Here is a 144,179-nt window from a genome sequence, read left to right as displayed (position 1 = left end):
TATATAGTCATAACTACGCCATAAATAGCTAACTCGCTATAAAAGGCCATTAAGATTGTTTTATCAATCTAGGAACCCTAGCCAAGTATCAACCTACTAATCCCTAATCCCACGGCCTCCTAACCCTACTGGATTAGTTTCCTAATCCTTAGATTAGTGTCCAAGCACATAACATACTTCCCTCCTTCAAGCCTTTACTCTCGTGTAAAGCAATTTGAGAAAGTCTCACTAGAATTTTGATTCTGTGATTGAGCCCCCTAACCCTACTGGATTAGTTCCCTAATCCGTAGATTAGTGTCCAAGCACATAACATACTTCCCCCCTTCAAGCCTAAAATCTCAGGGCCCCCTTACCCTCTTGGATTAGTTCCCTAATCCTTAGATTAGTGTCCAAGCACATAACATACTTCCCCCTTCAAGCCTTTACTCTCGTGTAAAGCAATTTGAGAAAGTCTCACTAGAATTTTGATTCTGTGATTGAGCTATCAAATATTCTCCACGATCCTTAATCAAAGACAAGCCCCAACCGAGCTCTCTATCGCTGAAATCCTAATCACAATCAAACCCATCACAAACAATCCAAATGGATCCTCTGTCTCTGAAAACTCAATGTGAACTCCAAATCTCGTGGAAAAAATCGACAGATCACCCAACCTCAACAAGTCTCACCACTTCCCTCACTTGGAAAGTCTCGTAGCACCTAAATCCTTAGTGTCGTTCCAGTTAATTATCTATCCATACTCGAATGTGGTAATAATCTTTGTACCTAGGGAAGAACATGACATGCTTCCCTATCATGTAGAACTATCAGGTAAACAAATACATCGAAGTATTCTCATCTAGGGTCACGATCCCTAAGAATACTCACGCTATCTAGGCCTCAACAAGTCTCACCACTTCCCTCACTTGGAAAGTCTAGTAGCACCTAAATCCTTAGTGTCGTTCCAGTTAATTATCTATCCATACTCGAATGTGGTAATAATCTTTGTACCTAGGGGAGAACATGACATGCTTCCCTATCATGTAGAACTATCAGGTAAACAAATACATCGAAGTATTCTCATCTAGGGTCACAATCCCTAAGAATACTCACGCTATCTAGGGTAGCGATCGGTGATAGAGCATCCAGCAGAAGTTGTCAAATCTTCAAGTCCTTCAATGTCAGGAAATTTGGCAATAGCCATACCGAATGTAGCCTACCATCACACTCAACATCCCATAAGTAGAATCGACCAATCATATGATCTCTTGGGGATATGCAGAAAGCTTTTCCACCAAGCCTTGATCAATCCTCATGTTGCCTAACAAACTGATGATAATGAAGAAAATTCACCCGATCGTGCAACCTGAAATGTTGCCCAACAACTATTGTGCCATTTCGGTTGTCTCCACGGTCATATACCACCACCCAAATAGCATCATGCTCTCTACTGGTTCGTGGCAATCCAACAATTCATGGGTATAATCTCCCATTCATTCTCGGGATCTCTAGAGAAATAACGCTCCTCCACCCCTAAAATCAAGTCTACTATATCCCTAGATATCTTGTTCAAGGAGTAAAGTGCGCTAAAGGATCCTCTCCTAGTCTCAACATTATCCAATACCTTGACCTATCAACCTGGAACATCCTGTTCCAATACAGGTACTAACCAATAATCACCCTAATAAAGGGTATGATCCCTAAGTCATGGTCTAATCAAATGGAGCTCCCTACCTAAACCTAATGCCAATATTGTCCTACACAATGTCGGTCTCACATAGCCCTTTCATGGAATCACAAAAGTCACTCCTCTTCTGAAGAGAACTCAACTAGTTCGCCTCCCCAATTCTACTTAAGGCCTTTTAACTTTTCCTAACCCCTACTTTCGTACCTCCCACCCTTACCTACACCTAGATTACCACTTCAATAGTTCACTATATAAGTGAGAGCTTGGGTTATTGTGAGACATAGTTGTGCGGATGCACCACTAACAGTCTGGCTTGGACGAGGAGAGCAGACATGCTCATGGTGAGTACGTAGGTTGGCATGTCGACGAAGGCCGACAGGCGGGCTTTGGTGGTATGGGACGTTGGATTTAGATATGGGTCTATGGGACTATGTTGGAGCCCTAGCCCTGGCTCGGTGGTGGTTCGATGTACAGGACCTATGGTTGGGAGGTGAGCTAGCCTATTACCTCATGATTTGGTGAAGGACTAACCTTGGTTATCAACTGTGTTTAGGAAGATTCAAGGATGGACTTTACAATTGGTATCAAAGCCACCCCAACGCAAAGGTTGAAGAGGTATGCGTATCTAGGGGTTGTCGATGTCAGATTTCCCACGTATGCCTCTCATCATTTCTCGTTCTATGAAATAGTTGCTCTACAAAAGTTGTACGAGTTTTTTGTTGGTGTCATGGGAACATGTGTAGTCTTGTGGAGGGGTGGAGAAGAGGTCGCAACTGATGTTGGTGATGATAGCGAGTACCCTAAAAGGGGGCTTACAGGCGCCTTATTTAAGGGCTTATAGGCTAGCCAAGCAAGGCCACCCTAGGTGTCTGTTTGCGTAGCCAGGCCAGCTAGGCCAGCCAACAAGGATGGTTGGCCATCAGTCGGGCAGCATGGCAGTAGCGAGGATAGGCGGCTGTGGTCTGCCATGGACTGTCTGAAGATCATAAGGCCAGGCAAAGCAGTAAACACAGGCAAAAAGCAACGCAGCATAGCAAAAGTGGTTGGTAGAATGAAAACGCAAGTGTGTAGAAGAATCAACACATGGCAAAACTTGGAGGAAAAACCTTGCAAAAAAAAGGGTTGCCGAATTGAGAAAAAGTAGGCCGCCGACAACGTTTTTTTTTTTACATCACATTTTTTAAAAAGGAAAAGCAAGGACATTTTCTTCCTTTATGAAAACATAGGTGGTGTTTTGCCAAAATAAAGCGGGGAACAAAAAGCACGTGAGTTTTTTTTTTAAAACTAAAAAGTACCTTAGTTGTTTTTTTTTTAAAAAAAACTCAAAAGCAAGTGAATTTTCTTACCTATGAAAAGGGGGTTTGCTTGTTAGTTCTCCACATCCAAAGCAAGGTCTCTTGGCTAAGAAAGCTGAGAGTACACAACAAACTTCCAAGCATGGGACTTGTACTTGTGGATGAACGGGATTTGGTGACACTTCATCTTGACACGCGAGTTTTCCTTGAGCAGCAGCAAATTATCTTGGGTTTGTCATGGCTGATGAAGTGCAGAACGATCGTGGGATGGATGAGAATGTTCAATCCGACGATGGCCATCAGGATGACGATGTGACGGTCGATGACCTGATCACTAAGGTTGACATCTAGACAAGAATGACCTTGTTAAAGTAGTAGATTACGAACCTCACCAACACAGTGGTTGTTATGCAAGCAACTTTGGTGGGTCTGGTGATAGCAGGGGGAGCTGGGACAGCTTTAGTTGCACCCTCTTTTACTCCAAAGCCCTACAAGGGGAGAAAAGAACAGGACTCAAGAGACAGTTGACTCGTGACTCCACAGATGGGGTAGACATTTTGAGTTCCACCCTTTCCCTAAGGATAAAAGGATACAGGTGGTATAGCGTTCCTGATAGGAAAGACCCTTACCTGGTGGAAAGAGTTATGCATGAAATGCATGATGTGGGTAGATTTTTAGCGGGTTTTCCGAGAAGAGTTTATGCAGGCTGAGGATGAGTATGACATTATCTCCAAGTTTAAAAACTTCGAAATGAAGAATATGCCTTTTGACACCTATCCGTAGAAGTTTAGAGAGTTATAGGCTGAGGCAACTCACATGGATCCTATTACTATTCTTGGATTCTTTGTGGATGGACTGCCTCAAGAATGATCAAAGCAAGACATTGGATGATGCTATCCGATATGCCAAGATTTATGATGAGGATGTGGCTAAGAAACAATCAAAGAAACCCCAACAACCCTCTTTGACAGACTAGTCAAGATCCCAACATAAATGAAAGTTTAAGCATGGGAAGGATTCTTAGAATCTAGCAGAAACCCAAAGTCAATCCCAGACTTTGGGAGAGCCCAATTCAAAGAAGCCGAAGAAAGAGGAGCAGACACTTCAATACATTAAGGAGGGTCGGTGCTTCACATGTGGTTAGCAAGGGCACATGAAGACGAACTGCCCGCAGGTCACAGGCTAAGGGCAAGTCAAAGTCGAAGGGAGCCCATTTGCTAGAGATAAAAGAAGCTACGAGTGAGGATGCAACTGAATGATTATGTGTATTTGACATGTATCTCAGTAGGTTGTCTTTTGTCTAGATAGTGTCCTCAACAGGTGATTTTGTTATTCCATCCATGATTTAGTGAACTTTGTTAAACTTTATGATAAGATAATTATGAAGCGTGTTGGTTCATTCTATCTGACACTGATTGGAAGGATTTAGTTAGCTTAGATGTATCAGAATATCTCAGGGTGGGTAATAGTAAACGACTAAACCAAGGTTCGAGATGGATTCAGCCTTCCCTTACATCATGTTCATGGCCTTGCATTCCAATGATCGCTACGCTTTGCTTGGCTCCAAAGTGCAAGAAGGCCTACGTGCTTTGAGAAGAATCCACGGTTCTTCTGACGGGTGAGGTAACGGAAATCTCTTTTCATTTGATGTGCAGAGATCCATCCGGTCTGTATCTCCTTTTCCCACAGAAGGTGAAGCCACATTACTCTCCACTCATACCATCCGTTTTAAGGTTGTGAGCACATCGAGGGTTTGGCAATGGAGTTAAAGCTGACTAGGACGTAGAATAGCTGTGAGATATATTGTGATGGCTAAGAGTGATGATAAGAGATCGAGATCCACTATGTGGTGGTATAAGTGATCAAAGTAGACTGAGTCAAGGTCATAATGACAGTGAATATGAGTGAAAGTGCATGTGGAGCGGATCTGGGGTGTGTGGCAAGGGATGGCAAAATATAGTGAAGGAGAATAATCCCCAGTGGTGGAATGGTAAAGTCTCGGATATGTTGCATAAGACCTGTCACACGCACCATATATTCTAGGGAGCCACAAGGACATTCTCTGTCATCTAGGACAAAAGCTGAGGGTTGAGGGTTGAGGATTGAGGATTAGAGGTTAGGGTTTTGGGTTTTGGGTTCAAGGTTTTAGGATTAGGGGTTAGGGTTCAGGGTTCAAAGTTTGGGGTTTTGGGTTTCGGTTTTGGGTTTAGGATTTGAGGTTTGGGCCTTAGGGTTTAGGGTGTAGAGTTTAGAATCCGGGGTCTAAGGTGTAGGGTGTAGGGTGTAGGGTGTAGGGTGTAGGGTGTAGGGTGTAAAGTGTAGGGTGTAGGGTATAAGGTTAGGGTTTAGGGTTTAGGATGCAAGCAAATATACCAGCCAATGGTGGGAACCCTTGTGAGGGTAGTTGAAAATTGCATGGCCAAATTAACTTGACCAGATGGCAATGAGAAAAGACCTATGGGGTATCATAGAGAACATAGATCAAAAAGCCAATGGCTTCTCTATTTGTGTCAATGTTCGCTTGTTTGACCACTTCCCCCAGTGAATATAGCAAAAGTGTGCATTCATAGATTTGGGGCTGCCATTCTTTCTTTAAGTTGAAGCTCATGATTGTTATCTAAATGATTCAAAGAAACCAATCTTTATCAAAAGAATATCCGCAAGAGTACCTAATAGTAATGGAAGAAGCAGTGGATGAAGCGTGTGCCGAGGTAATCAAAATCTTGCCATTGCCACTAATATGTATCCCACTGTAAATGAGATAAAAGACAGCAAACCCAAATCCAAAGTTGCCAGGCTTGATCATTGAGACCAGACCCACAATTCCTGTTGAACCACATTATGACCTTTGGGGGCATAACTTATGGCCATGGCTTGGCTCTAAATATATCTTATTACTGGCTGTAGCCAATCCATTAAGACACATTACATCTCAAGTACATCTTGCAAAATCTCACTAGTGGCCTAGAAGATTCTTTGTTGTAGGCAAACCATAAACGGCCGTCCTAGAAGCATAGAGACCATCGAGGGCTCCCTTACCAGAGATGGTGAGACCCATCTAGGTACATTTCATTCTATTAGAGCAAATTTAAGGAGACTGAAAAAAGCATGACAGACTTTCTCCAAGTCTGGTGAAAGGATTTCTTATTCAATTTGTATCACAAGGTTAGCAAATCTCAATGTAGAGACCAACAACAACTACTTCCCTTAAGAACTATGTAACAAGCATATACAAGAGTGCTAACATGATTGTACATGTTTTACAGACTTTCATACAATTGCATAAATTTTTTGGACATATGGGCAGCTATTTTCAAGTGGTTATAGCAGTCATAGGGAACTTGACAAGCAATAGTAGTTGTATGAAGCAACCTCACATATACACCCTATGAAATTTGTTTTTGCAGTCAGGCTGCTTTGCACATTTCACTCACTTCTATCGATCGTTGATCAGAACCACACTAACTCCCATGGCTGTGTTAGACAGCATCTTAGAAGACAGACATATAGTTTGAACAGTTTGCATTAGGAAAGTATTGACAAAAGCAAGTATACATGACCACTTAAAAGCATTGCAAAATTGGATGGCCAAAATTAACCTTACCACATGAGTCATGACTATGATAGAAGAACAAAGGGGTTTCTCTATTTGTGCTAGTGTTTACTTGTTTGACCACCTACCCCAATGAATGTAGCAAAAGTGAGCATAAAAAGTCTAGGGGCTTCCATAGTGGCCCTTTGCCTTTTAGACTCTCTATTAGGTGAGCTTGAATACATTTCTTTGTTGAAGAAAAATAGTTTGAAAGGTGTGCTTTGAGTTGTTACAAGATATCCTTAGGCATGTCATAACCTAAAGTTAGCAGGACAACATGGTCACATAAGGATTTACCGGTAAAGTTTTACCATCTTGAGCCCCCACCCAATTTCCTCCAATTAAAGCTTTGGAATGCAGCAAGCCTGCCTCTTTGAGTTTGCTTACTGATACCTCCTGTGTTGGCGTTGTGAACATTCGTAGCTGCAAACCGTTCCTTATTTATCAGTTTGAGCTTTAAGACAGGTCAAAAATGAGTAGGAAACCTATTCAATATGGGTGCAAATATATGACTACCTAAAATAGGAGAAACAGACACAGATCACAATGCCATGTCATTTACATAAAGTTTAAATACACAGACTTATCCTCGGATATTAAAAGGTACTACTCCAGAGGTTCATTCTACAAATTTCAAAGAGAAAAAAAAAAGTTTTTCTGATCGTTTTTTTGCTTGCTATTTTACTTCTAATCAGCTTTATTCAAAATAGAATTGAAAACAAAAGCAAAAACAAAAAAAACAGTGAGATTTATTCTTCAAATTGGGAAGGAAAAAAAGGGGGCGCGTTTTTGTATTTGCTATTTTACTTCTACTACGGCTTAATTCAATGAAAATACAATTGAAAAACAAAGCAAAACAGTATAAAAAGCTGAACCCAAAAACAGATTGAAGGACCCATTTGCTAATTAGGCAAAGTGCAAAACGATTGAGGAGAAAAACGGCTAAATTTTTGGGGGAAAAAAAAAATCAAATGAATGGGCACAGGGGTACCTGCGCATAATTCCTTCCGTCGATGTGGGCGCTGCCCAACTTGGAGAAGACTGCGCGCAACATTGTGGCTTGAAGGCTGGAGGTTTCTCCAAGCTTTTGGCACGGACTACTTGCGTGAACGCAATGAGGTGTTCACACATCGATGTGCGCCCATCAAAAGCACTGTGGGCGCCATCCAAGTGAGTCAAGGGATAGGGACGGAGTTCTACAGATAAGGTAACTTGAGCCTCCTCAGGGTTCAATTTAGTTTTTGCTCCTGCCTTTGGAGGACATAGTGAATAGTGGTAGAGTTGTATGGCTTGGGCAAGTGAGGATTAAAAAGCTTTAAAAATGTGGGAATCTTTTGAAATATGGCTACCTTTGGAGCCTTCTTAGTTCTAGAAGTGACGCCTCTCGTTAAATAGCTCAACAAATGCCTACCTTTGCAGTCTTTTTAACTGCCTGTCTCATTAAAGTGACTACAGACCATTCACAAGGGGCATTCTGCAACTTGTTTTTTGATACGAGAGTGGGTACTAAAATTAGATGCCATCAATGTAGATTTGAACAAGTTTTGTACATGTTTTTTTTTTTGCCTATTCTAAATGTTCTTTACCATTGCATTTTTCAATTGCACGTCAAAAAATACACCAAAATGCCTAATCTGGATGATTTTTCCAAGAAAAATTGAAATTTTGGCATGCAAGGCAACTTGTCAAAAATGAGTCCCATGTGTAAACATCCTCGGTCACGGTTCATGATTTACCACCCAATGCATAGGCATCAAGGTGAAGACCCTCATGATATTTTTCAACACCCAATCCACATTACCAACTTCTTTACGCATTTGTATATATGGGAGTCTACAAAAGTGTAAGGTCTAGCTAGAGAATGGTAAGCATGTTTAAAGAAAATAAAAACATCATGGCACCAAAAGAAAAGTAACGAGTAGATATTAAATCTAAGAATAGTTTATGTAAATTAATAGTACACGTACTATAAGAATCTAAAGTAAATGTAAGGTCTTCACATGTCAATGTACGTTGAGATATAGACAACCATGAACTACCATTATATGTTAGTCCTATCTTTTCTACTTTAAAATTAGACATGACACACAAGCACTAACATGATAGCCTTATCATAAAAAAAGTTTTCAATTTGTAGATATGCTTTTGAAGTCTATGGATATACTTTTTAAGGATAAGGTTTGTGATAAGGCTCACATCTCTGAAATAGCACACCAAAGGAGTGTGTGTTATTGGCTTGATGTGTACAATTAGTCAACTCTCTAGCTTATAATATTACCATTCGTGTGTTTTCATTTCAAAACTCGCCCGTGGTGGAAGGTGGTAGTGAATATTCACTCAATTGGCAAAATGTATAGGGTGTATTTTAGTCTATGTTTATGATATTACCATTTGTGTGGCTTCACTTTAAGACTCTCACGTGGAAGGTGGTAGTGTGGAAAAATGTGTTAGGTGTACTTTAGTTTATACTATAATGACTTCGATATTTGGTGTAGTTGTGTTGATAGTAGATGACTACACCATGTAGAGAGGCTTACCACTTGTTAGTTGCATCCTCAATGTTGTGGCTTGGAATTCTAACCAAGAAAGGTATCCAAATCTCTTATCCACTTAGATGTTAGCAACCACGGTGTGCCTAGGAGTGAGTGGAAGAGAAGAGGATGAGAGAGAGAATGCAATAGAACTAAAGTGAGAGGAATTGCACATGAACACAATGATTGTACTATGAATGACAATACTCACACCATGTAGAATGTATTTATAAGTACTAAGGTCTTATCTTCTGACCTAACCCTTAATAAGGGTCATTCACGCCTAAGAGGGTGTTCACACCAAAGCAACCTAGACACAACCCAAACCATTGAGGCTCACATAATTTCAACACCCCCCTTGGAGAGAAGGTGGTGAGATTCAAACATTAAAGAAGCAACCAACATCCAACTCCATCACATCACTATAGAGAGGTGACCTAGCCATGTGCACCTCCCATGCCATAACTATTCCCTCAATCAGCTTATGATCAAAGCTAAGATTATTGCTTAGTCACCCCTCTTGACTCCTGATTGGGATAAGAATACGTCTTTGCCTTTTATAGCATCAAGCCATTACAATAACTCCAAAAGACTTCCAAAAATACTTAGGTTTTTGGGGGGACAATGTGGACAGAGAACCCTTGACTCAAAAAAGGGAAATAGGGGCTTAGAAAGCCCAATCGTCCTCAACCTCGTCTAGAATGAGGCCTTTTGACCTGGACTGTTTGCAATATGAATTTCTTCTTTATTAGCATCATATTCTTCAAAAGAGTCTGGAACATCATCCTCAAGGAGATTGGCATGATGTTGTTCTTATTCTTGCTCTTTCTTCTTAAAACAGTCTGATTCTTTATGTCCAAGCCGCTTACAGAATCTGCATTTAATCTTCTTGTTGGACTTCCAATTCTTGTTTGTGCAAGCTTGATCAACACACTGATGCTAGTTTGCTCATCTTTGTTCCTCCTATCTTTTTCAATTAAAAGTGATATTAGATCATTAGTAGCAGCAAGATGTAAAACCTCTAAAGTTTGTTGAAATCGCATGACTCCTTGCATGCTCATGATGTATGATGAGCATAGCATAGCCATTTTATCTACATTATCGGTTTCACACTTTAAGCTTGTATGATGCTATACTAATGACCCAATATTGGCCAAATGATCACTCAAATCTTCACTCTCATGCATCTTCATATCATAAAACTTGAGCTTGAGAAAAAATTTAAAGTTAGAGATATGATTACCAAAGATTGCTTCTAGATTCTTCCATATCCCCTTGAAGTTCTTTTTGATGGGTTGCAGGTCATTGATTTGTAGTGGATGAGTCATGGGGAAACTTGCTTTACCAGATGAATCACCAAGAAACTTGCTTTGCCAGATGTCACGAGCAATGGTGCAAGCAGTAGAGGGCTCAAGTGGCGACGAGGGTGGCGAGGCTGAGAGCATGGAGGCAAAGCATATGCAGCAAGGCATGGCGGAGCTTGGCCGTTGAAGGTAAAATACGCCCCCCCCCGCCCACCCCATGGACTGGTCAGAGTAGTGCTGGTGGCTGTGGACCAGGGAACAAAAGCCGAGAAAAAGATAGGCTAGTGAGCCGTCTCAAAAAAGCTGTGGGCTGGTGGAGCTGTCTCAAAAAGCTGAGAAAAAGCAGGCTAGTGGAGCTGTCTCAAAAAACATAGGTAAGATGTGGCGTTCAAAGAGCTTGCATGGCTTTAATACTAGAAACCATGGTGCCCACGAGTGATGGAAGAGAAAGAATAGGAGAGAGAGAGATGCAATAAAACTCAGAGATTTCACATGAACATAATGATTATATAATGAATGCTAATATGCACACCATATACAATTTATTTATAGGCACTAAGGCCTCTGCTTCTAACCTAACCCTTAATAAGGGGCATTCACACTTAAGAGGGTGTTCACACCAAAATAACCTGGACACAACCCACACCACTGTGGCTAAGATAATCCAGCACTAGATCCAAGGTATAAAATTATGTTTTTGGAAGCCTTAAGCAAGCCAACGCTCACTTTTTGTGAATCTTAAATTGCTTTAGATTGTGAAGTGAAACCATTGTATATTGTATTTTTTGAGCAAATGATATATGTTGGCAATAATCCAAGAAATGTAGATTCTTTTATGTTGATACTAGTGCACTTTAAGACTCAGTGATAGAAGAGAGTGGATCAAAGCCATTAATTTCCATATCAATTTACAAGACCGCACTACAAGATTGAAGCTCCTCACCAAAATGGTTAGGTGCCACTATACATGAAAGAAGATGTGGCTCTGAAACCTCACCATCAATTGCCCCTTACACTTAAGTTTCATCCCCATCACCAGTAGTCTTCTTTGGTGATAAAATATCCTCACCTTGCATGCCTCAAGAAAAGGACTTGCTAGCATGATAGTCTAAAGCCTCAACATTGCCATCCCCTCGTAACTTAAATCTTACCTCGCCATCAATGAGCTTCTCCTATATAAAATCCTTGAGTACCTTTCATCAACCCTCAAAGCACAAAATAACCAAGCTAATAGCACCGCAACCTCATCCCACTACCAAAACAATAAATAGTGGGTGCCAAGAAACCTACTTACCACTCACGGTTACTTCAACGACTATACAAAACTTTGGATACCAAAATCCAGGAGGAGTAAACCAAATGTCAATCCTTCAATAGTGATTGGTTTTAGATTGACTCATTTAAGCCCAAGGATACTACAAGGGTCATTTTTCTACCAAAGTAAGTAGAAGGTCCTCTCCGCCAATAAAAGTAACAATCTCGTTTTGCTGCCAAAGCAAGCAGAAGGTCCTCTCCCCCAAGGATATCCCATAATGGCCAAAAAGAGCAAAGATAAAGCAATATGTAGGATAGACGAGTTGTGCTCAAACATCTAATTGAAGCTCAAAATTTTACAAGGGCAACACCTAACTATGATTACCTTGCAACAAGCCAATAAAAAGTTGACAAGGCTAGGTCATCTTGTCACCAAGGAGCCCAAAGCTTGACAATTGCTAGTTGCCTAAGCACCTATTAAGTGTTCCAAATTTCTATGATGGTAAGGATCCCAACGATTGACAATGCTAGTTGCTTAAGCACCTATTAGGTGTTCCAATCTTCTATGATGGCAAGATTATCATCTGGTTCCCCAAATCGCGAAGGCCCCTATCATCACCACAAAACACACAAGAATTTTGTCTCTAACTCAAATGGTGTAGTAGCCCAAGGAAATTCAAGTAGACCACAAGACCTCTCCTCATAATTGAGAAACACATAAGCCTTCTTGCAAAGCACAAAATAAGGGCAAACAAAAGGTAGATCTACCCTCTTCTCTTAAAAGTGGAGTATCTTCCTATAAAACACTTAAAAGTGGATCCACCCTCTTCTCTTAAAAGTAAAGTATCTTCCTATAAAACACTTAAAAGTGGATCTACCCTCTTCTCTTAAAAGTGGAGTAGCTTCCTATAAAACACTCTCACCATTCCTTGCAATTGGAATAACAAAAATCTGTATTAAAAAAGATGTAATGCCACGACCTCCCCCATAACTATATACCAAGCTTGCTGCTTGTAACCACCTGGATCCCACAAGTAAACCAAAGATGGTAGTATTGGAAGCGTGGACTCCTCTACTTATCTAAGAAACTAATGGAGGACAAGAAGGTTTGTTGTTCCAACTTAAATGTGGCTACATAATTCTTGTGGCATTTTTCACTAGAGCACCAATGATATGACAACATCATAAGGCCCCAATGTGCCAAACTAATTAAGGTGAGTTATCCACAATCATAACAACTCATCAGATGGCTGAACTATAACCACGAGCATGTGTGACCCCTAAGAAAAAATGGAAAAGAAAATATCCAAATGCCAAATAAAGCAAAAGTGCAAGAGAGAAAAACATGGTGGAAATGCGGAGATTCGAGCTTGAGGAGTTGCTCACCCGTTTTGTCTTTTCTCCTAATGTAAGGTTCATTGAATGTGTTTGCTTTAGTTTCTATCCTGCATTGCTTGCTGCTGTCATTTTATGATCCACATTTGTCCTTCCTTGTGAGAGTTGTGCCTGTCTATACCTGCTGCTAGTCTTTTCATGTTGTGGGTTGTCACCTATCGTTTCCTACCTCTCTGTGAGCTTTTGTTGGTCTTTGTTGAGATCTGTCACATGTTTGTACCTTATGGGTGCCCTCTTTTTGCCTGGAGGTTGTTGCCTCTTCTTGTTCTTAGTTGTTGTCTCTAGTTTTTCCCTTCCTCTAGGCTTCTATGTGTGTGTATGAGAGTCTGCATGTGGTTTTTTCCTTGCTCCATTTTTTATATAGATTTGTAGGAACATGTTGTCTACTCCCGTCGTATGAAGATAAGGTTCCAGGGGAAATGGATTCCAAGAGACTCAAAGAATCGGTTGTGAACCATGATAATCTCGGTGTACCTTTGCTCATGTATTGCATAAGGATTTTTAGGAAAATTAGAATTCATGGGATAAGCCTAAACCCACTCTGAAATATAAATTTGATTTTTAGGGAAATCAGAATGCGTCGATAAGCTTAAACCCACTTTGAAATACAAATTTTCAGTGCAAACTATAATGTCAAAAGTTAAGAAATTCTTGGAATATGCAATCATCTTGTTTTTTCTTGTGAAAAATGCTCATTGTAAATGATGTTGCTCAGTGGACTAAGAACTTGCTTTGGGTGGATGTTATGTTAATGGCGTATATTATGCTGCACATGGCTTTTGTGAAGTGGTACTCTCAAAACCAATACGCAACCAGCAATTGTTAGAAAAATTGCCACTATTCTATGGTCGTCAGATGGTGTACGTGCTTTTGTGCACACCCTATCAGGCGGCAATCTTAAAGCGGTATAGGTCGAGGTGGTTAATTTTATGGTAGATTTTTTTGATGCACAACCAACATTGGCTTAAATGTTGGGTAGCATTGTCATCTATCCCCCATGTATATTCCCCCAAGAACTTTCCAATGTGCAATTGGAATTAATTGAAAATAGGGCAAAAGGACCTTATCCTGAGGGTCCAGATTTTTTAAAAATTTTGGATTAAGGTTCCTATGGACCAATAAGATTAATCCAAATGTAGGGAGGGGATAAATTGAAGAATAAAAGAAAATTTCCCAAAAATGAGTAAATACTCACATAAGATGAAGAGTTGACTAAGGACAAGGTTTATTAGTTAAAAAAGAAGAGATATTTAGAGAAAATGATGCATTTTTGACACCTCAGTGTGAGGAATTCCCCTCATGAAGGAGACGCCTATTTTACATGTGTGGATGAGTTTTAAACTCACAAAGAATGAGATATTTTCATCTCTCCTCTCTCCTGTTTCATCTAGATCCAAAAAGTAAGCTAAACTGACCTAAAAATGGTCAAAAAGTGACCAAACTGATCTGGAAAATTCTAGAATCAATTTGCTTGGTTAGAGGCTCACTTTTTCCTATAAATAGAAGCCTTCCCCTTTGTAAAAGCTTAATGGTGTTTATGCGCTATTACTCTGCTTTTGTCCTGAGCCATTTAACATTGAATTTCGTGATAACTCAATTGTTTTTTGGCCTAATCCTCTCCAAGTGAATTTGGTGGCCACTCTTGCTGCAAACAAGAGTAGAACCCTCAATCCCTCAAGCCAAAGGAAAGCTTACAAGTTCCATGTAAGCTTAATTCTTACTTATTGTGAATTTTTAAATCTATGGTTTTCTCAAATTTTATGCTTTGTAAATGTTGAATTAAAATCTGATGCTATGCCTTGATGGAAAGGCCACCCCCTTCTCTTCTTTACAATTCAGCCCTTCTCAATCCTAGAAAGTTTAATTAAAAGATTGATTAAATTCTTTTCATTGTTAACTCTCTTTATTTTTAGAAAATGGAGTAGATGAGAGATATTAGAATTCAAATTAGATTAATTCAAGTCATAAATTGAATGATAAAATTGAGAAATGGTCAGCCATACAAAGGAGGTTATGGCAAAATTTTCTTAAATTTTGTGGAACTAAAGTTTATCATTAGGTTATTCTAAAAGAGTAATTCCCTCCGTTTGTGCATTCTAAAAGATTTATTTTTATATAAAAAGTTCTATCTTCATTAAAATTGAATTTATGCATAGAAAGATGCATAAAAGATTTATTTTTGTTTCAAAAGTGTCATTCTCATTAAAATTGAATTCATGCATAGAAAGATGCATAAAAGAATTATTTTTATTTCAAAAGTGTCATTCTCATTAAAATTGAATTTATGCATAGAAAGATGCATAAAAGATTTTTTTAATTTCAAAAGTGTCAGTCTCATTAAAATTGAATTTATGCATAGAAAGATGCATAAAAGATTTATTTTTATTTCAAAAGTGTTATTCTCATTAAAATTGAATTTATGCATAGAAAGATGCATAAAAGATTTATTTTTATTTCAAAATATTTATTCTCATTAAAATTAAATTTATGCATAGGAAGATGCATAAAGGATTTAATTTTATTTCAAAAGTGTTATTTTTCTTAAAATTGAATTATGCATAAATAGATGCGTAAAGAATCTTTATATCAAAAATTAGAATCCTCTTAAATTCTATGTTTAAATTATGTGAATAGAAGTGATGAGAATATGAGGCGAATAGATGTGATGAGATAAGATGTGAATCAGATGATGATTGAATGGATGGATGATGTGATGTGAATAGAGATGATGAGAATGTGATGTGAATTAGATAGATGCGAACGGATGGATGGATGTGATGTGAATAGATAGATGCGAACGGATGGATGGATGGATGTGAATAGAGGTGATGAGATGTGAGGTGAATACATGTGAGATGTGATGTGAATCAGATAGATGGGAATGAATGGATGGATGGATGTGATGTGAATAGAGGTGATGAGATGTGAGGTGAATAGATGTGAGATGTGATGTGAATCCAATAGATGGGAATGAATGAATGGATGGATGTGATGTGAATAGAGATGATGAGAATGTGAGGTGAATAGATGTGATGACATGTGATGTGAATCAGATAGATGAGAATGAATGGATGGATGGATGTGATGTGAATAGAGGTGATGAGATGTGAGGTGAATGATGTGATGAGATGTGATGTGAACCAGATAAATGTGAATGAATGGATGAGATGTGATGTCATGTGAATCATAATGTAAATGAACGATATGAAATGTGAGTGAATGTGTATGTGAAGAATGGATGTGAATGAGTATGTGAAAGAATGGATAAGGATGTGTATGTGAAGAATGGATGTGAATGTGTATGAGAAGAATGGATGTGAATGAGTATGTGAAAGAATGGATGTGGATGTATGTGAAAGAATGGATATAGATGTGTATGTGAAAGAATGTGATGTGATGTAAAGAGATGAGATGTGACATAAATATATGTGGATGTAAAGTGATAGATATGAATGTATGGATAGATACGAGTTGTCGTACATGTGAACGATTGGATGGATGTGGATGAATGAGATGAGATGTGTATGGATGAGATATGATGTGGATAGAAGTGATGTGATATAATGGTGATATGAGAATGAATGTCTTGGATATGAATGAAAGTGAATGTGATGGATATGAATGAATGTGATGTGATGGGATGTGAATCGGGATAGATGTGAATGAATGAGATGTGAGGTAAAATGAATGAGATTTGATGTGAGTGAATGTGATGTGGTCTAAATGGATGAGATGTGAGTGAATGTGATGTGGTCTTAATGGATGAGATGTGAATGAATGTGATGTGATGAGATGTGGATATGGGTAGATACGAGTGGATGAGATCTGATAAGGATAAATTGAGGAAAGATGTGATGAGATGAAATTGATGTGGTTGGATGAGAATAGGAATACTTATGAAATGGTTGTGGAATTAATTAATGTGGTTTGATGTGGAGCAATGTGGAAAGACAAGAGTTCGTTATAAGAAACTGTATTTTTGAACTGTTTTTAAATGATTGTTTTATGTCAAGAATGCTGGAGAAGCATTTTGACCATCTTGTGAATGAGGTCGTATAAGCATAAATGCTATCCAGATGATGAATTTGAATGTGGTTGATATAATTTTTAAATTCTGGTTGAGAACTGATGAGTTGATTTGGATTCTGATTGAAAAATAATGATTCCTGAATTTTGATTGAAATGTAATAAGCTGAGCAAAACTATAATGAGGATGAATAAGACGTACAATCTCACACTCTCTCTTAAGACAAGGCAAGAGCTCTCATAGCACAAAGGGGGATAGTATCCATTCATTTTATGAGAAAATGACTTATATACAATTGGCCCTTATTCATACTTAGGTGCCCAAAACTTACTAACTAAGGCCTTGGGTGGCCAATGTCTCATAATGTTACAACTTTTATAGTGCCTTTGCATGACACTTATTAATGTCCTCAATGGAGGAGCATACTTGTTAATCAAAGATGGGATTAAGATCCCCCCCTACCTGATGTAGGTTATGTCCCCAGAACCTATTTTACTGAGGTCAAAAGACCTAGTCGCCGAACTCATGAGACGATAAAAGTTCTAGTGGGACTGGAGCTTTTTTAGGGTTCTTCTGAATGTAGAATGGGAAGTCCAGAACTTGTTGTCCACCATGTCTTCAAATGTAACATGCATGTAAGGTGGTAAACATCTGAGGGCGGTGGTAGTACAACATCATGCCGCGCTCATTGGGACCTTGGTTCATGTCGAAGAGTAATTGGGGCCTTGGTTCATGTCGAAGAGTAATTGATCTACCTCAAAGCCATCATATCTTTCTTTGGGTTGGTCAATAAGCACCACAATCAGCTTTAAGAATCGGACACTTGCCCCACAATTGCTAGATCTAGAATACGGCGCCATGCGCATATCCATGCCAGCATTTGTTGTCATTGTTGTGCTATAGTCGCAAAATTCGTTGGGACAATTAATGGAAAGTTGTAGCACACATGTGAGTTGTTCTGCTTTGCATCATGGAATTCCAAGGGTGTCATCCTTCTTTTTACTTGCATGTACAGTGGGTCCACTCTTTGTGTAGGGGCGGGGCACACTGGTATTGTTGACTATACTTTGGAATGGTTAAGTATTCCTTCCACCATGCTGGTTGTATACCAAAATCTTCTATTTTGGTACTTGCATCATTATGACTATTGTGGTGTAGCCCCCTCTTGTATGGACAAGATGCATTTTTTGCCATTGATGGAAACAAAAGCTGATCATAAAAGTAACAATTCAAATCTCAAGTAGATCTGCCAACTGAGGGTTGGCCAGTTTGGTATGCTTTGCCACATTTTTCCATAAAGTTCCTTCTCTCGCTAGTGGCAATAATTCCTCCAGTTCTAGCATTGGTGTGTGGAGAGAATATGGTACATATGGCTATTTTGTAGACATGACTTCAGAGTAGGCTTTTGGCAGTACTCGTCTGGTTGGTTCAAATGGTGTGATTTGCATCATCAGCACCTTGAACATTAATTTCAGCTTTAACAAGGGATTGCCTGCTTTGATTAATCCTTCATATTTTGCACCAAGCAAAGACTCAAGCACAATGTCATCAGTAAAAGGTTGAATGTTATCTTGTGATTGAATGTGACATACCTCTTGAGTTGGCCGTTGTGGAGATGGGTGGGGTGGCAACGCCTCAGGGGCAAGAGTATTAGTGGGAAATTCTAAAGGAATAGAAGGAAGACAAGACAATATACAATCTGCCTTAGACTTGTTAGTAGGAGTAACACTAGGGTATGGATGTAGTAGTTTACTAGCCATAGAGGAAAACACAAGCTAAGTGGTGAGATTTGAAGAACCTGGTGTTTGCTCTTGACCCTCTCCGGAGCTAGGGGTGGGTGGGAGGGCTTGTTGACTTTCATGAACTCGGGGAATTCCCCTCATGAAGGAATCGCCTATTTCACATGTGTGGATGAGTTTTAAACTCACAAATAATGAGATATTTTCATCTCTCCTCTCTCCTATTTTTCAACTAGATCCAAATAGTAAGCTAAACTAACCTAGTCAAAAAGTGACCAAACTGATCTCAAAAATTCTAGAATCAGTTTGCTTGGTTAGAGGCTCACTTTTTCTTATAAATAGAAGCCTCCCCCTTTGTAAAATATTAATGGTGTTTATGCACTATTACTCTGCTTCTGTCCTGAGCCATTTAATATTAAATTTCTTGATAATTCAATTGTTTTTTGGCCTAATCCTCTCTAAGTGAATTGAATTTGGTGGCCACTCTTGCTGCAAACAAGAATAGAACCCTCAATCCCTCAAGCCAAACAAAAGCTTACAAGCTCTATGTAAGCTTAATTCTTACTTATTGTGAATTTTTAAATTTATGGTTTTCTCAAATTTTATGCTTTGTAAATGTTAAATTAAAAATCTGATGCTATGCCTTGATGGAAAGGCCACCCCCTTCTCTTCTTTACAATTCAACCCTTCTCAATCCTAGAAAGTTTAATTAAAAGATTGATTAAACTCTTGTTTACTCTCTTGATTTTTAGAAAATGGAGTAGATTAGAGATACTAGAATTCAAATTTGATTAATTCAAGTCATAAATTGAATGATAAAATTGAGAAATGGTCAGCCATACAAAGGAGGTTATGGCAAAATTTTCTTTAATTTTGTGGAACTAAATTTTATCTTTAGGTTATTCTAAAAGAGTAATTCTCTCCGTTTATATATTTTAAAAGATTTATTTTTATATCAAAAGTTCTATTCTCATTAAAATTGAATTTATGCATATGAAGGATGCATAAAAGATTTATTTTTATTTCAAAAGTGTAATTCTCATTAAAATTAAATTTATCCATAAGAAGGATGCATAAAAGATTTATTTTTATATCAAAAGTGTCATTCTCATTAAAATTGAATTTATGCATAGAAAGATGCATAAAGGATTTATTTTTATTTCAAAAGTGTCATTCTCATTAAAATTGAATTTATGCATAGAAGGATGCATAAAAGATTTATTTTTATATCAAAAGTGTCATTCTCATTAAAATTGAATTTATGCATAGAAGGATGCATAAAAGATTTATTTTTATTTCAAAAGTGTCATTCTCATTAAAAATGAATTTATGCATAGAAAGATGCATAAAAGATTTATTTTTATTTCAAAAGTGTCATTCTCATTAAAATTGACTTTATGCATAGAAAGAAGCATAAAAGAGTTATTTTTATTTCAAAAGTGTCATTCTCATTAAAATTAAATTTATGCATAAAGATTTATTTTTATTTCAAAAGAGTTATTCTCATTAAAATTGAATTTATGCATAAAGATTTATTTTTATTTCAAAAGAGTTATTCTCATTAAAATTGAATTTATGCATAGAAGGATGCATAAAGGATTTAATTTTATTTCAAAAGTGTTATTTTCCTTAAATTTGAATTATGGATAAATAGATGCGTAGAGAATCTTTTTATATCAAAAATTAGATTTCTCTTAAATTCTATGTTTAAATTCTATGAATAGATGTGATGAGATTAGGTGTGAATTAGATAGATGTGAATGAATGGATGGATGGATATGAGGTGAATTAGATAGATGGGAATGAATGGATGGATGGATGTAATGTGAATAGAAGTGATGAGAATATGAGGTGCATAGATTAAGATGTGTCAGATAGATGATGATTGGATGGATGGATGTGATGTGAATTAGATAGATGCCAATGGATGGATGGATGTGATGTGAATTAGATAGATGCGAATGGATGGATGGATGTGATGTGAATTAGATAGATGCGAATGGATGGATGGATGTGATGTGAATTAGATAGATGCGAATGGATGAATGTATGTGATGTGAATAGAGGTGATGAGAATGAGAGGTGAATAGATGTGATGAGATGTGATGATGTGAATCAGATAGATGGGAATGAATGGATGGATGGATGTGATGTGAATAGAAGTGATGAGAATATGAGGCGAATAGATGTGATGAGATATGACGCGAATCAGATAAATGTGAATGGATGGATGGATGTGATGTAAATAGAAGTGATGAGAATATGAGGTGAATAGATGTGATACGAATCAGAGAGATGTGAATGGATGGATGGATGTGATGTGAATAGAAGTGATGAGAATATGAGGTGAATAGATGTGATGGGAATTAGATAGATGAGAAGAATGTGAATCAGATAGATGATGAATGAATAGATGAGATGTGATGTCATGTGAATCAGAATGTAAATGATATGGGATGTGAGTGAATGTATGTGGTGATGATATTGAATGTGAATGTGTATGTGAGGAATGGATGTGAATGAGTATGTGAAAGAATGGATAAGGATGTGTATGAGAAGAATGGATGTGAATGTGTATGTGAAGAATAGATGTGAATGAGTATGTGAAAGAATGGATAAGGATGTGTATGAGAAGAATGGATGTGAATGTGTATGTGAAGAATGGATGTGAATGAGTATGTGAAAGAATGGATGTGGATGTGTATGTGAAAGAACGGATATAGATGTGTATGTGAAAGAATGGATGTGGATGTATGTGAAAGAACGGATATAGATGTGTATGTGAAAGAATGTGATGTGATGTGACATGAATATATGTGGATGTGAAGTGATAGATATGAATGTATGGATAGATATGAGTAGTCATACATGTGAACAATTGGATGGATGTGGATGAATGAGATGGATGTGGATGAATGAGATGAGATGTGTATGAATGATAGAAGTGATGTGATATAATGGTGATGAGAATGAATGTGAATGTGATGGATATGAATGAATATGATGTGATGGGATGTGAATCAGGATAGATGTGAATGAATGAGATGTGAGGTAAAATGAATAGATGAGTTGTGAGTGAATGTGATGTGGTCTGAATGGATGAGATCTGATGAGGTTAAATTGAGGAAAGATGAGATGAGATGAAAATGATGAGATAGAATGAGAATAGGAATACTTATGAAATGATTGTGGAATTAAATAATGTGGTTTGATGTGGAGCAATGTGGAAAGACGAGAGTTCGTTATAGAAATTATATTTTTGAACTATTTTCAAATGTTTGTTTTATGTCAAGAATGCTGGAGAAGCATTTTGACCATCTTGTGAATGAGGTCGTGGAGACCTAACCTGATAAAGTTGCAACAGCTGGGACGGAGAGTCAATGGAGGACGTCTTGCATAGTAAGGTCGGTCGAGGTCTTGACCAGCCTCGGTTTGATTGAAATGGTGAGCTTCCAGTACGGTGAATGAGGTACCAAGGAAGCGGCCTATGAGTGAAGTGCTAGGTCAGCGAAGGATCCTAGAGGATGCTGACCATACGGTGCTCGGGCTCTAGGTCGTCGACAATACCCACACGTGCATCGTGGAAGATATTGGAATAAGGAGTAAGAGTTGTTTTCTAAATTCGAGCATGGATCTGGTTGATTGACCTTGCTGGTCCTCAACGAATGAGTCCATGGCTCTTTTATATGGATCCATTGGTTGATCTTGCTGATCTTCAATGGAGATTCCATTTTTTATTATGTGAATATATAGTCAATTACTATGAGCTAGGAACTATCAAAAAGGTCCCTGAGTGGATAACCAGGTCGTGAGCATTCTAGTTACCAAAAATGCCATAGGTACACCGATGAAGGAATGATTGGAAATAAGGATTCAACCGGAGATTTTGAGGATTATGATCAGTGACACAATGGTTTCATTGAAAGATTATTTTTTAAAGATAGCTGATTCTGTGAAAAAGGCAATTTCATATTGGGTGTGTAAGTGGTGTGACTAGTTTTAAGTTTGCATGAATATCCAGTTAGGGGGCCTGGGAACTCTTTTCCCTGGTACCCGGGACAAAACCTAACCAAATTCTTAATTGGATCCCATCACTACAGTGGTTGGGCGGTTGGCTAACCCACGGGATTGAGACTCAATTCTGTTATGGTACGATAGATGAAGTAAATCCCAGACAAAAATTGTTCTATGGAAAAGAATTAACGACTGTGTCTCTCAACAATGAGGAAAAAAGCGTTGGTCTCTTGTGATCCAAGTGCAATCTTTTTCCTGATCTGACTATGGGACTTAAAGGTTCAGTCAAATCAGTTCAGTTAGTTAAGACTTTTGACTACGTTAGAGAAATTTTTATCCTAGAGGAATCACCCCGGGCAAGGGAAGTTTTTCTGGGTTGTTTTGGAAGAACCAATGGATTAGTCTCTTGTCCGGATATCCGTGGGTGAAGCCCCGAGTGCGGGACCTTGGCCCGCGCAAGAAGTGCTACTTCCACTGCTAGCACCCCTGAATTCGTTGCGCAGTGGGGACATGGATCTTATAGAGGCTAGGTTCAGTGATATTTAAGTGTTGCTGCGTGTTATAAACTTCTAGTCATCCATGACTAATTATCCATTGATAACTTCTTGCTACAACCTCGTAGTTGGCTGGTGTATTAGGGATATTATCTGGAACAAATAGGTCAAGTTCATCAACACTGTTATCCAAGATGTCTGAATTTTGCAGCACCCTACACCAACCACATAGGTTGAGCACAATGGGGTGCAAAGGGTAGAAGAAGATATCTTTTGGGTTAGTTAGTACTATGTCCCCCTGAAAAATACCCTTACTAATGGTTGGGTCAGAATCTCTTTCTATATTTTTCCTAATTAATGTTACATCCCCTAGGCTTAAGTAATCAGACAAGTTGATATCATATTGAAGTAATGAGAGTGTTAGTGTAGACAAAAATAGGGTGAGGGTTTGAGGAGGGGCCCGAGGAGTCACCAGCAATGAACCTATCTATGAGGCTCGCTCAAGTAGCAGTCACAATGCATCTGTTGGCTCTTGTCTTTTTCCTCTTTCTCTAACTGCGAGAGCTGGCGCTCTAGTTCTTATATCCTTGCGTCTTTGGTTGAGAGGAGGTCGGATTTTGCCGTTTCTCGAACCATTCTAGCTGCATCCAAGTCCTCAAACCTGTGTGTGGCTACTTCCTATGCTCTTTACTGATGCTTCCAACCCTTGAGCCTCTTCAATCCTCTTAAGCCTTTCTGTTAAATTTGTTCTTTATGCCCTCTAAGACTTGATACCTTGATTCTTGCTCTTCTACATCCTTTAACCCTTTGAGGATGACATCTTTGTGTGTAGATGCAGCTACCACCATTTGTTCTTGGAGCATTTTCACCTGATCAATTGCCTCTCACAATGTAGCATTTCTATCACTAAGCATGTGAGTGGTTAATAAGCGGCAGCACCACACCCTCTATTCATGTTCCCAAATGGAGGCACTTGTTGTAGCAACGCCTTCTAATTCATAGTGGGGTAGTTGTAAATTAACTATTTAGGCCCTCAACAATCTCTTTAAGGAAGCGCTCATAATCCAGATTATGTAAGAAACAAGCGGCCGGGATTCTATCTACATCATCCATGTAAGATTCCTCCCTCCAGCTTTTGAGGTGTAAAGGAGTAAGAATCTCCTCTTTTGATCTTATAATTATTTCCCTCTCTGAAATAAAAGAGAGATCATGTTTTACCTTGTTTTGGCCTAGAGAGAGAAAATATCTAGAGGGAGGTAATCCAAAATTGAGATATTTTTGGATATAAAAATCCTCCTAGTGTCTAAAATGGTATCCCTTGAAACAAAATTTCAAAAAGAACTTTCCAATGTGCAATTGAAACTCATTGAAAATATGTATAAAGGACCTTAGTCTAAGGGTCTAGACTTTGAATTATGGTCCAATTAAGGTTCCTATGGGCCAATAGGATCAATCCAAGTGTAGGGAGGAGATAAACCCAATTTATAAAAGAAAAATACCCAAAAATGAGTAAATTCCCACATAAGATGAAGAGTTGATTGAGTACAAGGTTTATTAAAAAAAAACTATAAATATTACTAAAAAAAAAGAGATATTTTAGGTATAATGATACATTTTTGACACCTTGGTAAGGAGAAGGGGGAACTTTAAGGAGGCACCTATTTCACATGTGTGGAGGAGTTTTAAACTCAAAAATAATAAGATATTTGTATCTCTTCTCTCTCCTGTATCAAACCAAATCAAAAGGGAGCCAAACTAGGTCCAAATCTTGTCCAAATTCAGTCAAACTGAACCTGAAAATTTCTAGAACCTAGTTGGACTTGGTTAGAGGCCTCCCTCACCTATAAATAGATCCTTAGCCCTTTGTAAAAATATATGTGAACTATACCATGCTAGTATTATATTGAAATAATGATATTTTCTATTATCCTCTAAAACTCCTCTACAATTTGGAGAGATTGGAGCTTCTCTCTCTCTTCAACCTTCTTTGGAGTCTTCATCAACATACTAAACCAACTGATTGGTTGGGGGCCTCTCCAATGACTAAAGAATCAAGCAAAACAAGAGGTAAAGTGTGATTTTATGGTCTTTTTCTTAATCTCTAAATGTTAATCACTTCTCAACCCCAAGCTTGAGAAGTATTCAATTGAATGGCTCTTTAATGCAATTGAAGCTCTCTAATGAATTTTAGTAACTAAACACATAAAGTTTACATTTATGCTTAAATTAAAATATTTTTTTAAGCATATCTCTCTCTCCCCCAAAGAATGGTCATTCCTATGACCTATTCTATATTCAAATATTGCTTCTCATGAAGCAATTCTCAAATCAAAAAGTAAATTCTATGCTTGTCAAATTAGAGGCCAAAGAAGTGGCTTTTTAATGCTTTTATCCTATTTAAATTATGAAAAACTTAGGAATCAAGTCCATAATTGGATATTGATCCAAATGATAGTTATTCTATCATATTGTATTACTAAAACTTTATGCTTTCAAAATTATTGGAAATTATCAGTAATAGCAGCGGAGCTATGGTAAAATTTCTAAAAAATTAACACATAAATCAATTTCATGCATAATATAAAAAGAGTACTTCCTACCATATTCTAGGATTAATCATCCTAGGTTAATTGAATAATTCTCATCATAACCATGGAAAAATTGATTTTAATGTTTATGCATAAATAGTTAATTAAAAAAGGAAAATTTCTATTTATTTATTTTTATGATAAAAGAGAAATTCCCATGATAATAGGAATCCATGTATTCCAATGAGGAAAGAGAAAAATTTGGAATACTAAAATAATGGATATTTTATTTAAAAATTAAAGAAGAATTCTAGTTAAAATTATTTTTATGCATAGATATATTTAAATGATAAAAGAGGAATTCTTATGATATTTGGAATTCAATCATTTAGATGGGAAAAGAGAAATTCTTGGCATATTGGAATTAATGGATATTTTATTTAAATTCAAAAATAAATTTTAGATAAATTTATTTTATCTATGAGAAATATTTAAATGATAAAAGAGGAATTCCTATGACATTTGGAATTCAATCATTTAGATGGGAAAAGAGAAATTCCTAGCATATTGGAATTAATGGATATTTTATTTAAATTCAAAGATTAATTTTAGATAAATTTATTTTATCTATAAGAAATATTTAAATGATAAAAGAGGAATTCCTATGACAATTGGAATTCAATCATTTAAATGGGAAAAGAGAAATTCCTAGCATATTGAAATAATGGATATTTTATTTTAGATGAATTTATTTTATGACAAATATTTGATGATAAAAGAGGAATTCCCATGACATTGGAATGCAAATAATCAAATGCAAAAAGAGGAATTCCCATGATATTTGAGGTCCAAGAAATTAAATGGGAAAAAGAGAAATTCTTAGTATAATTCGATTTATGATTATTTATCAAAAGTGAAAATATGGGTAGAATTGATTTCTGTAAATCCCATGAATTCTTCTATTCCAAAAGAGGAATATTGAATTTAATTCATTTGAGAAATTGAGAAAGAATATGGAAATAGTCGTTGAGAAAAAGAACCTTTATCTAGGCCAAGCAATTGGCAAAAATTTAGGAAAAGTTCCATTATCGGTAGTAAAAACTACTAAATGCGAATAGGATGTGGAACGGATGTGATAAGATGTGATGTAATGAGAATGGATGTGGATGAGAATGATGAGATGAGAGGATATGTGAAAGGGTGAGATGTGATGTAATGAGAATGGATGTGGATGAGAATGGATGTGGATGTGATGAGAATGGATGTGGATGAGAATGATGAGATGAGAGGATATGTGAAAGGGTGAGATGGGAAGTACATGGATGTGGATGTGGATGTGGATATGTATGATGTGAAAGAATGGATGTGGATGTGTATGTGAAAGAATGGATGTAGTTATGTATGTGAAAGAAGGGATGTGGATGAGTATGTGAAACAATGGATGTGGATACGTATGCGAAAGAAGGGATGTGCATGTGTATGTGAAAGAATGGATGTGGATGTGTATGTGACAGAATGGATGTGAATGTGTATGTGAAAGAATATAATATGATGTGTATGTAAAAGAATGTGATGTGATGTAAAGAGATGTGGATGTGTATGTGAAAGAATGGATGTGATGTAAAGAGATGTGATGTGACATGAATACATGTGGATGTGAAGTGATAGATATAAATGTATAGATAGATGTGGGTAGTCGTACATGTGAACGATTGGATGGATGTGGATGAATGAGATGAGATGTGTATGAATGAGACATGATGTGGATAGATGTGATGTGATGTAATGTGGATAGAATGTATGTGATGGCATGGTGATGAGAATGAATGTGATGGATATGAATGAATGTGATGTGATGGATGTAAATGGATGTGATATACATGAATGTGACGGACGTGAATAGATGTGATGTGATGTGAACAGGATGTGAATGAATGAGATGTGATGTTATATGAATCGGGATGTGAATGAATGAGATGTGATGTCATGTATGTGAATGAATGAGATGTGATGTCATGTGAATCAGGATGTGAATGAATGAGATGTGATGTCATGTGAATCGGGATGATGTGAATGAATAATATGAGATGTGAATAGATGAGAGGTGTTGTGTTGTGAATCGGGATGTGAATGAATGAGATGTGATGTGAAATGGATGTGATGAGATGTGATGTAAATTGGGATAGATGTGAATGGATGATATGTGATGTGAATGAATGTGATGTGAAACAGGATAGATGTGAATGAATATGATGTGATGAGATGTGGATATGGGTAGATGCGAGTGGATGAGATCTGATGAGGATAAATGAGGAAAGATATGATGAGATGCAAAATGATGTGATGAGAATGGGAATACATATGAAATGAGATGCAAAATGATGTGATGAGAATGGGAATACATATGAAATGAGATGCAAAAAGATGTGATGAGATGCAAAATGATGTGATGAGAATGGGAATACATATGAAATGAATGTGGATTAAGTAATGTGGATTGATGTGGAACAATGTGGAAAGACGCGAGTTCGTTATAGAAACTGTATTTATGACTTGTTTTTAAATGACTGTTTTATGTCAAGAATGCCGAGGAAGCATTTTGACCGTCTTGTGAATAAGGTCATGGAGATCTAACTGATAAAGTTGCAACAGTTGATGGAGAGTCAACAGCGGAGGATGTCTCGCATAGCAAGGTCAACCGAGGTCTTGACTAGCCTCGGTTCGATTTAAATGGTGAGCATCCGGTACGGTGGATGAGGGACCAAGGAAGTGACCTATGAGTGAAGCGCTAGGTGACCTGCTGCAAAGGATCCTAGAGGGGTGCTGACCATACGGTGCTCGGGCTCTGGTTCATCGAAGATACCCACACGTGCGTCAAGGAAGATATTGGAATAAGGAGTAAGAGTTGTTTTCTGAATTCGGGCATGGATCTAGTTGATTGACCTTGCTGGTCCTCAACGGATGAGTCCATGGCTCTTTTATATGGATCTGTTGTGGTTGATTTTGTTGATCTTCAACGGAGATTCCATCTGGATTTTTATAAGTGAATATATTGTCAGGTACTATGAGCTAGGAACTATCGAAAAGGCCCCTGAGTGTTGTTGATCTTCAATGGAGATTCCATCTAGATTTTTATAAGTGAATATATTACCGGGTACTATGAGCTAGGAACTATCGAAAAGGCCCCTGAGTGGACAGCAGGTGGTGAGCGTTCTGGTTACTAATGATGCCATAAGTACAACGATGAAGGAATGATTGGAAATTAGAATTCAATCAGATATTTTGGAGGATTATGATCAGTGATACTATGGTTTCATTAAAAGATTGTTTTAAAGATAGCTCAATCTGTGAAAAAGGCAATTTCATATTGGGTGCATTAGGCGAATTTTGGACTCAACTTTGGGCCTTTTTTCTCTAGAGAGAGAAATGCTTTTGACCAATAGGAAGAGACCCACCGTAACGGAACTTTTGATAATTAGATCTTTTTCATATATTCTTCATATGAATATATTGTTATTAAAGAAATACAAAATGCATTTGACCACACTTTATAATGTCATTTCTTTAATATATATGAAAAATAGAGTGTTGTCAGCTCATTTGATAGATCTCAGTTCATTTAATGAATGGTTTTCAAAGTAGGAATCATAGTAAAGTTGCAACTACCTAAGAATAACAAGGAATTAGCCAGATTCTTGGGATTAATCAAGTGGCACAACAGGTTCATGATTTTGGCCTTTGACCAGCCGTCTTAAAATTTGACTCAGAAATCGAGGCAAAAAATGGCCTAAAACAACGCGAAAACGATTGCGGATCATATTCGGGCTACTTTTTGAAGGTCTAAATGATAAAATCACCAAAAACTGAAAGGATAGACAAAGTTGTAGTACTCCAAAAAAACTACAACTCTCTCATACAGAGTTTTTCCAAATTCCTTTTGGAACACCTTTAAAACTTGTATCATGATCATCTTCCATCACGTTGTCATCTAAAAGTATTGCTTCTTTACAACATTGATCGAATGTTTTCGGTTTTTAGATACAATGATCAAATTGTGTAAGCTGTTTTTCTTTAAGCCCATCATGAAACATCTCTTCAATTGAGAATCGTTTAATTTTTCCCATGCCTCACATCGTGAGTCCAAGAGTTTTATTTGAAGGATAAAGTCTCTAATGGTTTCTTTTGGTTTACATTCAATTGAATAGAGTTCTTTCGCTGCACTCCACTGATCACCTTGTCACGTGAACCTTAGATATTTTTTTTGAAAAAAGTGCATGCCATTAGCATCCCAGATGGAAGAGGAGGTCTCAAAACCTATTTTTCATCACTATCTGAAGATGAAATGTTTTTCCGAGAAGATTTTCCCTATTTCGCAGCCTCATCTAAACTAAGCGAAGCAATGGCTAAAGAAAAAATGATCTCGGAATTCTCATTCCCTAAATTTTACAAAGCCTTGCTTAAAAGCTTTGAGCCGACATCTCTAAGAGTGGTGAAATGCACTTACTCTTTTTATATATATATAATTGGTGGTAATTTACTCCATTCTGAAAAACTAGATAACTTGCATAGAAAATTTATGCTATACAACATTGGTATATGCTATATAGCACTGTCAGTGCTATGTAGCAGTGCTCTTATATAGCAGACCTATGTTTGGAATGTTTCATCATGATCATTATTCTATAAGTCTGTTATATAGCACTAGTCTTATATAGCAAACCTATGTTTGGAATGTTGCATACTGGGGCCAGTGCTATAGAGCACTGGTTTGTTGTATAATAGACATGTATAGTAGAGTCTAGGGGTCATGCAAGCTAGAAGAAACGTTTTGTCATGGAGGATAATCTCAAGATGCCTCATATGGCGTAGTTATAGATGGCCTCATCTATGGTGCGGTAGAAATCTTGTACAGTTTATCTACCATGGGAATGGGAAATTTTATGGCCCTAACAAGGTGAGATAGGATGAACATATGGGGTTTATCATAGAGCAAACAGTAATAACCATCATCTTGCACTTCATACCACCAACTAGTAACAAAGTATACACTTGCTTTGACTGTGTTTCCCCATCTGTATTTGAGATGCCCCCCTGTTTTGTGTTTGGTTACTTACATTTCAATATATAAAATTCAACTCATTCTTATTAGCCTCTGCATTAACTAAAAAATTGTCACATGATATCAAGAGGTCACTATTGGCATCCCTCATACATAGGTTTTTCTACTCATGACTCTTTAGCGAGCACCTCTTTGGTGGGGTGGAGAAGGATGCGCTTACATGGCTGAACATATGACTTATTGGGACATGATCTCCAATGATTATGTGTAAGCATGCATCACAGAAGCATGATAATTCCCTAGTCCTAATTAGTGTAGATGTATGCTTTGGAAAACCATAAACGGAGCACAAGGACCAAGACCCATCAAGCCCATGGGTTGCCTATCTATATCGCCCACCATTATCTCCTAAAAAGTCCTTCTTGTGTGACTTTTGCTAGAAGACCTTTGGCTATTTAACTCAAACATTATCTTAGACAAATAGCCACTACATCCGTTGCCTTTCTCAACCTTACCCCATCAATCTTTAGTTGTTCATGTATTAGTGCGCTTTTCACCACTACACTTGCAGTCTTTAGTTGTTCATGTGTTAGTGCCCTTTTCACCACTACACCTGCCCCATCGTGCTCCCCATTTCAATTGTACTCCTTGGTCTTTAAGCCATTTATTTTATAGCAAAAAACAATGTTGAACAAAAAGAGTGTCATATACAAAAGCATTTTCTTGATTATTCCACCTTCCATGCTAGTTCGTCGATAACTAATGTAAACTAGGATTGTGCATTAGTCAGTGTGCCAATGTATGATTTGTATCTCATTTTTCTCTTTCAAAGAGTAATTTTTTATAAAATCAACAAAACTGACACAATTGTATCAGCCAAAAATATCCCCAAACAGTTCCTAAACTATTGGGCTCACCATATGTATTAGTTTGTGATCCGGTGACATTAACATGACTTGATTAAGAGAGATAACTACATGAGGAAAATAACTTTGTGCTTTTTCTTCTCTCCATTTTTGTTCATCCCAACCTCTATGTCTTCAAATACCTAAACACTTACCATCTTTGTATCTTGAGATTGTTCACATGGACAAACAACAAGCTTTTGTACACCACAATTCCTGCACTCCCCCCACTTGTACTCATGGTATACTAGGTCTTTCTTTTTCACACATAAACATGACTCCCATAGTTGTGTGACACAATGTTCACAATAAAGACACTTTTGCAATACTGTTGAAGCCTTACAAACATCACGAGCATGAAGATCCATGTAAACCAAAAGAATCCGTGTGCACACTATTGAAAGCATCCTTCAAGTACATCATTTGTATGTAGTAGATACAACAACCTGTGTTCTGATCCTTTAACTTTCGTACAAAAAAAAGGGTTGAGCTTCTCACAGAAGTGTTGTGTGCCAAATGAGCACTTTTGAATGTTTGGCTCTGAACCTGAGAAAAAACTCTCTCTGCATGGAAACAAAATTAACGAGTCATGTTTCACATAACTTGCTATAATGCACATGTGGTAACCTACACAGTAATGTTAGTTACTTCTTATGCTGTGTATATCACCTACAACTCAACAATTATTACTTCATGTGGTATAACCCTCATAGTAGTGCGAGCTAGTTCATATTCTAGATAGTATAAAAGATCTACTATTGTCACTACATCATTTTACAACATAGCTATTATGCTATTTTGCACATGTACTAACATTGCTCATTTTTTTTTGTAGCTACTACATTTGCTATATAGCACAAAAGTAATGCTAGTTACTTCTTTTGCTATATAGCACCTACATATCTATTATTGTCACTACATGTGGCATACAACACAGCTATTATGCTATATTGCACATGCACTAACACTTCTCATTGTCTGTAGAGCTACTACATGTGCTATATAGCACAAAAGTAATGTTAGTTACTTCTTGTGCTTGTATAGCACCTACATATCTACTATTGTCACTACATGTGGTATATACTACACAACTGTAATCCCGTATTGCACATGTACTATATACTATATAGCAAAAAAGTAATGTTAGTTACTTCTTGTGCTATATAGCACCTACATATCTACTATTGTCACATATCTACTATTGTCACTACATGTGGTATATACTACACAACTGTAATCCCATATTGCACATGTATTAACACTGCTCATTGTCTGTAGCTACTACATGTGCTATATATAACAAAAGTAATGTTAGTTACTTCTTGTGCTATATAGCACGTGCATATCTGCTATTCTCACTACATGTGGTATATACTACATAGCTGTAATCCCATATTGCACATGTACTAACACTGCTCATTGTCTATAGCTACTACATGTGCTATATAGCACAAAAGTAATGTTAGTTACTTCTTGTGCTATATAGCACCTACATATCTTCTATTGTCACTACTGTGGTATATACTACATAGTTGTAATCCCATATCTGCTATTGTCACTACATGTGGTATATACTACATAGCTATGACACGTGCTAACATTACTGTGTAGGTTACCAAATGTGTAATACAGCAGATCCATTGTGCTATATGACATATGTAGTATTAACACACATTGATGTGAGTCATTACATATGCAATATAGCACATGCAGTAAGAATGTTGCTCCACATATACTACAAGATCTGCTTTATCACACCTGCGGGTTACTACATGTGCTATATAGCACAATGGTGGTTGTATTGTATTACACATGCCCCAACTCACATCAATGTGTATTGTCACTACATGTACTATATAGCACAAAAGATTTGTTGTATTGCATATATACTACCTTAAATGTACTATATAGTAGATTGGTAGTGGCTATATTACACATGCACTAACTCATATCGATGTATGGATTACTATATGTGCTATATATAGCAGACTGGTAGTGCCATATTACACATATGTAAACTCACATCAATGTATGGCTTACGCCATGTGCTATATAGCATAGTAATTATGATATATTGCACAAGTACTCTCTCACATCATTGTGTGGGTTACTACATGTGCTATATACAAGCTGAAAAGTGTGACATATTGCATATGTACTAACTCACCTCAATGTGTAGACTAGTAGTGCTATATAGCATATGAAGTAAGTCATATCCTTATGTGGGTTATTAGCTTAGTGACAATGCTATATTGCACATGTACTCACTAAGTGGATTGTTATAGCATAACAACTATGGTATATTGTATATGTGCCAAACCATTGAATTAGGTCCATACCTTCTAGGAGTCATCAAGCAAATATACTGAGTGCTCCACGTAAAAATTTCACAACTGATTTATTGGTGACAAACATCTTTTTTGTTAGGGGACACCCTACTCTCCTATGTCCAAAAAGCAACAACTAGCTCTTTGATTTCGGGAGTAACCACATCATCCTTTGATTTTCTTTATCACTACTCAAAATATATTTGGCTTGATGAACCACTACTTTGAACTCTATCCAATGCCCTGTGTATAGATTCCTTCGGTGTATGTCAAGCAGCTTTGATGCTTTCTGAATACTTACATCTTCTTGGCCACCTAGCCCACTCACAAGCATCGTTAAACCGCTTTACAAAAAGCTCATCATTAGATCTAGGATTTTTCAACACTTGTAATGAAATTTTAAGCGCAGAAATGATAGATGTATGCATTTGGTTGCTCTCCTTGTCACATGCCAAAACATGCTTAGATCTCTTCTTGAAATATACCAAAACATGCTTACCATTCAAAACATCTTGCATCACTTCAATCTCTCCCTACTCGACCAAATTTCTTAAGCACTCCCAAGATATACTCTCCAATCTTCTCCATGTTAAAATTACAGCAATGTGATGAGCTATGGTGGATCAAATGCTAGAATCAACATCATTAACAAAGAGATTAGATGATAATTTAAGATGTGATTAGTGAGCAATTAACTGATACCTTAATGTAGGCATGGATAATCAAAAACTAGCAAATTCTCATTAGGCCAATGCCTCAATTTATAGAGTTTACATCCAAGCATCCAATCCCACTGATTGCTCCTTGATTCACTCCACCTCTTTTGCTTGATTCTCTCCACCTCTTCCTAGAACTCCACACCTCCTAAATCTCCTCATGCTACCCTTTATTCTCTCCCAATAGATGCTTCTCACCTTTTCACATGTTCTCTCACATTTACAGATTCTCTTTTACAGCCTCTTATTGCCAAGGGCTTGTTCCCGCACACACCCTATTCACTTGTATATTTCAACACCTCCCCTCAAGTGAATACTCCTAGCACAGCTAGACACTATACCAAGTTTCCCTCTTCCTTGATAGTCCGCGACCAGTGCCTCAAGTCCCTAAACTCATAGTCCTTGACACTCTCTCTCTCTATCATCGGTGGCTCTAAGAGGAGGTGGTTTTACTCTGTTGGGGACAGGTTACATTGGGTTGTGGGGTTTCTCTCTCTCTCTCTCTCTCAGAAAAGATGATCCGACTCCACTTCCTTAGGAGCCTCCATGAAGTTTGCCAATGTCGTTCCTTCTCCACTGGGTTTGCTGTAGCAGTCTCTTGCCATGTGTCCTAGCTTTCCACAGTTGTGGCAAGTGAAGGTCCTTCCTCCTACTCTGCCTCTTCCTCGTCCTCGTCCTCAAGAGAATCCTCCTCGGGTGAAGAATGCTTTTTCTTCTCCTGCTATTGAGTCGAGCCATTTCTTCTCTTTGCCTCTGGTCTCTTGCTCTAGTAGAGCTCCTTCTATCTCGTGTAGCTTCAATTCAGGTACATTCTTTAGTGTTGCTACAATGTTTTCATATTCACCTTCGTCCACACTCTTCAGAAGCACTGCTAGTGCCTCATCATCTTCTACCTTTTTGCCAATAACTGCCTGCTTTTATATCTATTCAAGTGTGTAATTAAAGATTCACTTTCCTTCGTATCCAATTTGTAGAATTGCATTAACAGATTTATCTTTGAATTTTTAGCTTGTGTGCCAAATAATTTATTGAGTTTATCCCCCATGCATCTTTTGCCCATTGTATCCCTATGATGTGATGAATGATTTCATCATTTAAACTAAGTGTGCGATAAGTCCCAATGCTTTTTCATTCCTGCTCTTCCACTCATTTTTCCCTCTCAACTCTAGGCATTCATCTCTTCCCTCAACTAGCCCCCACAAATTTTTCCTCATGAACAGATACATTGTTTTTGTGTCTGCCATGTGTAAAACTGCTTCCCATTAAATTTGGCTATCTCTTGTGCCCTACTCATGATAATGTGAAGGGGGTCTTACCTCTTGATCCAATTTCAAGATTCAAGGGCAGTGTCTACCCTTTTACAACTCAATCTGGTGTTTAGGAGATGATTACAACAAATTTATCAGCATAAAATTACCAGAAATTACATTAAATCAAGGGTAACCAATTTGTACGGAATGGTTGGAGTATCAAACCATCTCCGAATTATGATCTAAAGTTATAGGGATCTGTATCAGGCAGATACCTAATGGTTAATTTGAACCCTCAATTGCACCAAAATATAGTGATTAGCATTGATTAATCACTGATTAGCAAATTAATCCTCTATTTTGTGCACAAAAAATAGAGTATGTGGGGAGCCCAGATCTGAGGCCTAGTTAAAATGAGCTCAAATCCTTTCAAGGCCATTAACAACAATTAGTCTAGTAGAGGATTAAGCCAAGAAACACAAGATTTGACCAAACATTGAATGCTTAATCTCTGTTTTACCAAAGTCACCTGCAGATTTGATGAAGAGCTTGGATCTCACTGTAGACTTGATCAAACCAAATTCTATCTTCCCCAGCTTGTAGAGCACCCTTGAAAACCCCTAGGGCCAAGAGGAATTAGATCCATTGCATTTGTTGAAGCAAAAATCTTTGATTTTCTCCAAAAAAACGGCACGTGCTAAATCGCGTGGGAACAGCAGCGTGCGATGGCAGTTTGAGCTTCTGTTTGGATGGGCTGGAGCACAAGGATGTTAGCTCTGTTTGGCTAAAGTTACTTGAGCTAATTTGATATATGATGGGAGATAGAGCTCCTCCACCAGTTGGGGGTACAGAGGGTTTGTTGAAAAAGAGGTAAAAATATTAATTATCTACTAATTCTAATTAGCCAAGTGATTAGCAAGATAATGGGCTCACAAATTGATGGAATCTAGGCTAGGCTTTGATACCATGTTAATATTTTAGCAATGTGATGAGCTATGGTGGATCAAATGCTAGAATCAACATCATTAACAAAGAGATTAGGGTGAGCAATTAACTGATAGCTTAATGTAGGCATGAAATTTGTCAAGGGAACAGGTTCCATAGCAAATGCTCCAGCACCGAGTGTGCCAGGTGTTGCACCCAACGACTTAGTGGTGGCAACAGAGTACACAATCAAACCACTTCCCACGTCATGAGAACCACCTCAATACTGCATGTGTGAAGGTGGCGGGCTGTAACCACTAGAATAGCCATTGCCAAGATCAAGAAGACAAAGCTTAAAAGGGTGGCTAATCACTACTGCAAGGAGGTTGTACGAGGTTGTAGAAGGTTGCATGCTGCAAATAGCTCACAGCTAGTAGTTGACAGCCAGTAATGTGAAGTCTAATATGGTCATAGTCCTTAGGAAGTAATAGTGTCTATGTTGAGCAATTTCTCTATAATGATCCTACAATGATTCCGAAAGTAATCTAGTAAACAAAGAGCAGTTTTGCCATTCATTATGTCTATGTGTTACTCTCTATAATGTGTTGAATAAGAGTGTTGTGTCTCTGTTTAATAAACATGTTGTGCACTAAAGACAAAGTGAGAGAGTTACGTAGCAGAGTGAGAGCAGAGTGAGTGTGTGGAGTTATAAAGTGCAACGGTGTTTTGAGTGTCCCCATGACCACTCTAGCGATAGTGTTTAAATCCAAAAGCTCTGGCGGGTGGCTACACACCTTCCACGGCATTGCCTGACTAGACTGTTACCTTGGACCATTGTCTTGCCATTCCATCAAGATGGAAATTGGCGCAAAACACCATGGCAAGTGAAAGCCTGGCCCATAGCATTATATTAGCTTTTATGAAAACAAATCTACAAACACTCACTCACTCAATGTCACATATCAAAGAGAACATAAAGGGGAGAGAAAGTGCAGACGACTAGTTCAGTAGGAGTAAGAGCTAATGAAGTACAAAATGAACAATGACCCTAAACTAAGGATGAGGTTGCTTATATACTAGCTAACTCTAAGGTTCCCACTCACACTTGGATGGATGAAAGCAAAGATATAAACTTGCACTCACTCAATGTTTACAGATCAAAGAGAATGCAAGGGAGAGAGTATAAAAAGCTGGTTCACTAGAAGCAAGAGCTCAAGGTATAATGAAGTACAAAATGAACAGCAACCCTAAACTGAGGATGAGGTTGCTTATATACTAGCTAACACTAAGGCATGTTCACACCTGGATGACCATAGGGAAAACCCCAATAGAACAAAAGTTCCCATAGCATAAGTTCATGACTCACAGTGTAGTACTGCCAGATATCTAACAAACCCCCTTTAGTACAAATGTGAGATTTACAAAGATTATAGTTTGCCTAGTTCACTAGAAGCAAGAGCTCAAGGTAAAATGAAGTACAAAATGAAAAACAACCTTAAACTAAAGATGAGGTTGCTTATATAATAGCTAACCCTAAGGTTCCCGTTCACACCTAGATGGCCATGAAAAGCCCAGTGGGACAAAAGTCCCCATGGTATAAGTGCATGACCTCATAGTGTAGTACTACCAAATATCTAACAAACCCTCTTCAGTACAAATGTGAGGTTTACACGGATTGCAAATTAGTCTCTGAAAAGGAAGGCCCAAAGCTTTATGGAAGGCCTCAAACTTTTCATGGGATAAGGATTTAGTGAAAAGATCTACCACATTATCATGTATACTACAATAGATCAGATTTGATCTCTCCTACATGGAGTATCTCTTACATATAGTGATAATGAACTTCAATGTGCTTGGTCTTGGCATGAAATATAATATTCTTGGCAATTTCCATTGCACTCTAACTGCCAATGACAATAGGATTAGGGGTGCTGAAGGGACACAAAGATCCTCTCAATATTCTTAACCATACACATTCAACTATCATAATGAATGTTAGTTTGTATTTAGCTTTACAAGACAATGTTGTCACAATTGGTTGTTTCTTGCTTAGCTAAGATATGCATGAATTGCCAAGAAAGAAACAGTTTCTAGATGTGAACTATCGTGTATTATGATCGCTTGCCTAATCGTAATCCACTAAGGCTTGCAGTTCTAAATCACCCCTCTTGGCATAAAATAATCCAAGATCTTGAGTTCCTTTTTGAAAGTATTTGAAGATACATTTAATTGCATGCCAATTCTTAGTGCATCTTGCTATATAAACTTATTGTATAAACTGCATAAACTATATCATTATCTTGTTATATAATCTTGCTATATAAACGTACTATATAAACTGCATAAACTATATCATTATCTTGATGTATAAACTTGTTGTATAAACTATACCGTCATCTTACTGTATAAATGGCATACCCAAGTAGTAGTGCAAAAGATCAAGATCTAACATCTCCAAAGTTAAGGAAAAGTTAGCCTTGAAATCTATAGTGAAAACCTCATTGGTGTGCCTATCACTAACATGTCATCTCGCAACATAGAGAATGACGATAAGCAAATCTTGCTTATTGTCAACATAGAGAATGACAATAAGCAAATGCTGCTTATTATTTTTCACATATAAAGTGCTTTCTGTAGGACTATTTTGAAATCCATGTCACTAACATGTCGTTGTTGCAAATAGAGAATGACAATAAGCAAATACTGCTTATCCTTTTCACATATAAAGTGCTTTCTATAGGACTGTTTTGAAATCCATGTCTAGTCAAATAGGTATGGAGCTTCTAGTTCCAAGCTCTAAGAGCTTGTTTCAAACCATATAAAGCTTTATTAAGCTTGCATATCTTCTATTCTTGACTAGATTGGGAAAAACCAACTGGTTGACTCACATAAACTTCTCCTTGCAAGTCACCATTCAAGAACACTATTTTAATGTCCAATTGGTGTGCACTTTTCCATCCATGAGATGAGCTGCCAAAGCAATAACAAATCGGATAGTGGTCATACGAGAATTGGGAGAAAAAGTTTCATGATAATCAATCTCTTTCTACTAGTGGGTGGGCATAACCTTTTATAACAAGTCTTACCTTAAATTTGTTACTAGATTTATATGCCTTTCACTTGACTTTGAAAACCCACTTAGTGCCAATAGCTTTCTTGCCAAGTGGTAGATCCACTAAATCCCAAGTAAATCTTTTTGAATGGAATGAATTTCATCTTGCATGGCTTTTACCTAATTTGGATCTTCTTAAGCCTCTTCAAGAAACTCAAGTTCATCTACATCATGTAAAGAACTAAGAAATGCAAACTCATCAATATCTTTTGAAGAAATGGTTCAAGCACCGGAGCTAAAAATTTGCTATCTTGCAAGGTGCTTTTTACCCATCTAGGTATAACCCTATATTCATTAATTGCTTACTACATCTTCTAGCTGATCTGAAGTTGGTACATAAATTCCTTAAGCATTCGAAATCAGAAAATCTATTGAGAATCACCAAAAATTGGCACAGGTAATAACCAACATCAAACATGTTCAAAGAATTGGCATAGGCATAGGCATGCTTATTAAATTCACTCATTAGATAGATAGAATCCTCTATAGAAATGACATCTTAATAACAAAAATCTTCTTAGTAAGTGGATTGTAGTTATGATAACATTTTCATTTAGCACTATAACTAATAAAAATGCATTTCATTGCCTTGTCATTCAACTCACTTCTACTTTGTGTTGGCACATGTGCATATGCCAAACAACTAGAAACACGTATGTGTTCAACCTTAGGTTTTCAATTGAACCTAGCCTCATAAAAGGAATGATAGTCTTGAAAGCTTGGTGGGGCATCTATTCAACACATAGGTAGCACAAAGGACTCTTTTCATCCAAAACTTGTGTGGAAGCTGCTAACTTTTAACCATGCATTTAACCATCTCCATGAGAATCTTACTTCATCTCTCAACAACACCATTTTTTGTGGTGTATAAGGAGTTGTACACTAATGCTTAATGCCTTTTTGTGCTAAAAAATCTTTGAGCACATTGGACATATATTCCCCCCCTTTGTCTAAACAGAGAGAGAGAGAGAGAGAGAGAGAACTTTTAAGCTAGTTTCATTTTCAACCATAGCAACAAAGTCTTCAAAATAAGAAAATACCTCTAAATTTTCTTTCTAGGGTAAGACCAGTAATACTTACTATAATCATTAATGAATATAACAAAATATAAGTTTCCTCCCAAAGAAGTAGTCTGCATTAGACCACACATCAATGTGTATGAGCTACAATTTGTTATTAGCTCTATGTACTGCATTCTTTGGGAAAGATTGGTGAGTAAGTTTCTTGGTAGTGGATCAAGTGGAGAAAGACCCTTTAACATCCCATGTTACTACAAAATTATTAAACCACCAATCAAAGTGTGATCAAACCTAGCAAGTGGCATCTTTCATTGCATTATAAATGTTTGCCAGACAAGCAACATCACACTTGTTATACATGTCCAATTTGTACAAACCACTTGTGGTTAAAGTTCCAATAAGTACAATAAATTTATCATGTTCTCTATCATAGACAATACATTTATCTTCTATGCAAATTTAACATTAAGATCCCTCCTTGCTAGAGTGGGCACAAAAATAAGATTTTTTTGAATACCTAGAACAAAAGGTACATTTTAAAGACAAAGATCCTCACCATTTGTAGTACATTTTAAAGACAAAGATCCTCACTATTTATAGTACTAAGAACTATCTCCCCAATAGCTTTGATGGGGTAAGAGGCATTATTGGTGCACATAACAATGTGAACACTTTGAGGAGTCTCCATATGTTTGACCAAACTTGCGAAGTTATGTGCTTAGAAGCACCACTGTCACAAAAACCGTCAATGATAGTTGCACTAAGACATGCATCCTATTCATGATTATAGCTGCATATAGCCATTAATGAGAAGTCTTGATATTAGACAATGATAAATATTAGTAGAGTCCTTTTCTTAGAACTCTGATTGTCAAAGGCAAAATTTCTAGAACCTTTATCAAATTCCTTGTATCATTTTTAGCCTGTGATACATAATTTCTAGAGTATTCCAAGCAAGCATGGATGTTTTACAAGAGCGAATGTGCAATATAATAGACCTTTTACCTAACAAGACAATCAATGCCAAAGCTTGAGCATCATGTGAATCTCATCTTCTTTGGTGAGCAGTAATTTAAAGAGCTTATTTTGTTGGGTTAGTTACCCTTGGCTCCTTTGTTGAGGAGTAGTAGAATCTCGTCTTCTTTGGTGAGCAGTAATTTAAAGAGATTATTTTGTTGGGTTAGTTACCCTTGGCTCCTTTGTTGAGGAGTAGTAGAAGAAATTATGTCAGGGTGGAGGTCATTTTCACCACTCACACATGACCCCATTGCAACAACAAAACAAGGACATTTCTAACCATAAAGACCAATCCAATTTATCCTCTTTGGAAGAATGCCAAACAAATCATTTACATAGTTGTTGGCCATACCTAACTGCTGTAGAATTTAAGAAAAAGAGATGCTAAAATAAAGCTTAAATTGATTTCAACAGCCATACTTGAACTTTTTAGAAAGTTGCTGGAAATTATTAGTTGAATCGTCGATTGGAGTCTCTGAACGGACGATTGGAGTCTTTGATCGGATGATTGAAGATAAAGAATCGTCAATCGACAATGGAATAGATTGTTGGATCAAACTCCGTGAGGAATCGCCGATTATGAACTCTTGGATTTATCGATTGAAGAAGGTGAAATTATACGATTGAAGAAATGGACGATTAGAGAAGTACAATTGGACATTTGGAGAAGTACAATCACTAATCAAACGATTGAAAAACACTAATTGGATTAGAGAAAATGATCGATTGGGAAATTGAAAAACGAGAATCACACGATCGAAAAGTTCAATTGGGCGATTGATTTTAATGATAAGAAAAGTATAATTGTCAATCGGAAAAGTATAAGCAGGCAATCAACCAATTGATTGAAGAAGCTGGGATTAGAACATCAGAGTAACTATGTGCAACGATTGGAGAATGAAGTTGGTGATTGGAGAATGCAGTGATTAGGTTGCAATTGGAAAATCAGTGTAATTGCTATGTGCACAACAATTGGAGAATGTGGTGATTGGAGAATGTAGCAATTGGAGAATGTGGTGATTGGAGAATGTAGCAATTGGAGAAGCTTGCCATAACTCTAGTGAACCAAAGTGGCTACTGTCACACAACCTGTAAACCCACTGGTGGCATATCACCCATAATCTCATCAACCATGCTAGTGGCATAGGTGCAAAGTTGTCATCCTGGATTATCATCTATATCCGCACTACTTGAGTTTTTATTAGAATACTTACGAGCTCTCCCTCTTGCATTGGAATACTTGTGAGCTCTACCTCTTCTCTATTTTCTTGTTTGCTTGATTTCTCGAGGATCTTTGCAGAGCTTGATTGTTTTTTTTTAATTGGATATAGGGTTGAGTATAAGCTTCTCCCTCTCTTCTTTACCTCCCTCTCTTCTTTACCTACCTCTTGTGAGAGAGAATCACTACAAATGCTATACTCTTCTTATCTCCATATAGGAAAAGAGAGCTCTTCCTTCACCTCCATAGCCATGAAGCGTTCTGGTGTGACAATGGAGTGAGGATGTGATCATGCAAGTACACCCACATTAAGAACTTGCATATGTTATAGCTTTAAGGCAAGACCAAACAATACTTGTTTTGACAAAGGCTAAGGTAAGCCTTTGTTTTAAACATATTGTTCACATGCGGACTAGCCTAGGGCTTAGCTCTGTTTTTTTTTCCCATTCCCCCAAGTTATTTAGATCACCTATATTACTCGGTGTCAATGTTTTAGGAACCTTAATCACCCTTAATCAAGTCCAAGAAACCATAAAAACTCTAAAAACCATGCCAAAACACCTCTCGGGTTGGGAGACATGAGCCTATAGTCCCCTGAAAGAAAGACATGGACGAATCTACAGGGACAGAACTTGAGAGCCTATAGGGATATGACGTGAGTTTACAAGAACATAACATCTTTCTACACAAACATGATGTGAGTCTACACAAACATGACGTGAATCTACACAAACATGATATGAGTCTATCCAACTAAGAAAAATATGTGAGTCTACAAGGACATGATGTGAGCCTACAAGGACATGATGTGAATCTACACAAATATGATGTGAGTCTACCCAACTAAGACATGAGCCTACAAGGACATGATGTGAGTCTATCGAGCTGAGACATGAGCCTATAGGGACATGATGTGAGTCTACCCAGCTAAGATGTGAGTCTACAAAGTCATGACCAAAGCCATCAGGGATGTGATGTGAGTCTACATAAAAACGTGACATGGTTCTACCCAGCTGAGATGTGTGATAAGAACAAGACATAATGTGAGCCTAGAGATAGTTAAACCTAATATTGTTGTACCAACGAATTAAAACTGCCTTGAAAACTTGTAAGGGCACACCTTTCCATATGCTATAAAGATTTTTTATGTTATTTAATATGTAGTACCATTAATAAATTCTAATGACATTTATTGTCCTTCTAAATTATTAGAGCATTAAGTATAGTTATTGCTTAAAATTTTCTCACCAACACTATCATAGGCCTAGAGCCCCATGCACCACTTCTAATCTGTGCCCAACTATTCCTATAACTAAAATCCATGAGAATATTTCATAAAAAAACCATGAGCCTAGCAAGATGTGAGATATAAGCCTAGCTAGCTAAGATATGAGACCACAAGATGTGGGGCCGCCATATGTAATCCTAACAAACGTGTTGTGAGTATAGCTAGCCAAGACATGAGACATCACGCTTACTAGTTGTGAGCATAGCTAGCCCACGTGATAATCCCACAAAATGTGAGTCCAGCAGATATAAGCCTACCAAATGTGACATGAGTCTGGCTCATCAGAGCCACATGATCCTAGTACATACAAAAAAAGATGTGAGCCACCATTAGTCGTGAGCCTAGTGAAGTATGCATTAATAAAAAGGGAGTCATGAGCCCTCCAAATGGATGTGAGCCACACCACGCGTGAACCTACAAGATGTGAGACATGAACCCGCAGACGTGATAAGCAAAAAATACAAAAAATATTTAAAAAAATTAACCTCAAGTACTAGATGAGATGAGAAGAAATTTGTATCCCAAGGAAGACAAATGTATCTTTATTGGACATTCCCATAAGCAAAAAGCTTTAGATGATGTAACCCCACTACGCGTGAGATGTGAGTGAGCAAGGATGTTGTATTTGATGAGATGAGTAATTAGTACACAACAATCAAGGATTCCATAGAGGTTGATGTAAACAACAATTTGGCTACAATGAATGGAGCAATCACATGTGCTTTAGTAGACATGGAGAGTCCTCTAGTAATGGGTCTATTTTATACCTTGGTCATGAAGGTTGAGATAGAATGCTAGGAACTGTGACACATCATTTGGTGATACTACAAATGTTGAAAATTTAGTGGATCCACATGTATCACAAAAGGAAAAAGAGAAGGTGGATCAGACTTTCATAATGCATGATATTTCAGTAGGCCATTCCTATGTTGGGTATAGTGCCTCAAAACTAAGCCTTAAAGAGGAGTTTGGGTTACACATGGTGTATAAAGGGCCAAAGCAGTGTTGAGAATAGCTAGCAATGATCCATGTGTATGTAGGTCTAGAAGGGTTGGATATCCAATGGACCGGTTAAGATATGATACGTCCCATCACTATGCATATATGGTCAAAGCAATATAACAAATAGAGCTCACATGTTTTGATGATGCACTTGGACATAAGCATTGGGAATATGCCATGGATAAAGAGATGGCTACACTGGATGCAAATGAGACATGGATGTTGGTGCCTTTACCTAAGGAGAAGAAGGTAATTGGATACAAGTGGGAGTTCAAAAAGTACAGTTAGAATTTAGATGGGACTACGAATAGGTACAAGGCAAGATTAGCAGCCAAGGTATATATACAAACCTATGATATTGACTAGTTAGAATTCAAATGGGATTGTGATCAGGTACAAGGCTAGATTAGTAGCCAAAGTATATATATAAACCTATGGTATTGACTATGAGGAGACTTCTAGTTGCTAGGATGGCAAACCATGAGAGTAATCATTACCATGGCTATTAGGTAAGAAATGGCCTTTATATCAAATGGATATAAAGAACATTTTTTTACATGGTAATTTATAAGAGGAGGTCTACATGGAGCAGCCACCAAGATATGAGGACCATGCACACCCAGAGTTTGTTTATAGGTTACATAAAGCCTCGTATGGATTGAAACAAGCACCTAGAGCATGGTTAGATAGGATAGGAGAGTATCTTGTCACTCACTATTGCATTTCATATAACTACAACAAAATTTTCACTATATGTAAAAAATACTAACATGGGAATTATTCTAGTAGTTATCTATGTTGATGATTTGATTATCACAGGGGACAATGATGTTAACATTCATGAGGGGAAGATGCTCCTTAAGAAAAAGTTTAAAATAAAAGTTGCAATACTTCCTAGATATAGAGGTGATTAGGTCAATTGATGGGATTTATAGAGGCAGTATGCTTTGTACACGCTATCCAAGTATGTAATGACAAGTTGTAAGCCACTCTTAGTGCCGTTAGAGAAAAACTCAAAATTGGCTACAAATATAGGTGATCTTTTAGAGGACTCTACTATGTACATGCACAATATAGGGAGTTTTGATCTACATAACTATCACTAGGCCATATTTGAGCTACGATGTTGTATACGTGAGTCAGCTTTTGTAGGCTCTGGCAAGAAAGCCGCACTTCGATGCAATTAGAAGGATACTCAGATACATAAAGTTCACATTACACTATGGGCTATTCTATGAAGCTGGAGTATAGGTACATGGATATATAGATGCAAATTGGGATGATAGTGTCTCAGATAAGAGATCTACTAAGGGCTTTATATTTTCTTTTGGAAGTGCTACTGTTAGCTAGTGTTACTTTTGGAAGTGCTACTGTTAGCTAGAGTAACAAGAAGCAACCGATTACTTTGTCAAGTACCAAGGCTAAGTACAAGGGTGCTGCTATGGTAGCATGTGAGGTAGCTTGGTTACAACAGCTACTTGCAGATATGGGCAAGCCCATGGATAAGACCATTGGCATTTATTGTGACAACATCTCACCAAAACTTAAAAAAGGTACACTCGCACTAGTTATAATCTTAAGTAAATATCTACATGAAATTTATGACTTTCCTATTTAGTATTAACCTCAATGTAAGGCCACCTTATAGATTCTCATATCGTCTTATAAAATAAGGAATGGGCTTTAGTTACATGTAGGTAAGATGGTGAAGTGCCTTACAGCTTTTCATAGTAGCCTTATGGTAGCATGGGTGGGTGAAACCATATCAAGTGGTTAACAGTCCCCAAAAGTGAATAATGCTATTTATTTTGGGTGAAACCATATCAAGTGGTTAACAGTCTCCAAAAGTGAATAATGATATTTATTTTGGGTTTTTTCTTTGTGTGTCATTAAAAGTTATTGGTCAATCACATATCTATGTAAAATATAGTTAAGAGGCCCAATGTTGTTACATACTTGAAAGGACCAATCATATGCATGCATAATATAAAGCATAAAATTTGGCCGCAGTTAGAAAACCCCTAGAGGCTTAAGGTTGATATTGATTGAGATTAATCATGTGGCATTTATAAGTGTTACAAAAATGGGGAGCACAAGGGTCCCTCATTTAAGGTTGGGTCCTTGTGTCCTCGTTCATTTGGTAAGGTTAATATTGACCGATCAATCTAGCGTTTGTATGTGTCACAAATGGGGAGCGCAAGGGCCCCTATTTTGGGTTGGGTCCTTGTGTCATCATGCATTTAGTAATATGTAGTGGTATGTAATGATGCCTTTTTAAATTTAAAAGCCTTAGGTCATCATCAAAGAAGTGCTTCTTTGGCTTTAAAAAAGAATATGCCATTCATGAGGGACAAAATGTCCTCAAGTCATATTAGCATTGTGTTTGAAGAAGAGGACGTGTAATACAAAACCACCATATTACATCTCATTCGAATTCTATAAATATAATCAAACTACAGTCATAACATCTTATTCCAATTCATAAATATAATCAAACTACATTCATAACATCTTATTCAAATTCTATAAATATAATCAAACTACATTCATAACATCTTATTCAAATTCTATAAATATAATCAAACTACATTCATCACATCTTATTCCAATTCTATAAACATAATCAAACTACATTCATCACATCTTATTCCAATTCTATAAGCATAATCAAACTACATTCATAACATCATTGTTAAAACACATTGTACACAATATGTTTGGCATTAATTTCCCATACTTCACCAACTGTAAGATCTCAAAGCATTCAAAGAATAATCACTGGTCACACCTCACCTACACCATCTAACATAATAGTCTAGGTAGAACCAAAATAAGTTATAGGGCTTTAGCAAGCACTACTAAATTGTTATCTAGTCATGGTGATCTTGTTCAAAAATTAAAAAATAAAGAAAGAATGTCTTCATCTTCATTTTTCGATGGTGTCTAGTGTATAGTTATACATGTACTATCATTTTCTTTTGAAGTTTTCCTTGAGTACAAGTTGAATAAACACTTCATCTAATTTAACAAGAATGATCAAGATGATGTTGATATTTAACAAGAATTATTAAGATGGTGATATTTTCAAAACAAAGTGTTAATAATGCATCCATTTACATCACATAACATCACATACACATCTCTTCACATCCACATCCACATCCATTTACATTACATCACATCCCACCCACATCTCGTCACATCCACATCCACATCCATTTACATTACATCACATCCCACCCACATCTCGTCACATCCACATCCACATCCATTTACATCACATCACATCCTTTCACATATCATCACATCTCAATCTCATCTCATCACATTCACATCCACATCTCATTTACATCACATCACATCCTTTCACATATCATCACATCTCAATCTCATCTCATCACATTCACATCCACATCCATTTACATCACATTCACATCCACATCCACATCCATTTACATCACATCACATCCACATCTCTTCACATCCAGGAGGCTTGTAAAGGCAAGTAACCTTGCTATCTCTAACCCTAAGAAAAGGATTGCTGCTCCAAATATATAGAAAATCCTCTTGGCGCTAGCCTCTTGGCACTTTTGCACACGCTCAAAGCCACCTCAAAGTTTTTGACCATTGGCCACAAAGGGTGTGTGTAACGCTCCTGATGGACTCAACAGGTAGCATGGTAGTGCCTATGCTCCTGATGGACTCAACAGGTAGCATGGTAGTGCCTATGCTGCTATACTACTGATGATCTCCCACCTTGACAAGGGAATGTGGACCTCCTCCTGGTGGGGACTGGTGATAATAGCGTTGTCATAATACTATCATAAGAGAGAGAAGAAGGGATAGATTTTGTCCCGTCCAAAATATGATATTTATCTTGGTCTTATGGGGACAGTCATATGTAATGATACCAATTAGTATCATTATATGATTATTTGGCTTTGTATTGTGAATAAGCTTCAAAGGATATTTAAATTCTTCATTATGCTATATAAGGCTTTATAATTTATTTCAATAGTGTTGTCTAACAATATAGGACCAAATCATTTGATGTTTTGTATAAATAATACACACACATACATGCATGGTAGAAGACAAGACAATCTCGGTATTTCTGGTAGAGTACAAAAGGGAAACATTCAAGTCCTTGAAGGAGTTTCAACTCGGGACATATTACACTTGAAGACAAGGAATTTCAACTTAGAACATATACCAATATTGTAAACATTACACTTGAAGTAGATTGATAGAAACTTTCTCCCTTTTCACCACGTAAGACAAGGGACACCAAAAGAACTCTCAAACTATAAGGCATCTTGCTTACAAGATTTGTTCAAATGGATGGTAGAAATGTCTTATTGGTGCACCTGAGATATGTTTGATTTGGTAATGCAACATGGAATGTAGTTTTAAAATGTAATTTAAGTGGACCACAAACTAGACAAAGTATCTTCATAAAGGAGGAGATAAGATTCAAATATACAAGTACTAAAGCATCATGGCTAGCTCTATCATGGCTAGGATCTTTGAGATCATCATGAAATGTAAACTTAGTGGATGGGTGGAAAAAACCTATGAGAGGTGGGGCAATTGGGTTCTTGACTTGCATGTAACACTAATCACTATCTCGTAACTTTAAGGGTGCTCATGAAAGAGAGTTGACTCAAATGTACAAAGGAGGAACGTCAAGGAGGGAGCTTCATCAAAGGGAGCTTTTTGTGTCACAATTATCCTCCACCACCTCCTGCTCCTCCACCACATCCTTCACCACCACCATGCCCCCTCTATATCCCCCCCATCTCTCTACCTTTCTTGAGCCTTGGATACAGCTTTTCGTGTCTCAATTATCATCACCACCTCCTCCTCCACCACCATGTCCCCCTATGCCGCCCCTCTCTCTCTCTCTCTCTCTCTCTCTCTCTCTCTCTCTCTCTCTCTCTCTCTCTCTCTCTCTCTCTCTCTCTCTAACTCTCCCCTCTCCCTCTCCCTCTCCCATTCACCCTCCCCCTATCCCCCCCACCCCTCCCCACACAACCCCATAGGACTCTCTCTCTCTCTCTCTCTCTCTCTCTCTCTCTCTCTCTCTCTCTCTCTCTCTCTCTCTCTCCATTTGCATGTACATATTATCGACAGGTATTATAAATCTTCATACCTATTTTTTGTATGTTTTTTCGCCTCAATATAAGCTACATATTTTGATATCATTTTTTGGCTAATTCAATTTAATTTTGACTATTTTTTTGCTTTTAAGTGTACAAGTGGCACATCATTTGTTGTGAGAATAAAAGTAATAATATAAATAAATGATGATTTCTTTCAAAGTGGTGAAGGAATTACAAAAAGTGAAATAAATAGAATAATAAACGTGAGAGTAACCATGAGAAGCTACAAGGTTCTCCTTGTGCTAAACATTCTGATCAGGTCTTCCTTCTTAAGTGTTGGTTAGTGGATAAATATATTATGATTAGCATGTAAGCCAAATATGTGTAAATGTACAAAGTACAAATGCTTGGATACATAATATGATCGACCAGACCCAACTCTAATCTAAAAATTTGGGCATGTGCATGATGGATTATTTTCAAGAGTCACCCTATACTACTCACCCAATAGCGTAGAATCCCCTATCTCTATGACAAACGCATCCATCTTTTTAACCTGAATTACAAGCTACTCAAAGATGTCATTGAGAGTGCTGATAAGTCCATCCTCTATCCCACTTCTATACCTTGTAGATCATTGTGCATCATCATTTACTCCATGGCTTCTTGCCTTCTACAATATAAATCCACCTGCTTCAAGTGCATGTATTTCTTCACATGTTAGTCTTGTACCCCTTCCCACTGGGGCCACACCACCGGGGGACGTGCTGGAGATAGGGAAATAGTGGAACAAACTCTCCAAGTGTGATCAACGCTATCATTGCAGAACCATATGAATTGATGTCATTGCCCTTCAGACCGCTCTCGCATACCATGGAAAGAAGGCGCAAGTACATAAAGACCATAATTTTTAATGCTCTTCTTGAACTTGACTTATTAGCTGCCTAACCATCCTTGGTAAGTGACCTTACTACTTAGAGGAGTGCATCGTGTAGCTCACGTTGATCGTGGATATCACTCTCAACAACTTGTTGAAGCTCTTACTTTGATACATTGGGTTGAGGAGGAGTTGGAGTAGGTGATGGAAAGTTTAACTTCCTTCCCCTTTTCTTACGAGGTTGGTTCTCACATACTCAAGGTGATGTGAAGAGTTATCGTCCTGAATGTTGATAACAAGTGGCCTTCTTCTCCTAGTGACTGTACTTTTATCACCTAGAAAATTTGGCTACTCATACATTGGGGTTCCTACAAACTGCCTCTCCCACTACTCTAGAAGTTGTGGCTAGACTTGGGGCTTTAGATGGTCTAACCTTCTCCATTAGCCTTGACATGCTAGGACCTTCTTTGTGATATTTGCCTTGCATGAATGCATGCTTCTTAGTGCTTTGCAATAGTGCATTTGCAAGGTTAGTAACTACAACATCATGTACACTTGAATCCTTCACCCACCAACTAACTTGCATGTTTTGTTTCAGCAAGATTGGCAATTGGTATATGCGACAATGTGTTGTCATCTGGATCCTAACAAAAAACTAACTTAAGCCAACAATCCATGGCTGGGATATTTCCATCATCAAATTTGTCATTCATCCCCCATGATCTAATGTATCAATATTGTGATAATACCTGCTCTTCGAACATAGCATAGCACCATTGGCGGCATATTCACTTATTCTCATCTTGAAAGTTCTTCATAACATATTGCACAAGGTGGGTATTTAAGATTTTCTCCTAGTGAAAAAGACATGACCTCTCACGATCTTCCATTTTATTCTCTAGACCTCCATTATAGACCATCTTCATGGCAATCCAATTTACTCTTGCCTCATTGGCCATAAAACCTTGGAAATATGCTATAGGAAAGCCCTTATGCATTACAATATCATTGAGCATTTCCCAAAATAAAACTTGTGTAGAAGAGTCCTCTTCCTTGATTTTGCATGAATCGTGTCCTCTTCCTTCATTTCGCATAAAACCTTGGAAATCTCGTATAGGAAATTCCTTATGCATTACAACATCATTGAGCATTTCCCAAAATAAAACTTGTGTGGAAGTGTCCTCTTCCTTCATTTCACATGAAGCAATTGTCATGAGATCTTGTAGATTGAAGAGAAGCCATTTGGTTAGTCATTAAGGATAGTTATTCAATTTGTGGTAATATTTGATAGCACAATTAATATTTACCTTGGACCATACACGAGTTGCTATTGTGGTCCATCCTTATCCACATCTGACATGGTCAAGGCACACCCAAGCTCTTTTTAAATCTCCATCTCCAGTGCATTATTGCATACAGCTAACAAGGTCCAAACCTAAAGCTAGCCCTATTGTGGAAATTTTGAAAACATAACAATGCTTTGTATCATCTAGAGGTTGTCTTGGAAAGTGGCTGCCATGGAAGAACTCAAATGTGGATTATCTTTTAAACTCTAGAATACTTGATTTAGCACCTTGTACTCTTCCTTCATTCTTGGAAGCCTTGACCATCCTTCTAAATCTATGTAAATAAAGTGTTAGTGAAAGAAGTGTGTTAGGACAAGATACATTGATATGTTTCAACATTAAATTAACAAGAAATATATGCTACCTTTGGCATCGAAAATGAGAGCATGCATTTGTTCTAATAAATTTCCTAACTCCATATGGCTTATGTTTGATCCTAAAAAAACATGCTTTCTAATAATAGCATCCATGACCAATTACTTTATGGCATCCATTTGTATCTTCCTTGGACCAGTTGTAGTGACTAATTGCTTTTTGCACAAGTGATGTAATTTTTTTAAGCGTAATTCTAGAGATGCCTCTTTGCACATCTCATGGATATGAACAACTTGATGAATCATTATCCTTGTCATTTGCATATCATCAAGCATACAATAAGCATCAAAAATCCTTTGCATACATGCTTAGTCTTGTAGTAGAAGCAAGCTAGCGTGCCATATCCTTCCATTGTTATACCAATGGAAGAAACCTTTTGTGTGAGCTTTCCTACGGCAAATCCATGAAGTAAACAATCAATTGATGATTAAAATATTGGAACTAGACCTAATTCATAAACAATGTTTAAACAATTCAGATTAATGTTTTAGGCCACTTACTAACCTATCCATGAGGTGCGGTTTGGTGTACTATTTATGGTCCTACTTCCACATAAAGCAAAGGTGCACTCAAAAACACCTCCACACTTTGGAAAAGCAAATCCCAAGGGGGTGTATCACTGAGGCTATGATGGAGGCTTGCATTATGCTGGGTTACCAAATATCTTGGAAGCAGTATAGCTTTCTTATGGAGGAGGAGAGATGGGTATTGCTATGTAACCTGTTAAATGAAGTGAAGTGTGAGAAATAGAGGACTGGTTTGAGACAGCTCTTGATGTAAATGGGTCAGTGGTGTACTTAGTTCTCAGTTAATACATATACTTATTATTAATCTAAAAAATGATATTTACACCAACTTGTGTATACAACACCACCGTTGGCAATTTGTACAAGGGTGCACCTCCACCATAGTCAGGGAGGATCAAACCGAGGACTTGTATTCATGATTTATGAAGTCATTGTAGGAAACTGCCTTCATGATTTCATGAAGTCATTGTAGGAAACTCTGTACATAATTTTAAGCGAAATTATTTCAGCACGTCCATGAACCCCACGTCCTCATATTGAGCTTACCAACGCATGAGTGTATACATATATCTTATACATACAAAGAGAGGTGAGACAAACAAGCAAGAGAGAAAAATATGGGAAATTTATAATTAGAGGAGCTCTATGTATGTGTATATGTATAAATCTAAACACACACACACACACACACGTGTGTGTATATATGTGTGTGTGTGCGTAATATACATTATATTTATAGATGTACATTTCTTTATTTAAATTGCATATACATTGATTGAGAGAGTGGATTGATGGAATAGGGCTTGGAAGGAATATGGTTGATATCGGCCATATTCCCTTGGGAGGGAATATGGTTGACAACAACCATATTCCCCACCCCTGCGCTTCCCACCTCCGCCTGCGCCTCTCCTCTCCCGTACGAACCCCTACACCTCCCATGTCTCCTTTCCCACCCCTAATCCCTACGCCTCTCCCATGTCTCCTCTCCCACCCCTAATCCCTACACCTCCCACGTCTCCTTTCCCACTCCTAATCCCTACACCTCCCACGTCTCCTTTCCCACCCCTAATCCTTGCGCCTCCCATGTCTCCTCTCCCACCCCTAATCCCTGCGCCTCCCATGTCTCCTCTCCCACCCCTGACCCTTGCACCTTTCACCTCCACCTCTCGCCTCCTTAATCATGCCCCCTGTGCCTCTCCTCTCTCACCCCCAACACCCACACCTCTCTCTTATCCCGCCCTAGATGCCCACCTTGACCCCTATACCAAGTATGGTCTCAACTTCGACCAAATTAATATTTTCTCTCAAAATATACCTTTTTTTAAATCGCGTCTTTTTTTTGTGTATATGTAGTTTTAAAACTATTAACATTTTACTTATATAAGTTGTATTCTGATTTCATTACGAAGAATGCGAGACAAAGAGTTGATTATTCATATATTTTTAATGTTTTAATAAATTTATTTAAATACAATATCTATAAAGTTTTAATATTTTAATAGTATTTGAATTTATTTAAATACAATATCTATAAAGTTTTAAACTAGTGTAAATTTATTTGTAATAGATTTAAAAATATAAAATTCATATTCCTCAAATTTAATGTTGCAATAAATGATAATTATCACTTAGAATTTGGATTTGGCACATTTATTATGATAATGTTAGCATTAATGATTATAAGACATTATATTTTTTTACAGTTATAGTCTAATCACTTCAAGATTTGAATTCTACATAGTTTGCTATATTAATGATCAACAAGACATTTTAGTCTTTTACAGTTATAGTCTAACCACTTCAAGATTCGAATTCTATACATATTGTTATTGTAATGGTATTCATTCCTCTAATTTACAAGCTATTTCACAATACTTAATCCTATATTCATGTTTCAGTTCTCTTGTCCTCTATTCCTATACCCTTCACCATTTAAATGGAGAGCTCTATATTTTACATCTATGTAGGTGGATTAGAACTAATCCTATTGTTAAAATTGTTCGAGGTCCTTTATATATTACCAATCCTTAGGATTTCAATTTCGGCTCCACAAGCAATTTGAATTTTTTTTCAATCAAGTAGAAGACAGTGGACGATGATGTTACCGATCTAATACTTATCAACTCTGCAAGACCTATTGGCGAGGAACCCAATTTCATTCTTAATAAAGACATCTCATTGGAATATCTTATCTTTCAAGTAGGAGGTGAAACAAGGAGCAACACACCATGCACACTAAAAGGACCATTTATTGACCTCACACCTCCATATAATGAAAAATCGATGAAGCCAAGTGATAGTAGTCTTTGCAAAAGTGTGGTGCAATACATATTGTCAACAGAATCAGATCAAGAAATGCTCATCTGCAGTTTCAGCATTTAACTAGTCCAGTCCCTTTTTTCTCCACTTATTCACATTAATTATAGACCAACACATACATACACATTTATGCATCACATATATCACATCAATACCAACAATAGATACATTTTGAAAGGCAAAAGCATTCCTAGTGGTCCAGACTTCCCACAAGCAGTTGGCTCTTATGATATTAAATAGTATCTTTACAGCTTGATCATTGAAAGCCCATTTCCCAAGAATCCAATCACCCCAATAACCTTGGATACTCGGGCGTTGCTCGGCCCGCTTTCCAATCTTACACCAAGACCTCTAATTGCTTGGCAATCCCAAAATGCATGTTTGCCATCTTCTAATGTAGATTTACACTTGGGACAACATCCACTAGTGAAATTTTTGTGTAGCAAAGTTTAGATCCAATAGGTAAAGCCCACATACATACCCTCCATAGAAACACCTGAAACTTGCTAGGTATTTGATGCTCCCACAAAAACTTCCACCTCTTTTTCCAGCTACTAGAGCTCCATCACATTCTCCAAATCTTGTTACAATAATCAACATTACTCTCTCCTTTCCTCAGCTCATTGTACAGCTCTTTAGTTTTGCCATTTGTCAACTTAACCCCATTAAACCAAGCCCAATCCTTAATCCAACATGACTCATCTGCAGTAATGGAATACCACCCACTTTGAATCTACACAAGTACCTGGGCCATCAAGTCCCTCTCCCTAGCAAACAAGTGAAACTCCAAAGTTAATTGGTCCAATTCTTTCCACCCAACCAAGGTCCACCAATCCCAACAATCATTCAATCTCTTTAGGCCTTTGTTATTCATCTTCTTTGAAGAGATAATATCAAGTAATCCTAAGGAAGCATTAAATTTATGTGTCCACCAAATCCCCAAGCTAAGCATAGAGTTTCCTGTCACTCTGCAACCCCCATCTCAGGTCATAAGACTCAGACCATCTTTCCACCTCTTGCACAACATCCTGCAAAGAGGGAAGCTTGTCAGCTTAAGAGGAGCATAAGAGAACAATTTGTCTTTCCACCCCAAGTCCAACCACATACCTTTAGCATGTACCAGTGCCAGTTCAACTAATTCCCTTACCATTATAGACCAAGTTTGATCCTGGTGTGCAGACATTTGGGAAGCATTAAGGTAGCTCTTGCTATGGTGTGAGTGGGCATATGCAAAATTCCAATGCCCCCTTCCCCTTTTGGAGCAGACAATTTATCCCATGCCAACCATTGTGGAACCCTCTTGGAGGCTTTGCCATTCCTCCATAAAAAGTCTCTAATAGGTCCCACTATCCTTTTCTAGCGACTCTTCCAAAAATCCAGCATTGGGCATAAAAACATTATGTAGGCATTCAACACAACATTACAAATTGCAATCCTATTATGAAAAGACACTTTGATCCCCTCCTATTTCCTATTAACTACCCAATTTGTCATTTGTTTATTTGTAACATCAACTCCAAAGGGGATTCCCAACAATCTAACAATTTATCCCTTTTTGCTGTGTTTTAAAGGCAAAATTTCTTCCTAGCATGGCTGCAAAGATATTATCATAAATTGATCTACCCTTAATAAACCCATGCTATTTCTTAGAAATAACTTCTTGTAAAACATGGGTAATTCTGAGAGCAATCACCGTGGCCAAAATCTTATAAACAACAGTCAAAAGAGTGATAGGCCTCCAATGTCCAAATCTGTTACAAGCAGTTTGCTTTGGGATTAGCTTCACAAGGCCTTCTTTGAAGTCCTTATCCTTGTTGCCAGAATTGAAGGCTTTTCTGCATATTTCCCCAACAATATCTTTCAAGGAAGGCCAAAAGGTAATAAAAATTTCTACAGAAAGCCCATCCCATCTAGGAGCTTTATCCCTTCCCAATTTTAAGAGAGCAACCCAGCACTCCTCAACATCAACATCCCTCTCTAGCCATCTAGCCTTGTCAGGGTCCACATTGTGATTGATTAGCCCTAGCAATTTATCTTCTACTTGGAATCTCCTTTGAGAGCAGTCCTCTTTCAAACTTAGGGTGGAACCCAAAAAATCAACCCACTTTCTAGCCATTAGTTCAATGCTATCCAGAGGTTGTCCATCCTCATCCAAAACACTCCCCACCACCTCTCTACTATTCCTCCCTTTGACAAGTTTAAACAGACAACTCTCTGGTTTCCTTTTATTATTGAAGGATTTCCATTTAGCCCAGTTTCCCTCCTCTCTAGCACATCTATCATCTTCACGTTTTAATCCAGATTGGCACTTGAAGTACAGATTACTCTCCTATGCAATGAGTTTCCCAGTTTGTCTTTTAATTTGCTGCCTCTTCAGTTGTATTGCCCACATCTTTCTTTCACTCCTCCTTTCCTCAGCTCTTAGTTTGCCAATGGCTCTGATAATGCTTTGCATTTCATTGGCGTTTTACTGTCTCCATGAACCATCTGACACACCTCTCCTTTTTCAGCCTCCCATTGGCTTCCTCTGTATCTTCAATAAACAAGTCATCCCTAAGGAGAATATTATTGACTCTCAATTTCCTAGTGGGAAACTAAGAAAGTTCAAGCTCCTCCCCCTCAGTAGCAGCCCAACTCCATTTCAAGGGCATATGATCAGAGATAGCAATACTGGAATCTATGGAGACCCTCAAAGTGTGGGGTACCCGAGAAAAGCTTGTGGACTGAAGAAAACTCTGTCAATTCTGGAAGATGAAGAGACATATTGCAAACTAAAATACCTATGCCTAGGGTTATCTCTCCAGTCCCCTAGGTTCCAACTATCTGCCAACCCCAGATTACCTCTCAACTCCTCCCATTTTCCTCTTTCCTTACCCACTAGAATAGTACTTCCCCCACATCTATCCAGTAGTCTTTCAACCATATTGAAATCACCCAAAAGAATGCAGGGGACCTGGATACTCATATTAGCAATCCATTTCCACATCCCACTCCTGATCTTATGGTTATGAGCCCCATAAATGTTAATGAACCAAATTCTTTCCCCCTAACTAGAATTTCTACTATTAGAATCCTGCCATTAGGGTGATTAGCTATATGATACTAGGATTGAGATCATTTCTTACTATGGTCATAACACCACTATACCCAGAGTTTACCTCCCCATACATTATCACCCAATCCCTAAATCTATCCCGCCTAAGGATGTTACCAAAAAGATTATATTCTTGAATGGCCATAACCGAAAATCCCCATTGCTTAACTAGCCCCCAAAAAGAAGCATTCTTTTTTTTAATCCTGAATCCCTTTTACATTCCACGTGCACCATGAGAATCCTATTGACTTATTCATGACAAAGCCATTTCGGGGACCATATCAACTTCCTCACCTTCCCTTATTGGTCACAACCTCTTTTTGAATCCTATTGACTTATTCATGACAAAGCCATTTCGGGGACTATATCAACTTCCTCACCTTCCCTTATTGGTCACAACCTCTTTTTGAATCCACTTCCAAGCCTCTTCCACTTGATAATTAAACCTTTGCTCCGACGAAGGGCCACTACCTCCCTCCCTCAAGGGACCATATGGATTGGAATACATTAAAGGACTCAAACTGCCCTGAGACTTACTATCTTTTCCTTCTACCCCCTGATTGGAGTGACTTCTTCTGGCTTCCACTTTGGGTTGTGTGACGTTAGTTTTCCCTTTACTCTAACCCATTCCCCTTTAGCATGTTCCTATCATCTTCTCTTTGCCTTTAACTTCTATCTCTTGGCTAGCAGCCGATTCAGTTTTTTTTCCCTTATTTTTGCTTACCTCCTTTCCCCCCTCACCTTTGCCTTGAGGTTGTTCTACATAGTTCTTGGCTATATGTCCAAAACCCCCGCATGTAAAACATGCTCTCGAAAATGAACCAAATTTTAAACCTAATTCTAAGGTACCCAGATCCCCTAAATCAACCTTAACTATTTTTGGTGTATCTCTAGTGGTATTCCAGGAAATACACACACTATTGGCTTGTCTACCCCCAACCTCATCACTTGGAAGGTGCAGCACCGGCGGACCCAAAGAATAAGTGATATCCCGCAAAGCCAGCCTAAGCCAAGGTGGGAGTCCTACAATCTCAACCCACACCGAAGATGCATTCTGAAGACTTTTATTAACATCAAATGGAAGCACATGCACTAACCTTTGTCCTAAGAAGAGAGGACCTTTCGCAACAAAGAGCTCCGTCTCACAGACTGACCCTCAACAAACAACACATTAAAGAATCCTTTACCTAAATAAAAGACTTTGGAGACCACCTTATCATGCAAGACATCTTCTTTAGGCCATCTACCAATCTCCACCTTTGCAGAGGCAGCCTCCATGGTGACACTACACATGGAGAAGAGCCCAATCTGATTCCTAACCAGCTCCGGGTTAATCTCCAAACATACCTTCTTCTCCCACGTCTGAGCCTGAGCACTTAATCTTTCATTCATCTAGTCTGGCATGTCTTTTTCCCTTGTGCACTCACCACCATCCTCATCTCGGAGCTGCTTCATTTCTCATAGACTGTTGACTTCCCAATCTCCCCATTCGCTCGACGTTTCTACAACCCCCTGTTGGCCCACAGACTGTCCATTCCAAGCATGGAGCCACTTTCTCGTCAACTTCTCTCGTCGACGTACAAGCACATGCGCCCGCCACGTGCGAAGTGAAACCCACTACAACAATAGACCGCTGGTGTAAATATCCTAATTTCAAGCCTTCATCAAAAAAAGAAAAGAATAAATAGATGCCATTGTTGTTGGAAAATGCAATAAAAATCTCATCACAACACCACCCAGCAACACGAGGCGTGAGTGTGTCCATCCATCCATGGCATCGATGATGACTAGTCGATGCCTGGTCTCGTCCATCCCACCACAGATCAAGCTTCCCTCTCTTTATCTTCACAATACTTCACATCTACGAAACCCTAAAATCACCATTTCTCCTGGACCCCTTCATCATCATATTCAGCAGAGCTTCTTCTTCCGGCACTGCAGGCCTCTGAGTTGTTGCAGAGCCCATGTCTCTGCAGGATTGTCTTCTGCCTTGAATCCTGAGAAGCGCGTGGAGACCGATTTTCTGCCCTCAGACGTCCGCGAGCGAACCATGAAAGCCGTTGATGAGCTCGGAGGAAGGGTCACTGTGGGAGATGTGGCCAGCAGAGCGGGCATGAAAATCACCCAAGCTGAAACAGCATTGCAGGCCCTCGCAACAGATTCCGGTGGTTTTCTAGAGGTACACCATCAAGCACTTCACTGCAATTAAGTGCAGACAGATTAATTCGTTCAGTTAATCTCCTGGATTAATCATGAATTTTGAGCAATGTAAAATACTTTGGTCTATGAATTCCCTCTGGCTCCATAGAGCTCGAGCCATGTAATCTATCCTGGGTATATTAATCAGTTCACTTAATCTGTAGCTTAATTATGTATCTTGAGCAATGCAATCTATTGCTGGATTATTAATCAGTTCAATTTATATGTATTAGTTGACCTAATTGAGGTGATTACTAAACCTACGCATAGGTTACATTGCTCAAGTTCCATAATTAATGTGCTCGGTTTAAAATTTGCTTTTCCGGAGGTACACCATTGCGCATGCACCTAATCTCACTTCAGTCAGTGCGTTTTCAGTACAATCAGCTGAATCAGAATCTGCATACATTGTTTCAAATGCTTCGATTTTTCCAGGTTTCCAGGGATGGTGATGTTCTCTATGCCTTTCCCAAGGATTACAGATCAGTTCTTGCTGCAAAGTCTGTCCGGCTGAAACTTGAACCTCTCCTGGGCAAGCTTAAGGTATCGAGTGCTATCCCATTGTCGTTGTGTGTTTGGATTGCTCCCACCCTTTTGTACTACTGGGGCCTTCACTCATAAGAAACCCTCCATATCACCTGTGTGTAGAAGGTGATAAGAATTGGTCTTCTTGGCAGACTCTCTCTCTCTCTCTCCCCCATACACACGCGCGCGTCCTGGGGTGGGAGACATGTGCACGCATACAGATGTACAACATAGTTATCGGAAGCAAAGAAATGGGAATGGAAATGAGCATGGGAAAGTAGCTTGTGAGGTGGACTGAAAGGGGGGGATGCCATGTCAGCAAGGATGACAAAAGCTAGGGGGAAGGATGAGTCTTTTAATGTCATAGCCAAGCAAGGGGAACATGAGGAAGAGGAGAGAGAAGGGAAAGGAAAGAAAGCGCAAAAAGGGAAAAAGAGGAGAGAAAAGGAGATGAAAGCGAAGATAGAAGCTTGGAAACAAGTTACTTGGAAGTTGGCCTGAAGTAAAGTCGTGTGAAGGGAAAATGGCAGGTGCTGCTAGAAAAATGGTTAAAATGGGGAAATCTGGCAGTCTCAAAGAGACTGGAAAATGGCTGCAATGCACTTTGGTCATAAGTACCCCCCGAAACGTGTCTTTTGGCGTGGAGACTCCTCGTTTGATGGTGTTTCTCATAACTTAACAAATTTTTTAACTCTGTGTATCTCTTAAAAGTTGACACATATGCAAGCTAGATTTTCAACACCCTTACTGTATATTCATGAAAACAGTGTACGCAGACCTAATAAAAGATCTATCTCTTGTGCACTTGGGTTATATTATACACTCTTATGCCACCATTTTATACATTCTTTTAGGTGACAACTTGTGTTAAACTACATCTTGCAAAGCCACTAATGGTTAGCTTTTTTATCAAGGAACATGAGGAACCTAGCATCTCGCTCACCGCCCAACCATAGAGCTCCTTCTATGCACCCAGAAGGTGGAGTTCTAGAGCTGTTTAGAGACACAACCCATTCGTGTAGGAAGCCCTAGTGTCCCATACCACTGTGCTACACCCCTCGGGTGTCGTTGCATGGAGTAGTCTCTACTAGGCCACAAAATACAAGACTGGAATGATCAATCTTGTTGAAGTGTGCCTATTATTGACTTATATAATCCTCATGTAAACCATGATCTATAATTAGTGTAATGTCTCTTTAAACCCCTAGATCTGCCCTCTAGATGCTTTATCCTAGTGTCGCATGTGCAGAAGCCTTGCTGTACCGATCCACAGCCCTAAGCTTGATTAAGACAAGATGCTAATTAAACATGATTAAGACAGAGGAGAGAGGAGAAGAGAGAGATAGTTGGTGTCAGGTTTTCTTGTATTATATGGTACAAAAAGGTGACTGAATGTCCTTACATATTCAAGGCTGTTTGTCTACCCCCAAGGGGTGACCTCTGGCCTTCTACATACTTCTACTGCCTTCTAACTTATGCAAAAGTTGAATATGATGAATGAATGATGCAAATGATGATTTTATGCTTAAATATGCTCTAGAGGTGCTAGTTGGCCTGCTGCTGCTGTCGGCCAGCTTTGGACAGTATATATTCATAAAATATTTCTTAATTGTTGCGCTTACTTCAATGCTTGCCCAAACCTATTGGCCTTCACACTGGCGCCTAACCGCCTGCTTGCTTAGGTGCCCCTAATGGGCGTGCCGCCTGCCATATGATAGCCTTTGTTGCTGCCGATTGGACACCCATGCCCTCCTGATGCTGATGATGATGAGGTTGATGCTGAAGATGATGTCCTCCTAATCAGGGATTATGTTGTTCATGCTGAGGATTAAGCCATGCACGGGCGTGTATGTGACATCCCCTCTTGCTAAAGTTGATGATGAGGTGGACACTTTGTCATCCTTCCTCCTTGGACTAATGACTTTGACTATGACTTTGACAATTTGTCTGAACACTTTCCACTTCTAATCCCCACTTCCAAGTCTTACTAAAGAAGTGAGCATTTGTTCTACTATTGTCCCCATGCCTGCTATCCCTTTCCCTTAACATAGCGGCGGGTCACTTGCCGGAATTGAACATGCCTGTTGGTAGGCCTTTGGAATTGATTAAGAGCTAAATGATGTACTAATTCTGAGTACATACTCCCGGAGAATACTTTCCTCCAGCTTTGCTTTGCTTGTTGCAGACCACTCCATATGCTACCCTAGCTGCATTCTTTCGATGGATCTATGCACCTCCTTGGGACTATGCTTAGTGGTTGAGCTTGAATGCCCTAATACCAATGTTACATGCACAGAAGCCTTGCTGTACTGATCCACAGCCTAAGCTTGATTAAGAACAAGATGCTGATTAAACATGATTAAGACAGAGGAGAGAGAAGAAGAGAGAGATAGTTGGTGTCAGGTTTACTTGTATTATGTAATGCAGTGGCATGTGAAAGTGACAAAATTGAAGAACTATTTGTAGCAAACCCACTTAATCAATAATCACAAATAATGAAAGAAAGTAGGATTCAAAGAAAAGAGAAACGAGGTCTCGCTGAGAGGGAAACAGGCCCCTCTCCTTTTGCTGGAATTTATTGAATCAAACCACGAGCACAAAGTGTCTGAATCTTTACAATAGATGAGAAATGTGTTATCCAAATGAAGAGGGAGTGTTCCAATTTATAGGTTTGAGGCTTCAATGCTCTAGAATGGAAAGAGTAAGCTCCAAATGACAAGTGGCTACTTTAATTGACAAGTGTTAAGCTAAATTGACAAGTGTAAGGTTAAATGACAAGTGTAGGGTCACTTGTCTCATTCGAGATGCCACATGTCCTATTCCAGATGCCGCATGTCTTAATTTAAATGTCGCATGTCTTAATTTAAATGCCGCATGTCTTAGTTTAAGAGGTGATTCTTCCATAACCTTCTATGCTATAAATATCCCAACTTATAAAGAATTTGACAAAGGTGCTTTAGTAACTCTTGATCCTTGTGAAAATCCGCGAACAGAATTTCCATTAGAGTCTGCTAAAAATAGCAACTCTCCTAGATTCTAGGATTTGCATGCTTTAGGTCCAAGAAGGCTTCGTTGTAAAGATTCACATGTTTATGGTTTGTTCAAATGATTTGAGCATTTGGTTTTTCCTTCGAAACCACTCATCACTCATTGAGCATTTTGGTCAATTTGACCACACGAGTGCTAAACCAGTCATTTGGGCATTTGGTCTATGACCACCCGATTGAAAACTTTGGGTGTTTTGGCCAATGGCCACCCGTAAATAGAAATGAGCATTCTAGCTTAATTATCCACTCAAAAGATATACAAATCACAATTCATGCTACATGAGCTATCTAATAATTACCTACTCACATATGGAATGGTATTGAGCAAGACAATGATCAATTTGAAGAACAAAGTAGGAGGTTTGTTACATATTATATGGTACAAAAAGGTGATTGAATGTCTGTACATATTCAAGGCTACTGGTCTACCCCCAAGGGGTGACCTGTGACCTCTTGGAGTTGGATCATGAAAAGGTAGTAAAAGTAGTCAGTAGCCCTTTTTGGGAAGGCCTATGACCTATGTAACCTTTTCCAATGTACATAATACATTATACTGGAAAACCTCTCTCTCTCTCTCTCTCTCTCTCTCTCTCTCTCTCTCATGCGTTTTGCACTAATGGTTCCTACAGGGTGCTTAAGGGCTGCCATTAAGGCATGAAGGCTTCTGTTATGTCACACCTAGCACCTAGGTCAACCTAACTCTTTGCTAGACATGTTAACCAACTTTGGATCTAGGATGTAACATTATTTCCTCCTTAGGTAATGAGCCAGACATAATCCTGATGATATGTTGGTTCTAAGTTGACTTAGTGAGATGAGGTGGATGAGTTGGTAAAGAACTTCGAGAGGCACACAAGGGCTTGGTGCTTGTGCTTGAGCTTTTGTGATTTGATAGGGACCACACATTTAGAAGACAACTTGTAATGTTTACTGGTTCTTATAATTTTTGAGACCTTTGGGACTTTAAGGTATACCCTCATGCTGTCCTGTAAGACTCTCTTCCTGTTAGGGTAAAATTGGATTTGATATTGATGAGCACCCTTCACGCTTTTCCTTGTAATCTGTAGCATGTCTTGTATATTTTGCAAAAAAGTCCACAATTAATTGCATTTTAACTCCTGTAAGTCTTACGGCTATGGGTGATCTCTGATCTGGGTTGATACCTGTACATAAACATATGGTCTAGATCAAGTATCCGAATGCTTACTATTGTTACATTGGAACTCTATCTGTGGAAGGTACCTCTCCCACTTAGTTTGTCTTTTAGAGACATACGTCCTCAACGTTTCCTTTGTAGTTTGATTAGTTTACTTTGTGTGTCCATCCAACTTGAGAGGGTTACACCAACCCCAAAGACTTGTCTTATCCACCTATAACAGGTGGTTCACATACATACAAACTAACACTCATAGGGAGTGTTCACACATACATAGACTCTGAAGACTGAATCCCAACACCTCCACCATTGAGACTGAGCCTGGGCCTCTCTTGGCACCACTCTGCGTTTTCTGAGCGCCGCCCCTTCCACCTCTTGGTGCTCCTCGTCTCTGAAGATTCTGCAACATCATCACATGTGTGTAAGGTACTTAGTGCTCATATCATTAACATTATCACGAAGGGGCTCTTCTTTTTTTCTTGGGTCCTGTGCCTTGGCTATCTTGCTTGAAAAGATTATAACCATCAGTACTGCAAGCGCTATCACAAAGCATCTGCTCCTTGCAAGTACACGTCCCACACTTGACCATCAAGTGTCGGAATCTTGGAAACATTGATGCAAGAAGACGACAGTAGATCATCATCGATGTTCTACCGTGCGGGAGGTTTGTTAACTTTGGAACATCTATCTTTTTAGTTCTATGTGTTGGGTTCTGTAAGCGCTAATTGAGTTAGGGTTCTACAGGTGATACCAACATTTAGGTGGGAAAACAAAACACACACAAGATTATTTTTCAGATTTTGGGGGAATCTATCTCGAAATTTTGTGTTTAATTTTTATGTGTGTGCTTAAGAGTTAGGGTTCTGCAATCATAAGGAGGATGAAATCTCTCCATTGCTGCTGTGCACACAGAGAGAGAGAGAGAGAGAGAGAGAGAGAGAGAGAGAGAGAGAGAGAGATGATTGTACGACTCAATATAGATTGAATTGATATGATTTGAAGTACACCAAATACATGCTTTTATAGGTTGCAAACCTTATCTTTTGACTCACACAAATCACACTCACATATGGAGACATGACACATGGCACACACTACACTTATCTAGATAAGAGGGCGTTCACACACATATAGGCACACGTACACATACATGGGGTGTTCACACCTATACAAATACATATAGATGGTTACACACATATTGACAGGGATACATAGTGGACATACAAGACACGAGACTCCGAAATACCCAACAGGTTTTCTGCTTGGGTAGTCCCCCAAAATCTGAGTTATATATTTTGGATGCTTTTGGATTTTGCAACACTTTGTTTCTATAAAAGACTCCTCTCTATCATTCCCTTTTTGTCCCTGCTTTAGGTGAGGGGGGGTTTGATTTGGTATGTGATGTAAGCGGTCTTTGTCCCCTTGGCAAGACTTGACCTTTGAGTCCTTTGCATCGAGCCATGCTTTATGAACCTCAAAGCCATGTTCATGAGCCACTGAGCCAATTGCGGGGTCCATGTTTGGTCTTTGCTTGTGTTGGAGTTCGGGATTATTGAAGGTTATGCATGCAACTCCACCATCACTACGAAGGGGGGTTTGTTGGGTATTTCGGAGTTAGTTTGGATTCTAGTCAAGTGTCCTTAGTGGTGTGAACACCCTCTTATTTAGGGTCAAAAGATAAGGCCTTGGTGCCTTTAAAAGCATGTATTTGGGTGGATTCATTATCATAGTGAATATCATTTGAGTTCTGTTGCTCTCTCTTGGTTGTTAACACATCTCTCTCTCTCTCTCTCTCTACTCCTTGTGCATCACTGAAGCTCCATCTTCTCTCTCCTTCAAGCTTTATCTCTCTCCACATCCTCACTATATTTCACCCTCAATAGCTGCATATGTGTGATCTCCTGGATGCCGATAGTTGGCCGTCTTCAATCCCAATAAAGTGACCATCTCCATATAGATGAAGTTGTCCATGAAACAAGAAAGGCTGATTCTCGATTGTTCCCAAGTTTGTTTTTTTTTCTCAGTAAGAAGATCCTTCTGTTAGTTAAAAGGGGCTACATACAAACTCATCCTCAAATGTGAAACAAGAGTCAAGATGCATAAAAGGGGAGGATGCTCTTCGGCTCGCCGCTCTAGAGGAGAAGGCTATCTCATACAATGGGGGGAGGGGGGAAAAACCACACAGGTGGTCTGTAATGCCAAGTGTAACTTGGTTGAACACAATGCTAATCAATACACTTAAATACACTAAGATTTGATGGACACTTGCTCAAATACAAGAAGTAAATTGCTGAATTGACAAGAGACACACAATGAGCCGGAACGGCCGACCCCTCCCTCAAATAAAATATATATTGATCTTGGGAGAATCAAGTACATAGTGTCATGGGCATTTCTGACCAGATTTCCATACCAATGCATATGAATACAGTATTGCAAACAAGTGGTTGTCGATGTAGACTTGCAACCCACACTACCCTCTCAAGTGCCCATGTTCCCTACCATCTGCTCTCTATTGTTCCACCAACACATGGTAGTAACAATTTGCAAGAGAGCACGTAGGAGAAGAGAACACTACACAGGGTATGTGATCTTGTAATCCGGTTCCTCCCTCCTGCTACTTGCTTCCATATTTAAGCATTAAAGCTTACCAATTGCAAGTAGAGTCGATGACAGCAGAAGTCTTCGCGCGATGGAAGTCCTTGAAGTGATGAGATCTTCAATTTGTCACATTTCTTCGCGATAAAAGTCTTCAAGAGGATGAAGGGAACCTTGGGAAAGCTTCCCCTATGGTTCAACTTGAGAAAGGAGGACTGAAATTAGGGTTTTCAGCAAAAAGACCAGAAATTACAGCAATAAAGAGAGCTGTTTTGCTGAATTTCAGTCATTGGGAGTGTGTAGGAGAGTGATTAGCATCCGGAAACACTCTTGGAAGCTTGAAAATCACCTTAGCAAGCTTGGACATGGAGTTGGGAAGAAGAAAGTGCAGAAAATGCAGCCCAACAGCCCTCATGAAGGAGGCGCCCATCTCTAGAGAGAGGAGGAAGAGTGAGGTGGTGAGTTGTCTAGTGTAGGTGGCCGGCAGGTGCTTTGTGGAGCAAGCTAGAGTGGACACATGGCTGGTTACTCCCTTTGTACAAAGGGGATAAGGTCTGGGCGGTGGACATTGGGTTATGTCCACCTTGGGACATCAATGTGTGAACACCGGGCTGGTCATAATTTATAAGTGAGTTTTGGTCGCCCAAAACTTAATGAAGTGTGTACACACTCACTTATAAATTAGTGCTAACTCCTAAGGCCAAGTTTATGACCAATACTTACCACCTGGCACATGCCACATAACCATGTCAGCAGACAGTTGTTGGAATTAGGGTTGCAGGAATGCACACACAACTTCAAGAAGATGAGGAAGCTTGAGCACAACACAGTAGTGTATTATGAGTGCCAAAAATGAAAGATAACAAGCCCTAGAAGATAATGGGCGTATATACAATGCACGGGGGAAAAAACCTCCTAGTGAGGGAAAAAGTGCCCCGGTGGTCCTAAGTGTGTTCACACACATCACTACTATAATATGGTAACAAATCCCCCCTGGAGTGATGCGGTGAACAAGAGCTAGCACTCATGTATAGGGAAGTGTCTAGCTATGTGGACGAATCCACAAAAGGGAGTAAGCCCAAAGCTTTGCGAAAAGCTTCGAACTTCTCACGAGGCAGAGCCTTTGTGAAAAGGTCTGCAAGGTTATCCTGTGTTGGCACATAAGCCAAACTGATCTCTCCTGCAGAGAGTCTCTCCCTGACATAATGGTAGTGCACCTCAATGTGCTTCGTACGAGCATGGAACACTGGGTTCCGCGCAACTGCCAATGCGCTCTGACTGTCAGTGAAGATGGTGGTGGCAGATGGCTGCCCAACACCCAAATCAGCCATAAGGCGTCTGAGCCACACACACTCAACCGTAGCTGTGAAAGCTGCCCTGTACTCAGCTTCACAACTAGAAGTGGCCACAGTAGGCTGCTTCTTGCTCAACCATGATATGCATGAGCTTCCAAGCATGAAGCAAAAACCACTCGTGGACACGCGTGTGTCATAACAACCAGCCCAGTCAGAATCTGAAAAAACATGTAAATCTGGCGGCAATGATCCCCCCTTGGGATAAAACAACCCAAGATGCCGAGTACCACTCAAATAGCGAAAGATACGCTTCACTGCCTGCCAATGCTTAATGCCTGGGCTATGCATAAATCTGCTCACCTGTGAGACTGCAAACTGAATGTCTGGCCTCGTAATGCATACATAAATGAGGCAACCAACAGCTGTCTGATAGAGTGTGACATCAAAGTGATCTCCAGCATCATGAAGACTCAACTTCAAACTTGTCTCCATTGGAGTAGCAATAGGCTTGCAGTCTTCAAGGCCAAATCTCCGCAACAATGTTTCAATATACTTTGTCTGACACAAAGCAATACCTCCATCACACTGCTTAAATTGTATCCCCAAATAATGATGCAAATGCCCCAAATCTGACATCTCAAAAGAGGCATTCAAATCAGCCTTAAAATCAGCAATATGACTCTCATTTGGTCCTGTGAGCAGCATGTCATCGACATAGAGAGCAATGATTAGATGTACACCATCCACACGTTTAACATACAAAGTGCTTTCTGTTGGACTATTCTGAAACCCATGTGCAGTCAAATATGCATGTATTTTTTCATACCAAGCTCGTGGAGCTTGCTTTAAACCATATAAAGCCTTTTTTAACCTGCACACTTTGTTTTCCTGCCCTCTTTGAACAAAACCACGAGGCTGCGATACATACACCTCCTCATGCAAATCTCCATTTAAGAACGCAGTCTTTATGTCCAGCTGATGTACATTCCAACCATTATGAGCTGCTAATGCACAGATGCTACGAACAGTGGTCATACGACATGTGGGAGCAAAAGTCTCATCAAAATCAATGCCCTTCTCTTGAGCATAACCTTTTGCAACAAGCCTAGCCTTATGGCGATCCACTGTGCCATCAGGCTTACGCTTCAATTTGTATACCCACTTAGTGCCAATGGCCTTCTTGCCAGGGGGCAAGTCACATAAAGACCATGTACCATTCTTCATAATAGCATCGTATTCTGCTTGCATAGCAGCCATCCAATTTTCTGAACTTTGTGCCTCATCAAATGAAACAGGCTCACTTTCATCGCACATACTAGAAACAGCCAATGCATAACAATCTGACGCATAAGAGGCACCATGAGAGCCAGAACGAGTGCGACTAGACAAAGGGGCATCCAACTTGCTGTCACGCAAAGTCTGCACCAGCCATCTAGGCATGTTCCTAGAGCCCTCAATCTCTTGTCTCTCATCCTCAAGTGCATCATGCACATCTGCATCAGATATAGGCTGATCTGTGCCATCATTTAAAACCTGCATAGGCTGAAAAACTGCCTCATGAGGTATTGCACTTGACTGTGCACCACTGAAAAGAGGCAACAATGTATCATAGACATCACGTGAGCTGATATCTGTCTCCTTAGTACATGAAACCAAGGGCTGAACTGCATCTTCCACAAATACAACATCACGGCTAACCAAAATGCGCTTTGTCTGTGGATGATACAAACGATAGCCTTTGCTCTCAGCACTATATCCAACAAAAATACATTTGACAGCTTTGTCATCCAATTTTCTGCGATGTTGCACAGGCACTAATGCATATGCCAGGCAACCAAAAACACGTAAATGGCCAACAGATGGCTTGCGGCTATGCCAAGCCTCATATGGAGTGACAACCTGTAATGCTTTGGTGGGACACCTGTTTAGTACATAAGTGGCACACATGACAGCCTCAAGCCAAAAACCATGTGGTAGACTTTGACTCTTAACCATACATCTTGCCATTTCCATGAGAGACCTGTTTTTTCTCTCAGCCACACCATTTTGCTGTGGTGTATACGGCACTGTACATTGGTGTTTTATCCCACGCTCAGCCAGAAATGCATTAAATTCTGAAGACATATACTCCCCCCCTCGATCTGAACGGAGGGTGCCCATCTTACTTTCTGACACATTTTCAGCCATAACCAAAAACTGTTTGAAGCACAAAAACACTTCGGACTTTGCCTTCAAAGGATATACCCATGCATGCCTGGTAAAATCATCAATGAAAGTCACGAAGTAAAGGTAGTTTCCAAATGATGGAGTTTGCATGGGACCACAAACATCACTGTGAACAAGCTGCAATCTGCGTTCAGCTCTCACTGATCCATCTTTGGGAAAGGAAGCATGCTGCATTTTACCCAATATGCAGCCCTCACAAACATGCTTGACAGGTGCCTCAAGCTTAGGCAAAGAAGACACCATTTCAGATTTCTGCAGGCGCAGCAAACTTGCAAAATTCAGATGACCAAAACGTGCATGCCACAGTTTTGCATTTGAAATAGCCTGCGTATCCATAATAGCACATGCTGAATCCTCTACACATTTGCCATCCATATTGAGCTTATACAGCCCTCGACATAGTGAACCAGATGCTACAATGATGTCACCACAAGAGAGATCATGAACAGTACATCTGTCATCCACAAATTTTACAACCAAACCTGTTTTGGCAAATGCGGAGACTGACAGCAGATTCTTTTTGATCCCTGGCACATACAATGCATCAAAAAGTGTAAAGGTGTTGCAATTTGCAACATTCAGCACAATCTGTCCAACTCCTTTAACGGGATAAGAGGAGTTATTGGCACAAGTGACAGTATTCCCTGTGGGAGCAGACTCAAGGAAAGTGAATAAACTGCGCTGCGAGGTGATATGCTTAGTGGCACCACTGTCAAAGTACCATACATCTGAATCTACTGCAGACATACATGTGTCATGCAAAGATGGGTCATAACTGCACTGCGCATTGAATGCCCATTCTGTATCTTGAACAACATTAGCAGATTCATTGTTAGAAGGAGAGGCATCTGCAACAGCCATACCAGCCTCTTTCTTCTTAGCCTCTTTCGCAGCCAGCTTAGGACACGCTTTGATGACATGATCATTTCCCTTACAGTACTTGCAAAATGTCTTCTGTTTGTCACCCTTCTTCTCATCTTTGTCTTCCTTCTTTGGTTGCGCAGCATTTGCAGATTTCTGCTTACTAGAAGAAAAGCCAGCTTTACCTTTCCCGCTTCTCTGACTAGCAACGAAAGCTTGATTTGCGACACGCATAATATTCCTGTTTTGCCTTGACTGGTCTTCTTGCAGCAAAACAGAAACTAACTCCTCAAATGATAAGGCATTGGGATTGCCTTTCATCATCAAGCGAAGAGTGGAAGCAAAACCCTGATAAGAATCTGGTAGACCATTCAAAACAGTCTGCACAAGTGAACTGTCTGACAGGATTTCATCTGCAGAAATGAGCTGCTCTTTGAAATCCTTGATCTTTGTCAAAAAGCTATCCATAGAATCACCTTCGTTCATATGCTCACTCTCCAACTGTTTTCGGAGGTAAGCAACACGAGCCTCATTTCTTGCCTGATACAATGTGGCAAGTACATCCCAAGCATCCTTAGAAGTCCTGCAGGAGCGAATATGTGGGATAATGGTACGTTTGACAGACAGCGCAATCAAGGCATGAGCCTGCGCATCTCTACCATCCCAACGAATCTGCTCTGCTGAAAGTGGTGGTTCTCGAACAGCTGCTACAGCACTTGTGCCTGCACCATCATCAACAGTACCTGTTTCTGATGTGTTTGCAGCATTCCCAGCCACAATAGGACGTGCATCAATACCCTGCACAATGTTCCATAACCCCTTTGCTACCAATACATGTCGCATCATATATGCCCACAATGGATAGTTGGTGCCATCCAACTTATCCTCAGCAGCCAACATGCGGAATACATCATTGTTGTCAGCCATGGCCAATGACTGTACTACTAGATGTAAATGCTGTCTGTAAGAGGTAAACCTGTATAAAATCGACCTGTGCTATGTAGCACAGCCCAAAACAGACGAATGGGCACCTGTCCTGCAGATTTTAATCTTGACAGAAAATCTGCACAGTAGGACGATTTTGCCTGCGCAGTACTTGGAATGCAAAAACGGAGGGCGAAATGACTTCAGATCAAAATTCTGAAACGAACAAGCCCTACGGGTTTTCCCACGGCATATACTAACCTGCAGACGCTCGTGAAACCTCGTCGCAATCGGAGGAGATGAAGCGGCAGGTGCCGGTGATGCTGCCCGGGAGGAGGAAGCCTGCTCTGATACCAATTGTTGGAATTAGGGTTGCAGGAATGCACACACAACTTCAAGAAGATGAGGAAGCTTGAGCACAACACAGTAGTGTATTATGAGTGCCAAAAATGAAAGATAACAAGCCCTAGAAGATAATGGGCGTATATACAATGCACGGGGGAAAAAACCTCCTAGTGAGGGAAAAAGTGCCCCGGCGGTCCTAAGTGTGTTCACACACATCACTACTATAATATGGTAACAACAGTTTCACACGCACGGTTCGCGGGCGGGCGTTTCCTTACCCGGAACTACACATTGGTCAACCGTCAAGCAAGCATGAAAACAGCATGCAATTTCAATTGCAAGCAAGCACATAAAGATGCTATGCAATGCAGCATTGGTATGGACAATCCCCGTGCATGAGACTATACCAAAATAGACGTGCTCCAGGCAAGTACACGAGGTACCAGACGCAATGGAACACCAATGCAACATTGGTATGGACAATCCTCGTTCATGAGACTATACCAAAATAGACGTGCTCCAGGCAAGTACACGAGGTACCAGACCCAATGGAACACCAATCCACCAAGCATTTTCGGGCATGTACACGGAGGCACAAGTCTCAACGGAAAGCCAAGTCCACAGTATCACATGAGTGGCATCAATCCAACTGCCATGGACACCAGTCCAATGTACATACATGATAAGAAAGCACGGGTGGACCAATTGGGTCGCCAAATGGTGACACCAAGTGGGCTTGCCATCGCTTCAGTGAGAAAGGGACCATGATGCCAAATCCTTAGGAAGGTCTCTTGGTGCTTCCGCATGCGGTCTGAGCCACCCTGAAACTGTCCCCTCACTGACCATGGAGGATATGAATGATATCGAGCCAGATGCTCCAGATGGACTCTGCTGGTGGGGTGAGGGTGCCTTTGATGGCTGCATCAAGCTCTCCATATGTGCTACACAGCTATACTGTTGCAAATCTCCCATCTCTAGGAAGAACCTGATGACCAACGACTTGGGGATGGAGTTGGGACTGGTATTTTAGAAATACGAAGGTTAGAGACCCGAAGGGCTAGTTCCCCACCTTCCTCCTCATAGGGTGTGACAACCGTGGCCTTAGTGGCCCAAGCAACTGTGCCCCGCGTAACAATACGGGTGGGGGCCCGATCCATAGTGAAAATGCGTAGGATCCTTTTGTAGCTTCCAGAAGGCTTGGGAGTTTCACAAAACACTTGACCATTAATGCAATTAAACATTCAAATTGACCATAGCCTTAAACATATGCCACTTAATCCACAAAATTGTAAAAAGAGATGTGCATTGTTGACACTGCATAGAGGCTGGAATGGGCTGACCCCCACCTTGGAGTATTTTATCACCCAAGGAGAAAATATCATGTGCAAGCTCTGAGACCTTCTTCTCCCCACAGGAGGTGCTGGATTATCCATATACAAATTCCACAACACGGCCCAACATGAGGCAACCGTAAAATTCTGCCGGTACATAGGCTGTAGAAGTGCCAAGCCAACATTATAATCAATATACCTCCATGTGGGTACTGATTCTTCCCCAAAAACCATGGGTCTTCATGCAATAGAATTGATACAACTCTCCATTCAGCCGTTACAGCAATAACATGGGCTGGTGCAATAGGTACAGAATCTGAAACAGCAGGTACAGCCCTCCATTCAGCCGGTAGAGCAAGTGCAACAAGTACAAGGGCTGGTACAGCAGGTACAATGGCTGGAAATCATAAGAAAATGATGAAATACCCTTGCCTTTAGTATTTCTTCGTGATGGAAGCCTTCAAAATAGGTAGCCTACAAGAGAGAAAGAAAGAAAGAAAGAAAGTTGTATTAACGTCTTCAAAAGGCCAAAATGACCTATGAGACCAAAAGGTTACATCATATCCATGAGGTACATTATCCTGCGTACAAAATAGTAATAAAGAAAGATAACAAAAATCTAGAACTTTAAAATCTGATCTAGGTACAGGAGCAGAGAGCTCTCATATCACCCTAATACATCCCTCATGGGCCGCTGTGACATGGTGGTAAAACTGAGCTGGCGCGAGAAGGTCTTGCGATGATGGGAGATGATGGCCCGGATCTTCGTGTGGTGGCGTGGCCGTGGGCGAGGGCCATGGGGTCTGGGGCGTCGAGCTTTGCATAACTCAGTGGCTCTGTCGAGTGTCACACCTCTCGGCCGAGCTCCTACACTAGCTTGTGGTCTGGGTATGATGGGTGGATCGGCCGTCGGAGTGCTGGTATGGAAGAAGTCAGTGAGAGCTCCCAACATTAGGGCAGCCTGTAATGGTGGTAAAGAGCCATAACCTTGGAGTAAAGAACCACCAAAAATAGAGAGGAGTCGCCAACATGGTAGAGGCAGTAAAGTCTCCTCCAAATGAAGAGAGAGGGCTCCAATTTTTAGATTTGGGCCTCCATGACAAGTGGAGAGCCACTCAATAGCTGAAGTGACAAGTGTGAAGCCACTTGTCTCACTTTGATCCACTTTCTTGCCACATGTCCCAATCTAAGAGATGGGTCCTCCCATAACTGGTAGCCCATTTGTCATAGGTACTTTGGCAACTCTTGGTATTTGCTCAATTCTAGATGTAATGATGCGAATAGGATTTCCATCGGAGCTGGGCCAAAAATAGCAACTCTCCTAAATTTTAGGAGTGTGATGCTTTGTATTCCAAGATAATCCCCCATTCCCAAAGCTTGTACTTTCCAAATATTTACACGTCCTGGAGTCCACCAGACCCCTTTCATATTGGGAAATGTCTAGGCTAGTGACATCCTCTGCCAAACCTACTGAGCCTTCGGGCAATTCCAAAGACAATGATGCCGAGGCTCCTAGGGATGGCCACATCTTGGACATAATGCTGGTTCTACTTCCAATGGCCAACCACGTGACAATTGCCAAGTTCCTATGTGCTAGTTGCCACATGAAAAAGGTAATCTTTTGCGGCCGAAAACTATTCCACTATAGCTTCCAAAAATCTTAGAGAGTGTGTGGTGGGTAGACCGCCAATGTCCTGTTGGTGTTGGTGTTGGAGGGCCCTCTACCTTTCATATGAATCGTGCGGCCTAGTTGTCACATGCAGAAGCTCTGGGAGTCTTCTTTCAGCCCTAAACACCATCTTGGAACATGCTGATGCAAAAGAGAGAAGAGAGAGAGCTGAGTATTCAGTATATTCATATGGTACAAAAAGGTATACAATCTTGCAGCCCTTGGCTGCCTTCTTGAAAAGGTGTAAACCTTATCTATACCTATATCTATGACTAAGTCTAGGACGCGGTCCTGGCTGGATTGAATGAGTCTCAACAATGAGCAAAGTCGCCTTTTAATAGGCCTTGGGAAGTTCTAGTGGACTGGCTGACTGTTGGTCGGCCAGGTCCTGGACAAAGTATTCTTCAAATACTGCAGTTGACAGGTCTTTTCCTCTTTCATGCATTGGCCTACAGCATCCCAGTGTCCTCCACCAGTCCTTCCGTGCCCATATCAGCAACATATGCTTCAGAATTTGATTCTAAACTGGTTCTTTATCTTGTTGCCCTTAAGGATTAGCTTTGAGATCAGTCCTACACATGTATTGCACATGACACTAGTAGTGTAGTGTAAGCAAAAAAGGGGGTGCTAGGCGTCTCCTCACACTGTCCTCTGGATCTTGCCATGTCCACTTTCTTGGGTCCCACTAGAGACTCATGAGTGGCTGGCCCTCCCAAATCCATAACTGCCAAAGTCTCTTTGCCCACCTTGGCCGGAGGAAGGTTGATGTGCCACTCATGTGCACCCTCTGCAAGGTGCATCCCCTGAAGTCCTATAAGGAAGTCTCTATGCTCTCCAGTTTGCCATGAAGCCTGATAGAATAGGTGAGTAAGGCGGAGCTGTCATCCGTGCCATGAAGTGCAAGGGTATATCGTGCCTGGTGAACACTCCCAGCCCCTGTGGGGGAGGAGGGTCCGGTATCAAGGCCAGCCACTCTGGGGGGATGATGGAGTTGATGTCGAGGCTAAGTCTGTCCTTGCCCCGGATCCCAGTAAGGCTCTTCTCCTGGGCCTCAAGGGGCAACTGTAAGAATGTGAGCTAATCTTTAAGTCACCTAGTGGGGGCCGGTGCTCAAAGCTCCCCATGATACGTGTGGATGAGCCTCGAGCATGTGACCTCTAGGCAGATAGACCATGGGGGTTCAGATCAAAGGCTGGCGGAGCCGCTCCTCAGAGGCTACTGGAGTTGATTGCTGAAGGGCCAGCCTGAAAGGCTGGCGGAGCTGCTCCTCAGAGGCTAATGGAGTTGACTGCTGAAGGGCCAGCCCGAGGTGATCCTAGGCATGCAAAAGACTGGCTGTGAATATGTCCTCAAATGTTGGGCTGTAGGCACGTGCCCTGATCTCTGTGAAAATCCATCTCGTGCTCTAAGGCCAAGGGCCTCCCAGAGTCGGGGTGTAGGCGGAGATCCTAGCCAGGAGGAAGTCATTCCAAGGCTAAAGGCTTACCACCCGGAGGCTCAATAAGGCTCTAACAATCAACTTTCCCAATAAGGCTCGGCTCTGAATGGAGGGCCCTCTACATCGCGGCTCAATGATCACTCTCCAGGCCACCTTGGCCTTGGCCAGTCTCCCATCACTGCTAGCCCACAGAAAGTTCCGGATCAAACATTGAACCTAACCAATACATGCCCGGGAGTAAGACCAGCAAGAGGTAATGTACCACATGGTGGCGAGAAGAACTTGGTTCGCCACCACTACCTGGTCAGCTAGGGAAAGCCTGGTCAAACTCTAGTATAACAGCTTCTTCTGAATGCTCTGAAGAAAGGGGGCGAGCTGTTGCTTAGGGGAGATGTCAATGCCAACTTGGACTTGTGTCAGTTGATTTGTGCTCTCGATGCACGACAAAAAATCTCAATCGCCTGGGCGAATCTTTGGAGGTTCTCCTCGGCCCCCTGATGGGTATGCTGCTGTGTTGTCGGCGAACTCGGAATCAAGATGCTCCTTTTGCACTCGGATGGGGAGACGCAGTTGTTGGAGTCTGGTATAACTGCTCATGGCCTCAGCGACGAACACGAAGGGATAAGGTGCTAGAGGGCACCCCTGCCGGACTGAGCGTGAAAGTGGAAATCTGTTACCTCTAGCACCCTGAATAAGAACTTGGCTATGAGAAGCCGAGTAGAGTCCCGATACACCTCAGACCCTCTCCCTCTAGGAAACCTAGCGTACATCGTCCCCTCCAAGAAGCCCCAATCTACTCCGTCATAGGCTTTCTCAAAATCGAGAAGGAGCACAATCAGATCCTGTTGCCACATCCTAGCCGACGCAGGTGAAGATGTTGTCCAAAATACTCCGATCCTGAATGAAACTAGTATGTGTACCATGAATCAAGTTGGGGAGAAGGGGCTGCAATCTCCGGCTGATGGCCTTGGGCAGAATTTCGTAGGCAGTCCCTAGGAGGGTGATGGGTGATTGTTCTCCCAAGTCTTGCAAACCTGTCGATCCTTTGATGCATGTTTGTGGTGCGTGTTCGGTGTGCCCTTGTACGTGAGGAACCACATTAACATGGGATCGATTCTTGCTAAGATCCTCTCGCGGGTTCTTTGCCTCGGGGCAAAGCTTGGCTTTGTGCTCCTTGCTACCACATTGGAAACACTTGCCTTTCAAGAAATAGGCATGCTTCTGCTCATTTGACAATCCATAACTTGAACGGTTGTCTCTGGTTTCTTTTTGGAAGCAAAATGTGGCTTCTTGGAGTCCTTAGAATCCTTCTTCGGTGGCTGTCCACTATTTTGCTAAGGCGGGACAGCCTTGCGCTTCCTCTTGGCAATCAACCTGTTGTTGCAACCAATTAATGTCCAAATGCTCGGTTACAAGGGCAAGGGTTGGTCAACTGTTGTATAGTGCTATTAGCATAAAAGTCTACACCCCTCTGGATGGTAGGAGCAAGACCATATTCAAACGTGAAAGTATGGCGCCTAGGTCAACCCAACTCCATGTTAGACCTGCTAACAAGCCTTGGGCTTGGGGTGTAACACACCGGGTATTAGAATGGGCTGGAATCTCACTCCACCAACATTTTGTGCACATGGCTGGTGGGGTTTTGGGTCATGATCCTTTTTCTATCACCTTTTGCTTTAAAATATCTGCCAAGGGGCTTAAATGGGCCATTATGTTGAACTTAGCTTCGTTTGGTGTACTTCTTCTGTGAAATTCAGTAATATTAATGTGGGCTTTGTCAGGCAGTTGCAGATTATTTGATTCGGGTCAGTTTTGGAACAACCCTACTGGTCTCGATCATGCTAGTGTACAGCACACTGATGGTACTTCTCACGTCTTCAAGGAGGTACTGGTAGCTTATCAGCAAGCATTTGAGTTGTCCTTTTCGAAAAAACTAGCAACCTTCTATTCTATGCCTTTTCTACTTTAATGAGTACTCAATCCAGATGTGTGCTTCACAAGGACTGAAAAGATGCCTTTTTTGTGAAATAGGATGAAATTTGGAAGCATGTTCTTTGTGCTTTTTTGTGTAATTCGGAAATGAATGCTGACATCTGTTGCCATCTTTGTGCTACAGTGAGAATGACAATCGCCAAGGTCATAGGTCGTACAACTCTGGTTTTTCATTCTACATAAGTCCAGCCGATTTATTTTGGTATGCGCTTTTCTTGTAATCTTCTTTGTGTGATAGGTGTGTGGGATTGTGTGCATGTATGGGTGCATGTCTGCACGTGTGTGTGCAGGGTTGCAGGCATGGGTTGGGTATGGCATGTGCGTCTACTCGAGAGTAATACTTCAGAATTTCTGGTGTCTAGAACATTGTGGACGAGGCTGCATACTTCTCTTATGTTTTCTCGTCTTTTGTCACACAACAGGTACTTGGATCCATATTACTATCGGAGAAGAGGGTTCGAGAGAGGTGGCCTGAATTTCTTTGAATCTGTAAATCCCTTCAGCTGAAAGATATGTAGGCCACCTTTTGCAGCTACTTTGCCTGCTTGGGTGCTCACAATTGTACGCTAGGAGTTCAGTGCTAGTGTTGAAAAGTTAATGAATGAAATGTACCTATTCGTCTGCTTTTGTAGGTCTTCTCGTTTGTCTTTGGAGACGGTAATCCAAATGAAGGGAAGGAGGAACTCCGGTGGAAAATGGTGGGTTACTTATGGCCCTCATGCTCTTACAAAATGAAAGGGCTTTTTATTGCATTAGTATTGTATTATTTGATAATACAAGCAGCATTACTTGAATGGATTATAAACCCAACACCCTTACAGCATGGGCTGATGACAGCCATGCACCACCTGTAATGGCTTATAAACCCAACACCCTTACAGCATGGGCTGATGACAGCCATGCACCACCTGTAATGGCATTCCCAAAGGCACATGAATTAGTACCATCTCAAGACTTTGAGAGTGATATGGTAGGCATTGCTCTGAATCTTGAATCTGATAAAGTTGGGGGCTGCGCGGCTGATGGTTCAGTAGACAGAATTGATGCAATAATGTATTTTCAGAAGAAGAATATGTAGAGAATTGAAAAGGCTACAACAGTGCTCTATGTGTTGGATACACCATCAGAACCACACATCATCACGATGACTCTGCTTGAGCAGAGCCAAAAATTCTCTCTCAAGAAAACAGGTACAAGAGGTTTTCTACCTACATGACAAGGAACATCTCCATTTTGTCACTTGCAAGGTTATCTTTGTCTCCTGTATGACATGCAAGGTTTCAAACAGTAAACATCATGGCAGAATTAAACAATGAGCAGTTGATTAATACGTACTCCAGGCGAATACGACATTGCACAGACAATGCGAAAACTGAAAGACTCAAAGCTCTTCTTCTCCGTGATTATCCAATGATCCATTCATGATTACAATGAGCGCTTGTGAGCGGGTATATAATTATCAGCTTTGAGAATTAGAACGACATATACGACTCTTAGAATCCTACTCCTAAACTATCCCTAAGCTAAGGTTATAAAGTTATTGTGGCTGGTTATTTCCTAAGCTAACAATCCTCAGTCCATGGCCAGACAGAGGGTGAATCAGGTTCTGGAGGATATGCTTCGTGTATACGTCTCTAGGTGACCATTTGATTGGGAAAGATACATTCCATTACATCCCAATGATCGAGTTTGCCTACAGTAGTGCTAAGCATTCATCTGTTGGCTACAATCTGTTTTTGTTGATATACGTTTACTAACATAGATCCCATGGTTACTGGCTATTTATGGCGGCGGTGGTCTATATATAAGTGACTTATGGGTTATTGTGGATAGATACTGTTAAACTTGATAGTTGGTCTGTGCCTAGACTAGAGTAGTCTTACTCTTGCCGTGGACATGGCGGTTCATGCCGAGGGTCCCTTAAGACAAGCTTTGGTGGAATGGGATGCTAGGTTGGCCTTTGGGGAGTGGAACCTTAGCCCCTAGCTCAGGGGAGATTTTGGATGGAATCTACGGTTGGGAGGTGAGTTTGCCAGCACCCTTCTATGTTCTAACCTTGTATGTTAGCTTGTGTATCAATTGATCCTTGGGGAGGAGTCTTACATTAAGGCAACGAGTACTAAAAAACTCTCCTTGTGCTTTGCACTTAAAACAAAAACATCCAAAATCTCCTCCAAGCTAGGGCTACAGTACCATACCACCAGAGCTTGTCCCAAGGGACCCTTGGCAAGACCGCTTGTGAACCGCCATGTCCATGGTAGGAGTAAGGGTGCTCTGGTCCAGGCACATACCAATTGTCAAGTATAATGGTATGATCTCAATAACCCATAAGTCACTTATAAAAGTGACTATTTTTGGTATAAATAACCACGCAGTCGTAAATAGCCATTAACCTTGGATTATCAATAATAATGAAACCTAGCCACTCGTAACCTACATTGTAGCCTTTTCCCTAATCTCAGGGCTCCCCAACACTACCCAGATTAGGACCTAATCCCAAGGATTAGATCATTAGCATTAGGCACATAAGACCTCTTGAGTGTGTTTCCAAGACTACATTTCTATAGCTTTTTCATTCATTGGTTTAAGAATTTGATGGTTGTATGGTTGGGCTTAATTTCAAGGTCCACATTGTTTGTTTGAGAAGCTTGTAGGAGCCACATTGTGCGTGGTGCAGTAGTTTAGGAGCCAGGGGGCGGACGGCTAGACCCGTCCCTTGTGCAGTAAGGAGGAGATGGCTTGGTATGTGGTTACGTAGGCATATCCATGTTCTCATAGAGATGTGGTTGATGATGGTTATCTTTCGTACTTGGCTTAGTGCAGTTTTGGCGGATATACACATGTATGAGAGCTATGTTTTTGTTGGCGTATTGATTCGAGGGGACGATGAATTCTTATGACCCGGGGCATCTGTAGAGAGGGTAGGCTGCCCGTTATCTATATGTGGAAACAAGAGTGAGGTACTCACATGGGTTTGAGTATGGAGAATTTATCTGGTATGCAAATGAGAAGATGGGTGTGAGGGAGCCCTTTCATTTTGTATTTAAAACCCCTTTTTGAATGGAAAAATCATTCTCTTGGTTTGGCCTCATTTGTTTTGTTCATCTTGTGTAGGCAGTCTTTGAACATTCAAATTTTCTTCATTTACTTAGTTAGTTGGGCATTCAACCATGCTATACTAGTGTCGTATAGTTTTTCTTTTCCATGGATACATTGTACTACCTTCTTGGTCTCATAGACCCTTTGGGTCTTTTGAAGACGTTCATATATCTTTCTTTCTTTATTTCTTTTTGTCTTTCTTCAAGATGAAGATACCCCCTCTCTCTAGTAATCACTAATCTTTTGTGGAGGGGAAGAGATGAAGAAGGGAGGAAATAGGGTATTGTACTATACCGAGGCTTTGATACCATGTCAAAAAGCATGGTAGCTAGAGAGGATCAAAGGAGATAATTAACTTCATCATAATTGAATAATCGAGATAATTAAAGGCTAAATAAAAAGTGGCTTGGCAAGAATAGCTCAACACAAATCACATTAACTTATTCATCAACTTTTCTCTCTAGAAAAGAGAGCCTAAATACATGCCTTTGTAGCTTTCACATTAACTTATTCATCAACTTTTCTCTCTAGGCTCTCTAGAAAAGAGAGCCTAAATACATGCCTTTGTAGCTCAAGAAAGCAGTCCATGCAAAAACTCCAAGTGACACCTAGCATGCCTCTTCAATCACCTGTGTGGCCTATGACATCATTGCAATTACATCATCCATGATTTTTCCTTTTTCACATCTACTCACCAACTTACATTCAGCATTTAACATTAGGCCTTTTAGACCTTTGCACACGTGCATCAATTACAAGGACTATGCTCCCCTTCAAATACAAAAGGCCATCATCACATTCTCAACATTGATGTGTCTAATCATGGAAGGTTTTGGATTATTGTCATTTCCAATTGGTAGCTTGCTACTTCTTTCATCATTGCTGCTGATGTAAGAGAAGCATTTGAGGGGCGTCATAACGGTAGATCTAAGGATGAGGAGGGATGCTCCTTCAAAGTCTTTGGATTGGGTTTTACGATTATGATATTGCTTTCTTTCATTTTGGGTTGATGTCTAATATTGACATGTCATTTGTCTTAAGGCTCATGGGTTGGGAATCTTTCTTCTGTATTGCTTTTTTTGTAGATCGGAGAGTATATCAAATCTAAAGGAGGCGTAGTTTGTGCTGAGGAACTTGCACCCTTTCTAGATGTGCCATCTTTGGAAGAGAGCAGGGTAAGATCTGGACCTCTTAACAACCATGCAACTTTCCTTACAAATACGAACATGATGCAAGTACATGTCATAATAGTTATAATGCAATCCTCTTGCTCTTAAACTTTCAGACCACTCATGTTGCTACGAAGAAGCCTTTTAAATGCTTGGTTTTTTCTTTTGAAAAGAATTCAGGCTAAAGTGCTACTGTAATTGAGAAGAGAAGAAAAGAATTCAAAGTTGGCTTTCATGTATACAAGAGAATGCTCACAGCCATTTCGGCAAAATACACTTTAAAAAGTGGGGGAATGAGCTGCCGTCATGGCTGGCCACTCTAAAAGGAGGCTACATCATGAAGGGGGGGATAGTGCCAAAGTGGTGGCCTGTAGGGCCAGAGAGTCTTTTTGGTGTCAATGTCAAAACACACTGAAACTTGAAGCGGAAGTGCTCTACGTCATCACTGGATCCCTCATTTGGTTCTTCAAACCTGATTTGCTAGTTTTGCCTCAAATCTGATGCAACTCTGTGCTCCAGTGTATCCATTGCCTTCATTCTCATAGGCCAATGCCTTGGAGTATTTCTCTCTCCCATTATAGGTGTGCACCTTGCTATTCCAGTGCATCTTTTCCTGACTACACTCCTGGCATTGTCACTTTATACACTTAGGGCTCTCCCAATCTACCTCCTTGGAGTATTTCTCTCTCCCATTATAGGTGTCCACCTTGCTACCCTAGTGCATCTTTTCCTGACTACACTCCTGGCATTGTCACTGTATACACTTAGGGCTCTTTCAATCTACCTTGAACAGTGCCTCAGTATCCATGATACACCCATGTGAGGCTTGATGCATGTTACAATGCCATGGCTTTCTCAGTGATGGGATGTACCTCTCTCTACCCTTTCCATAACTGATGAGTAGAGCTATTCTCTAACCGCAAGTAAATGATACAGCAATTATAGAAGCTATGGTATCCATTGAGGGCAATCAGTTGAGGCAACTTAAGCTAGATTTGATTCTTCTTATGCTTAGTTGAGGACTAAGACGACTCAATATTGTAATTCGTAGCATGTTATTATTTCAGGAAGCATCACCTCTGCTGGTTTTTTGAGGTGGAAACCTTTTCAAGAATTAATAGTGGTATAATCTATCCTGATTTTCTAGCGTTGTCATGTTCAACAGGATCTGGAATCACTTATGCTGCCTGTGTTGCTTAGATTCGATGGAGAACCAGAAGTTGATAAACTGGTAAGGACATGTGAGACAAGCTCTTGCAAACACAGTTTATAAGGATGTTCACGTGCCGTATGAAATTGTATGAAGCTTTTGTAAATTTAAAGGCAAAAGTTAATGAGTATATTTTAGCAGGGAAATATATTGTACCGGTTTCCTTCGCTGCAAAGAACAGCATTAAGATGGTCAAGACCAACAAGGGCATTTGATGCTCTAGAACAGTTTTCTGAAAATCCCTGGGAATTCAGGTATCAAGTTTGACCAATCAACTGTATTTGGCAAAGCTCTAGCCCTGTTTGTTCACTTTGCTTTGGTAACAACTTGTGTGCTTTTTCAATACATATAATGTATTCCTAGAGTTTGTTTGACCTGTTTAGCTGCGAATGGTCACACCTGAAACCGAGGTGGGTGATATAATCCAATTTCCCAAGAATATTAAACCTCACATTTAAGACACTTAGTACATATAGCTCTACCAATTACAACCACACTCACCCACACTTAATTTAGTGAGAATTCAAGACTTGGAAAATGTGACAACACAATGGGTCCGGAACGGGCAGGGAGTATTTATAGATACATGTAGAGGGTGTTCTTACACCAAATTTCCAAGTACTAAGAATGAAAATAAAGTAAAACAAGTCCTCTGCCTAAGCCCAAGGCAAGGGGTGTTTCTAGCTTCACACCGGTCTAGTGTGGATCTCGCAAAAAGGGCCCAGTCTCACATAGCCGGCTATGTGGATCTCACAAACCCTCCCAGTCTCACACTAGGCTAGAGAGCCTTGCTCTTCTAGTATTCAATCACAAATTGAAACACGTGTGTAACATCTCTTTCCAACACATACCTTCCTTTTGATACTACTTCAAGGTACTTGTATCAAGAGAGAAATTCGATGAGAGCCTTCAGCAGGTCCCACACTTATGTTAATGAGGGGTTCGCCACCCACTTGTGCAGCCAGGTGTGTGTGTAAAAATGGAAGAAGATAATAATCTGCTGTATCATTCTATATGCAGCCCTGTGCTGAAAGAGGGGTGCACTCTGTATGCAGCCCTTATGCAACTGTGAGCAGCAAACTGCCTTGTGGGACAGAGAGTCATAACCAACTGTTCCCACCTCCTCTATGGCCCATCCCTGGAATGAACAGTGAGGAAATGGTGGGATCTGATCGCTGAATCAGTCTGGAGAGGAGAAGAGAAAACGATGCCGTGGTTCTGTCCGACGCGGGAGAGAGAATGAAAATCCAGGCCTCCGTTCAGTCCGCCGGGTGAAAGAGAGAGAGTCGAGGGCTTTCACTTCAGTTCACCGGGTGAGAGAAAGCCGCCTTCACTTTAGCTCCACCGAATGAGAGAGAGAGAGAGAGAGAGAGAGAGAGAGAGAGAGAGAGAGAGAGAGAGCATCGAACACTTCAGTCTGTCGGCGAGAGAAAGGGAGTATATCGTTTCAGTCCGTCAGTGAGAGAGGGATTCCAGCACTTGCTTTGTCAGCCAGAAGAGAGCGAGCCCAAGTCCAATGCTAGCCGGCTGTCCTTCTCCCCCCACGTTGACCACCTTGCTGTTATGCATGCGAAGGCTTGAGGAGTTACACATGTGGCCATCGATGCCTTTAGTTTTAATGTGCCTAAAACCCCACGTAAATGATATTGGATTCCTCTAAAATTAAAGTCCCCCCTTAGATAGAACTTATGGGTTTGTGTGCCCATTGGGGTGTTCACACCCATTTTTAATGTGGGTGTGAACACTCCACCTTATAAATTTTAACTAAGTCCTAAACATGGATTTTGTGACTTCCGATGGCCAGTTTTGGCATCTGCAAAAAGCCAATCACTAATCAACAAGCAAAGGCATCCACACAGCCTCGTAGCCAGTAGTTTTGGGTGTTCCCAGCGCTACTAGACCAGACATATGTAGGCATGCAAGACACGAAAATAAATTTTTAAAAAATATAAATTTTATTTTGTTTGTTTTTGTTGGTTCTCTTCTTTCTTTTAAAATTATTCGTAAATTCAGATTCATCTGGCCTTATGATGGTATATATATATATATATATAGCTAATAAATCTTTTATCTTTGCACACACACACAAGCCATGTATCTCACCCAGGGATCTAGTCATACTAGATGACCCCGAGCACCAATGTTCCCAGTCATACTGGTCACACCTCCGGGCCTACTAGTCACACTAGCGCTACCAAAAGAGCTACTGATCATATCAGCAAAGCTCCCATCCCTTTGGAAATACCAGCTCATGCCACATGACTACTGATCATATCAACAAAGTCCAAACACTGGACATCCTAAGGGTGATTCACCAGTCAAATGGGTGTCCAAATGCATAGAAAGATCCAGTGAGAATCCATCTTTGCATTTATTTAAGGATACTTTGTTGTTCAGGGAGCCAAATGGTGACAACACCTCTATGTACCTGTGGTCAAAGGTGAAGGAGATCGAGACCCATCTAAAGAAGTCTATTGTGAGCCCAAGAAAGAGCATGGTTGTGAGGCATTTGATGAGTCCCATTTAAAAAAAATTCATACCTTTATGAAATGTTTCATATACTTTTTGGGGGGGAAGAGGTGGGGGGGAGGGGGCTGTAAGAGTCCCTTAAAAATCCCATGATTGGCCTAGAAACATCCTTGAAAATTTATAGAACATGCAAAACTTGCCTATCTTTGCCATTTTCCATCATAAGACAACCATTTTTTTTTGCATTGTAAAACTTGATTTGGGATCCTTGATTTTAATCATAGATTTGAACAGGCTTACAAATAGAGAGTCTAGAGCCCGAACGTCACTACTGAGTGCCTGTGAGGTGGGATTCTGTGAGAAGGACATCAGTTGTAGGCCCTTGTTGAGGACAGTGCATGTGCAAGAGGAGAAGCAATGTACATTTTCTTTGTTTTTTCGTATGGGGCAGGTTGCTAATTGACAATTGTTTTTTTTTCTTTTTTTTTTTGGTATGGGGGAGGTTGCTATTGACAGGTTTTTTTAAATAAATGGGACAGGTTGCTCTTTGAAAGCAACCTCCAAAAAAAAAACCTAATCAGGAAAATTAGACATTTTGCATTATATAACTCGATTGGGTATCCTCGATTCTCATTGAAGACTCGAGTATGCTTACAAATAGAGAGTCTAGAGCCCAAACTTTACTCGAGAGTGCTTGTGGGATGGGATTTTGTGAGGACATCACTTGTAGTCGATTGTTGAGGACGGTGTGTGTGCAAAAGGAGAAGCAATGTACATTAAATTAAAATATAAAAAAATGGGGCAGGTTGTTATTTGATAGCAACCTGAATTTAAAAAGAACTATCTTTCCATCATTGAGAGTTGTACTAACTTGTTGAGTCTCTCCTAAATCATAGCCATAGCTAGGATAGAGTTTAGACATGGCGTATACATGTAAAAAATCGATTGTAAGCTTTTATCCTTTGTTGGAGGTTGCATAGGATATGTGACCGCTAATTTATTTCTGTTGTTGGTATATATTATATGCAAGGCTTCTATTAGTACACGTGTTCTGCCTAAGGGAAGTCATTAGTATAGAGTATTTTTGCCATCACAGGTGACTGATGTCGAGTTTATTACAGCAAGGCCAATGAGATGAATCAGTTTTTGGTTATCGGGCTCGGTGGAATCAATTTGATTGGAGTAGTTATTCTAAGTAGCTGGCTAAGGTAAGTTTCTTGAAAGTTTTTATGCTAGATATCTTCTAATGTTGTTTATGAATATGCCATTCTTGGACACATGGTTCAATTTGAGTTGTTTTTACAGGGACGTAACCATTGTTGGAAGGTTTGGTGTCGGTCTTGTACCTTTTATGGCCAAAATATTACCTATTCTTCAGGTATTAATTAAAACATCATTTAAAAGAGTGTAGATGTAACAGCAATGGAAGTCTTACTTCGTATTCTTTTATTATATCCCCCTCCCTCCCTGCCTCCCCCCCCCCCCCCCCCCCCCCTCCTCCTTTTCAGTTGATCCTTCTGTAATCACAATTTGGTACCCACATGGAGGCAGCTTGGTCTTCCTGCCTGAGAGCATTATAACTTGTGACTTAAAAGCAGTCACAATACCAATGGGGTCATGCCAGGATTTGAACTTAGGACCTTCCCTCCCCAAATCACAAGCCCACACCCCTGGTCTACTTGGTCATGATGTAACAAGCAACCGAAATTGTATTTTGTCACCTTTTGACAAGCTTGTTTCTCTAGCTTGCCCATTGTCTTTGCATTATATCCATTCTCAGGCATAAAAACCACTCAAGAAATACCTCTTTAATTCAGTGTCCACGAGGCAGAAACTCTCTAAGCTGGAACTACCCACCCACAAAACAACTCTCTCTCTTCCCAACTCCCCCCCCCAAGCGCGGGCATCCTTCCCCCTCTCAGCCCTGTTCGTCCCCAATCCCCCTTTCCCCTTTCCCCCTCTTCATTTGGTCGTCCTTCTCCCCACTTCTTGGCATCTCCTCTTGGCTGCACCCTATGGTTTGCATTTGTTGAGGCAGAAATGTATGAGAACATAGACATTGCATGGTATCATTTTGCTGCCCGTATGCAAACAGTTATCATTGAATATGGCAAATGGTACTTGGGGGAAGAAAGACAACGCATATATCAGCTGAAGAATATGCTGTAGTTTCTGGAGGAGACCAGTCATACTTGCATTCTATCCCAACAAGAGGAGGATCATATTGTCTATGCAAAGCAGCCATTGGCTCTCAATGACCACCGAAAATTACAGAAATGGCAAGTTAGATCACGCCAAAAACCCCTTTTGGATAAGGGTTGCTCATCTAAAGCTTTTTTCAAAAGCTTGCATGTTTCGAGATAAAAATAATGTATGTCTGGAGTGATGAAAGAGGATGGCAACTGGACACATGGTATACACCAACTAGAGCATGAACGTGTTATGCATTTTTAGCATGTTTTTGCAACACCGCTCTAGATGAATCTTGATATTCACAGGGCTCGGTAGGAGCTTATTCTCATGTATCCAACATTGTAGATATGGATGAAGCAGTTGATTTGGAGTCCATGTTTTCAGCTATGGAACTGAACAGGGTAGTAAAGGCACTTGGTAAATGGAAGACACCAGGATGGGATGGATTGACTGTGGAGTTCTTTTTGTAGTTTTGGCCTATGCTTGAAGAGTCACTTTTTCTTATGATCAATGAGGCTTGGAATTCGGGGATCATGCCTTCTGCTTGGTAGGAGGGACTGGTAAGACTGGTGCCAAAGAAGGATTTGTGTCAAAAACTTTCTGATTGGCACACTATTACCTTGATGCTAGTGATTTATAAATTGATCACTAAGATGATCACTAATCACCTCAAAAAGATCTTGAATAGGGATCTGCATCCATTGCAATATGGTTTTGTGTCTCTTTGAAACCGGCCTTCAGAAATCTAACGGGTGGTGGAACAAACACTCACACACAAAACACTTCATCACCCATGGGAACCTGAAAAAGGAAAACAAACAGGGGAGCTAGAATGCTCTTGCAAATAGTACAAGGACACCAATTGGCCCCAAAATGCAGTGGCGCTCCTTGCGGTATTTCTTTACTTGATCAAAATTTGAGTACAAAGTACAACTTCTAGAATCCTTTACCAATAGGATCCCTTTCACCCAGGACTTTCCCAATAACAACTCTCGCAAATACAGCAAAGCATTCCATAGAGAAGGCACACTTGTACGACACCTCCCTGCTTGAAAAGGTCTTCTCCATCTCAACCATGGATCCCACAACCCTTTCCCAAACAGCAGTAGGGCTGTACCAAGCCATATGTCCTTCCTATAGTCACAGCTTGCATGTAACCTCCAAAAAACTAGAACTTGTTCACATGAATCCAGAGACATGCTTTCCACACGAAACCAAAGACCTGTATTCGATAAACCAAAGACTTGTATCCCATAAACCATAGGCATGTTTCCTCGATACCAAAGTCCTGTTTCCTCTTGAAAAACCAATGTCCTGTTTCCATGACAGATAAACCCACATATGCACCATCCAATCACGATGCTAAAAACCCATAGACCCGCTTCCATCATACTGGTCTAAGCCTGTCTAGTCTGGCTGTGGAGATGCCTCAGCGATGGTCTGCTCCATGATGCAAGAAAACCCGCCCGCCTGGCTGTCACATGCAAGTAGCTTGCTCCACGACCACCAGTGCCTGGCCAAATTCATTGCTATGTGCCCATCCTCTGTAGCGCTTTCCCACACCTGGCGTCCATCTGACTGCCCAATTGGCTGTCCACCTAACTGATCGCTTGCCTGGCTGCCCACCTATCTGGTCGTTGGATGCTGGTAGCCCGTGCGTATAGCACTCTTGATATCCATGCGTTGGCAGCAATCCATCTGGCGCCCAGAGCTGTTCACAGCCCACCTGACAGCGCCCAGCAGCAACCAGCGGCAGCAGTAGCAGCATCACTCGGCAGCTGTAGCAGCAGCAGCGGCCAACAGTAGTAGCGGTAGCAGTGGCTCCTGGCGGTGGCAGCAGCATCTCGTGGCAGCAGCAGCATCTCGTGGCGGTGGCATCAGCAGCAGCAGCAGTCGCCTGGCTCCTGCGCAGCAGCACCACCTGCCGCCTGTAGCCATACGTGCAGCAACACCACCCGCCGCCTGTAGCCAAACGTGCAGCAGCACCACCCGCCGCCTATTGCCCATGCGTAGCGGAGCTGATTTCATATGGCGACCACCTTGACGACTCCACACGGCGACGATCAACGGTGATCCACGCGTCAACCTGCCTCTTCAGATCGCCTCCCTTCTCTTTATAAGGAGGTGATGCGCTTTCTCAAAAACGCCAAAAGCAAGATTAAAAACGCATGCTTTTTCAAAATATAATAATAATATTTTAAGCATCAAAGGTTTAAAAACCTTATAACTTTAAAATACCCTTTTGTCCCCTTTCACACTTGGGCTGACCACTATTTATGAGTTTCCTTTTCATACCCAAACTTGATGCATGTTCACACTTGTCCATCCCGTGCGCGTGCCCGTGCCCACCTGCTTGTTGTCCAGAGGGAAAAACACAGGGTCGTAACATATCCCCCTCTTGAAAAATAGCAAGCGTCCTCGAGTGCACCCAATAACACAGTAAGCATCCAATGAAGAAAGATTCGCATATGACCAAAGCAATGCCCCTCCAGTGTATCTGGGGTGATGAAACAATCATCTTGAACAGTAAGGCCAAATCGTCACGTCAAAGTGACAAACAACTCTTGCTTGTTCCTTCAGAACCTGTAGCAAAAGTCTAAAACCAAGTGGAAACACGTAACCTGTGTTAGCCAAAAACAAAACCATGCATCATACTACATATGACAAACATATGCATGACACATACATGCATTCTCAAACAATATGCTTCTGAAGATGCTCTACCCACTCCACAATAACAGTCTCAGGGTTGCTCGCAAGCCTTACACCCATGTATATCCTGCAGGACCTACGACTGATGGTACAACATGAGCATATGAAAGCATTCAATGCATCTAAACTATACATCCACTAAGTACTTCCCACATATGTCCCTCTTGATGCTTTACCCACTCTACTTATGGCCATCCCGTAGGAGCCACACTCATGAACATGGTAAAGTACCTGATGTATCATACCAACATACATGCATCTCATCCTGACCCATCCAGAGTATTGCCCAATGTATTCTCAAGGGTACCAGGATCCAATGGCACCAGAATACCATAATATCTCGGAAAGTGTATAAATCCATGCACAAATAGAGTTCAATCCATATATCCATGAACCAAACCAACTCTAGGACTGCTTGTAAGACTTATGCCCTCCATAAAGTCTCGAAGTGTTAGCTCAGGTTGCCGCAGCCTTTGAGCTCAACCAAACCATGCCATTCCAAAGGCAAGAACCATCCATAGTTGCAGTTATAGTTCATGGTGCAGCCGACTGTGAACCATACCCAACTTTACCATCTCATGTGACTAGTACACAATATCATAGAAGTCCCATAAGCAGATGTACTGTCAGCCTCAGTACCTTGGGTGAATACAAAGATGTCACCAAGCGACTCCTAGATGAAAAACTGAGCCTGTCTGTAACAAGGGAGCGGAGGTGTTATGCCCCTCTTGAGCATCAGGCAATGCTCCAGACCTCAACTCTGCTAAACCTGAATGAGCCATCGCAAGAGTCGGCTCCAACTCAAAAGCATCAAGATAAAGCTGCAATACTTAAGGTGAATCTGCCAAGTCACCCTCCTCCATCCACTTTGCATCCATCGATGAATAGTTCTTTAAACTTCACAAGATAGCGACTGGAAACTTTACCTTATACCTTTCTTTCCTTATGTGCCAGTATCTGCTCGGGAATAAGAACTTCATAAAGTTCCTCCGCTTCCGACTGAGCGTCAGCTGATACATTCTCAAGTACCCAAAACCTGCTTGTACTCCACCCAAGTGGTAAGCACAAGTCCCCAATGAAGCATAGTAGCTGCTAAACATAGAAAGAAGCCGCCTTCCGAACCCCATGAAGGCTCCGTGAAGATACCACTGGTGACAAAGTGTCGAAAGCCATAACCTTCAACCCAAGTTTTGCACCATAACACTTCAACTGCTTCTTGTTCCTGGCTGACTACTTCCTGTCCTTGGTGTCTTTTCTCCTGAGCTTCATCCTTAGCTTTTGCTCTTCACCTCATATAGGCAAAGACACACAATTCTGCACTGCCTCCTTTACTTCCTTTCCAGTTTTCACATGTTGAAGCTTTTGATGTGACAACCACGGGCTTGCCTCCTTGAGAAAGTCGACGATATCCCAGCGATGGAACCATGAAACCGGCCTTCAGAAATCTGACAGGCAGTGGAACAAACACTCGCACACAAAACACTTCATCACCCATGGGAACTTGAAAAAGGAAAACAAACAGGGAGCTTGAATACTCCTGCAAATAGTACAAGGACACCGATTGGCCCCAAAACGCAGTGGCGCTCCTTGCGGTATTTCTTTACTTGATCAAAATTTGAGTACAAAGTACAACTTGTAGAATCCTTTACCAATAGGATCCCTTTTAGCTTTTCACCTAGGACTTTCCCAATAACAACTCTCGCAAATACAGCAAAGCATTCCATAGAGAAGGCACACCTGTACGTTACCTCACTGCTTGAAAAGGTCTTCTCCATCTCAACCATGGATCCCGCAACCCTTTCCCAAACAGCAGTAGTGCTCTACCAAACCATATGTCCTTCCTATAGTCACAGCTTGCATGTAACCTCGAGAAAACTAGAACCTGTTCCCATGAATCCAGAGACATGCTTTCCACACGAAACCAAAGACATGTATTCGATAAACCAAAAACCTGTATCCCATAAACCATAGGCCTGTTTCCTCGATACCAAAGTCCTGTTTCCTCTCGAAAAACCAATGTCCTGTTTCTATGACAGATAAATCCTCATATGCACCATCCAATCACAAGGCCAAAAACCCATAGACCCGCTTCCATCATGCTAGTCTAAGCCTGTCCAGTCTGGCTGTGGAGATGCCTCAGCGATGCGGTCTGCTCCATGATGCAAGAAAACCTACCAGCCTGGCTGTCACATGCAAGTAACCTGCTCCATGACCACCAGTACCTAGCCAAATTCACTGTTGTGTGCCCATCCTCTGCACCGCTTTCCCACACCTGGCGTCCATCTGATTGCCCAACTGGCTGCCCACCTAACTGATCGCTTGCCTGGCTGCCCACCTATCTGGTCGTTGGATGCTGGCATAGTAACCTGGACCGGCAGAAACGGTCGGTTCGGACCGGGTTGGAAACGGTGTTTCCGAGTTTCCGTGAGGTCGGAAACGGCAAGAAACGGAGTTTCTTTTGAATTTATTTTAGACATGTAAAAAACATGCATAGAGACATCCTATTAAATAAACTTATGTCAAGAGATGCAAAAAACATGCATAGAGACCTCAAACAAGACACATCAAAGACTCAAGTGGACATTAGAATCATAACACTTAACAGAATGTAGATAATGGACATGTATGATGTCGCGGCAAATTCATGTGAACCATAAAAAACTAAAGGCTGAAGGCCGAAGCATACATAGCGAGCTGCAAATTGTGATCATAATACATCATACATATCAGCAATGATCATCAAACTTGGGAGTTAGAGGTTCAAAAACTACAAAATAACCGACATGCCGGCTGTCCATAATCCCTAAGGATAAGAAAAACTAAACAAAAAACATGGAACATCAGTGAATCAGTGATCACTGTTGAGCCTCATCTGAAGCACCCGAGGAGTCTGAATCCTCCTGAGAGTCCTCATGGCTCTCGCGTGTGTCCTCACTGCAAGAAGATGAGTCCTCTCCAGTAGCCTCCTCTCTAGCAGCACTAGTACTAGCTGCAGCCGGCCTCCCTCTCCTACGACGACCACCACGTGTGTCGTGAACTGGTGTTGTGGCCTCCTCGTAAAGCAAAGTGTAAAGATCTCGGTCCTCTTGTAGAATTGTGGGAATATCCCGCACCTTCTCAATGGGATCCATGCATCACAAGTTACAACTAATAGTGCGAATCAGATTTGGCCGCACACGAAGAAGCCGCTCAAGCACTATGAACATGTATGCAAACCTCGTAGTGGATGGCTTGAGAAGCTCCAAGGTACTATTAGCGCTGTACATGCTCAAAACCTTTGGTCTTTGTGTCACAAATTTGACAATGCTCCTCGCGGTGGCAAAGTTTTCGCTGACCCAAAAAATTCTCCCCAAATCCTCAATCAATAAATCAAGACAATGGGAGGCACAAGGGGTCCACACAATTGTTGGGAATGCATCCTCCAACATACTCCCCATGGAGACACAATTGCTTCCATTGTCCGTAATAACCTGCACAACATTTTGTGGGCCAATCTCCTCAATCACCTTCTTGATGTGTGTCCAAATAAAGAGACCTGTAACGGTGAGACCTGCAGTCGATGCATCAATGGCCTTGTAAAACATGGTGCCTTTGCAAGAGGAGATAAGCACATTATACACATTCCTCTTGCGTACATCTGACCATCCATCACATAAGATAGTGCAGCCATATTTCTTCCATGTTTCTTTCAAAAACTCAAGCTGGCCTTCTACGTTGAGTTTCTCCTTCTTTAATTCTCGTGTGCGGATTGTCTCAGCCGAGGGACCCTCCCACTCACAGCCAATGCGGCTAATGGCCCGCATGGTCTTCTTCCATTGTATGGTGCGAGCCACATTGAAAGAGATAGCACACCGTATAAACAAGCGCGTGACCTCCCTTGTTGCCTCCTTCATGGCTTGCTTTTGCAAGCCTGCTGTAATGCTTGCTCTTTGCAATGAACCCTTTGCAGGCACTTCCACACTAGGTAAAGGCGTCCTCTTTGCACTAGGGCCCTCACCCACACTCGAAGATACATGTGCACTGTCAACATCTGTCTGGCTCTCAACTCTAGTCCTCTTTGAAGAGGCCACTTGGCTCGAGGATGCTTCACCTGTTGCATGTGCTACCATATGTTGCTCACCAACATCCAAACCAAGGCGTTGCTTTCTCCAACCCTCAAGTGATGCCAATACATCGGGCGGCACATTTTGACATAAAGCGACATCTCTGCCCGGGACATGCCCCAAATGGTCTTTTACCCGGGTCACTGAACCTGTTTTTTTACAAAAATTACATTTCCACTTGCGGGAACCCCCACCTCCGACATATCCATCCTCTTTTGTTGCATACTGCCAATAGGGATCTGTAGGCATAGTGAGACTTGAAAGCACTTGCCCTCGAGAACACTTGCTCTTGGAGGCTTGGGCTTGAGCCTTGAAGCCTTGAAGAATGGGCTGCCCGGCAGCCACCTGTGAGACTGGAGAACAGGCTGCTGCAGAGTACAGGCCTTGGGGCCTTGTGGGGGCAAAGGCTTGAGCCTTAGGGCCTTGGCCTTGAGCCTTGGGCCCTTGTGGTGATAGGCGTAGGGTTCGCAGAAGCGCAGGAAAGGAGAGCGAAATGAAAAAAACGCACGCGCCCCCCCCCCCCCCCCCCCCCCGTTTTAACCTGAAAAAAATAAATGTACAGAAACGGCGTTTCCGCCGGTCTGCCTTTTTCGGAAACGTCCGAACCGTTTCCAGGGGGCGGAAACGCCGTTTCTGGTTACTATGGATGCTGGCAGCCCGTGCATATAGCACTCTTGATATCCATGCGCTGCTGAAATCCATCTGGCGCCCAAAGCTATTCATAGCCCACCTGACAGCGCCCAGCAGACAGCAACCAGCGGCAGCAGTAGCAGCATCACCCAGCAGTTGTAGCAACAGCAGCAGCAGCAGTGGCCAACAACAGCGTTGGCAGCAGCATCTCCTGGCGGTGGCATCAGTAGCAGCAGCAGCACCTGCCGCCTGTAGCCATACGTGCAGCACCACCACCCGCCGCCTGTAGCCATACGTGCAACAGCGCCACCCGCCGCCGATAGCCCATGCGTAGCGGAGCTGATTCCATACGGCGACCACCTTGATGACTCCACACGGCGACGATCAATGGTGATCCACGCGTCAACCTGCCTCTTCAGATCGCCTCCCTTCTCTTTATAAGGAGGTGATGCGCTTTCTCAAAAACGCATGCTTTTTCAAAATATAATAATAATATTTTAAGCATCAAAGGTTTAAAAACCTTATAACTTTAAAATTCCCTTTTGTCCCCTTTCACACTTGGGCTGGCCACTATTTATGAGTTTCCTTTTCATACCCAAACTTGATGCATGTTCACACTCGTCCATCCCGTGCGCGTGCCCGTGCCCACCTGCTTGTTGTCCAGAGGGAAAAACACAGGGTCGTAACACTCTTAGACTAATAACAGTAACATTGCTAATGTTATGTGTTATTTGTGCCTTGTAGAAAAATAACAGATAACATTGCTAATGTCTATGTTGGCATAGAGCATGCAAAATATACCAAGCAAGATGTGCTCTTATTGTAGGTTGATATTGTTAAGGCTTTTGATATAGTCCAATGGGATTACATTATAGAAGTCATGGAAAAGTTAGGTTTCGGTCCAAAACTGCAGAACATAATTTATTGGCTGTATCGAGATAGCACTACCAGATGCATATGCATTTTGGAAAAAGGCTTATCCTCTCTATGGGTTTTGGGTAGATCTTTTCGACAAGGCTGCCGTCTTAGTGCCTTGCTCTGTGCTATTGCTTGGAATGGCAGTAGGTCTTTTTATCAATTTAAAAAAATCAAATGCCTCTTAGCAAAACTGATTGGCACTGCATTTTATGGCATGGGCAAATCATATCGCCTACACAACATGTCAGACATTTGGGATATCTTTTGGGATGGAATCTTTCACTCCGTTATGCTACAAATTGGGTGTTGCAAAAACTTATGATTAAGTTGGAATATTGAAAAGTCTCTACTTCGCTACGTCATGGCAAATTGAGAATGGTTCAATCGATTTTGATGGCTTACATTCAGTTTTTTCTCCCTCTTGTGGTATGGTCTAAAAACCAAATCTCTTGTTTTATGACAAAAAGCATTGAGATCTTTTGTCGAAATTATCATTATAAGGAGGCCTTGCGTCTCCTTAAGTATGAGTTCATATGCTCGCCAAAAATGCATGGAGGGCTTAACATTTTGAATATCCATTATCATGGTCTGGCACGCAAAGCCACTCTGCTTTCAACTTTTCTCGCACAGGAACAACCCTGGACGCTTATGATTGCACCTCTTTGCTTTAATTTGAACATAGATGCATTTGGCAAATGGGAGCTAACTCACTGGGAACTTTTATTTGGCTATGTGGAGGGTAAGATTTCTAGATGCCCTTATGTCTCTCGTCTCCTTGAGATTGGAAGCTTGTTCTGCAGTATATTCAGTGGTTGGGTAGACCTCCTGAGACTGGCAAAACCTTGAGACAAGAAAGTGTCTTTTGGAGCCGTGCATTCCATGCTCCTTTGGCTCTCCGTTCTCCACGACAAGCTTACTTTCTTTCTACAAAAGGCATTTGGTTTTGCCAAGATGATGTTGATGCTAAAGGAAGTGCTATATCCTTTCCTCGAGCTCAAAGCCATTGGCAGCTGGGTATGCAAACTACAGACCTTTATGGCGCTTGTTAGAGGAACAATATTAGCCTTTTACTCCTCTTACGGTTGTTCCGGATGGTGAAAGAACAGAGGATTGGATTTTCCATAGGGAAAATCCCGAAACTTATCCTTGTTTCTCTTTCTCTCGGGTTTCGGTTGCTTTGATCTACAGGTTGATTGTTCCCGCACCTTGGTTTGTTGATGGGGTTAATAAGATTTGGTTCCATAACAAGCAAAATCAATCGAGCTAGGAACTGTGAGTGCCTTCCCCTGCGAACTGCATTGCCTACGCCTATGCCTCCTCCCCCTCTCCCACATCGCCTTCGCCAGTGCCCCCCCTCCTCATTGCCCAACCCCTTCCACCCACCCTCGCCCCCACTGTCTGCCTGCAACCCCCTCGTCCCCCTGATCCCCTTGATCCGCCTGTCCCCACCCCCCTTAGTGCCCTCGTCCTTCCCTGCTATTCGCTCCGCCTGGGCCCTGCGCTCACCCCCTCTTCAGTGCCCCCCCCTCTCCCCCGTGTTGTTCACTCCGGTGCACCCCCCCCTCCCCCCCCTCTCCCCCCTCCTTGCTTTCCTCCCCTGTAGCCTCACCGGTTTCCCTGTCTTTCTCCGGCATTGTTTCTTCATCCCTTCTATCTTCATCTGGCAGCATCTTCAGTTCTTGGGCATTTTTCATTCGGCAAGTCTCAGATTCTTCTGGTTTCACCCCTTTGGAGGACTACATGGCAGCCGCTCCGTCATCCCTGACCGAGGCCGTTGTTACTTACTTATCTTTCTCTGAAGTGGACCTTCAGCTCCTCGCTACGATTGTTGCATCTTTAGAGGCCTCCATTGTGGTATGCAAGATTGCTGGTAGTAGCCGCCCTGCGCACAGACAACTCAGAGATCTTCTTTAGGCTAGCCTTCTTGGTGGGCCTGCAAAGATCACGGACATTCATCCTCTGGGGTGCGGCTACTACTAGGTTGAGTTCGACTCACCAGTGGCGTCAGATCGAGTCATTTAGCTGAGCCCCGTTGCATTCCATACGGCCCAGGCCTTCTTTGCGAGGTGGCAACACGGCTTTGACCCCGCATCCGAACCACTCGCTAGTGTTTCAGGCTTTCCCGTGATAGTTTGCTTCCTAGGCCTTAGGAAGGAATACCGGCCTCTTCTCTTGGTGATCGGTGGAGCCAATTGGGAGAGTGATGGAATCCCCTCCCATTGCCGCTTCGTCCCTCGCACGGGCGGCCGGGATTCCATCCCTTCGCAACTGTATTACCTCGCTGGAGATAGTGCCTCATGTCATATCCCTTCCTTGCCTTTGGGGAGACCCCATCCTACAGCGAGTGAAGTACTCGGGCCTTCCCAGCCAGTGTTTCATTTGCAGGTGAGATGGGACATCTCGCCAGAGCTTGCCGTGGGCGCTAGTCCAAGAGCCCGTCTCCGGTCCCAGTTCAGATTTTCACGAGGGGGTAGAGAGAGGCAGGATCTTAGGAAGCCAAGCACCAGGACCCGACTATGGACAACTCTGCTGCCGGAGAGTGGCAGATCGTTGGCCCACGCTAGGGCCGTCAACCGACTTCCAGAGCTGAGTGCTAGGTTGGCAGAGTACAGGAGGATTCGGTTTTGTCAGAGAATTGTTTCGAGCATTTATCACAGCACCCACCCGTCAGTGATGGGCCCCCTCCGGTCACTGCTGCGAGGGTCCCACCTTCGGCCTCTTCGGTTTGGCGGCCGTTACCCCGCTTAGACGACTCCTCCGGTTCTCAATTTCCAGTGAGGCCAGCTGGCTCCACTGAACCCCTGGCGAGCCCCTCCCAACACCCTCCCTCTCCAATGGATCACTCTTAGCCGTTCCCATCTTCCTCTTCTCTGCCCTCCCCCCCTCCCCTCCTTCTCATCCTCCATCCTTGCCTTGGACTCTTCCTACAACAGTTCCCCCTGCCTAGTCCTCTTCCTTCGAGCCTGCACTCCCCCCTCCCTCCGCCTCTCCAAAGCACTTCTGCTGCCCTTTGACAGTGCCCGACCCGAAGCGGAGGCAGCCGGCGAGCTCTATCCGCCACTTGATTCATCGATTCCCGGAGCCGATAGAGATGACCATATCTGCTTCTCCAATGATGGCTCTCCTGCCAGAGTCCCCCAGTGTGCCCCTCCCCCCCCCTTCCCCCTTGGGGCTGCTTGTGGATTACAGTTTCTTCCGACGTCTTCCGGTGGAAGGAACTGATATTTTTGAGGAGATAGTGGCTCCCATTCGGATGTCTGTGTTGTTTCATCATTCTAGACCATCTACGCCAGAGAGTGGCCCGATGATGTTCTCCTTTCCCTTGAGTGTAGCCCCGGGGACGGAGTGGGATTTGGAGTTAGTAGCTGCCGCCATCCAGGGGTAGGCAGTAGAGCTCTCACACCATCTTCATGATCTACGCATCACCGACGTGCTCACCCACCTTTGGCCCTTGGCTAGGATGGAGCTGGGAGGCTCATGCCATAAAGATCAGGATGGGGAGGTGGTGTCCTCCCCAGCTTGGAGGTGGTGCTCTTTGTGTTCCTTCATATCTTTGTGATCGATGAAGTTCAGAGTATGCCTACTTTCGTGCTTGAATAGAGTGGCGGCACATGGGGGACAGGATCTGCGTATACTTGGCGTGCCTTTGTCCCAAGACTAATTGCGATTATTCCCCATCAAAACCCACTCCCAAGACTCTTCGATTGGAGGGCAGTTTCGACAGTTTGGCATCCCACAAAGATTGATATGCGGATAGCCTCATGGAACATTTAGGGTCAGGGGAGCCTTAGTGCTTTCAGAGGCGAGGTGTCCTTAGAGGAGAGCTCCACAAAGATATAGTAAAAAGACTCATCGACATTCTTTTCCTCCAGGAGCACCATCTTTCCGAGGAGCGTACCCGTCACCATGGGAAGATTTTATTAGGCAAGAGTCACACTTTTTGGTCTCCCTCTTTCGTCCCCTCGGGGACACAGGGAGGAGTTTGTATTTTTGTTAGTGAGCAGCTCTTGCCGGTAGTGACACGCTCAGGTGTCATAGTCTCTGGGTGAGCGCAATGGGTTACCATTAGGATTGGAGAGGACTGCGTGGGCTTCCTCAATGTTTATACCCTGAATGCCGCAACAAGTAGAGCCATCTTCTATTAAGAGACTAAGGTTATGTAGAAGGGGAAGAGGAAGGTGTGAGTGTGAAGGGACTTAAGGTCCACTAGCTCATCTATTTAAAGATGAGGCCATGAGGCATTTTGTATGTGAGCAAGGCCTAGTTGTATTCATAAACAACTTAATAAGCAAGATATTGTTCTTGTACTTTTTGAGTCTCTCTCTCCACACACTTGATCTAGCATGAGCACCACGTTTTCTCAACATGGTATCAGAGCTTAGGTAATTTGAACCACTTGTGGTGTAGAATAGGTCAAAAATATCCATTTTTTGCTTATCTTTCTTGTGTGGAGCTCGACTCTCTCATGGTGGAGGACTTCCACAAGCTTATAGAGGGCATATCTCTCTGAGATTTCAACTAGGGAAGCATAGAGCACACCTGGGCGCATCATTTCGTATGGGTAATTGGGTGATTTTCCTTGGCACTGCGACGGCATTCTCTCTGCAGCAACCCGCCTGCTTCTGCGCTGGTCGTACAGCCATTGCCCGGCTGTAGACCACAATAAAGCAAGCAACCTTAGGGCTATGGTAGCCCATTGAGTGGAGGTGCTACAGCTCTGATTTGAGCTCCAACAACGCAGTAACGCATCGGCAATCAGAGAAAAACCAGTCGCCTCTCTCTTTTCCTCTCAAGCTTCCATTAAAGCTTCATTTTTGGTGATTTTTTCTTGCTCATATCATCACCTCCTTTGCTCTAATCAATCAAGTGATGAAGTAAATGTTTGTTGCTGAGCTTTCTCTTGATTTTAAAGAGATTCCAACCACATGAGATATTCATAAATCTCATTCCCCGTCAAGCTTCAACATCAACATTAACTTTCAAGCTTTCAAAGCTTTCAAAGTGTGCTTTTAAGCACTAATTGTGTTGTTTAACACTAATTAAGGTGTTAATCCAGCAAAGGGAGGTTATTATAAAGTGTTCTTAAACACTAATAGTGTTCTTAAACACTAATGGTGAACTAATCACCAAAATAAGTGTTGTTTTACACTAAAAATGTGCTTTTTAGCACTAATTGTGTTTTATACACACTAATGGTGATATTAATCATCAACCAAAGTGTTGCTTAACACTAAGGTGGTCTTAACCATCAAAGGAGGAGGTCATTTATATTAAGGAGGCTCTTCTTCATCAACATTGGAGGCCGGGCACACACCATAAGTGCCACATTCAAGTCTTTATCGTCAACCCGTTTCTTCCAAGGAGAAATGGTGCAATCATGAACCAATTGTCTTCATCTCATGAGTCAAAGATGTTGAAGATCTCTGGTTTTTCCATTAACAAACTCAATACTTGAGTTGTTTAAACTTGAACACATGTACACTAAGTGTTCATTTTCAATGTTGTTGTGTATTACCCTTGAGGCCCTTGTTTGTAAGAGGCATAGGCATGTAATAAGCCGTATGCTCTCGTTTCCCAAGCCCAAGGCATGTCATTCCGCTGCATATTCTGCATTTTCATCGTATAAGATGAGTTGTAAGGTTGAGCATAGAATCCCTAAATGCTCTACCTTGTTGTTTGTCATGATTGTAAGCATCTTTTGGCATTGTTTTTGTAAGAGGCAGTGGCAACATTATGAGCCATGCCCTCGCCTTCTTGAGCCAAGGATGATCAACCTTATTGGTTTGAGCATTTACCTCAACCACTTACTCACTCTCATTAACCTTGTAACTTCAAACCCTAATGGGTATCATGTAACTAACATGCACAAAAGTTGTTGTAATTGTGGAGTAGACACTGCCCTTGACCAATGCATAAGGCAAGTAGTAAGACCCTCCCTTTCCCTTTCCCATTTAAATCTACCTCATTGCCCATGGAGGAGATATGGTATTCAAAGAAGCATCAAGTATGTTGGAGGAACATCTATAAGCAAACCATTTAAGCAAGGGTGGCAGCCTTGTCATGATCATTGTGTGAGAATGGTCAAGGTGGAAAGCATGTGGTGGAAGCAATGGCATGTACGTCTAAAGCATGTCATCTACAAGAAGTCAAGCAAACACAAAGAGTGGGGTGCACCATCATTGAGGTGCACATCTTCATCGACAATAAATAAAGACTTAGATGGCATCAATGTAATAGCCTCTAAGGCTGTAGGAACACATTTGTAAATCCTAGATAACCACACCTATATTCCAAACCTTGTACGCCTAATGTTATAAAGGCATCCTATGTCCAATACCACCTATTCCATTCTTTCATAGTTGGTATTGAGGGGGGGTATTAAGAGACTAAGGTTATGTAGAAGGGGAAGAGGAAGGTGTGAGTGTGAAGGGACTTAAGGTCCACTAGCTCATCTATTTAAAGATGAGGCCATGAGGCATTTTGTATGTGAGCAAGGCCTAGTTGTATTCATAAACAACTTAATAATCAAGATATTGTTCTTGTACTTTTTGAGTCTCTCTCTCCACACACTTGATCTAGCATGAGCACCACGTTTTCTCAACTAGCTGAAGGTGTGAGTGTGAAGGGACTTAAGGTCCACTAGCTCATCTATTTAAAGATGAGGCCATGAGGCATTTTGTATGTGAGCAAGGCCTAGTTGTATTCATAAACAACTTAATAATCAAGATATTGTTCTTGTACTTTTTGAGTCTCTCTCTCTCTCTCTTCGCCCCTTCGCCGGCTCTTCCCTCTGTTCGCCCCTTCGCCGGCTCCCCCCCTATTTTCCGCCCTTCCCTCTGTTCGCCCCTTCGCCGGCTCTCCCCTCTTCGCTGCCCGCCTGTGCCCCCCCTCCTGCCCTGCCCTCTGTTCGCCGCCCTGTGGCCCCCCCCCCCTCTTTGCTTTCGCTGTTTCTCATCTTTCCACCTCCCTTGCCCCACCCACCCTTCCTCATCTTTCCGCCCTTCCCTCTGTTCGCCCCTTCGCCGGCTCCCCCCTCTTCGCTGCCCGCCTGTGCCCCCTCCCCTTCCGCTGCGCCCACCCCTCCCGCCCTGCCCTCTGTTCGCCGCCCTGTGGCCCCCCCCCTCTTCGCTTTCGCTGTTTCTCATCCTTCCGCCTCCCTTGCCCCACCCACCCTTCCTCAGGCCCCCAAGGCAGCAACATAACTCTCTTCTCCTCTCTTTCCCCTTTCCCCTACATGACTTGAACCCCCCCCCCCCTGTTGCTGCTGTTTTGCTCCTGTGTCATGGATTAATTTTCAGTCCATTGGCTGTGGGAATGCAAAAAGTCATGACCAAGACCGGGTTTAAAGAGGAGCTCGTGAAGGTGGAGGACAAGCTCGGCACAATTATCAAAGAAAACAAGAAGATGGTCGACTCTTCCGTCACCGCAATCATAAACCGCCTCTCCAAACTCGAGAAGGGATTTGACAAAATCCAAGAGCTCGAAGAGAGATTTTCCAAGCAAGAGGCTGAGATTTCAGCTTTAAAGGAGGAACTAGTGGAGTCCAAATTGCATGCTAAGAGTCAAGCGGCTGAAATCTCAGCTCTCAAAAAGGAGTTGGCAGCCACTTCAAAAAGCAATCTTGAGGATGGAAAATTTCAGCCCTCCTTTCTTGAAGAGCTGAATACCATCAAGGAACAAATGAGGATCATTCGAGAGGAGGAGGAGCAACATAAAGAGAAGACATCTTCATGGGTGGAGGTGATCACAAAGACACAAAAGAAGATGGACGAGGCCGAGAAATGGATCGAGGTCGCCAAGAAAGGGAAAGGTAAAGAATCGCCACCCATCCCCACTCCCACCATCATCAACATGACCCTTGAAGAGGAGCAAAGGAGGAAGACCCGGGCCTTACATGTACGAGTGTCCGGTCTAAAAGACCGTGATGATGCGGAAGGGGAAACCAAGGAGCTCTTCTCTATGATGGGCATTGAAGCCACGCACACAAAGGCATGGAGAGTGGGAAAGAAGAGAGAAGGTAGTGGTGGCGAATCTTCTAAGGAGAGAGCACTTATCATTCGTTTCCCCTCCATGGAAGCGAAGAAGGACTTCTTGAAGAGACGTCCTACACTCAAGAAGATGGGAATATTTCTTGGAGATGACCTCACACTCTCGCAACTTGCCCACATGAAAGAAGTTATGCCAGAGATAAGGGCAGCCCGAGAGAAAGGGAAAGTGGCCTTCTATAGAGATGGTAGAGTGGTGATTATGGAGAGGCGCTCTTCATGACGGCGCGAGACCTATGGGACTACACTCAAAGTTGCTACTACTTGGAATTGTAATGGATCTCTACGTCTTGATGTAGGGGCTTTTGAGGATAGTTTCACTGGGAGGGACATCATCTTCTACTGTGAGACGCATCAAGCTCCTGGACAGTCCATGCCACATGTTAGTGGATACCGATGGGAGACAGCTTGTAGATAGGAGACTCGTTCAGAGCATAGAGGACGGGGCTCAGGAGGAGTGGTAGTATTGTTTAGAGAGGAGCTACAGCCACTGATACATATAGTCCGCAGAGATGAGCAGGCTAGGTACATGTGGATTAGACTGAGGGCAGAGACGGGCAGATATCTCTACATTGCTATATGCTATTTTGCTCCTAGTACATCAGTGTATGCATCACCTAGCGGGCAATCTCCCTTTTCTATTTTGGATGATGACATTTGGGAGTTCTCCAGGGATGGTGACATCATTCTCCTGGGGGACTTCAATGCCAGGACCGCCCATAACCAGACAGTATTTTATGATACCTCAGAGGAGATGTTGAGGGAGCTTGATGTTAGGGATTGAAGGCAATGAAGTGTTAGGGTTAGGGTTTACAGAAGCTTCAAGCATGCGTGGAAACCAAGAGAGAGAGAGAACACGACTTCAGTATATGCTTGATGAAAAAAGTGAAGTACAATGGCCACATAATAGTGACCCTAAAGATAAGTGTTCACATGTCCGGCCATAAAATGTGCCGGGTGGACCAAAACACCTATAAACTGAATATAAGTGAAACTAGGCTAAACTGGGGAAAAAACCTCCACTAACTGAAGTAAAAAGTGCCCCAGTAATCTACTGATGATCACTAGCACTCCTTTGGGTGCATACACAGCGTAAAACCCAACAAACTCCTCTGGAGTGATATGTGATCATTGTACATCATCCACCAAAAGGAAACAAATTCAAAGCACTGCGGAATGTTGGGGTAAAGGCACTATGCCCACCCTTATAGTGTGTACAAGCCCATAAGTTATAGTACATAGTACACTTAGTACTTTTAATGTACTAAGTGCACTATGTGTACTAGTGCAATATACATGTGTGATAGGGGAGTCACACACTCATATCATGAGTTGACTTATCCCCACAACTCTCTCTCTCCCTTGTTCTCTTTGTGTATGTCTCCCACATGAATTAACCTAACCCTAATTCTTCAATTCTCCCACACAACTGGTATCAGAGCTTGTAGTACTTCCATAGCTGGGTGCTGATTGGGCATTCAGCCTGACGGGTGGCAGGGACAAGTGCTTGGGTCGCTTCACACACCGGTGGCACTTGCTGTTGGCTAGCTTGGTGTTGCAAATGTCAGCTGACAGGCAGCGCAGCAAAGCGCTGCACACCAAGTCGACTAAGGGCTGACGATCGTTGCTACCTTGTAGAAGTTGCAGGCAGGTGGGCGGAAACAGAAGGTGGCGGGCGTTGAAACACACACAGGCGTGTCAGCGCTGCCAGGTGCCTATAGCAGCGCTCGCAGAGCAGGGGTTGACTAGGTGTCAGCTCGAAGCTAGGCTGGGCGAGCATGTGGCGTTGAGGCGCCTGGCCACAAGGGAAGACACGCAAGGTGAAGGCTTTGGTCGTCGGCTGGCGGGCGGACCTCATCGCGTGTGGGTTTCGCTTCTCGTCACTCACTGGTGCCTACGTGTCCCTTGGTTACGCTACTTGAGTCGGCGGCAGCTAGGCGAAGGCAGGCGAGCGAAGAAGCGTTGGGCGTCCGTTAGCGAACCGTCGATAGCGATGGCTGCACCTGCCTCTTGGCTTCGAAGCAAGAACGCATACCCCTCCGCCTTCATACGCGGTCTTTGCACTCGATGATCTCTCTCAACAAGGCAGCCCGTCTGCTCTTCACGACTGCACCAGCCCTCCGTCATCCGTACAGCAACAAACGCATCAGCTTGATTAAAGCATCCATCAAATCTGCAGCAAGAAGTGCCCCCCCCCCCCACCTGCACAGAACAGCAGCAGCATCATCACCCCTTTTCCTGCAACAACAAAACCCGCCTGCAAATCAGAGAAAAATCAGAAAATTACAAGGTATTTTCCTCAATTTTTTTTTGGGATTTGCAATTGAGAAAGTACAATCAACAATTGAGCAGATACAGGTGTCGAATTGCTCAATTTTGAGCAAAATTGCCAAAATTGGGTGACATTGGTCACAATCAGGATCAATTTGCAAGAAATTGGTCACAATCAGGATCAATTTGCAGGAAATTGGTCACAATCAAGATCAATTTGCAGGAAATTGGATGTCGAAATTTGGGGCTTTTGATGTAATTGTGCAATTAAGCACTCATACATGCTGTATGATGTGAGAAATCGCACATTTGGGCAAAATTGTAGCAAATTGCAGTGCAAATCAAGGGGCTTTTGTGCCGATTAAGTTGATTTGCATGCAGGCAATCACAGTTGATGCTGTGGATAATGTGTTGATGCCTGACAAGCACTCAATGTGCTTGTAAATCAAGGGGCTTTCATTATTTGGATGTATATGTGGCCAGGGGGGAGCATCGTGAACACTCTGGATGCCTTCATGTGCGTCAATGTACCATGTATGATCAAAAATTGATCTTAAATCAAGGGGCTTTTCAAGTTCGTATGCTTGTTGAGCTTGGCAAAGCAGCAGGCAAGACATTTATGCCTTGAATCCTCAAAAATCAGCTTGCAGTCAAGGGGCTTTTGCCCAATTTCTGTTCGGAACTGTTGTATGCAGTGTTCGGGACTGTAAAAGTCTGATTTTCACTCATTTGGACAGCCAGGAGAGCATTTATTGCTATTGTACCTGCTGGTACAGATTTTGCACAACTTTGTGCAAGTTTTGGCATGGCTGTACACTGTTTTGAGTGACCAAAAGGCTCAATTTCAGCTGCTGTACTTGCCGGTACAGGTTTGGTACATCATTGGTGAGCACTTGGTACTGCTGTACAGTACTTTGGAAGGGCAACAGAGCACATTTAAGGTGCTGTCCAAAATCTGCAGCAACCAGATTTTGCTGATTTCATCACATAAAGTGGGAGTAGAGTTGCATTTGTGCTTCCGCAGTGGGAGATAAAGCTTGGGAGAACAACAGTGAGCACTTTGTGTGCTTTTGGTGCAGTGTTCGCACATTTTGCAGGGAGTCAGGCATTGACAAGTTGCATATTGCTATGGCAACCACAGGTGAGAGCTCTTCATTGCTTCACATCAAGAAGCTTGAAGGCTCACATAACTATGATATTTGGCAAACCCAGTGCTACAATGTGTTGCTCCAGAAAAAGCAGCACAAGCCTATCAAAGAAAGGGGTGTAATGCCCGCTTCTCTCACTGCTGAAGAGTGGGAAGATATGGATGAGCTGGCAAGATCTACTATCATGTTGTCTGTGTCAGACTCTTTACTTTTCAGCATTCGTGAAGAGAAGACAGCTTGGGGAATGTGGCAGAGATTGCAGGACTTGTATGCCCAACAAAGTGCCTCAAGCAAAGTGTATTGGTTGAAGAAACTCATAGGTCTTCAGATGAAGGAAGGGGCGTCTATGACAGCCCATCTAAATGAGTTTAATGGTATTGTCAGCCAGGTCATTAATCAAAAGTTGGCAATGGACGATGAGTTCAAAGCCACTTTTCTGTTATGCACTTTGCCAGAGAGTTGGGACACATTCAGGACAGCCACTAGCAATTCGAATGCTATGCTGTCATATGCAGATGTTGAGGGTGCTCTTCTTCAAGAAGAGATGAACAGGAAAAACAACTCTGTTGGAAAGTCCAATGCAATGAATGCACGTGGGAGATCCCAGCAAAGGAGGAAAAGCCAAGAAAGGGGAAGGAGCAAGTCTCGCTCCAAAAAGGATTTGGAATGCCATTATTGTGGCAAAAAGGGACACATTAAAAAGCAATGCTACAAATGGAAAAATGATCAAAAGGAAAAGGGAAAAGGCAAAGACAAAGAGAAAGATGAAGCCAAAGATGTAAAGCCAAAGGGCAAAAGTGGAGTCAAGATTGAAGAAATCAATGTGTCACATGCAGGTGGCAGTGAGGATGAGGTCCTCTTTACGTCTTCACTTGATGCCCATTCACTTCTTACAGGTGGTCATGGTATGCACTCATGGATCATTGATTCAGGTGCCTCCTTTCATGTCACAGGTTGCAGAGACTTGTTTGTCAGGTATACTGCTGGCAATGAAGGAGTGGTTTATTTGGGTGATAACCATGCATGCAAGATTCTTGGCAGAGGTGATGTGAGGCTTGTGTTTTCAGATGGCTCACAGCTTATGCTCAATGATGTCAGGGCAATCCAAGAGACAAGGTACCCTGCAAATAATGGAATACACGCTTCACAGCTTGCCAATGTGACAACCGCGGGCTGTGCATAAATCTGCTCAACTGAGAGACTGCATACTGAATATCTGACCTTGTATTACACAAGTAAATAAGGCACCCAACAGCCTGAGCATATGTAGTGGCATCAAAGGAAATACTGTCATCTTGTAGTGACAGTTTCATCCCAGGCTCCATAGGAGTACTAATAGGCTTGCAATCCTGAAATTTAAACTTCTCCAGAAGTTTAGCAACATAACGTGATTGCAACAACCCAATGCCTCTGTTATCCTGCACAAACTGTATGCCCAAATAGTAATGTACAAGCCCCAAGTCAGACATGTCGAATGTCTGTTGCAGTATCTCCTTAAAAGCTGCAATTTTGTCATCATTTGATCCCATGAGCAAGAGATCATCCACATAAAGACTGATGACCAGCAGATCTGTCTCTTCTTTCTTTACATACAGAGTGGCTTCTGATGGACTGTTCACAAATCCCTGAGTGAGTAGGAAAGCATCTATTTTTGCATACCAAGCTCGTGGAGCTTGTTTCAAACCATACAAGGCCTTTTTCAGCCTGCAAACTTTCCCCTCATGACCATGTTCTGCAAAACCCATGGGCTGAAATACATAAACTTCCTCCTGGAGGTCCCCATGTAGGAATGCAGTCTTTATGTCCAACTGGTGAACAACCCAACCACGATGTGCAGCCAATGCAATGACACACCTAAGTGTCGACATACGGGATGTAGGAGCAAATGTCTCCTCATAATCAATGCCCTTCTTCTGTGCATAGCCCTTTGCAACTAGACGGGCTTTGTACCTGTCAATGGATCCATCTGCATGTCTTTTCAACTTATAGACCCATTTAGTACCAATTGCTTTCTTGCCTTTGGGCAGATCAACCAAATCCCATGTTTGATTCCTTTTAATAGAATCAAGCTCATCCTGCATGGCTTTGTTCCAATGCACATTATCTCGTGCATCCACAAATGAATCAGGCTCACCATCATCCTGTAAACTGGCTGCCATAACCAGATTCAAATCCATGATGTGTGCATGCTCATTGGTCCTTGTCTCCCTACGAGTACGACCAGCAAGAGGACCCTCTAAATGGCTGTCCTGCAATGTTCTCAAATACCATCTAGGTATATGTCTGACCTGTGGTGCCTGCTGCCCCATATTTGGTTCAGCTTTTGGCTCATTTTGCTGCTGAATTTCTGCACCACCTACTTCATTTGTTGGCTGTCCTGTACCCTCATTAGTTGGATCACCAACTGTGGAATGAAATTCCATAGGTAGTAGACCTTCAAACACATCATTTTCAGCCTGATTTGCCTCATAACCAGCCATGGATATTTCTGATTTTTCATCAAAAATCACATCCCGACTAGTGAATATCTTCCTGGATAGTGGGTCATATAACCTGTAGCCCTTGCTCTCACGGCTATACCCAACAAAAATGCACTTCGTGGCTTTATCATCCAGCTTCCTCCTCAACTCTTTGGGTATGTGTGCATATGCAAGACACCCAAAGATACGAAAATGCGATACAGAAGGCTTGCGGCCATGCCAAGCCTCAAAAGGAGTAATAGAAACCAATGCCTTTGTGGGACATCGATTCAAAATATGACAAGCACACATGACTGCTTCCACCCAAAAGATATGTGGTAGCCTTTTTGCCTTTAGCATACATCTGGCCATCTCCATGAGTGACCGATTCTTCCTTTCTGCAACCCCATTCTGCTGTGGAGTGTAAGGAGTAGTATACTGATGTTTTATACCTCTACTCCCAAGAAAGGAATTCAGCATATGTGACATATATTCCCCCCCTCGGTCAGAACGGAGAGTCTTGACCTTGCATCCTGACTCTGTCTCAGCAAGTGCTACAAAGGTCAAAAATGCATCATATACCTGTGATTTCTGTGTCAAAGGATAGACCCAGCATGTACGAGAGAAGTCATCAATAAATGTTGCAAAATAGAAGCAACCACCTAATGACTTCGTCTGCATGGGACCACAAAGATCACTGTGTATAAGCTGCAACTTTGCAGTTGCTCTTAGAGCCTGATCACATGGGAAGGAAAACCTATGCATTTTTCCCAAAATACATCCTTCACAAATGTGATCTGGAGGCTTCTCCATGAGAGGTAGATCTGTAAACATGTTATGTCGCTGCATAAGCATAAGACTACCAAAATTTACATGCCCCATGCGAGCATGCCATAACTCCGCATCAACCATAGCTGGAGTAAGAGTGAATGCATTATAAGCAGACTGATCCACTGGCTGAAATGCATCCAACTGATAAAGTCCATGACATAATGTACCAGTAAGCATCAAGGTCAAGGCATTAGCTTTGTCTCTGACCATGCATTTATCATCATCAAAGTGGACTTGCATACCACAATGTGCTAAAGAAGAAATGGACAACAAATTCTTCTTTATCCTTGGTACATATAAGGCATCTGTAAGGCGGAGAATGGAGCCATCAATGGCTGTGACCTGAATCTCCCCAATGCCACGAACTGGATATGAAGCATTGTTGGCACACTGAACAGCTTTGCCAACAGGGGCAGGGCCTACATGACAAAACAAATCCCTGCGAGATGTGATATGCTTTGAGGCACCACTATCAAAATACCAAGTACATGCATGCTCTGTCATACTGAGTGCCTGTGAAGACCAAGAGGCATCATAGCTGCATGTATAGAAACAGTAATCCCTGTCCTCAACAAAAGAAACAGTCTCTGGAGGAGCTTTAGAGGCATCATTTACAGACATCCCAAATTCTTTTGCCTTCTCTTTGGCAATCCTCTTTCTACACTCTGTGATGTAGTGACCTGGCTTCTTACAGTAATGACATTTGCCCTTCTTCTTGGGCTGTCCATCACCTTTCTTGGTATCCTGAGATGAACCACCATCACCTGAATTCTGATTTGAACTCTTTGGCTGAGTTTTTCCTTTCCCCTTTTGACCTGTAGTAAATGCTTGTTCAGCACTTGTGTTCATATTCATATTCTTCCTCATTTGCTCTTTTTGTAGCAAGAGAGCAACAAGTTCTTGATACCTAAGGGGTTCAGCAGCATTCCTCATGCTGAGGTTCAAAGAGGTATGAAAAGCCAAGTAAGATCTTGGCAAAGAGTGCAAGATGGTGGACACAAGCTGTGTCTCAGGAATAATCTCATCCACATTGATGAGTTGCTCTCTCAAATCCTGCAGCTTGTTTAAGTGGCTAGACATATCATCTCCTTCATTCATTTTCTGATTTTCCAGCTCTCTTTTCAAAAATGAGATCCTAGCCTCATTACGAGCAGCATACATCTGCTCCAAAGTCACCCATGCATTCTGTGAAGAGCCAGCTGAACGAAGATGAGGTATAATGGACCTCTGTACTGACAATGCAATGAGTGACAAAGCTTGTGCATCCCTGGCATCCCATGTCTTTTGAGCATTTGTTCTTTGAACAGGCAATGGCTGTCCTGGAGCCTGTACCTGTTGTCCTCGTCCACGAGCACCCCCTTGGGGAGGAGTCTCTGGAGCCAATGGACCTGGACGTGGTTCATCACCACTAACAAAATCCCAAAGACCTTTTGCCACAAGCACATTTTTCAGCATAAAACTCCACAAGGAGTAGTTCGTGCCATCCAATTTGTCTTCCTTAGACAAATATGTGAATACATCACTTTGCTGTTGATTTGCCATTATGCTTACGCACAATGTTGTACCTGTTTATCAAAAAACCCAATAGCAGAAACCTTGAAAATAACTGTACTCCACTGAATACAGTTCACCCAAATATGCCTGCACTCTCAATCCTCTGAATGTGCAGCTCAATGCACCAATGACTGAGTAGAGCAGCAAATGGCATACACAATGCCAAAATGCCCCAAAAATGCCCAAATTTACTGCACCCAAACTGTGCAAAAAAACCTGTATAGTTCTTTGCTAGAAAATCTGCCTGTTGTGCCTGTAGAATTTCACAGAGAAAATAGTATTGCCCAAAAACAGAATGTTTAATGCTTACCACAGATTGATTGATCAGATTGTGGTACTTATGCAGGTACAGTCCACCAAAAGAGCAAGTACATTTGACTGTACTGTGCAGGTACAGTCGAGTTGTACTTTTCAGTGCTAAAGGCGACTGCTGGCATATTCTTTGCTGGTACTGTGAAGGTACACTGTAGACAGGTACAGTCGGGTTATGCAGGTACACTGCAGGCAGGTACCACGGGTACAGTTACAGTCGACCACTACAGTTCGAACTGGTACACGTGCGCTGCAGGTACAGACGTACGTAGCAGGTACAGGTGCTGACAGGCGCAGTCGTTCGAAGCTGGTACACGTGCGTTGCAGGTACAGATGTACGTATCAGGTACAGGCGCTGACAGGCGCAGTCGTTCGAAGCTGGTACACGTGCGCTGCAGGTACAGTACGGGTACTGAAGGCGGCGCTGACTTGTACGGAAGCACAGATGTACGGAGGAGTACTGTCCTGCGCAGGTGTGTACGGACAGGTGCAGGTACACTGTACGGAGCTGTGCGACTGTACCTTCAGTTGATGGAAACAGGCGATAACATGTACGATGCTCTGATACCAAATGAAGGCAATGAAGTGTTAGGGTTAGGGTTTACAGAAGCTTCAAGCATGCGTGGAAACCAAGAGAGAGAGAGAACACGACTTCAGTATATGCTTGATGAAAAAAGTGAAGTACAATGGCCACATAATAGTGACCCTAAAGATAAGTGTTCACATGTCCGGCCATAAAATGTGCCGGGTGGACCAAAACACCTATAAACTGAATATAAGTGAAACTAGGCTAAACTGGGGGAAAAAACCTCCACTAACTGAAGTAAAAAGTGTCCCAGTAATCTACTGATGATCACTAGCACTCCTCTGGTGGGTGCATACACAGCGTAAAACCCAACAAGGATATGGGCCTATCTAGACTCTCACAGGATGAGGAGCATACAGTGTATGGGCGGTATTTGATAGACATGGGGACTGCACATGGATTGGCCATCCTGAATGGCCTACAGAGATTCCCGACATCGGGCGGTTTCACTTGCTTTCCACATAGGCATGGTGCTAGTACAGTGGACTATGTTATGGCTCAGCCCAGTCTCATTCCCTCTTTTCAGGATTTTATGGTAGGCACTAGGCCGGTTGGAATAGCAGTGGATCATGCTATCTTGTCCTTCACTCTTACATTTCAGTTTAGCACCGCTCCATTGGGACAGGTCTCCACACACACTCGTTATACGTTTACGAGGGAGACTGACACCGTGTACACGGATGAGATATACAGACGCTTATGTGCCGAGGAGCCAGGACGGCCATTAGATGAGCTCACTCAGATATTGATAGATACGCTTCATGCTGCAGCATCAGAGGCATATCCCCATAGTCAGCCTACACGGAGACAATCTGGGAACATGCCCCAGAACAGTTGGTATGATGAGGAGTGCAGAGAGATGAGGATCAGATTACAGAGAGAGGTGCTCATGGGTGTTGCCACTCACAGACAGTCACGGATTACCTTCCGGCACCTAGTGCGACGGAAGAAGAGGGCTTATCTTGCTCAGTTAGAGAGGGATTTGTATCAGTTATTTATGAGTCAGGACTCAGGCGAGGCATGGAGACTATTCCATGAGCATTCACCATCACCAGCCATTACCTCCACAGAGATTTGGGGTGAGTATGCAGCATTCCTGTACACAGCAGCAGGCTAGCCGCCCCTGCCAGACCCATCGGAGCCATGCCCAGAGACATGTGCTTTCTTTACTGCTGAGATGGTAAGGAAAGCTATTGACAGGATGAGGACTGGGAGAGCATATGATCATGATGGTTTGGTAGCAGAGCACTTTATTCATGCCAGAGATATGCTTGCAGAGCTTATTGCTATGATGTTTAACCGAGCCATGTATGAGGGTTTTCCTGAGACTTGGAATATGTCCACGATTGTGCCTATCTTCAAGTCAGGGGATCCCATGCTTCCTGGGAATTATCGTACCATCATGATTGGTCACACATTGGCTAGATTATATGCATCTATTCTTGAGCAGGAGTTGAGTAGATGGGCAGAGAGAGAGGGCATACGTGCATCAGGGCAGGCAGGGTTCAGGTTAGGTTTCTCCACTCTTGACCATATATCGACACTCAGAGCTATTATTGAGGAGGGCAGATTATATGGCAGGAGGATTTATTGTTGCTTTGTGGATTTCCGCAAAGCTTTTGACACAGTATCGAGAGCCAGACTGATGCGCAGACTACAGGAGATGGGAGTGCCCACAAAGCTGATTTGGGGAATCATGGCTTTATACAGGACAGTTGTGGGACAGGTACGTACTACTCAGGGTATATCTGAGATGGTTCACTCCACTATTGGGGTGAAACAGGGCTGCCCCCTTTCTCCCACCTTATTTGGGATGTACGTGGATGAGGTTTCAGACTATGTAAAACGAGAGGGTGACAGAGGAGCACAGCTAGCAGGGACATGGATTCCGCTGTTATTGTATGCTGATGATATTGTGCTGATCTCAGATTCTCCAGAGGGGATGCAACGTCATTTGGATGCATTGCACACCTTTGCACAGGACAGTGGATTGTTTGTTAACCTTGGTAAAACCAAGGTGATGGTGTTTAACACCACAGCACAGTGGGTTAGGAGGTCAGTACCCACCTTTACATATGGTTAGGAGACAGTGGAGTATACAGATGCATATACTTACCTTGGTGTGGTTTTCAGTGGCCCACTATTTTCCTTGAGGAGAGCAACGGAGACCAGATTGACCAGAGCTTATGCAGCATTGGGAAGACTAGAGAGGATGTGTTCGCAGGTTCAGTTTCAGGAACCTCGAACAAAGCTCTGGCTCTTTGACACTTTGGTCACTTCAGCCATGCTGTATGGAGTGGAGATATGGGGACCCTCAGTAGATCACCACAGCCGAGCTGGTAGCACTGATGGATGGAGACATATGGAGAGGCCCTTGGTTTCTATGATTTCCCGGATGATTAGGGCCAAGGCCTCCGTACCACATGATATTATCCGTGCAGAGATGGCTGCTCCCCCATTGGTAGTAGAGGCACTCACTCAATCAGTCTCCTTTATACATAGCACTTGGGCTCTCCCTAGAGAGACAGATATGCTCGCTTAGCCCTGGAGTCTTCACGACAGTTGGCATCACAGGGAGACGGATCATGTTGGTATGCACAGATGACAGCTTGGTTCCAGTTGCATGGCTTTAGTATGGAAAGGCTACCTCCATTCCAGTACTCCCTGGATGCACCCTCCCTCTCTCTCACACGGGCAGAGATTACCAGACTTATCAGGCAGGACTTGATTCAGCTGGACACTAGGAGGACATGGGTACAGCCGACACAGGAGCTTGGTACGAAGATGGCTTTCTATAGAGATCATCTTCTCCAGCTCACGCAGGATGGGTTTGTGATTAGACCCAGCTACATGGATACTCATCTTTCTCATGGGGTACGGTGTGCTATTGGTCAGATGCGCACATCCTCACACCAGCTAGAGATTGAGATTGGCAGATTCAGAGGAGTACCAGCTGAGGCCAGGATTTGTCAGCTATGCCAGATGGAGCCAGAGACAGAGTTACATTACATATGTCACATATGTCATGAGTATAGCCGCACTAGAGGTACACTGATTGATCGGGCTATAGAGCTGGGGCGGTCCAGGCGCCCCAAGATGAGAGGCCCATCTCGACACCGGCGGAGACTACAACAGAGGATCAGGACCATACTAGCACGGCATGGGAGACGTCCAGTCAGAGTACTCACCATGGAGGACATTGAGGATATCCGCCATCGACCGATGAGAGACTTCTTTGGATAGTGATGTGTATGATGCTTACCTTTGTTGCTGGAGTTTTCCTCCCAGATGTTATCCATTAGGAGCTCCTAGTACCGTACTTTTCCTCATAGTTATTTCAGTTTCAGTTAGTTGTTTTTAGCTTTTCTTACACAGACATTGTATCAGATCCACCAATTGTTGTAACCTTTTTGGTCTCATAGGTCATTTTGGCCTTTTGAAGACGTTAATATATCATTTCATTTTATTTCATTTCAACATCTTCTGGGGTACATTCCGTCAAACCCTTCCTTAGGGTGACTTTTGGTGCTTGGGTGGAGACTTCAACATGATCGAGTCAGCAAAGGACAGACTCGGAGGAGGCACGGCTACAGTCTCAAGCATAGTACTTTGCATGGATGGAGTTGATCCTGGCACTCAAGGGATAGGCCCCTGGCGTCTTCGAGAGTTTGGGCGCAACCCCGGGAGCTTGTGCTCCTAGTGGTCTGATAGGAGGAGCACCAACCCCAACCTCTCTTGACTTAGTAGATTCTATGTGGATGAGTGGGCTTGCAGTCGTGGGGGCATGATTGGCATCTTGGCATGCACTACTTTCTCTGATCATGCTCCGGTTAGTTTGTCCTTAGAGACCCCTGGAGGTAGGACAGGCATGCAAACACTAGGATTCCGGACAACCTCATACAGGACCCCAAGATCTGCAGAGCAGGATAGAGCAGATATGGGCGGGATTGGATTTTATCTCAGGTTTTGCCACGTGCACCTTGGATGCAGGCCTTAGTGAGATCGGCAGATTTTTGCATGAGGTAGCACAGAGGAGATTGGAGGGATTTCGTGAGCAAGAGAGGACCGTGAGGAGGGGTCTTGCTTCTCTCCAGCATCTTCAAGAGAGTTCTCCCGATTGCCCGTGGATTGAGAGTCGGCTTGTTGCCGCCCGTACGGAGATCAGATCCATCTAGGAGAGGAGGGTGGAGTACAGGTACCATGCTAGAGCTTGCCATGCGGATTGCAGTGGGCTAGTTGGCGGGTGTAATCGCATTGCCTGAGGATAGATTGTTAGACATCATCTCCTTGTTTTTGGCTTCCTATTTGGCCTCTAGGGCTGACCATGTTAGCTAGAGGGGCTGGTCACCCCTCACATATGTTTTCCCATATTATTCCCCATTTTATGGTTTCTTGGACTTTTTTCCCTAGTCGTGGAGGACTTTTTCCCTAGTCGGCTGCCTTCATATGGGCATATATATAGCTGGCTTGCCTCCCTCATTCTTCACTGCTTGCTTAGCATTGTTTGCTGCAGTCCCTCACATACGAGGTTTTCTCCCCTCTTGCTCGGGACATGTATTCCTTTTGATGATGATATTGAGAGTAGGTTCTCACCTGTGTTTCCTCGCCATGTCTCTCTCTCACTCTCTCTCCTGTGTTTCCACTTTCCCTTCTTCCGTTGCACATTCTATCATGGTATCAGAGTGCCGGTGATCTTCAACGTTGGATGCTCCCTCCTCTTGCATTTCTGCGTTTTTCTGGAGATGGACAGATCTGCGTTATTTCTTCTCAGGTTTGCTGCTGGTTGCCTACCTCTTCCAGGCGCTTCTCCATTGCAGCCCGAGGTCATCCTTTACGGGTTTGACCCCTAAGATCCCTTCTTCACCTGTCGGCTGCTCTGTTTTGGAGTGCTGCGTTTTTCTACAGGTGTTGTCTACAGCAGTTTTGCAGCAAGTCCTTAGTATTCAGTAGCATCTATGCCACCCCCGCCCCCCACCCCCCCCCCCTAGTGCTGGCCGCCTATTCTGTGCAGGACAGCAACAGCCTACATGCTGCGTTTTTTCTCCTACAAGTTTTCTGATGCTGATTTTCTAATCTGAGGCTTGGGTGTACCTATTTCTTATGTGTTTCCTGAATTTGCCCTTTCTACTACCCCGAATACCTTTGCGTTTTCAGATTTGCAGCCATGGTTGCTACGTTTTTCTGGACTGATTTCTGCTGGTAGCTCTACCTTCACTTGGGCTTCATCTGTTGGACCCGAAGGTACCTTCTCTTCAGCGTTTTTCCTCATAGGAGGTGTGGACACTGGTTGGCCTGAATTTTCAGGTTTGTAGCCCTTGTTTGGCTGCGTTTTCCTCTCCAGTGGACTCAAATCACTTGCAGAGGGGGTCTTGTTTGGATTGTGGCTTTGGAGGCAGTTTGGTACTTGAGGAGGATACTGAATTTCTGATTTCAGTCAGCGTTTTGCTGATTTTGGAGCATCTATACCTGTGTTTTGTTCCCGGTCTTCACAGTTACCCGGTTTCTTCACGTTCCTTGCCTCTGTTGGCGGTGGAGTGCTGTTTTTTGTTGGACAGCAGTGTTTTGGCTGCGTTTTACTTCCCAAAGGAGTTTTCTACACTCAGAGGGGGCCTATCTCCAGTTACTTCACTTGAGGATCAGTTTCGGGAGCTGTTTCGTATTTGTGGAGACTTTCTTCTGTGACAGGAGTTTACATATTTTGGAGGAGAGTAGTGATCTTTTCAAGTCCTGAGCAGAGTTTATTTTGTCCGAGCCTGTTTCTTTGCAGTGTTTTCAAAGAAAGGAGGGTGTTTTGCCCTTGAGGTGTGATCCTTTCACATGGATCACTTGTTTTGTTGCTGATTCTTGGGATCTTACCACTGCAGTTTATACTCCTGCTTCCCTTCCTCATTGTGAGGAGTCTACCTTTGCCTCTCTTTGTGATGCTTCTATTAGACATGATCTCCTTGTTGCTGGCTTCCTATTTGGTGTCCTATTTTAGCCTCTATGGCTGACCATGTTAGCTAGAGGGGCTGGTCACCCCTCACATATGTTTTCCCATATTATTCCCCATTTTATGGAGTCTTGGGCTTTTTTCCCTAGTCGTGGAGGACTTTTTCCCTAGTCTTCATATGGGCATATATATAGCTGGCTTGCCTCCCTCATTCTTCACTGCTTGCTTAGCATTGTTTGCTGCAGTCCCTCACATATGAGGTTTTCTCCCCTCTTGCTCGGGACATGTATTCCTTTTGATGATGATATTGAGAGTAGGTTCTCATCTGTGTTTCCTCTCCATCTCTCTCTCTCTCTCTCTCTCTCTCCTGTGTTTCCACTTTCCCTTCTTCTGCTGCACATTCTATCATAGACACAGGGAAAGCCATGGAGATACCTCGTGAGGAGAGGACATGCACTATGTGCCAGCAGGAGGTCGAGTCAGAGGAGCACTTCATATGCAGATGCACCGTATATTATGAGATTCGGGGGAGGTTCCACTGTCTCTTTAGAGGGGGATTTGGACCCTTATCGATTACCCAAATCAGTAGTGCCTGGGTCTCTTCTTACTAGAGCTTCATCGCTAGAGAGACTCATTGATTAGGGAGTCGAGAACCCATGGGAGACATCCACCCCGGCCCCAGGCGACCATCACTCAGTTCTTCCGACCACGAGAGGACACCCCACCAGCCATGGATGACATACCCATAGCCTCATCAAGCCACACATTCTCGAGTGCCCGACCCCCTGCTAGACCCCACTCTGGTGTGACTCTAGACCGGGCCACCGCGCTACAGCAAGCCCAACATCCCAAACTCCTTGGACCTCGCCAACAACACAGACATCAGCCCCAGCTTGAGGAGATCTTGGAGAGGCACATAGCCACCTTCCCACGCCCGGCGGATTTGCAAAGCCTTCTATAGGCTAACCCCGTGCTTGATATCCTTGATGGTCCCCTTCCCCTACCGGGGGCTAAGCTTCATAGGTTGTATGATGATGATGGTCCCACTTTGTATCATATGGCTCAGATTTGAGATTCCCAGCTCATAGCTCTAGTTTTTGTTTTCTTTTGTACCATGATGAGATTACATGGACACTAGTTCTTGCAGTCTCAAGGAATTGCTTTTTCACTTTTGATAGTCTGCATCATTACTATCAATACTGAAGTTTTTTAGAGAGGAAAAAGTGCTTTAAAGTGTACAAATGACCTGAGCATCAAAGTTTGGCTGTGCACTTAGCTTAAGCTGATCATTAAGATGCCTCTATTGCTTGTGTCGTGTGACGTGTCTTTATTGAGAATCCTAATTTGGGGAGACGACGGTCTTTTTTCTGAGGGTTGGATTGTTGGATGCCTAGGTGTACACTGCATCTTTCTTTGCAATTCCAGCAATTAGATGGTTCTTTCTCCAAAAAAAGAATTCGGACATCATCAAGAAAAATGTTGCAAGAGGGCAGTGGCGCGAGCTATTACAACGGCCAGACTTGTTGCTACAGAAGAAGGTATCCTGCTTTTACTTTTCTTATGGTTTTTTGGAAGTCTGGGTGGCATGGTGTTTATTACTACTGTTCACAAAGAGCAAAAACTGTTTGCCTTGATGCATGTATTATGAGCCACTTGCTCTAAAATGAGCTGTGTTAGAAGTATGGTGGTGGATTATTCAAATATGTATTTCAGAGGACTCAAGAGCTAGGACTAGCTGGCCATTGCTGCACATTTTGATTGCTAGATTTTCACATTCTTGGTCTGACGCTTTGCTCCAACTGTTATGTGCCACAGACCTCATAGGCCAAATGCCTTTGCGTCTTGGATAATGCATGCACCTAGTGTGAAACCTGTGCATTTTTAAACCTTAGTTCAGTCAGGGATCACAACTTACAAGTCCTGAAATGGCTTGGAAACACTCTGTTAAGCCTAAAGCTTAGTGTTCTCCAAGAGACATGGTGCATGAATGTGGGGTTTTGGGCTGATGCATTTGGGGTACCCTCTTGCTTATTTTGGAATTTCAGAAAGAGACTCATCTCTGAAGCTCTGCCCAGATCTCGCACTGCTTCTTCAAGTCTTTGATCTAAGTTTTGAACCAAATCTGCTGGTGTTTTTGGAAACAATTGTTGTGGATAATCTGCTGTCGTTGTCACTTGTTGACAAACAGCTCATTTGGGTATCCTTCTCGTGTATTAGAGACACATTTGGGCTCTCAGATGTCACAAATGGCTTCGAAACACTCTGCTAATCCTGAGCCTAGTGTTCCCCAAGAGACATGGCGCATGCATGTGGTGTTTTTGGCTGATCCATTTAAGGTATTCTGGGGGAGAGAGTCATTTCTAAAGCTCTGCCTAGATTTGGTACTGCTTCAAGTCTTTGAGATAGGTTTTGAACTCAACCTTCTTGTGTTGATGAAAACCTTTGCTGTGGAAGTTCTGCTGTTGTGCTTGTTATTTGACAAGAAGCTCGTCTGGGTATTCTTTTTGGTACTAGAGACACATTTGTAACAAAATCAATATCAATCTTATGGATATCTCTGGAATCTTTTAACTGCCACACGTCCTTTTTGAAATATTCCCAAGGGAAGGTGTTCTTTAAAAAAGAAGAAAATAGTCTACAGGCTAAATCAGGGTTAATGACTGCTCTACCATGGAGTCCTGCTGTGCTATAGTGCATAGTCAAATACTGATCTTTGCTTAAGTACTGGCTTAACATAATGAAGTACTATTTTTACATTGAGAACTATTTGTTTTCAAGTTCTCTAGAGTTGCTTTTGGACCAAAGTCAACTGCAACTGAGGGCTAACTCACAAATGATCTATATAACAACAACCTGTCTTGAATGGTGTTGTCCCCGAGTACACTTCAGGGCATGGCCTACTGAACCTTGGGTCCTCATGACATGGCTTTCATGTCTTTCATCTGCTCTCTCTCAAGCTATACCTTGGAGGTTTAATTTTTGGTTAATCCATATATTGTTTTGTGTTTTTTGTTGAAAAGCTTGACAGTACATGGAATTTGGCCACGCAAACTGTCATTGGTCGTGATCAAATTATATATTCAACTGAGAAGGACCTGGCTGATCAGGATTTTGAAGTCCAAAATTGGGAACAGAGGTTTAGAGAGAGAGAATCAAGATAAACTGCTGTATATTTTTTAAGCCGAGGGACTCATCAACATTTTCAAATGAATGCCAAAAATTATTTAGTGCTGCCAATTCAAGAGTCATGATAGGGCATTTGTGACTCTGGAGGTCAAGGTTGACCTTCCTTTAGAATGTAATTGTTATAGGTAGTAAATTAGCATGCTGTTGTAATGAGGATCTTCATGTTGTAGATAGATTATCCATTGGAATCCTTTTGGATGTATTCAGCAGGCGCAGATGGATGGAGATGTGTAGTACACATGGAGATGTGATTTGCGTAAGCCGTGCATCCGTGCATGCGTGTGTGTGGGCATGCATGTGTGCATGTGCGCTATGCAATAACCATTCTAAAGTCCACATGTGTTACACCCATATGTAAGCTACCTTTTTTCAACATAAGCGTCTTACACTGAATAGCTTAAGCTTCACTTCTTATATCTAGCAGCAAAATAATGGAGTAGGGTGTAGAGGCCTCAACCTCCTTGTCTACTTGAATACCTTTCTTTCTTAATCTTTATCAATATTAATCTCGTGTACTAAAATAGAACATCCCTGCCTCCTGCTCCCAACGTGTGCATGCCCTCTCACCTGCCCAGGGATGCAAATCGCGCAATTTCGCATAATCTCCATTGCAGGAATTGTGATGCTATGTGATAAATCCCATTGCAGGTACTTTCTCAATTGCATTGATTTTTCCAAGGGCATTGTAGTTGGTAGGATCTATACATGTATCTTACGTTTTAAATACTGACGCTACTTATGATTCTAATGCCCAAGGTTTTCAAGTGATCAATTTTGTCCATGGGTGCTCTTGGCTGACGTTGCCAAGCTGGGGGCATGAGTTCAATCCAACATCTACTGTAAATAAGTGCTCTCAAAAACCAAGTGCTCATGCATTTCACTATTTTTGTTGAATGATTGCATAGAGAAAACAAGGTACCTTTAGACACTACCCTTGACGTGCAAGTAATGTGTAGAACCTTAAGCTACAATTATTTATTTAGACATGAAATGTTTCAAAGAATAAATAGAGAGATGGTCTTTAAAGAAATGTTGAAAATTTTGTTCTTGCCTCCTCTGGTTTTGAATGCAGGATTGGGCGTGTCATTGTTACTTGCCACTTCTAATGAAGTATAAATGATGCATTTGTAAATAGAATATTAATTATCATTTTTAACAACTCTTTGCACACTCCGAAAATTCAAAAATTTCCACAAGTTTTTCTCTATTGGTCTTCTTACCATATTTTTCAAGAAGACACTCATAAGAAGTATGACCTTTCGTAGCATAAAACTTTAAAACTCAAATTGCATAATAACGGAGATTGAGTAGAATATTGTATCATTGAATTGATACAATAGATGGCAAAGCCTCACCCCGTGTGCTTTTGTGAAGGGAGCTTTGATGGTTGATCTTGAATTGATATGACGAAGGTTTGTATGCTAATAGAAGCGAGGTAGTAAACTCATAGTGTCAGTGATGACTAATGAATTATTTGAATGAGTTGGCCATGTGTATATATAGGTGTGTATACACTGGGCGGCCATGACATGACCATGTAGGTTCATGGTCATAGTCAAGTGCCACCATAGCATTATCCCCACCTCCCACGGTCATATAGGCTCACCTTGGGCCGCATTTGGGCCCCACAATGTTGGGACATGGTGTCCAAGAGTAAAGTTACCTACTCTATATGTGGATTGCTATGAGTAACGGTCTAGTGTAACATGCGGCCTATTTGGTAGATGTTCCAAATCTAATTCAAGTCGTCTCTAAACCACATCTAGGCCACCTTCTCGTTTGAATATGAGAATGTTCTGTGCCTAGGTTGCTTAACTATGGAAGTTCCTCATAATAGGGGCCATGCAAATATGAGCTAGCTAATAGCATTGATATCCAACACCCCCCCTTAATGTCCAACTATTTCTATGGCCTTGTCGATGCTAAGTTGATGAAGATGCCACTCCATCTTAGAACCTTTGTGAATGTCTGCACAATTCTCTATCGTTAGGTAACATACCATCTCGACCTCCTTGAACATGGTGAGCTCGTGCACAAAGTGATAATGAATCTCAATGCGTACTGTGCGGCATGGAACATAAGCTCCTAGCAATGGCCATGCAACTCTCGTTGTCACATTGTATTGTTGTAGGTTGCTTTTGCACTAGTCCCATATCTTGTAGAATCCTTCTCAACCACAATGTCTCACATCATGTAAAGCATGTACCTTTGTACTCAGCTTCTTGTTGAGGAGAGTGTACAGGTGGATTGTTTCTTGTTGATTAAAGAAATGCATCACGAGCTAAGAGAAAAACAATACCTTGTTATTGAGCGCATTCACCCGCCAAATTTGAGTCACAAAAGCCATTGAGGGTCTTGTTCGCAACATAGGTGATTGCGTACCTTAGGTGTATGGCAATATCTGCATACCTACTTTATAATGATTCTCTTGGGGCTAGGAGCCTTCTCAAAACAATTGCAAAATTGTTGTCTAGTTTAGTATTACACAAGAAAATAAGACTACCAACCAGTTTTTAATATAAGATCTTCATCCACAAGGTTAGAAGTGTCTTCGAAATGGACAACTGCAGATTGACCTCCACCGGGATACTAATTGCCTTGCATTCAGTCATGCCAAATTCCTTGAGTATCTCACGTGCATATTTTCAGTAAGAGATGAAAATGTTTTTCTGGTTTTTGCTAGACCTCAATCCCCAAACAATAATGCATGAGTCCAAGATCTCTCATCTCGAACTCTGCACTAAGCATCTGTTGTGTTTGTGAGATTTTATTTTTGGTGGTGCCTCCCTATCAAGATAAGATCATCTACTTCTGAAGGGATGTGTAAAAGATTAATACTCACAAAGTAATTGGTACCATGCTTGTGGGGCTTGTTTTTTAGTTCGCAGAGTGTCTTGTGTAACTTGCAAACTTTGTCTTAGAATTGGGGACCATGAACCCAAGTGGATATTTCATATATATCTCCTCCTCGAGGTTCCCATTTCAGGAAAGCAAATTTACATCCATTTGGAGAAGCAAGCCATCCCGCTTCTAGTGCCAATGCAAGAAAACACAGCGGATTATGGTTAATGTGGTTGTAGGAGTAAAAGGTTCTTGAAAGTCAATATTTAACTTGTGTAAAACCTTTGACAGCTAAATGTGCCTTGTACTTTTTCAAAGTACCATCAGATCTATATTTTCACTTAGTGCTAATTACCTTGCTTTTTAGAGGACGATTTACAAGGTTCCAAGTCAATATTTAACTTGTGTAAAACCTTTGACAGCTAAATGTGCCTTGTACTTTTTCAAAGTACCATCAGATCTATATTTTCACTTAGTGCTAATTACCTTGCTTTTTAGAGGACGATTTACAAGGTTCCAAGTGTGGTTTTTAAGGATGGAGTCATATTCTGCTTGCATTGTTGCCATCCACTTCGGATCTCCTTGTGCTTTAGCAGAGGTGGTAGGATCTTGAATCTTAAGTACCTCTGTCATGAGAGCGAAATTTACATGATTTTTTTGAGCCTTGTTTTGCTCCATTAAAACGTTGCGTGTACCTTAGCTTAGCTTTTGGCACATCATGCCCTTGTTCTACATCTTCAAAATGCATCTCCATAGGAAATGATAGGAGCGGTTCTCCATTAGAATGCGAGGAAGGTGGTGCTTCATGTGGAGGTTGTGTTGATTTGGTGATTTTCTTGTTGCATGAAGAAGAAGGAAGCTCCTCTTCCCTCCGACATGCTTGTTCTTGGAATACCACATCATGGTTCATTGTGATCTTCTTTGCATGATGGTCATAGAGCCGATATTTCTTTGATTCCAAGACGCAACCTAAGAAGATGTATTTTATGGCTTTTGGATCCTCTGAGCATGTGGAACTTGTATATAATATTCACAATCAAGAAATTTTTAAAGAGAATGTGGGGGAGAGAGAGCTTCAAACCCTAGCAAGCAAACACACACACACAAGAGAGAGCAAGACACAAGAGAGAGATGGATAGCTGAATTTTCTTTTATCTTCTTCTTCTCTACTCAACCAACATAACATAAAGATAAGAGTACACACTATATGGGTTAGTACTCAACTACTAGAACATACAAGGATTGGTCCATAATGTGAACCCGACTAAATAAGCTGGCGCTATAACTATGCCAGTCTCTCTAGTATTCCAAAATGGCTCACACAACCTGTCATCCCACTAGCCGCATATCACCCATAATCTCACCAACCATGCCAATGGTGTAGATGCGAAAACTATCACCCAAGCGGGTTATCAATGTCTGCCGTAGCACTAGTTGAGCTCGATATCTCAACACTCCCCCCCTCGAGCTCAACTCCACACATTACACTCCAAGTAAGCTCCTAAACCTGTGGAGCTTCTCTATGCCCAATGCCTTCGTGAAGATGTCAGAGCTACCTGATTCTCTGTGGTGACATATACCAGATCTACATCTCCTACTAGAACCTTCTCCCTCACAGTGATAATGCACCTCAATGTGCTTCGTTTTCTAGCATGATATACTGGGTTACTGGCCAACTGTATGTTGCTCATGTTGTCACAATATATGACAACTGTCCTATACACGGGCTCTCCCATGCCACCAAGTAGCTTTTGAAACCAAGCTACCTCACAAGCTGCCATAGCAGCACCCCTGTACTCTACCTTTGTACTCGACAAGGCAACTGTTGGCTGCTTCTTACTGCTCCAACTCACAACAGAACTCCCAAATGAGAACATAAACCACTGGTAGATCTCCTGTCTGCAATACTACCAGCCCAATCAGCATTTGTGTACCCATGCAACTGTATCTCTGTACCAGTCTCATAGAAAAGTCCATAATAAACTGTGGACTTTATGTACCTGAGGATCCATCTAGCCGCATCCAAGTGTGGCTTCCTAGGGGCTTACATAAACTGACTCACAAGTCCAATAGCATAGCTCAAGTCCGGCCTTGTAAATGGTCATGTAGATCAAACTACCCACTATACGCCTGTATGTAGTGGGGTCCTCCAAAAGCTTACCTGTATCAGTGCACGGAAAGCTTTGTGTTCTGCTCCAATGGCACTGAAATAGGCTTACAGCCTGTCATACCATACTTGGACAACATGTCTAAGCCATACTGCCTCTGCAATAGCAAAATGCGATGAGGTAATCTCACCACCTCTATGCCCAAGAAATATCGCAGCTCACCCAAATCCTTCATCTCAAACTTCTGCTTCAAAAGCATCTTGACATCATGTATGTCTGCATCACTATCAAACCAGTGATAATCAAGTCATCCACATAGATGACTAATAGCATGATCCCTCTATCTGTCTCTTTCACATAAAGTGAAAAATCTGCATTAGATATATGAAATCCAATGGTAACAAGATACTCCCCGATCTTGTTTGACCATGCTCTGGGTGCCTGCTTCAAGCCATACAAGCCATACAAGGCTTTGCGTAACCTGCATACAAAATTTGGATGTGCATCACTCTCATAACCTGGTGGTTGCATCATGTACGTTTCTTCTTTCAAATCACCATGCAAGAAAGCATTCTTTACATCCATTTGATGTAGAGACTAACCCTTTGCAGCCATGGCCATGACAGCTCTCATGGTTGTCATTCTTTTGCAACCCGGGCAGCTGAATGTTTCCTCATAGTCTATGCCATAATTCTGTACATAGCCCATGGCGCATTTGCATCCAATGCTGCCATCTCCTCATCCATGGCATCTTCCCATTTCTTATTTTTAATTGCCTGCTCAAAGCAAGTGGGCTCAACCTCCTGTATTGCTTTTACCATGTAAGCATAATGATGGGCTGTATATCCATCATATCTCAACCTGTCAACAGGAGGGTATCTAACTCTCGTAGACCCGTGTACACCTGGATCACTGCCAGGTGTCCTCAAAACAACCCTAGTTCTCCTTACACCAAGAGTAACCATAGATGGAATGCCAAGCTCCTCATCAAGGCTCTGCTCACATCAGAGCCACTAGAGTCACCATCCACATATGAGTGACTTGTTGACAGATCAGACACAAAAGGTTGATCTACCTTTTCCTTTCCTTTTCGTGATACATGTGTACCTGCATCATTCCTCAACCTGCCTGACCATGGGCTAACATTGGATCCACTGCTCGAGGACTCCCCAGGTCCACTTAGCACCTGTGTGATTGCTGCTCTACATGTGGTACAACATTAGCACTTCTTACATCTGCATCTTCTGTTGCCTTCACTCTAATGGTGCATACCAGCTACCCATCTCATTAAAGACAACATCTTTGCTTACTCGCATCTCACGACGAGTGGTAGGGTTATAGCATCTATAACCTTTTTTCTCCATAGCATAACCAATGAAGATGCATTTCTCTGCCTTTGGATCCAACTTTGTTCTCACTTCATCAGGAACATGTACATATGCAATACACCCAAACACTTTCAAGTGAGACACATCCGGTCTTATGCCTGTAAACTTCTGTTCAGGAGTCATACCATGAACAGCTGCAGTTGGGTGTCCTATTGTTCATAATGTACACATCAGTTGTTGCTATTGCTTCTGCCCAAAAGTAATGTGGCATATTCTTTTCAGCCACCATCAAGACACGTGCCACTTCTTTTTATAGGCTTGAGGTTAGCTAGGAAGTGGTTTGTATAACCACTTCCTAGCTAGGAAGTGGTTTGTATAGGCTTGAGGTTAGCTAGGAAGTGGTTTATATAACCACCTATACAGAAGTGTAGTTTGTAAGCTTATGGAGTTGCATGAAGAGGCATTACAATGTAGCAATAGTAGGGGCTCTTAAAGAACCTTCATGAATGAAGAAGAGGTAGAAGAATTAAGGAAGTATGAAGCTAAAAAAAAGGAGCAAAGGAAAAGAATCAAATTGGAAAAAGAAGCACAAGATTGCAGTCATATTGATGTGTTGAAGCGGAAAAGTGTGGAGTGTTGAAATATACAAGTGAATAGGGTGTGTGCGGGAACAAACCCTTGGCAATAGGCTATAAAAGAGAATATGTAAATGTGAGAGAACCTGTGAAAAGGTGAGAAGCATCTACTGGGAGGAGAATAAAGGGTAGCATGAGGAGATTTAGGAGGTGTGGAGATATTCTGGGAAGAGGTGGAGAGAATCAAGCAAAAGAGGTGGAGTGAATCAAGGAGAAACAGTGGGATTGGATGCTTGGATGTAAACTCTATAAATTGAGGCATTGGCCTAATGAGAATTTTTTATCTTTAAACCTTATGAATATATTCGGAGGAGTACAGTCCAAAATGTATACATTATATGAGCAAGTAGCATGTTTCTGCATCCTCTTCAGCCTTGTTGCCTATTCTTATGAGTAGCCAAGATCTCTATTGTCGGTTTCTGGAATCTGTAGGTCAAAAACTCTCACCATCGGCGGTCGGAGTGGAGTCTGCCTTAGAATTTCATTTTTGTGAGATCCCTGTTCCCACCACGCAACGGATTCGGGGTACTAGCAGCGGAAGTAGCACTTCATGCGCGAGGCAGGGTCCCACACTCGGGGCCTCGTCCATGGATATCCGGACAAAAGACTAATCCATCGGTTTTTCCAACACCGAACCCGGAAAAACTTCCATTATCCGAAAAGCACGGGCAATTCCTCCAGGATAACTTTTACTCTAACGTAGTCAAGACCATTAGTGATCAAACTGATCCGACTGCACCTATAAAGATACTCGGTCAGATCAAGAAAGAAACTTGCACTTGGATCATTGGGATCAATGCTTTTTTCCCCATCAATAGGCACAGCCGTTGATTCCTATCCATAGAACAATTACTATCTGGGATTTACTTTATCTATCGTAGTAACAGAAATTGAGTCTCGATTTACGGATCCATCAGTCCACCATCCGATCCCATGGGTTAGCCAACCGCCCAACCATTGTAGTGATGGGATCCAATTTGGAATTTGGTTAGGTTTTGTCCCGGGTACCAAGGAAAAGAGTTCCAAGGCCCCCTAGCCAGAAGTTCATGCAAACATAAAACTAGCCACACCACTTACACACCCAATATAAAATTGCCTTTTTCTTAGCATCAGCTAACTTTTAAACAATCCTTACTGAAACCATAGTACCACTGATCACAATCTTCCAATTTATCCGGTTGATTCTTAATTTCCCATCATTCCTTCATCAGAGTATCTATGGCATCATTGGCAAATAGAACGCTCACCACCTGTCCACTCAGGGGCCTTTTCAATAGTTCCTAGCTCATAATACTCGGCAATATAATCACTTATAAAAATCAAGATGGACTCTCGTTGAAGATCAGCAAGATCAACCAACAGATCCATAAAAAGAGCCATGGACTCATCCATTAAAGACCAGCAAGGTCAATCAACCAGATCCATGCCCGGTTTCAGAAAACAACTCTTACTTCTTGTTCCAATATCTTCCTCGATGCACGTGTGGGTATCCTAGGCGACCCAGAGCCTGAGCACCGTATGGTCAGCACCCTCTAGGATCCTTCTTCGCAGGTGACCTAGCGCTTCACTCATAGGCCACTTCCTTGGTCCCTCATCCACCGTACCGGAAGCTCACCATTTTAATCGAACTGAGGCTGGTCAAGACCTCAGCGGACCTTGCTACGTGAGACGTCCTCCATTGACTCTCTGTCAGCAGTTGCAACTTTAACAGTTAGGTCTTCATGACCTTAATCCACAAGACGGTCAAAATGCTTCCCCAGCATTCTTGACATAAAACAGTCATTTACAAACAGTCACAAAATACAGTTTCCAAATCGAACTCTCGTCTTTCCACATTATCCCTCCTTAGTCCACATTACTTATTCCACATTCCATTCAATGTGTACTCATTCTCATCCATTTCCTCATATCGACGACACATTAATTCACATACACATTCACATTCACATCCATACATCCTCATCTACATGCATACATCCATTTTCACATCTTCATTTATACATCCACATCCCATCTCCACATTCATACATACACATCCATATCCACATCCATACATACACATCCATATCCACATCCATACATCCACATCCACATCCACATTCACATTCATACATCCACATCCACATTTCCATTCACATCTATACATCCACATCTACATCCACATACATACATATATCCACATCCGTATCTACATCCATACATCCACATCCACATCCACATCCACATCCATATCCACATCCACATCCACATCCACATCCACATCCACATCCATATTCACATTCACATCCATATATCCACATCTACATGCATACATCCATTATCACGTCCTCATTCATATATCCACATCCACATCCACATTTCCATTCACATCTATACATTCACATCTACATCCACATACATACATACATCCACATCCGCATTCCCATTCACATCTATACATCCACACACATACATACATCCACATCTACATCTACATCCACATTCACATCTACGCATATACATCTTCATGTATACATCCATTTTCACATTCATACATCCACACTCCCATCTCCACATTCACACATCCACATACATACATCCATTTTCACATTTCCATTCATATATCCCCATATGCCTTCACATCTAATCTTTTACATCACATCCATTCTTGCCCTATCACACGACCCATATACATCTTATCCTATCACATACACTTCTTATCTCATCTCATACACATCTTATCACATCTTAATTCATCTTATCACCTGCTAACTTATTTCATAAGCATCTTATCATCTCTTATCACATCTTATACACCTCTTATCGTAAAAGATTGAATTTTAATTCAAAAGTGTCATTTTCATTTAAAATGAATTTATGCATAAGAAGATGCATAAATTCCATTTAAGGAAGTAAAAATCAATCTTTTATGCTTATGCATCTTCCTATGCATAAATTCATTTTAGATGAGAATGACACTTTTGAATCAATCTTTTATGCATCTTCCTATGCATAAATTCAATCTGGTAGGAATTACACTTTTAGAATAAAAGAATTTCTCTTATGCATCTAAGTTATGCATAAAATCCTTTTATGATGAAAATCACACTTTTAGTATAAAAAGAATATCTTTTATGCATACTTCTATGCATGAAATCCAAATATGATAAAAGTAACACTTTTATAATAAAATAATCAACTCTTATGCATACTTCTATGCATGAAATTCAATTGTGATATAAGTAACACTTTTATAATAAAATAATCAACTTTTATGCATACCTCTATGCATGAAATCCAATTATGATAAAAGTAACACTTTTATGTTAAAATAATAATCTTTTATGCATACCTCTATGCATGAAAATCAATTATGCATAATATAAAAATTAATTTCTCTATGATTACAATGAATATCTTTCAATTAATCTAGGATGATAATTCCTAGAATATGGTAGGAAGTCCTCTTTTCATGCTTTGAATGAAATTATTTTATGTGTAATTTTTATAAAAATTTTGCCATAGCTCCGCTGCTATGATGACTGATAAATCTCAAATTATTTTGAAGGATAAAGCTTATCATTAAGGGAATGATTAGAATGATCCCTAATTGGATCATTAACCCATAATGGATTGAATCATCAATATTCAAGAAATACATAAACTAAAAGCATAGAAAAAAGCCATTAATTTGGCCTCAAGCATAGATTAATCTTAAATTAAGAAAAAGCTTTATGAAAAGCTTCACTTGGATTGAGAATAGGTGATGAGAATGACCATTCTTTGAGTGAGAGAGAGAAATTACATAAAAACCATTAGAATTAAGCATAAATGAAAATTTATGTAATTCTTTACTATCTTTCATCAATTAACTTCAATAACATTCATCAATTTATGTAATTCAAGTACTACCATTCATCAATTAACTTTAATAGCATTCAAAAACCATTCCAATTAAGCTTCTCAAGCTTGAGAGAGATTGAGAAGAGAGAAACATTGAGAAATTATAGAAAATGATCAAAATTCACTAATTACCTTACAAATTGCTTGATTCTTTGTTCACGGTAGAGGCCCCCAACCAATCAATTGGTTTAGTATGTTGATGGAGCCACCAATGGGGATTGAAGAAAGAGGGAAGTGTCAAAAACTAGTGAATTATTAATGAATTCACAGTTCTTGGCTTAGGTGAAGTAGAGTAACAATGCATTAAACATTGTTGAGTTTCAACAAAGGGGAAGGCCTCTATTTATAGGAAAAAGTGAGCTCCTAACTAAACAAACTGATTCTAGAATTTTCCAACTCAGTTTGGTCAATTTTTGACCATTTTTAGATCAGTTGAGCTAACTTTTTGCAACTAGACTTGAATTAGGAGAGAGGAGATATGAAATATCTCAATTTTTATGAGTTTAAAACTCATTCAAGCATGTGATATATGCACCTCCTTTAATGGACTCCCCTTCCTTACATATGTGTCAAAATGGAATCATTATATCCAAAATATCTCATATTTTTAATATTGCTCATAGTTTTTTACTAATAAATCTTGTACATTTTCAACTCTTCATCTTATGTGAGCATTTACTACCCAAAATACCTCATATTTTAATATTGCTCATAGTTTTTTACTAATAAACCTTGTACATTTTCAACTCTTCATCTTATGTGAGCATTTACTCATTTTTGGATACCCAAATTATCTCATATTTTTAATATTGCTCATAGTTTTTTACTAATAAACCTTGTACATTTTCAACTCTTCATCTTATGTGAGCATTTACTCATTTTTGGATACCCAAAATATCTCATATTTTTAATATTGCTCATAGTTTCTTACTAATAAACCTTCTACATAGTCAATTGAAAAACGTGAGATGCCCTCATCTCGCAAACTGGGGGTAATTTCGTAAAATGCACAAATATGAGACTAAGAGAAAATTAAATTAAGATTAACCACCAAGAAGTCTCAAAGAGAGCAAGACTCAAGATAAGAACAAGATTTCAACTTTATTCATTCTTGGAACATATACAGTAAAGATAGAAGAACTCTTTACAATTCCATAAGCCCGTCCATCATATGGTCACAAAAGCATCACTCACAAGCTGCACACGTATAAGGTAACTCATCTATGGGAATAATTCGGCTGGTTATTGCAGCACCTATCTCATTGGTATGAGGTGACCTAATAAAAGGACCTCTGAGAGGCAAGCCAAAAACGGGATAAAGGCATATCTTCTAGTGAGGAAGAAAACATGCTAGTAAGAAGACCCGCTTAGAAAATCCACCATGCCTTGATCTCATTGCACAGTAGTATCAGGGACCCAAACCCAAGGCTTCAATAACCATCGCCAAGCAAACATTGTTACGAAAGTGCTGTCGCCCCCACGGTGTTACCCTAGTTATATCTCGACAGGTCCGGCATTTGGTCTAAGCTACAGAAGTTCCCAAGTGAGGAAAAAGTGAGCGCTCATACAGTTCTATAAAATCCTTCTTCACAGACTCACTTGCGTCTTGAAGATGAGAAATCATCATGGATAAAACTAATTCCTGTTGCCAAGCCATGAAGGAGATTAAGAAAGAAAGGAGATCGATGGGAGTAAGATTACTGCGAGCGGCAAGTAAAAGCTACGACTTATATAAAGAAAGGAGCTAGCATAACTTAGAAGCCGACGGTATCTTGTCACTGAAGTTTTACCGTCTTTCCATGATTTGGATTTGGCACATATTTCTATAGAAGGTTCACATGAATTACATTATGAACTTTGAGATGATGAGGTAGAAAAAGCTCGTAGGCTAAGTCACCTACTTTCATTGAAATCCGATATGGCCCACAATATCTGGGGAATAACTTCTTATACTTCCTAAGAGATAAAGAACTTCTTTTGGGCCGTATTTGAATGAAGACCATATCTGCTTCTTTGAATTCTCTGACTGCCCTCTTTTTATCTGCATATTGCTTCTGTCAATCCTGGGTAGTCTTTTAATTGATGACCAAAACCTTGGCATCCTAAACACCGGTTCTCACTTCCGAACTCATCGTTCATAATCCTTAAAACATGTGGGACTTTTGAGAAGTATTCTGGGGAAAGGTCTTCCTTTTTTAAACAGAATCTTTCTTTTATTTAGAGAGGGAAAAAATTATAAGATCAGAAAGGGAGGTTCTTACTCCTGCATACCTCGAAGGCTGGGGAGGAATCTTACATTCTACCCCACTTAAAAAGTGCGAGATGTCCTCATCTCGTAAAGTAGAGGACAACTCTTTTTCTTAAGATCCAATTTATTCTGGGGTTCCTTATATTCTGGTCAACCCAACAGAATACCGGAATAAATATCCCTTATATAGAACTCATCATTAAATAACAATTCATTTCAGATCATATCATTCATATCTTTAACACGATAATGGTCCATTAGATCGAAAAATTTTCTTTCTGAACATTCCTCCACGGAAATTTCAGTCAAGCAAGTTCTCAATTTGTCATCCCTTAACTTGATATACCGAGTCAAGTGTTAACAGTAGCAATTTGACAGCACAATCCACTAATCTCATAGTGATTTACTGAAATCATTATCATCATCCCAGTTATGAATATCATCACAGGGACTCGTCCCATTCATCCTCATTGAGGTTTCGCTCAGCTTATTACATTTCAACCAAATTTTAGGGATCATCATTTTTCAATCAGAATCCAAATCAATTCATCAGTTCTCAAACAGAATTAAAAATCATATCAACCACATTCGAAATCATCATCTGGATAGCATTAATGCTTATAATTTCAAGTCTTAGATTTACTCATATATACTGCCGGTAAAGAGTGTAATTATACCCTCGATATATACGGGTCGTCATAATACTTGGAACTATAAGGTAAATACCATCATGTCTAGGCCTTAAGCAAGTCAGGGATTCTATATAATTGCGGTACTTCCATCTGAAGACCCAATTACTGTTACCATATTATAGTAGTGATGTGTGTGAACACACTTAGGACCGCCGGGGCACTTTTTCCCTCACTAGGAGGTTTTTTCCCTCGTGCATTGTATATACGCCCATTATCTTCTAGGGCTAGTTATCTTTCATTTTTGGCACTCATAATACACTACTGTGTTGTGCTCAAGCTTCCTCATCTTCTTGAAGTTGTGTGTGCATTCCTGCAACCCTAATTTCCAACAATTGGTATCAGAGCAGGCTTCCTCCTCCCGGGCAGCATCACCGGCACCTGCCGCTTCATCTCCTCCGATTGCGACGAGGTTTCACGAGCGTCTGCAGGTTAGTATATGCCGTGGGAAAGCCCGTAGGGCTTGGTCATTTCAGAATTTTGATCTGAAGTCATTTCGCCCTCCGTTTTTGCATTCCAAGTACTGCGCAGGCAAAATCGTCCTACTGTGCAGATTTTCTGTCAAGATTAAAATCTGCAGGACAGGTGCCCATTCGTCTGTTTTGGGCTGTGCTACATAGCACAGGTCGATTTTATACAGGTTTACCTCTTACAGACAGCATTTACATCTAGTAGTACAGTCATTGGCCATGGCTGACAACAATGATGTATTCCGCATGTTGGCTGCTGAGGATAAGTTGGATGGCACCAACTATCCATTGTGGGCATATATGATGCGACATGTATTGGTAGCAAAGGGGTTATGGAACATTGTGCAGGGTATTGATGCACGTCCTTTGTGGCTGGGAATGCTGCAAACACATCAGAAACAGGTACTGTTGATGATGGTGCAGGCACAAGTGCTGTAGCAGCTGTTCGAGAACCACCACTTTCAGCAGAGCAGATTCGTTGGGATGGTAGAGATGCGCAGGCTCATGCCTTGATTGCGCTGTCTGTCAAACGTACCATTATCCCACATATTCGCTCCTGCAGGACTTCTAAGGATGCTTGGGATGTACTTGCCACATTGTATCAGGCAAGAAATGAGGCTCGTGTTGCTTATCTCCGAAAACAGTTGGAGAGTGAGCATATGAACGAAGGTGATTCTATGGATAGCTTTTTGACAAAGATCAAGGATTTCAAAGAGCAGCTCATTTCTGCAGATGAAATCCTGTCAGACAGTTCACTTGTGCAGACTGTTTTGAATGGTCTACCAGATTCTTATCAGGGTTTTGCTTCCACTCTTCGCTTGATGATGAAAGGCAATCCCAATGCCTTATCATTTGAGGAGTTAGTTTCTGTTTTGCTGCAAGAAGATCAGTCAAGGCAAAACAGGAATATTATGCGTGTCGCAGATCAAGCTTTCGTTGCTAGTCAGAGAAGCGGGAAAGGTAAAGCTGGCTTTTCTTTTAGTAAGCAGAAATCTGCAAATGCTGCGCAACCAAAGAAGGAAGACAAAGATGAGAAGAAGGGTGACAAACAGAAGACATTTTGCAAGTACTGTAAGGGAAATGATCATGTCATCAAAGCGTGTCCTAAGCTGGCTGCGAAAGAGGCTAAGAAGAAAGAGGCTGGTATGGCTGTTGTTGCAGATGCCTCTCCTTCTAACAATGAATCTGCTAATGTTGTGCTAGATACAGAATGGGCATTCAATGCGCAGTGCAGTTATGACCCATCTTTGCATGACACATGTATGTCTGCAGTAGATTCAGATGTATGGTACTTTGACAGTGGTGCCACTAAGCATATCACCTCGCAGCGCAGTTTATTCACTTTCCTTGAGTCTGCTCCCACAGGGAATACTGTCACTTGTGCCAATAACTCCTCTTATCCCGTTGAAGGAGTTGGACAGATTGTGCTGAATGTTGCAAATGGCAACACCTTTACACTTTTTGATGCATTGTATGTGCCAGGGATCAAAAAGAATCTGCTGTCAGTCTCCGCATTTGCCAAAACAGGTTTGGTTATAAAATTTGTGGATGACAGATGTACTGTTCATGATCTCTCTTGTGGTGACATCATTGTAGCATCTGGTTCACTATGTCGAGGGCTGTATAAGCTCAATATGGATGACAAATGTGTAGAGGATTCAGCATGTGCTATTATGGATACGCAGGCTATTTCAAATGCAAAACTGTGGCATGCACGTTTTGGTCATCTGAATTTTGCAAGTTTGCTGCGCCTGCAGAAATCTGAAATGGTGTCTTCTTTGCCTAAGCTTGAGGCACCTGTCAAGCATGTTTGTGAGGGCTGCATATTGGGTAAAATGCAGCGTGCTTCCTTTCCCAAAGATGGATCAGTGAGAGCTGAACGCAGATTGCAGCTTGTTCACAGTGATGTTTGTGGTCCCATGCAAACTCCATCATTTGGAAACTACCTTTACTTCGTGACTTTCATTGATGATTTTACCAGGCATGCATGGGTATATCCTTTGAAGGCAAAGTCCGAAGTGTTTTTGTGCTTCAAACAGTTTTTGGTTATGGCTGAAAATGTGTCAGAAAGTAAGATGGGCACCCTCCGTTCAGATCGAGGGGGGGAGTATATGTCTTCAGAATTTAATGCATTTCTGGCTGAGCGTGGGATAAAACACCAATGTACAGTGCCGTATACACCACAGCAAAATGGTGTGGCTGAGAGAAAAAACAGGTCTCTCATGGAAATGGCAAGATGTATGGTTAAGAGTCAAAGTCTACCACATGGTTTTTGGCTTGAGGCTGTCATGTGTGCCACTTATGTACTAAACAGGTGTCCCACCAAAGCATTACAGGTTGTCACTCCATATGAGGCTTGGCATAGCCGCAAGCCATCTGTTGGCCATTTACGTGTTTTTGGTTGCCTGGCATATGCATTAGTGCCTGTGCAACATCGCAGAAAATTGGATGACAAAGCTGTCAAATGTATTTTTGTTGGATATAGTGCTGAGAGCAAAGGCTATCGTTTGTATCATCCACAGACAAAGCGCATTTTGGTTAGCCGTGATGTTGTATTTGTGGAAGATGCAGTTCAGCCCTTGGTTTCATGTACTAAGGAGACAGATATCAGCTCACGTGATGTCTATGATACATTGTTGCCTCTTTTCAGTGGTGCACAGTCAAGTGCAATACCTCATGAGGCAGTTTTTCAGCCTATGCAGGTTTTAAATGATGGCACAGATCAGCCTATATCTGATGCAGATGTGCATGATGCACTTGAGGATGAGAGACAAGAGATTGAGGGCTCTAGGAACATGCCTAGATGGCTGGTGCAGACTTTGCGTGACAGCAAGTTGGATGCCCCTTTGTCTAGTCGCACTCGTTCTGGCTCTCATGGTGCCTCTTATGCGTCAGATTGTTATGCATTGGCTGTTTCTAGTATGTGCGATGAAAGTGAGCCTGTTTCATTTGATGAGGCACAAAGTTTAGAAAATTGGATGGCTGCTATGCAAGCAGAATACGATGCTATTATGAAGAATGGTACATGGTCTTTATGTGACTTGCCCCCTGGCAAGAAGGCCATTGGCACTAAGTGGGTTTACAAATTGAAGCGTAAGCCTGATGGCACAGTGGATCGCCATAAGGCTAGGCTTGTTGCAAAAGGTTATGCTCAAGAGAAGGGCATTGATTTTGATGAGACTTTTGCTCCCACATGTCGTATGACCACTGTTCGTAGCATCTGTGCATTAGCAGCTCATAATGGTTGGAATGTACATCAACTGGACATAAAGACTGCGTTCTTAAATGGAGATTTGCATGAGGAGGTGTATGTATCGCAGCCTCGTGGTTTTGTTCAAAGAGGGCAGGAAAACAAAGTGTGCAGGTTAAAAAAGGCTTTATATGGTTTAAAGCAAGCTCCACGAGCTTGGTATGAAAAAATACATGCATATTTGACTGCACATGGGTTTCAGAATAGTCCAACAGAAAGCACTTTGTATGTTAAACGTGTGGATGGTGTACATCTAATCATTGCTCTCTATGTCGATGACATGCTGCTCACAGGACCAAATGAGAGTCATATTGCTGATTTTAAGGCTGATTTGAATGCCTCTTTTGAGATGTCAGATTTGGGGCATTTGCATCATTATTTGGGGATACAATTTAAGCAGTGTGATGGAGGTATTGCTTTGTGTCAGACAAAGTATATTGAAACATTGTTGCGGAGATTTGGCCTTGAAGACTGCAAGCCTATTGCTACTCCAATGGAGACAGGTTTGAAGTTGAGTCTTCATGATGCTGGAGATCACTTTGATGTCACAGTCTATCAGACAGCTGTTGGTTGCCTCATTTATGTATGCATTACGAGGCCAGACATTCAGTTTGCAGTCTCACAGGTGAGCAGATTTATGCATAGCCCAGGCATTAAGCATTGGCAGGCAGTGAAGCGTATCTTTCGCTATTTGAGTGGTACTCGGCATCTTGGGTTGTTTTATCCCAAGGGGGGATCATTGCCGCCAGATTTACATGTTTTTTCAGATTCTGACTGGGCTGGTTGTTATGACACACGCGTGTCCACGAGTGGTTTTTGCTTCATGCTTGGAAGCTCATGCATATCATGGTTGAGCAAGAAGCAGCCTACTGTGGCCACTTCTAGTTGTGAAGCTGAGTACAGGGCAGCTTTCACAGCTACGATTGAGTGTGTGTGGCTCAGACGCCTTATGGCTGATTTGGGTGTTGGGCAGCCATC

The 144,179-nt window shown here is 41.5% G+C and overlaps 2 protein-coding genes across 4 annotated transcripts in view; one reads left to right on the top strand and one right to left on the bottom strand.

Annotated features, from left to right (window-relative positions):
• ALDH5F1 (aldehyde dehydrogenase 5F1) overlaps positions 1 to 7,951 on the bottom strand; it is a 196,605-nt gene extending 188,654 nt beyond the window's left edge. For both annotated transcript variants that reach the window (XM_086796883.1, XM_086796885.1), the window contains exons 1-2: positions 7,545 to 7,951; positions 6,851 to 6,976 (exon numbers count right to left, since the gene is read on the bottom strand). In XM_086796883.1, the coding sequence (XP_086653009.1) occupies positions 6,851 to 6,976; positions 7,545 to 7,607 (189 nt within the window). In that variant the 5' untranslated portion in view covers positions 7,608 to 7,951. The remainder of the gene's footprint in view (positions 1 to 6,850; positions 6,977 to 7,544) is intronic.
• A 53,043-nt stretch (positions 7,952 to 60,994) lies between these two features.
• Positions 60,995 to 125,801, top strand: LOC147603302 (uncharacterized protein At5g03900, chloroplastic-like). Of its 2 annotated transcripts, XM_086796549.1 has the most exons (13): positions 60,995 to 61,496; positions 61,952 to 62,059; positions 80,713 to 80,816; positions 81,048 to 81,125; positions 81,346 to 81,412; positions 81,556 to 81,621; positions 85,108 to 85,197; positions 86,357 to 86,422; positions 86,543 to 86,655; positions 89,992 to 90,078; positions 90,176 to 90,248; positions 123,959 to 124,102; positions 125,585 to 125,801. In XM_086796549.1, exons 1-13 carry the CDS (start codon positions 61,089 to 61,091, stop codon positions 125,723 to 125,725), a joined length of 1,545 nt encoding a protein of 514 aa, XP_086652675.1. In that variant the 5' UTR covers positions 60,995 to 61,088; the 3' UTR covers positions 125,726 to 125,801. The 2 variants fall into 2 exon arrangements, with proteins under 2 accessions (XP_086652675.1, XP_086652676.1); XM_086796550.1 differs by lacking the exon at positions 85,108 to 85,197.
• Positions 125,802 to 144,179: the final 18,378 nt, after the last annotated feature.

Source organism: Cibotium barometz, chromosome 64 (assembly GCF_041138505.1).
Source record: "Cibotium barometz isolate CiBa-2024 chromosome 64, ASM4113850v1, whole genome shotgun sequence".
Lineage (NCBI taxonomy): Eukaryota > Viridiplantae > Streptophyta > Polypodiopsida > Cyatheales > Cibotiaceae > Cibotium > Cibotium barometz.
The sequence above is the reverse complement of the archived record's forward strand: the minus strand, read 5'-3'. Positions and strand labels throughout refer to the sequence as shown.

What these genes read in the sequence shown, in the direction of transcription:
- LOC147603302 (XM_086796549.1), top strand. Translation starts at nt 61,089, where the DNA reads ATGGCATCGATGATGACTAGTCGATGCCTGGTCTCGTCCATCCCACCA. An exon ending in AGTCCAGCCGATTTATTTTG is followed by an intron (nt 81,126 to 81,345) that starts GTATGCGCTTTT and finishes GTCACACAACAG; the next exon opens with GTACTTGGATCCATATTACT. An exon ending in ATTCTAAGTAGCTGGCTAAG is followed by an intron (nt 90,079 to 90,175) that starts GTAAGTTTCTTG and finishes TTGTTTTTACAG; the next exon opens with GGACGTAACCATTGTTGGAA.